Source organism: Hibiscus syriacus, unplaced genomic scaffold (assembly GCF_006381635.1).
Source record: "Hibiscus syriacus cultivar Baekdansim isolate YM2019G1 unplaced genomic scaffold, ASM638163v2 tig00110402_pilon, whole genome shotgun sequence".
Taxonomy (NCBI): Eukaryota; Viridiplantae; Streptophyta; class Magnoliopsida; order Malvales; family Malvaceae; genus Hibiscus; species Hibiscus syriacus.
Genome location: NW_024062722.1, coordinates 1343183 through 1487361, shown reverse-complemented (window position 1 = coordinate 1487361; position 144179 = coordinate 1343183). Strand labels below are relative to the sequence as shown.

General features: G+C 34.3%; 11 protein-coding genes and 2 pseudogenes across 14 annotated transcripts; 6 read left to right on the top strand and 7 right to left on the bottom strand.

The window, feature by feature from the left end:
• Positions 1-23724: 23724 nt before the first annotated feature.
• LOC120123720 (BTB/POZ domain-containing protein At1g63850-like) lies at positions 23725-26048 on the top strand (the record flags this gene model as incomplete). The annotated part of the gene is made up of 2 exons (XM_039142541.1): positions 23725-24597; positions 24911-26048. Coding segments are annotated over 2 exons (1815 nt in total), but the record flags the coding sequence as incomplete, so codon positions are not given.
• Positions 26049-26107: 59 nt separating this feature from the next.
• LOC120123609 (hydroxyproline O-galactosyltransferase HPGT1-like) lies at positions 26108-30361 on the bottom strand. Its single transcript, XM_039142462.1, has 12 exons — positions 30068-30361; positions 29924-29987; positions 29555-29604; positions 29262-29455; positions 28496-28559; positions 28352-28424; positions 27917-28037; positions 27450-27537; positions 27278-27328; positions 26967-27038; positions 26785-26897; positions 26108-26420 (listed from the first exon to the last, which is right to left on the bottom strand). Exons 1-12 carry the CDS (start codon positions 30190-30192, stop codon positions 26398-26400), a joined length of 1038 nt encoding a protein of 345 aa, XP_038998393.1. The 5' UTR covers positions 30193-30361; the 3' UTR covers positions 26108-26397.
• A 2058-nt stretch (positions 30362-32419) lies between these two features.
• On the bottom strand, positions 32420-34969 carry LOC120123610 (F-box protein SKIP8-like). The gene is made up of 3 exons (XM_039142463.1): positions 34349-34969; positions 33754-33950; positions 32420-32841 (listed from the first exon to the last, which is right to left on the bottom strand). Exons 1-3 carry the CDS (start codon positions 34754-34756, stop codon positions 32604-32606), a joined length of 843 nt encoding a protein of 280 aa, XP_038998394.1. The 5' UTR covers positions 34757-34969; the 3' UTR covers positions 32420-32603.
• An 11224-nt stretch (positions 34970-46193) lies between these two features.
• On the top strand, positions 46194-49965 carry LOC120123632 (SUN domain-containing protein 5-like). The gene is made up of 4 exons (XM_039142478.1): positions 46194-46456; positions 47105-48396; positions 48480-48565; positions 49606-49965. Exons 1-4 carry the CDS (start codon positions 46234-46236, stop codon positions 49844-49846), a joined length of 1842 nt encoding a protein of 613 aa, XP_038998409.1. The 5' UTR covers positions 46194-46233; the 3' UTR covers positions 49847-49965.
• Positions 49966-57804: 7839 nt separating this feature from the next.
• Positions 57805-63273, top strand: LOC120123718 (casein kinase II subunit alpha-like; the record flags this gene model as incomplete). Its single annotated transcript, XM_039142540.1, has 10 exons — positions 57805-57971; positions 58225-58354; positions 58430-58624; positions 59719-59876; positions 60676-60766; positions 62103-62168; positions 62326-62408; positions 62493-62556; positions 62643-62711; positions 62886-63273. Coding segments are annotated over 10 exons (1080 nt in total), but the record flags the coding sequence as incomplete, so codon positions are not given.
• Positions 63274-80912: 17639 nt separating this feature from the next.
• Positions 80913-93772, bottom strand: LOC120123638 (annotated as a pseudogene).
• On the bottom strand, positions 82961-88046 carry LOC120123717. The gene is made up of 5 exons (XM_039142539.1): positions 86970-88046; positions 86098-86562; positions 84939-86006; positions 84349-84526; positions 82961-83964 (listed from the first exon to the last, which is right to left on the bottom strand). The coding sequence occupies exons 1-5, from the start codon at positions 88005-88007 to the stop codon at positions 82964-82966; spliced, it is 3750 nt and encodes a 1249-aa protein (XP_038998470.1). The 5' UTR covers positions 88008-88046; the 3' UTR covers positions 82961-82963.
• Positions 93773-95575: 1803 nt separating the features above from the next.
• Positions 95576-97462, bottom strand: LOC120123599. Its single transcript, XM_039142449.1, has 4 exons — positions 96501-97462; positions 96078-96148; positions 95763-95966; positions 95576-95684 (listed from the first exon to the last, which is right to left on the bottom strand). The coding sequence occupies exons 1-4, from the start codon at positions 96604-96606 to the stop codon at positions 95655-95657; spliced, it is 411 nt and encodes a 136-aa protein (XP_038998380.1). The 5' UTR covers positions 96607-97462; the 3' UTR covers positions 95576-95654.
• Positions 97463-102642: 5180 nt separating this feature from the next.
• LOC120123598 (pentatricopeptide repeat-containing protein At5g67570, chloroplastic-like) lies at positions 102643-109196 on the top strand. Of its 3 annotated transcripts, none has more exons than XR_005516207.1 (11): positions 102645-103251; positions 103336-103527; positions 103702-103783; positions 103880-104071; positions 104172-104285; positions 106141-106234; positions 106333-106490; positions 107236-107673; positions 108131-108581; positions 108691-108821; positions 108858-108988. XR_005516207.1 is itself a non-coding variant. In XM_039142448.1 (11 exons), exons 1-10 carry the CDS (start codon positions 102677-102679, stop codon positions 108968-108970), a joined length of 2649 nt encoding a protein of 882 aa, XP_038998379.1. In that variant the 5' UTR covers positions 102647-102676; the 3' UTR covers positions 108971-109012; positions 109050-109195. The 3 variants fall into 3 exon arrangements, 2 of the variants coding, with proteins under 2 accessions (XP_038998378.1, XP_038998379.1); XM_039142448.1 differs by adding an exon at positions 109050-109195 and having other exon boundaries at positions 102647-103251; positions 108131-108821; positions 108858-109012; XM_039142447.1 differs by adding an exon at positions 109050-109196 and having other exon boundaries at positions 102643-103251; positions 108131-109012.
• Positions 109197-111955: 2759 nt separating this feature from the next.
• On the bottom strand, positions 111956-114390 carry LOC120123597 (GTP-binding protein At2g22870). Of its 2 annotated transcripts, none has more exons than XM_039142446.1 (4): positions 113940-114390; positions 113694-113763; positions 112381-112543; positions 111956-112285 (listed from the first exon to the last, which is right to left on the bottom strand). In XM_039142446.1, exons 1-4 carry the CDS (start codon positions 114358-114360, stop codon positions 112076-112078), a joined length of 864 nt encoding a protein of 287 aa, XP_038998377.1. In that variant the 5' UTR covers positions 114361-114390; the 3' UTR covers positions 111956-112075. The 2 variants fall into 2 exon arrangements, with proteins under 2 accessions (XP_038998377.1, XP_038998376.1); XM_039142445.1 differs by having other exon boundaries at positions 111957-112285; positions 113859-114390.
• A 2090-nt stretch (positions 114391-116480) lies between these two features.
• On the bottom strand, positions 116481-123028 carry LOC120123716 (ACT domain-containing protein ACR1-like). The gene is made up of 7 exons (XM_039142538.1): positions 122958-123028; positions 122833-122878; positions 122622-122736; positions 122470-122537; positions 121782-122386; positions 117467-117599; positions 116481-116798 (listed from the first exon to the last, which is right to left on the bottom strand). Exons 1-7 carry the CDS (start codon positions 123026-123028, stop codon positions 116481-116483), a joined length of 1356 nt encoding a protein of 451 aa, XP_038998469.1.
• An 8053-nt stretch (positions 123029-131081) lies between these two features.
• On the top strand, positions 131082-137388 carry LOC120123715 (annotated as a pseudogene).
• Positions 137389-141367: 3979 nt separating this feature from the next.
• LOC120123659 (1-aminocyclopropane-1-carboxylate synthase 3-like) lies at positions 141368-142961 on the top strand. Its single transcript, XM_039142501.1, has 3 exons — positions 141368-141514; positions 141608-141900; positions 141992-142961. Exons 1-3 carry the CDS (start codon positions 141368-141370, stop codon positions 142959-142961), a joined length of 1410 nt encoding a protein of 469 aa, XP_038998432.1.
• Positions 142962-144179: the final 1218 nt, after the last annotated feature.

Here is a 144179-nt window from a genome sequence, read left to right as displayed (position 1 = left end):
ATCCAAACCATATGTACCTTTTTGGGTAATTTTTCAGATGTATTTGTTCAGAGTTATTTAAGATTTCAAGATTATATAAATATTGAATTATCATGATTCCTAGTCCAATTGAACTACAGATCCAAACTCTATGATATTTGTCAATCATTTTTACTGTGATACTTCACTATTATTCATTTCTTAACACTGATTGCACTAGTTGAATTGTTCAAAATCAAGATCATCGTTGAATTGATCATAGGGAGACAAACATGTATTCCAATGGCATTTATTTCATTTCTGTGTTGTAACGGTATCACGAAATGTCGATGTTATGAATTCGTAATTCAAAACCCTTATGGACGGTACAATATATAAGTTCATCATCATTTCCAGACTTATCCAAGTTATTCGCTTAATTATATGTCTTTGAGGGTACTTAGGTAATTTTGTTTTCAAGTTTACCTCGGTCACTTCGGAGTTTCCAGAGTAATTCAGTCGTTTCCACAATTCAGATACATACGATATTTCCATTCAGTTTAACTTGGTCATCTTTACCTCATAAGGGTATTTTGTAATTTCATAGTAACATATTCCCTGCATTTAACCTTTAAAGAAATAAATCAGAATTTTGGGTTTTGAGATCAATTTATCATTACATAATTCATGGACTTAAAATTATTTCCGACCCATCTACCAATTTCTTTTACGAGCAACCCTAGTCTTCTACAGTGTTCTGTAATTATTCCATATTTAGTATAAGTTCAATAATAATTAAAACACCTCATGGACCAATTATTTCCATTCATGCATTTACCAATTATCAATGTGTTTCAGAAAGCATACAAAAGGTAGTAGAGTATTACCTCGATTTTTGTGCTCCACGATCAAACATTTAAACTCCATTCGATCGCCTTCGAACTTTAATTCCACGTCTCATAATGTCTCAGATACATAGCAAACAAATTGTTAGTCGAGGTGACTCTTCGAGTTTCCCTCAGGTGCCAGTTTGCAAGTCTTGTGGAAATCGTCAAGGGAGAGTGTCGTAGGAAGTCAAGTGCTTACTTTCATTGTAGATCCAGTGGTCATTATTGAAGGAATTTTCCACAGCTAGCTTCTTCAAAGTGTACATCTACCCTGACCCTGCCCGTTCCCAGGCTTCTGTTCAAATTTCGACTAGGTGTCATAATCAGGGGAGGACTACTAGATCTTCTTCTAAGACTAATGGAAGAGCCTGATCATAGCAGAGTTGAGGGCCAGACTTATCTGAGGCGAGACAGCATGCTCTTGTAACAACCTTAACCCACATTCATACCCGAATACAAATTAAATATATCACATGTTTTGTACATCATTTACTGTTCAAAGGAAGATAAAATTTTGTTTCTTTTAACGCCTAATTCAAAACTTTAATCAATTAACCTTTATAACATAATATATTATTATTACACTCGTTCAATTAAAATCTTTATATTCCCATTTCTTTTATTTATCTTTTAATATAACTTATCCACAATTTGGATTAAACATCCATTATATAACTATGAAAAATACTAAGAAATGTAAATTTTATCTTACTATGACAGTTACCACTTTCTTCTTGATAAGGTACTATACTGACATTTCTTATTTTATTTCTTATATCTTCTTTGTTCCAGTTTAATATATATAAATAAACCACTGTTTGATGAATCTTTTGGAGTTACTGTTTGATGAGTTTGAGATTATATTATGTATGGATTGATTATATCGGCATTATGGTTGGGATTGATTGTAGCATGGAGCGATTATTTATAAAGGATGTAAAGGATACGGATATAATAGTAATTGGAGAAAAAGAGAAATCTTTACCCAACGTGATATTAGCAGTGACAACAACGAAAATGATGGAAAAAGGTTGTATAATTTTCTTAGCAAATGTGAGTGATACCCGAACATCTGAAATTCAATTTGAGGATATTTCGATAGTTCGAGAATTTCAAGATGTATTTCCTGATGAATTACCCGGATTATCTATTGATCGAGAAGTAGAGTTTAAAATTGATATTTTTTTTGGGCACTGCACCTATTTCAATGGCTCCGTACATGATGGTTTCAATGGAACTTAGAGAATTAAAGGTGCAATTACAGGAGCTACTTGATCGAGGTTTTATTAGACTGAGTGTATTTTCATGGGGTGCACCAATACTTTTTGTTAAAAAGAAAGATGGTTCAATGAGATTATGTATAGATTAGTGTAAACTGAATAAGGTGACGGTGAAGAATAAATACCCTCTTCCGAGGATCGATGATCTGTTTGATCAGCTCAAGGGTGCTTCAGTATTTTCGAAAATTGATATTTGATCAGGGTTTCATCAGCTAAAGATAAAGGAGGAAGATATTCCCAAGACGACTTTCAGAACCCAACTAAGGAGAAGCATAACACACATCTCTGTATTATACTACAGACATTGCGAGATAAAAGTTATATGCTAAATTGCCCAAATGTGAATTTTGGCTGTCAAAGGTCATTTTTCTGGGCCACGTGATTTCAGCAGAAGGAATTAGAATAGATTCCAAGAAAGTGCAAGCGACAGTGGAGTGGAAACCTCTACAAAATGTTTCTGAAGTCTGAAGTTTCTTGGGGTTAGCTGGATATTATTGGAGATTTATGAATAATTTTTCAATAATTGCACCTTCACTTACCAAGTTACTTCGAAAGGATGTACCATTTTTCTGGACTGAAAAGTGTCAAGAAAGTTTTGATATGCTTGAAAAGATTCTAACAGAGGTACCGATATTAGTACAGCCAGAGTCAGGAAAGGATTATGTAATTTACAGTGATGCATCCCATAATGGTTTGGATGTGTTTTAATGTAAGAAGGTAAAGTGGTAGCCTATGCTTCAAGGCAGTTAAAGACACGAACGAAATTATCCGACACATGATTTGGAGTTAGCAGCTGTAGTGTTTGCTTTGAAGATATGTCATCATTACTTGTATGGTGAGCGATGCTACATTTATACAAATCATAAGAGTTTAAAATATTTGTTCACTCATAAAAAATTAAACCTAAGGCAAAGAAGATGGATTGAGCTTCTCAAAGACTACGATGTGATTATTGATTTCTATCCAGGAAGGCTAATGTGGTAGCTGATACACTTAGCCGAAAACCTTTGCTGCTATGAGAGCGTTAGATGCATGACTGACAATGGAAGAAGAGGGTGCATTAATTGTATAATTATGATTGAGACCTACGCTATTGGATCAAATCCAGGATCTTCAGAATAAAGATAAAAGTGTATAGATAGAATGGAGCAAGCAAAGAAAGGAGAAATGACAGATTTTGAAATTAAGTCTGATTGATATTTGTATTATCAAAATCGGATTTGCGTATCAGATGAGGAAGAACTGAAGGAAGATCATCTTACCAAAGCTCATTATAGTCTTTTGACTATGCATCCAGGAGGAAATAAAATGTATCAAGATTTAAACAGTCGGTATTGGTGGGCAGGTATGAAAAGATCTATCACTGAGTTTGTTTCTAAATGTCTAACATGTCAGCAAGTAAAAGTATAACACCAAGTACCTCCGGGGTTGTTGCAACCTATCTCCATTCCTCAGTGGAAATGGGAACGGGTTACCATGGATTTCGTAACAGGTTTACCTCTGACACTCAGCTAGAAAGATTCGATTTGGATGATTGTAGATAGAATGATTAAGACAACACTTTATTCACGTTCGAGAATATTACTTTATGGACAAGTATGTTGAGTCATATATCAGAGAAATAGTACTACTTCATGGAGTAATTATTTCGATAGTTTCAAACAGAGATCCGAGATTCACTTCGAGATCTTGGAAGTTTTTGCATAAGAGATTGGGAACTCGACTGAATTTCAGCACGGCTTATTATCCTCAGACAGATGATCAATCTGAGTGAACTATTAAGATACTTGAAAATATGCTAAAGGCGTGTGTTACTGTTTTCAAAAGATCATGGGAAAAGTATTTGCCTTTATCAGAGTTTGATTATAACAACAACAATCAATCAAGTATCAAAATGGCTCATTTTGAAGCATTATATGGAAGGAAATGCTGGATGCCACTGAATTGGTATAAATTAAAAGATCGAGATGTAATTGGTCCATATCTGATTAAGGAAGTAAAAGACAAAGTGAAGATTATTCAATATAATCTCAAGATAGTTGTCGATAGACATAAATATTATACTGATTTAAAGAGAAAAGATATTGAATATCAAGTAGGTGAGAAGGTATTTCTTAAAGTGTCACCTTGGAAAAAAATTCTAAAATTTGGAAGAAAAGGGAAATTGAGTCCAATATTTATTGGACCATACGAGATTGTAAAGAGAGTTGGACCAGTAGCTTATTAGTTGGTTTTACCTCCAGAGAGGGATAAGATTCATAATTTATTTCACGTATTAATGTTTCGAAGATATCGATCAGATCCTTCACATGTAATTACACCGGAGAAAATTTAGATTCGACCGGATTTATCATATGAAGAGGAGCCAGTAAAGGTTTTAGCACATGGGGTCAAAGAACTAAGAAATAAGATGATACCACTGGTAAAAGTTCTATGGCGAAACCAGAAAGTTGAGGAATCAACTTGCAAACGAGAAGAAGACATGAAGAAAAAGTTTCCTCATCTATTTAATTCAGGTATGTAGATACATAGAGAAAATTCGAGGATGGATTTTCTTTAAGGGGGAAGAATTGTAATACCCCCAAATTTTAACTAGTGACTAAAATGTAAGTTTTGAAAGTTTAGTGGCTAAAGTATAAACTTTAAAAAGTTTAGGACCTGAAATTGTAATTTTTAAAAGTTATATATTTTAGCATGTAAATAAACAGTTTGGATTAAAACAGAGATTTTAGTGGGAATCAGATTTTTGGTATGAGAATTGTGTTAAAAGCTATAAAGCAGTAAAGTTCGATATTGAAATCATATAATCGGATTGAACTGAAATTTTACGAAAATTTGAAGGATATTATAAAATGGTTGGAAATATTATTTATATATTTTAGAAAAGTGAAATTTAACATGGATCAATGGAATTAAGGTCGATTTTTCATGGTAAGCCAAAATTTTGGAATTAGGTGACTAAATTACAATTTTAAAAAAATTTCAAGGATAGAAGTATAAAATCATAATTAAGATATTTTCTTTATGGATTTGATGATATAAGGGATGATGTCATGGAGTGGCATGGATGAAATTATTAAGTTTTATTTAGGGTAAAATAGTAAAGTGGATTACAACAACAACAACAAAACTCTATTCCCATATACAATGGGGTAAAGGGGAGGTAGGGTAGTAGGCTGCCCCCAACGTCAGGTTGAGAGAAGCTTCCATGGAAGACCTCCGGCAGTAAGAAAATTAAAAATAAAAATAAAACTACAATGCATGAAGGAAAAAAAATAGTTGAATTGTCTTCCTATGCAGTCTCTTATTATGCGCGTCTATTATGGGAAGTAAATCCCTACAAATAAATCCTGCAAATGAATTTAAAATTCATTTTTATTAGATAAAGACATGTGTATTAAGGGATAATGTTTAGTAAAGTGAAAAAAATTTCAGTTTCTTCATCCTCCTTGCTGCCGTGATACTCCATTAATAAGACCTAGATAAATCTAGCAATCCGAACGATTTGAAAGGAATTGACAAAGCTCGTGACTAGGATTATTATATACAAGTTCTGTAGTGAGGAAAAGGTGAGTGCAGTTTATTTATTTAATTATTTCGATTGAGGACGACTTACGATAAGTCAACCTCACCTTGTTTATTTCAAAGATATGAATTATGTTTTGATTATGGAATTATATCTATAATATTTTTAATAAGTTTTATGAATGATTTTGGGTATGAACTGCCCATGTCACATTTTACGAATGTGAATTAAATATATTTTCGATTCTGATATGATTTTTATCAAATGATTACGAAATGAACTAAAAATCCCACTGTATGTTATATGGAGAGTCAAAGGTACAATTGGCATTCCATGAGTTTGAGTGATTATTTTTTCTGATTCTGACATACTGTGGTGTACCGGAATGTACACTAGTATATATATTCTGATCTGAATGCACTTTGTGTGCATATTGTTATTTCTGATGCGATAGCACTGTGTGTGCTTATCTGTTACGACTCTGATGATCTGAGATATGTATTGCGCACACTCGTCTGACTCATGTACCTTATATTCTCTTAAAATATACTTTGGGCTATAAAAATAGAATACGAAAGTTCTGAAAAGTGTCTGATTACAAAAGAATATTGACTGGTTATTCTGTTTGATCTGATTTATTATGATTTTGTGAAAAATCATCAGATGATTCTTTTCAGGTTTCTGATAAAGTTTAGCATGAGATATCTGGTTTGAAATTCTGAAAGTTTGTTTATTTTTATTTTAAATAAATTTATATATTTTTTGATACTTTATTTATTTGTTCTCACCTTTAGTATTACTGTCTCACTAAGTTATACTTAGCGTGTGATGATTTTCATGCGTGGGTCTGATCGAGATACGGACGTTTTATGAGGAGTCTTCCAAGCATCATATAAAAATTATCTATAATACCAGTATTAGTAAGACATCGTTGAATTTTATTTTGACTAGTAGTGGCATTTATATTTATGTTATCAATATGCTTTATCAATTTTCATGAAATGGTTGGCAATAGTAAATTATGACTGTTTAATTTGACTAGATTAACTTATCAGTATTTTAATTTGCCTAAAATTATATAGTAAATAAAATAGTATGTTTTTAAATTGGATGGAAATTCAAGTAGATAAAAATAGTTGAAACTAGGAATGTTTTAAAAAAATTAAGTAACTGTGAATAGTAATCATTAGTCAGTTTGATGTGACATTTATGACTCGTATTCTTAGATGTTTACGGGATATTGGTGTTACATTTATATTCAATTCAAACACATATCAATTATTTTCACATTATATCAAATCTAATACATTAACTTTTACCTAATTGTTATTTCACCACCAACTTTCCTAAAACTTACAAATTGGTTCTCTATCTTATACAACTTTCCACATTGAGGCAAATTCCAATTTAACTATTCAAGTCCTTTTAATAATTATTTAGACTTTACACATCATCTCATACTCAATTCCTACTTTAATTCCTAAATTCTCCATAATTACAATTTATTTCTTTAGCTTATACATTCTTCCAAATTCGATTCTAAATTCATAATATCATAATTTTAACTATAGGGTAAATTCTTTTAGAATTTCATCTCAATAATTATTTTATTCAATATAACCCTTTTTGCTATTTAATCCTAAATTTAAACATCAAATTTAGCACTGCAGCTTTTGATTTCAACATAATACATCAATTGTTGCGCAAGTGCACATTAATCTCCATATTTCTCAATTTATAGTATTAAGTCCTTACTCTTTCCTGATTTTCCAAATTGGTCCAAATCATATTCTCCAGTGAACCTCTTCGATCTGTTTCTGTTTTAAAAACAGATCCACGAGATCTGTTTTCCTCCGAGATCTGCAAAAACAGATCTAAATTAAAATATCGCATGTGTAATCAGTCTCAAGCTTGGAGATCCGTCTTCTGATAGATTTGGTATCGGGGTAGCTTTTTTCACTCATCTTAGTGGAGTTTCTCACCATACGGATCCACGAAGGGAGGTATCGTTCACCAGAAATTCTCAAAATTGGTTTGGTCTTTTCGTTCAAATCTGCTTTCTGTTCTTTCTAATTTTTATTGCAAATTTTTCTATCATTTTTTTTACATCTTATCAGAAATATTAATTTAGTCTAAATCGTTCTCGTTACATTTATATTTCTTAACGTTCGGCTTTCTTTCTGAGGCACCGTTTATGCTCTCTCTGATTTCATTTTATGGAGTTGTTGTGAATTGAATATAGCTTTACAATGTACCGCTGCATGAGACTTCTTGTTTAGTCTACCACTCCACTTTTTGATCTGCTTCGTCTAGATCTAATTCATCATTGTTGGTTTTTGTTGCTCGTATATTTGTCTTGGTTTCGTCAAGAGAGAACCTTGTTCGTTGGTTAAATTTCAACAATCATTGTTTCTTCATCTATCTTTCGATCTTTATTGGTATGTAATTTCAACAACCTTTTGCTGTTGTATGTGCCTTATCTTTGTTGCCGACTGCATGCTCTTTCATCCGTTATAGATCCATATCAGATTTAAGTGTCATTCTAGATCTGAACATATTAAAACCAATATTATACATTTATCTTCCCTTTTACACTAGGCTTTTAGCAATAATAATAAAAATAGTATTATATAAATTAAAATCCTATTAAGTAACCAATCTAGGCTTCTTTGTACCCCTCAATTCTCTAGCGTTTTATTGGTGCATTTTCAGCCTTCTTTGGTTTCATTTTTCATAGTTCCACATAGCTTCGGGTATAGATGATTACTTGAGGTCATGTCCTTCTTTTAGATCCCATAGGGCGTATAGGGGGTGGGCTCGACAGAGGAGTGTCAATGAGACTAGACTTAGAGTTTGTACGTTGAATGTAGGTACATTAAATGCTAGGCTGTTGGAGCTGACCGACGTACTAAGTAATAGGAAAATAGATTTGGCATGTATCCAAGAGACTAGGTGGAAAGGGGCTTGCGCAAGAGAGTGTAACGAGTACAAGTTGTGGTATTCAGGCGTAGATAATGCTAGAAATGGGGTGGGTATGTTGGTATCCTCTAGGCTCAAGAAAAATGTAGTTGAAGTTTGTAGATACGGTGATAGGATCATGATGATTAAGGTTATTATAGAAGCGAAAGTGGTGAATGTCCTTTCAGTGTACGCTCCACACGTTGGCCTAGGGGAGGGGGAGAAACGTTGCTTATGGGATTCATTAGATGATGTACTTAGGAGCATTTCGGATGACCAAGGAGTTTTCATAGGGGGAGATTTCAATGGCCATATAGGTAGTGCAATCGACGGGTATGACGGTGTTTATGGGGTTTTCGGTTTTGGTAATAGGAACGAGGAGGGTCGCACGTTGCTTGAATTTGCTACTGCACACGATATGGTGGTCACTAACTCCATCTTTAACAAAAGAGATGTGAACTTGATTACATTTCATAGTGGGGGACATTGTACCCAAATCGACTACATCTTGGTTCGAAATCGGGACCGATGTGCTTTCATTGACTGTAAGGTGCTACCTGAAGAGGCATGTGCATCACAACACAGATTGATGGTTTTGGTGTTCCGCGTACACCACGGGCGGAACACTCATAAAAGGACTAAACTAGGTAATCCAAAGATACTTTGGAAGAACTTACATGGAGCGACAGCTGATGACTTTAAGAGTAAGGTTTTGTCTCATACAGGTTTTGGAACTACAAACTCAAATAATGCAGATATGTTATGGAAAAATATGGCAAATTCCATCAGATAGGTGGGTAAAAACACCCTTGGGTTGTCGACAGGGAGGGCCAAGGAACATAAAGAATCGTGGTGGTGGAACGACGAAGTATAAACTAAGATGAAGACAAAGCAAATTTGCTTCAAGGAATTTCTACAATGCAATGACGACGAAGAAAGATTGAGAGCTAAACAAAGATACAAGGAGGCAAAGCGGGAAGCCAAGAATACAGTGGCTAAAGCAAAGGATAAGGCATACGAGGAAATGTACAAGAGATTAGACACCAAGGAAGGACAAAACGACATTTTCAAGCTTGCAAAATCCAGGGAGAATAGGAAAAAGGATCTAGGTAGCATTAGGTTTATCAAGGATAACAATGGTGTTCTTTTAGTGAAAGATCATGATATTAAAAGGGTTTGGGGCAATTACTTCCTTGGATTATTTAATGACGGTGCCTCTCCCTGTAGAGAAAATATCGTTGATGGATCAGCCGACCATCATACTACGGCCAATGACTTCCCAACAAGTAGGATTGGGATTGAGGAAGTTAAAATGGCTCTTAGAAAGATGGGGAGGGACAAAACTGTCGGTCCAGATCAAATTCCTATCACTGTGTGGTTGGCCCTAGGAGAAGATGGAGTTAAGTGGTTGACCAATATCTTTAATATTATTTTAGAGACTGCCAAGATGCCAGAGGAGTGAAGAGAGTGTACGGTGATACCAATCTATAAGAATAAAGGAGATCTCCAACGTTGTGGTAACTACAGAGGTATTAAACTACTCAGTCATGCCATGAAGCTATGGGAAAGGGTGATAGAGGCTAGGTTGAGACAGATTACTAGGATTTCGGAAAACCAATTTGGCTTTATGCCAGACAGGTCTACTACGGAGGCGATTTATCTACTTCGATGGCTTATGGAGAAATATAGGGAAAAATAGAGATCTTCACATGGCGTTCATTGACCTTGAGAAGGCGTATGATAGCGTTCCTCACGATACGATATGGAAGACCTTGGAAACGAGACAGATCCCAACTGCTTATATCCGGGCGATTCGTGATATGTATTGTATATCTACTACATACGTCAGGACTACAGTTGGCGACACCGAGGCTTTCCCGGTGGAAATCGGACTCCACCAGGGGTCTGCTCTTAGCCCTTACATCTTCGCCTTGATTATGGACGACATCTTTTGTGCGACACCAGACGGTGTTCCATGGTGTATGCTTTTCGCTGACGACATTATCCTAGTTGCTGAAACAAAAACTAAACTGAATAGTAGACTGACTTCCTGGAAGACTACTTTGGAAGAAAAAGGTCTAAGGATCAATATTGAAAAGACAGAGTATTTATGTTCAAACTTCAGTGGGAACCAAAACGATGAAGATCTAGAAGTATTCATAGAAGGACACGTTCTCCCAATAAGGGATTGTTTCAAGTACCTGGGGTCTATGATACATAAAGATGGGGGTATAGATGATGACGTTACACACCGTATAAAGGCAGGATAGCTAAAGTGGAGGGCTGCAACTGGAGTTTTGTGTGACAAGAAGGTGCCTCTAAAACTTAAGGGAAAATTTTATAGAATGGCAATATGATCAGTGTTGCTGTATGGATCAGAATGTTGGGCAATCAAGAAGGATCATGTAAGGAGGATGGAGGCCGCAGAAATGAGAATGCTTCGATGGACATGTGGTAAAACTCTGTGGGACATGACACCAAACTCTGCAATTAGGATGTCCTTGGGGGTGGCTCCTGTATACGAAAAATTGAGAGAGGGAAGACTACGGTGGTTTGGGCATGTCCTTAGGCGACAAACGTCGGATACGGTCAGGAGGGTAGAGTCGATTACACTCGACGGTGCCAGAAAGAGAGGACGACCAAGGAGGAAGTGGGTAGACTGCTTGAGATCTGATTTGAAGGAATTAGCCCTTACCGAGGACATGACATCTGATAGAAAAGTACAGAGACTTAAGACCAGGGTAGTCGAGTAGTGTGGGTCACAACCATAGGGTGTAGCATCTCTGTCTCCTTTTAATGCCTTCGTAGTAATCTCCATGACTTCTACTTTTTATACGTTTCTATTATTAGATTTTATGAAGGCATAGAACTAGGATAACGGAGTAGTGTTGCCTTAGTTTAGGTTTTAAACCATTTGACTTTATTCCTCCTCGTAGCTTGCTATCGCTGACTCATGTGTATTCTTATCTTCATTTTTCCTCTTTTTATATTTAACTGGGACTTACGTTTATGTCTATAAGCAGAGATTTTTACGCAGAGATTTATTTGCAGGGATTTACTAACCATTACAGATGCAGATATGAAGACAGCATATGAAGACTATTCAACTATGTATTTATTGATTTATTTATGCATGCATTGTAAATTATCTTTATTTTTAATTTTCTTACTGCCGGAGGTCTACCACGGAAGCTGCTCTCAATCTGGCGTTGGGGGCATCCTACTACCCCACCTCCCCCTTACCTCATTGCATATGGGAATAGGGTTTTGTTGTTGTTGTTGTTGTTGTCTAAACAACATTTCCATGAAATTATCATAATTTCATCATATGATAAATGTCATTATTTTTCATGCTAAGATAATAGAGTTGTCTCATTTCAACCAATTAAAATAGCATATAACATAGAAGTATCATAAAATGCATAATTTACCCCAATTTCATATTCTGGCAATTAGCACTACCCTAAAACAAATATTATTTTGTATTAATCTAGACATTTAAAAATTATTTCGTTTATATCATTAAAAACTAGACTAAAAAATGAATCTACCATATAAGAAACTTCTTCTAGTTCAACTTGTAAAATTTATGGCAAATTCTCTAATCCAACTTACAGAATTTGTTTTAAATATAATCTGCTGCTCTAACTTTTTGACCGATCATCGGTTAAAAAATCATATTTTTTTGTATACACTTCTAAATCAGTAGTCGTTTGTTTTAAACAAAACTATACTAATTTACGAATCCAATGGTATAAAAACCATTTACTATTCATCCTTGTAGAATTTATATTGATTTTATAAACTTACTATCCAAATCACTAACTTAGGCATATTTCACTAATTTGCATATCAGTCTTTTAATCTCCTAAAATATACAAAAAGGTCCCTATACTTTCACATTTTTACATAAATATACATTGTTTTATAGTGTATATTTCACTATTTTTAGTTCATCATTTATACTTACACTTTCATATGCTTTTTTTTTTCACATGAGATATGCACACTTAGGTGCCACTATTACATTATATGGTGCCATTGTCGAGTTGCCTAAAATCATAGCATACCCACATGAAATTACGTACATTAATATAGTAGACCAAAACCATTTTACTATGCTAACATCCCATTCACATACACGTGCATCAGTTATTCATGAACCATGTTAAAATGGTTTAATGTGAAGAGAATACAGATACTTATTAGAACAAGGGATTAGTGTATTCATAAGTTCCTAAATAATAAAATGTGATGTCTACACTTGTAGCAACTTCGAATACTCACTAATATTTCGAAAACCATCAAACCTTCAATTTCCCCTTTTCTTGCTTGAGCAGTAAAAATGTTGTTCACACAATTCAACCCATAAACTTAATGCAAATAAGTGCAATTACCTTCCGACTATTTCCCATAAATTACACACAACAAATTTTAGAATTTAATTAGCGTAAATCATTGCAGACTTACATGTGACGGGTTCATATCAATGCAGTTAGCTTATTAGATTTTTCAAGTCCAATCTTATAGGTTTCATGCCATTTTGTATCACTTTATATATTATTCAGGTTAAAGTTTTGGTCAAGTTAAGATCGATTTATTAACTCTTGTGCGATTACATCATGTTTATTTGAATTATTTAAGTTAAATTTTCGGATATGTACATTTAGTTGCCCTCAATACTAGGAGAGAAGCAAGGGAAAATAAAACTCTCCTTGTTTTCCAATATAGAAGTCAATAACTAGGTATTATTTCAAAATTCCCGACAGTATTTTATCAGGTGACTGAACTATTTTTTAACATAGATTTGCAATTTTCTTGTACACTCAAAGGGGGAGTTCACGGCAAGCTTGCCTTCTTTTCACAGGGTTCACAGCAATATATATAGAAAAGGGGAAGAGTTCTAGATAATTCTCATGAATTGTCTTATTTACACTTGTAAAAATTTAGTTAAATAAATATAAAAATAATTTGATGTAAAATTACAATTTTACCCTTTAGAATCTTAATATCTACCATTTTGTCATGTATGAAATCATCCCTTACCTCGTCATATTCATAAAAATATCATATTTATTGATTTTCCATATTTGCCATTGCACTTTTTCGAAGTCTCAATTTAATCATTGTAATTCAACTATCACACTTTAACATGACAAATCCACTTAATTCCACATATACATATCAAATTCTATTGATTAAAAATATAAATATAATATTATTAACCTCATACTATCATCCTTCAATTTTTTGTAAACTTCCACTTTGATCCGATTATTCGAATACTTTAGCAAACTTTACACTTAATAGCTCTTTACACAAATTTTGAATCGAAATATGAATTTCATATAGGATCCATTCTTAAGGTTTAACTATTTATTTAGAGGGTCAAAATATATAGATTTTAAAAATTACACTTTTGGTCCCTTAACTTTTTTAAGTTTTTACTTTGATCACAAACTTTCAAAAATTCCATTTTAGTCACTAATTAAATTTTGTGGTATTACAGATCTTGTCTATTATATTATACATTCTGATGATCGATATAAACCCAAAATTTCTGTAGGTAAATTTATTGTTATTTATGTTTCCTTATTATACATTACTAGAAAATAATCCTATCTGCCCTCGCTACACGTTGATATATGTGTTCTTAGACCTTTGAATTTTGATTTGAGTATATTGAGATCTTTATTAACGCACCAAGTTTAGTGCCTGTTAGGGTGAGTAAAGCATTTAGGCTTGTTTTTCGAAGGAATCATTAGAGGTTTAGTTTCGTACATGTTCGACTTGGTGAATTTCGAGGACAAAACTCTTTTAAGGGGAGGAGAGTCGTCACACCCTGAAAATTTTGGGTTATTATTAATAATTAAAATTGGATTTTTATTTAATTAATTTTAGGGACTAGTTTGTAAGTTTTCAAAGTTTTAGGTTACTTTTTAAATATCCCTAAAAGTTTAAGACTTATTCCCAGATTTGACCATTGTTGGTCAATAAAATAAATAAAATAGGTGCCTGGCACGATTTGAAACTATGACCAATTAGAGAAAGGGGGTCATGCCCTAAGCATTAGGCTAAGGCATTGTTTGTGTTAACATAGGGTAAAGATTTTTTTAAAGAGATTGGTTGGGATTTTAAGAATCCCTAATTCCCCTCCCCAAATAAGAAACTGAAATCCCTAAAATTATAACCCCTTCCCCGTCGTTCTTACGTCATCGCCATTGAACCTTCATTCGACCGCTATTTTTGACATCATTGATACCAACAAGAGCACTGTCACCGTCCGATCAAAACCCAATTGGCCCCTCATCAAGTCTCAACATCGTTTGCCACAAATAGTCCATTGAAGTTTCGTTGAAGAACCCCTCATCACATTTGTTTTTCACATTTTTACGACAATTCTGACGTCCGTTCACCTCACTGCCGTCGTCACCGTGATCCTCGTCTCATTTTGAACAAGACCCGATCGAAATCACCGCTTCATTATTGGTTTTTCCCATCGCTACCGTGGGGTAAGCCCTATTTGTTAAATTTTAATTTTTACGTTGATATGGTTGTATTTTTTTTTGGATATTTTGAGTTGTTTGCAGCAAATAGAAACGTTGGGAGTGATTGGTCGCCTTCCCCGCCCTTGTCGCAGTCGTACGCACTGCCTTGGCGCGTGGGCTTCTCCACTGATCTAACCTTCTAGAACATGAGTCAGCTCGGACGGAGTCAGCAGAGTCAGACAACTAAGTCAACCCGTTGACCTTGACTGAACCCGTTAACCTTGACATGACCTTTGATCAGATCTATTGACTTTGGCTTTGGTCGTTTTAACTGTTGACTTTGACCAAAAAATTAATTTTTTCTGAAAATGTCCTATTTTTTGAATTTAAAGTCTGTTTCGTCAAATTTTAACCTGAAAACCTTCAAATTAACCTTTGAAGCCGAACATGCATAGTTTTTTTTTAATTAATTGATTAAGGAAAAATAAAGAAAGGATAATGATTGATTTATGACTTTGGTTATGATAGGTAACTGTGATTCTCCCGACCGTTCAACTACTCGACCTAGTTTCTCTCGATCCGTCCAACCCTGCGAGCCATGATTACTCGTACAACTCAGTAACCCTATTAAATGTGATGTTTAATATATTTCTTTGATAGTAACTCTGTTCTGATCTAATTACTTGATCGTGTATCTCTGTAGATCGTAATGAGACCGGTGCTCAGTAGATCTTCCGGACCGACCTATTTGCGAGGTGTGTTCCTTGTGTGTTGTATGACTATTATATCTATTTTGAAATCATGTTTTGATATCTGACTGATTTAAGAATGTTTTTACTGATTGATATACTAATTTATTGGATATTGTTTATAAACTATGGTTGTTGATCTATGTTATTTGGTTACCTGGTTTATTTGAAAATGTAATTTGCTTGTTTTATGGATTATAGAATCAATGGCTATTGTATGAACGGTTTATTGGGATACTGTTGGGTAGGAGTTTGAATTATGGAGGTTCAGCTCTGATCAAACTGGTAATTTCTTACGGACCTAAGGTGACCCTTGGGTAGGCTCTTAGGCCTCGTGATGTTCCCTTGGGTAGGTTCTCAGGCCCCAGTGTGATTCATTGGGTAGGCTCTCAGTCCCCAAGGTGCTTCCTTGGATAGGCTCTGAGGTCCTAAGGCATTCCTTGAGTAGGCTCTAAGGCCCCAAGGCTTTCCCTTAGGTTGGCTCCTAGGTTTATTGAGCCTAGGGTAAGTCCTTATGGATGCAGTTTTGGGGAACTGCATATGGTGTACAGTTGGAGGGTAACTTTGTGTCTTAAACAAGAACCATATTTTCGTTTTTATCCTATGTTTTCTAAAATCATATCTGAAATATATCAGCATGTTTTATTCTGCAATTGTTGGAACACAATGAGTTCCCTAGCTCACTTGCCTAAATATTTTCCCCTTTCAGATACTTTTGGATAAGCACCTAAACCAAACACTTAGAGGATCAACACATCCATACAGTATATTTTGTTGTAATGTTTCTATCTTTCGAAATGTCTTTCTGATTGGTGACATGTTCCTATATTTTGATATACTACTTTATAAAGTATTTTTATATTACCTCTGATGTATGGATTATTTTGGTATTGATTACTAGTATTTTGTTTAACTTCCAATATTTCATGTTTTATATACTCAAATTGGGTTTTATTATTTTTTAAGAGATTCTATTATCTTAAAGTGTTGAAATTTTTTTGAAAACTTTTTAATGTAACTTGCTAGACCTAATCGTGACGCATAGGCTGAGTCTAGAGGTTACATTTACAACCCTCAAGAGATTAACCTCATCATAGTAGGAAGAATATCATACATTGCAAGTCAAGTAATAAAGCTATGTCTAGGAATATTTAATTTTCTCCACTCCACGTCATATCACTTCGTAACTTATTTTGTTAAATTTTGATGTTACTTTGAGATATTATTTGGGAGATCTCCACTTATAAAATTTAAATATTTGTGCTTTAAATTATTGATGGTTTATTTTAAATGTTGACAATGATTTTCAAGAAAAAGAAAAAAATTGTTATCCACTTCGATGATTCCGAGTAATGTCCAAATCTTTCGGATTTCGGGTCAAATCGAATTTAGGTGTTATAGATCTTTTTACCGTAAAATGAAACGTTTGAGACCAAAATATTCTAAAATGTTAGAGGATTTACCTTTGTCTTGACAAAGCTTGATCAGTCCATTCCAAGTGCATCAACAACCATCTCCTCCTAGGCTACATCAAGGTCTTCTATTCATATAATGCTCAATGGTTAAAACCTATAATATATCATGTTAGAAGTGTGGGTCTTTACTCTTTTAATGATTGGTCTTTGACGTTCGTTGGTTTATGATAAGTTAGGGAAAAACAGTAGGCTGGGATATGAATTTAAATAGTGGTACTTAAGATGTTGAGTTTTACGCTCTTAATAAGTTATCTCAGATGTGGGTAGTCCTTGTGAGACAGAAATGATAAACTTGTCAAATTGAAAAGATGAACTATTAAATATTCTTAATAAATTCATATCCAAGAATTTGGGTGGTCCTTATAAGACAAACTTGATGAATTTATCAAATCTTAAAAATTTAAGAGGCTGAGATTTCTAAATGCTCTTAATGATTTCATATTCTTGATTTGGGTGGTCTATATTTGAGATAGACTTGATGAAATAACCTACGTAAATGTGAAGGATTAACCACCTTCTATGAAAGACCTTGGGCGATCTTTTTAGAGTACTTACCATCATCCCCAGGCATACTTGGCTAAATTTTGTTGATTTATTGCGGAATTCACTTCATAAAGAAATTAGTTGTGTGTTATGAGTTTACTTTTATTTCAACAAGTTCCAAATGCATTCACTTGTTAAGGGAAGAATTGCTCATTCCACAGTGTATTACTTTCAGATACAGTCACTAGTACTTATGCGGCTAATTTCGTTGTTGCTCTTTTTTCGTATTCAATATCCTCAACTTATTTGCATTAGTGGGGGATTGTTAGTAATGCAAATAATAAGGGTTATTTTTAGGGAGTTGTTACCTATTTGGTTGGAGTAGATAGTTGTCAATTAACAATTTTATCCCTTTACCACTCATATAAACGGGATAACCTCTCTCCATAATTGTATATATAATTGACTGTTTTTGCATTTTCTTTTGAGAAAATTTCTAGTCGCAAAGAGCAGCACAAGTGAGTTTCACTCCTCATTTTGGGTGTACGAGGTTTGAAAGGTTGTGTTAACTTTGGTGGACAACGTCTATTTTGGGATTACACCAATCCGGACGAAATTGCTTCTAAAACAACTTTTATCACGACAAAGTAATAGAATAATCTTCTTCATTTATTTATTATTATTATTTGTGATTGTCAATTCTAACGGTTTTACTTTGCAATGGTACAATTTATTAACAATATTGTTCAAGATCGTTATTATATGAGTGTATCATACACTGATACTCGAAATCACTATGATAACACCTATTATATCTACGAGCATAATAAATATAACGCAATTAAAAGATGCGATCATAACTGTAATTTAAACCCCTAGACGTGGGATCATTGTCCAGTGGAGTGTGTTTCTGCTTTGCATAGTTTACATCACGATTCTGCCGTTTCATGTTTATATTCATCATTGTTTGTTTGGAATGAGAGGCACCCAACGTAATTTTATTATACGAAAATTTAATTCAAGATCAAGAAGATATTTAATTTTAAATATTATATTGGTTAATTTAAAATTTATAAATTTATAATATTTTCAGTTATAATTAAAAGTTATATTATGATATTTCGATTTTACAACCGAAAATATTATGTAAAAATAATATTTTCGATTTCAACCTAAATTCTTAGTTACAATTTTTTTTTCTTAAATTTTATATTAATAAGTTGTATTTTAGAATTTCTGAGTATCGTACCTATTATTGTTTTAGGACAATGTAGGAAAGGATGTTGAAGTCAACTCACGAGATAACTTCTTTATGCTGATTTGTCCCAAAAATGAGTAATAAATATATAATTTTTTATTAAGTTAAAGTGATTATAAAGTAATATTTATTCTAAATATTTTTAATTATTTAATAATGAACATTCAATCACTCCACTGTAATTGTTGATGCTAAAACCTATGACCTCTAAGAATAATAACGTTTCTTTTAACTACAGAAATAAATTGGTTCGTACTAATAAACATATAATTATATTATATGATCAATGTTTGGTAGATTCTATAATATGATGTAATAATAAATTTACAACACTTTTGAGTCAAATTATGTCCATCACTTTTGCATTAATTATTAATAAAAGATCAAAAGTAAATCAACATAATATTTAGGGTAAAGTATAGTAAAGATCACTAAACTTTTTTAAAGCTTTCATTTAGGTCCCTCAACTTTTAAAACTTGTAATACAGTCTCTCAATATTTAGTTCGTTTGTAATATGGTCCCCGACGTAACCGTCGTTTGACGTCGTTACACTGTCGTCAGTACATTTTTAATATAGTTAGTGAACTTTTCAGGCATTTGCATTTAGGTCCCCCAACTTTTAAAACTTGCAACATAATCCTCAATTTCATTCTAAACCCCAAATTCCTTTTCAATCTCGAATTTCCTTTTTGGCTTCTCTCTTCTCATTTCCAGCTTAACTTTTCAGTCGGGGATATATGGGAAATTATAATCTAACTTTGAATTATGTGGAGGTGTTGACTTGAATAAGGGTCCATTGAGAGAATAACCGACCAAGGGACTATCGAGACCATCAACAATTCAAGGTGTAATGTAAGATACATGTCATCTCAGGTGAAGCATAGATGTTCGATGAAATGCTTGTGAGAAAAAAATGGGGTTAGAAATACAGAGTTGACAAATGCTACTAAGATGAACTAAGTATCATTGTTGAAAATCACTAACAAAGTTGAAATTGTTTTGTATAAATGGCATATAATAATTTCTTCGTTTAATCCTCGTGGTTAAAGATTTTCCAACAGATGATCAAATATAATGAAATCACAAACAGCGCATTCACCTCTCAATCTCTTTTGTAACTCGAAAGGCATCATGACAGGGTAAAGTAGTTGCTCCAAATATATTATCTTGTCATGATGCCTTTCGAGTTACGTGCATGCAGAATTGTCTTCTAAAGCTATAATTAAATACAATTCAACTGTAAAATTTCCATAACATATAAAAAATCCAATTCGTTCACGATATATTAGTTCCATAATCAACATGAACTTATTAAAAAGAATACGAGCTCGCTGGACGCCGAAAACCACAGGACGGATCAATACAATTCCCAGTAAACTAATACCAGCAGTCTCTCGAATTGAGCCTGGCGATTTCACTATGCCGATACTCACAACCAATTCCCTGATTTAAACAAAAACCAAACAAGAAGATAAAAAAAAATTAGGCTAGGACCCTATTTCACTTCTATTCTGATGGACTAAATATCTTTTATAAGGAGTACTAAAAGTTTTGATTAAGAAAAAAGAAAGAAAATTATAAGGTTTTGGTTCAAAACTAACACTGAATATCCAGTAAACTAGTACCAGCAGTCTCTCGGATTGAGCCTGGCGATTTCACTATGCCGATACTCACAACCAATTCCCTGATTTAAAGAAAAACCAAACAAGAAGATCAAAAAAATTAGGCTAGGACCCTATTTCACTTCTATTCTGATGGACTGAATATCTTTCACAAGGAGTACTAAAAGTTTTGATTAAGAAAAAAGAAAGAAAATTAGAAGGTTTTGGTTCAAAACTAACACTGAATATCCAGATCATTGACATGTAGTTCCAGAAACATAAAATATTCAACAAAAAACACACAATGCGAGCTGAAAATGGGAAAGTGCGAAAGAGGAAAAGTTTACTTCCAGATAGCCCAAAAGAGAAAATAAATACCTTCTTGCAAGTAAGGAGAAAGGCTAAGAAATAAACGCAATCGGTGTTGCATTTCAATAATTCTTCCTCCACTTTTTCTTTGTAAATAAAAAGTTGAAAGACATGGCACTACTTGGGTTTACAATTTTACATGGTGGAAAATTGAAGAACAAAAACCAAAAGAGAGTGCATATGAGCGAAAGAGACTGAGATGTGAATGTGTTGTTTGGGATTTCATTATATTTGATCATCTATTGAAAAATCTTTAACCACAAGGATTAAACGAATAAATAATTATATATCATTTATACAAAATAATTCCAGCTTTGTTGGTGACTTTCAACAATGATACTTAGTTCATCTTAGTATTATTTTTCAACTCTGCATTTCTAACCACATTCTCTTCTCACAAGCATTTTATCGAACATCTATGCTTCACCTAAGATGACATGTATCTAACATTACACCTTGAATCGCTGATGGTCCCGATAGTCTCTTGGTCGGGTCTTCTTTCAATGGATCCTTATTCAAGTAAACACCTCCACATAATTCAAAGTTAGATTAGAATTTTCCATGCATCTCCGACTGAAAAGCTACGCTGAAAATGAGAAGAGAGAAAAGAGAAGCGAAAAAGGAAATTCGAGATCGAAAAGGAATTTGGGGTTTATAATGAAATTGAGGATTGTGTTGTAAGTTTTAAAAGTTGGGAGACCTAAATGCAAGCGCCTGAAATGTTCAGTGACCATATTGCAAATGTACTAACAGCAGTGTAACGGTGTCAAACAGTCGGTTACATCGGGGACCATATTGCAAACGAACTAAATGTTAGGGGATTTTATTACAAGTTTTAAAAATTGAGGGACCTAAATGAAAGCTTTAGAAAAGTTCAGTGACCATTACTATACTTTACCCTAATATTTAATACAAACTTCTCATGTTACTTCTGTTAATGCATGTAATATTATCCTTTTATTTTGTAATATTCTTATCTTTTATTGATTTTTTTAATTTGAATTCATTATTATTTAAAAAATTTATTAATAAAAATATTTTTTTTTAAAATTTAACCAATTAGTTTTGAACTATATATTTTTTAAAAGTTAATTTTTTAAAATATTTAAAATAACCACGGTCAAAGTTTAAAATTTTAATTTTTAAAAAGTCAATAATGGACAAATTTAATGGAACGGAGATAGTATGAAATAATCTTATGTAAGTGATTTTACTAACTTTTTTATTCACTCTTGGACTAGTTCTATTAATGAAAGAAAATACATTTTAGATAATTTAGATTCGAGCAACATAATATGTGTACGTGAGTTTAAATCTAAATCGTTGATTTCATTTCCTCCCAATCAAATCCAAAACCCAGCACAAGTTTAAAGCAGCAAGCACCAGACCGTCTTAACAGGAACGGAGCTAAGATATTAGTTTAAGGGAACAAAGTATAATTAACTATAAAAATAGTGGGATAACATAAAAAAATAAGAGATAAAATCAAAATTAACTAAAATTAAGAGATAAAAATTGATATTTCCCCATACATTTTTTAAATATAAAAAAGGGGCAATGCCCCTGAGACGAGACGAAGCATAGCTTCATGAATCCTCTACCCCACCCCACCCGACCAGAGAACAATGAATCTTCCACCTGATATTCGACTCAACCGACTAAAACAAGATTCCATCTGAACCGATATATAACTTAAAAATTCAACCCGACCCAATTCGACCCGAAATAATAAAAAATATTATTTTTATTCAATAAAAACAGCGACTTAATTGAAAAATAATATATAGAGAGGTATTATTGTAAGTATTCCTAAATATATAAGGTAAAATTATATTTTTTCGGGTCGGGTCGGGTATTTTTCACCCTAAACTCAAACTCGACCCGAACATCACATTAAAAAAACCCGACCCGACCCGATCGGGTCGGGTCGGAACTCGTCAGATTCGGGTCTCATGCCCATCTCTAGCTTCAATATATCTAATGATATATTTTAATTTTCTGTTATTAAAAATTTAGCAATGATAAGATAATATTATATCAACATTGAAAAATAATTACAAATTATCGTATCAGTATTAGTGTTGATTTTTTAAAATAGATGACCAAAATTGAACCAAAACATAAGATTAAGTACAACTTTAAAAAAATAAACAAAGAATCAACTAGAAACTAGATAAGAGATGAATGATCAAATAGATAATTTACTCTCAATCCAAAACAATAATCAATTTATCTCACCTTAACATTGAATGCCAATTTCAGTGTCTTTTACTTCAACTCAACTAGTAACAGCTCTACTTTTTTGTTCTATTTTCATACATAAACTTTATTTTTTTTCAAAATGATAGATAACATTTAGTTTATATTTTATTTTAATATCTCATCGTTAAAAATTTAACGGTGATTTTACGTGTCATGATTGAAAAAATAAGAAATCCATGTCAGCAATTCTGTTATTTTTTAATGGCAGGATATCAAATTAAAACCTAAAGTAAATGTTAGGCATCGTTTTGAGAAAAATACAATTTTGATACCAAAATGGAATAAAAGTAATAGTTTGGGCACTAAACCAACAGTTTACCTTTTTTCTTTGGTTTCTCGTATCTGCCGCCATTTTTAATAGGAACTATCCCCTGACGCTGATGTCAATGCTATAAAGGACAATAAAACACAGATTAAACAATAAAAAACATTAAATGCAATTGTAAGGAAACAACCATTTCTTGTTCTTCTTCCTCAATCGCCGCCGCCGCACACTGCGGCTCCGACTCCCATTTTTCTGCTCGGGAACTTGATCCGCCCGCTGTTGTCTCAGCTGATAGCCCTTGGTTTTGTCCTGCTTCGAACCCCCTTCACACGCCACTGCCTCAAGATCGCCGTATTCCGGACCGGGGTTTGAACGAGTCTTCGTCCGATTCCAAGATCCGATATTCTCCGGTCAGTGTGTCAACCGTCATGGACTTCACAACGATCTCCAACGGTCACTCTCCGTCGAGTTTCACCAAGTTCAACTCCGCCCTCACGGCTGGTCTTTTAAACCCGCATTCCCCACCGCCGCCTCCGTCGGATAAGACCCGATCCAGCCCGTCCCTTTTCGAGATGATGGCTAACGAGCCCGATGTCCTCCCAAGAACCCAAAACCAAGGTCAGATCCAAGTATCCATTTCAGCTCCCAGACAAAATCAACCCCCGCCGGTGATCGATAAGCAGGCATTGACCATGCAACGGATTTCGGGGCTTCTGTCGACCCGGAGCCCCGGAAACCAGTTTAACGACCCGTATTCAGGTGATATAAAGCTGACGTTGAGTTCCAAGGATGGAATAACCGTGTCCATGAACTTGCACCGGCAAATAGTGGTGGCTCACAGCAGGTTCTTTGCAGTCAAGTTATCTGATCAATGGGCAAAACAGCAGAAAAATGGATCGGCTGGACCGTACATTGTGGAAATATCAGACTGTGATGATGTGGAGGTTTATATAGAGACCTTGAAATTGATGTACTGCAAGGATTTGAGGAAGAAGCTACTCGGAGAGGACGTTTCTAAGGTTCTTGGCATTTTGAAGGTAAAGTTTTAGCCTTCACTTCTTTTCCGTGTTTTGAAATATATGATATATTTGGCTGCTTGAATTATTAGTCTCCAATGATTACAAGATAATTTCTGGTTAAAAGACTCTTAAACATCTGGTAATGAATGTTCAAATAATCCTGTAGATATCGTACTCGAATCCAGGACTTGTAGGATAACAATCATAATCATCTATTTAACCACGGAGGTTTCGTGTTTGAGCATTTTGTAAGGCTGGGTTAGGGGGTTTTCCTAGTATTCTTTTAAGTGTTGAAGTGGCTGTTCTTGTGTTCTCCCCCTCCCCCTGTCAGGTTTCAGCGGCTATTGGATTTGATGCCGGAGTCCTATCTTGTTTGGAGTACTTAGAAGCCGCCCCTTGGGACGAGGATGAAGAAGAGAAAGTGGCTTCTCTATTGGGGGAGCTCCGCCTTGAAAATGTTGGAGCAGGGGAAGTTTTGAAGAGGGTTTCTGTTGAAGTTACTAATGGAACTGATGAGGGTGGGGATAATGAAGAAGTTCTTCTCAAGCTTTTACACATTGTTCTCGAAGGCAAAGACGAGAAGGCGAGGCAGGGAATGAAAGGATTGATCTTGAAGATGCTTCGCGAGAATTCATCGCAGAACGATCTACGGAAAGAGTCTTTGTATTCAGCTTCCGATGGCTGTTTGGAGCATCTTCGAAACCATTTCCTCCAAGCAGGTTCGTCGGATTTAACCGATGCGGGTCAGATTGCAAGACAAGCAGACAATTTGCATTGGATTCTTGACATTTTGATTGATAGGCAGATTGCCGAGGATTTTCTAAACTCATGGGCATCTCAATCTGAACTATCGAATGCTCATTCTAAAGTTCCAGCTGTTCATCGGTACGAGGTTAGCCGAGTGACTGCTAGGCTGTTTGTGGGAATCGGAAAGGGGCAGTTATTGGCATCAAAGGAAGTAAGGTGCTTGCTTTTGCAAACATGGCTGGTGCCATTTTACAATGATTTCGGGTGGATGAGGAGGGCATCCAGAAGCCTCGATCGGCATTCAATCGAGCACGGTCTAAGTAACACCATTCTCACTTTGCCTCTCGCTTGGCAACGGGACATTCTGCTTGCTTGGTTCAATAGATTCTTGAACGCGGGTGATGATTGTCCTAACATTCAAAGAGCGTTCGAAATTTGGTGGAGGAGGGCTTTCCAGAGACGCGGCGTCGAACAAGAACTGCCGAGGGAACCACACGTTACACCTGCAACCATTCAGAATTCATAAAGCTGCCGGTTTTCACGGTGCAGAAACCGATGGTTCTTCTTTTGTTCCTACACCAATGGCTCATTTTTTATGTTGTCTCTTTAACTGACATATCTGATTTGGTTTTGTATTGGGAGAGTCCTATATGTGAACTTAGTTCATTAGAATTCAACCACCGGGTACATTTTTGTTCGGCTTGATCTTTACACGCCTTAGATCAATGGATTAAATCTGTTTTTCTTAATAATTTCTGAAAACCAGAAGCTCCTGCTAGGGCAGCCTTAAGTTTTATCCGAAAACTCGGAAAAATTTATCAATCAAATCTAGGATTGAATTTGGAATATACAGACACTATAGTACATCAGCAAGAAAGAAAAAATAAGAGAAAATTCATATGCCCTTCCAAAAATGAAAGAGTATGTTGGCCTGCATGTACATCAGTTGGAAGAATCCGGGTAGAATTAAAAGAATCAATTCTGAGAGAAATCTTTGATGTCCACAATATGGCAAAATTCACACTCCAAATGCAAAAAAGATTGGTGCCGGTGTAAATCCGGTCAGTCGAATCAGACAGATGCGCATACCGAACCTGACAAATAAGGCAGACGATTATATGAATATGATGTACACTATCCCTATAAATAGATGCTAGGGATTAGGGTTGGATTGAGAAGTTTTCTTTCTCCAGATACTCTTGTATTCTTCTTCCTTCCATATTAGTGAAAACTCTCTTCTTATGCCCGTGGTTAGGGTTTTCCACGTTAAATCTTGGTGTTTATTCTATTGGACGATCATTATGCACGTCATTATCTTCTAACAGCTAGATTAGAAAGAACGAGGATGATCTTTGTTCCGAATGTGTGTTGCATGATGCAGGCGTGGAAACATCAAATATGTAATAGCACATAGCAAGCATGCATCTTTCGTGTATGCTAAAATAGAGGAAGACAAACCTGTAGACCAGCTGTTGCAGCAAAATTTCCCCTCGTTAAGATGAGTGACATCAAGCCCGATAAACCAGGACCCTGCACTCACATCATCATGTGCATATACCCGAAGAATAGGTCTGCAAAACGAGAATTTTTTGTCAACTCATTGCAATCTAAAGGCCAGGGTGAAAGGTCTTAAAACTTACTTATTAATCGAGATGAACTGCGCTAAAGCTCGTGAAATGGCATATATTTCACCTGAAGCATGGCGAAAGTATCTGCACCATACGCAAGAATTTCAAGTTGGAAAAAGAACCAGAATACTTAGCACATGATTGATGATATAAGTACCCTATGATAAGTTTCAAGGACTAAATTCTGATCATTTGACCTGTTGTCATTGTACGTTTAAAAACCTTAGATTTAACATACTTGCTATAAGACAGGACTTTTAAATCATTACTGAACTTCTGTTAAGTGTGGAAGATCAAAAAGAAAACGGATCGTTGCTACTCACGATTTAGCGTCGCCAAATTTCCACCAATCAGGTTCATACCATTTGTGGTTCCTATAATTTGTAAAAGAACATAAGTAGAAGGAAACATACATCTTAAGAAAAGGAAAGTTGAGAAGGAGATGATCTCAGTCGATGTACATAAGTAATCATCAGGTAAAACAGTTACACTTACGGTTCAGAGAAAACTTCTCCTGATTTCATACACCCCATATAAACACGAGGCTTATCCAAATGTGCAGAAAGTTTTGCTCCTAGAGCATCTGTATAAAATCAAAAGACCAGCTATCAATAATTCAGTATTATTATATCTGTAAAGGCTGACAAGAATTATGTAGTTCCATAACAGTATGCTTTCAGTTAACCAAGAACACTTGCACCACAACACTTTTAGCCAATCATCACTGTCCGTCATTTTTTCTGCAACAATAGTTCATACTTATGACTAGAAACTTCAGATATTATTAAAACTGGTTTCACTCAGAACAATTTTGGGGGGGATTTAAATCTTTTTGCAATTGATATTAGGATATATTACAGGAGGAAATTCTAGAAGATGACGGAAAAATTAAACTTCCATGTCAAGAAATCATGTAGTTAGTACCTAAAACATTACCTAATGAACTAACAAGGATTACATACCAATATTAACATAAACATCATCATTGACCTTAACATAGAACTCTGCATCCCAGCTCTCTACAGCATGAGCAAAGAAAAACTTTATCTTCTTTGAACGTCCTTCAGGTGCCTCCAGTTCATCCTGTCAAGACACAGGGGAAAATGAAATTTGCCACTACCTGATCTATTCCTTTCAAACATGTTAATTCAACAGGAATAACATACATAACACATGAATCAAGTCACAGTGGTTTTGCAGAAAATATGCATGCATATATACCTTAAAAGTTAGAATGAAGGATATCATAAAGTTATAATTTTTTAAGCTAGTTCACAATAACTTCTAAGAGAGATGATTACATTCAGAGAATCCGATATAAGCTTAAAATTCATGTATTTAAAGTCAAAACCTCACTAGGTATGCATAAAATATATTCATATTGAAGGTCGGCATACCAGAATAATGAAGTCATTAGTCTGGCTGTTTTCATCTCTGATCTCCCTGTCTAAACTATCTTCACGATTTGCACTGCCAGTAATATAAAATTCAATAAACAGAGATGGAAAAGAAATACTTGATAAGGGGAACCAAATAGAAACCTTTTTCCTATTACGAATCGCACAACGATTTGCTTCTCTTCTTCAAGTTTCTTCAAAGCTGCACCTGAACATATTATATTTTTAGTTTAATACTTTTTAGAGGAAATGATAATTAGGTAGCAAGAAATTTACAAAATTGATGAATAACTTAATGGATGGAAATAAATTGGAATCCATATATCATCGACTATAATCGAGAAGGAAAGCATTCTTTCAAGATCATTAAGAGTGAACCATGTTAAACATAAATTAGCATATGTTCTCATCTGCCCAAGTTTCTATCTTTGTGACACATTTGGAGCAATTGATGTTAAGCAGCCGTCTCAACTTACACAAAAGAATAATATTCTTTAATTATTTGGCCTTTTTGTTAAAAACTAAAGCAATCTTGCTTCCAATTTACAATGCATATAGGTAAATAAGCCTGATTGCCGAATTCTAGTTTATAGAAAAACAGAGTCGATAGCTCCATGTAAGCATAAATTAGCAGTTAATAAGTTCAATAAGTTAGCGTGCAACTTATTAGCTGTTGGACGACAACAAACCCCTATGTGTCACTCATAGAGCATGCATTCTAATGCCACTTAACCCCAATAGATTGATGGATAGCTAAATGCATGTATCCTATAGCCAATGCTATTACATACAAGAAGACTGACTAAATAAAAAGCACTTGAAGTGTACCGCACTAGCATGTTTCATTGTTTTAATTCATCCTTATAACACGATATAAGATAAAACTTGTCAAGAGAAAATGATTAATTACCAGATTGCATCCATGCTTTCCGAATTGCATCTCTGTTTTTCTTTCGCCCAAATGTTGTGATGATGCCAATAACAGCTAAAAGCCTTTTCTTGGGACGAGTATCATCATTTCCCAAATGCTCCTTTGAAACAAAACCTTCTTGCTTAGCAGCAGCTAGATCCTTCTCGATGGCTGATAACTTTTTTAGTTGTTCCCTAGAATTATCATGCTTTAGCAAATTAGACTCGATACACAGTAATCAAAACCATATAATATGCTGTAAAACCCAAAAAGAAAAAGGGGGGTAGGCTTACTTGCAGGCTACAATTTTTAATGTCTCAGAAACAGATACAGAAGAATGACCCTGAAAAAAGATTAAAAATTAAACGCCATTGAAATCCAACTGATTTGTACCCAAAACAGATCATCTTCAAATCTTAGAAATCATCATTATAAATTAAAAAAAAACCTAAAAAATAATGACCAACAATAAATTTAAAGCGTAAATAGCTAGTTTCATAAACAAATGAAGCAGGAAAATGAAGATCATCTACAAACTCCAGAAACTCTTATTGATGGGCAAAATTTTTGAAGAAAAATTGGCTAAGAAACAAAACTAACCAGATGTATTTTAATTTGATGGAAAATTTTGAAAGAAAATAAAAACGAGAAAAGAAAATCACCTGACCAGTTCTCCTATCAAGTTCTTTAATTAAATAGACTCTACTCTCTGCCTCCTGCCACATCCTGCATTTAAATACCACAATCAGAAAAAAATTTCTCAATAAACCCATGAAGAAAAAACCGAAAGAGGAACGAAAAGCAACCGGCCGGCAACGTAAACCGTAGCCATGGTAGCGAACATGGCGAGAACCAAAGCAGAAATTCTAGAACGAAAAGCAGAGCCACCACCAGAGTTAGATAGCCGGTTACTCGATCCCCGGCTACGCATTTTCGCTTCCTCCTTTTCCACAAACTTCGATATATGAAAAAGAATTCAATGAAGAAAAATAACAGTTCTATTTTTCCCCTCGAATTCAAGAAGCAGATCTGCAGAAATCAAACGGATGAAAATGAAGAAGAAGAAGAAGAACGTAATCTTGAATTTGAATCTGGATTTGAAGTATGCTTTATATATAATAAAAACCAAATTTACTGCCTTCTTTCCATTTATTTACCATTTACAAAACGCTAAATAATTAATTAATAATATTCAATCGAAAAGTCCGATGGATTTTCTCTCTCTCTTTCTGTTCTTTTCCTTTATGATTAATTGATGGTTTAACTCTGTTTCCAGTCCCTGTATGCTTCAGAATTTTGAAATTCAGTCCTTACTTTTAGTTCTACGAATTTAATTCTATATTTTTCTGATTTAAAAATTAAAGTCGAAAACATACAGAGGCACGAACCGTGCGACCTTAGCGGCAAAGAAAATGTTATTCTTCCGAGTTCGAGCATCAGAAATGATTGGGATGTGAGTATTCAATGTCAATTGATTGAAAATTATCTTTAAACCGATAATATTTTATATTTAACCCAAATTAATAAAAAAATATTTAATAGATATTTCAAATTAAATAAAAATTAATAGAGACTCGAGCTAAAGGTTAGTTTATCATTGAAAAGTAACTTGAGAAAGTTTTTTTAAGTTTAATTTTAAATTTAAATGTCTAATATTATTATAAAAATATGATTTTTGAAGAGATAAATAAATATTTTAGATATAATACTATAAATTTAAATATATATATATATATAATTTTAAGTTTGATGATTTTTTTATAGAATTCGATCTAAATTAATCAAATAGTAGAACTCGCATAACTCAATTTTTTTAGTAATTAACGGATTGGTTTTCAAATTTGAGTCGAATCCCACAACTCAATGTGACATATGTATTTCACATATGAAAAAAATATGAAGAAATATATATATATATTGTATATAATTATAGAAAATCATTTAAATTGTAATCAATTAATATACAATATTATAAATATTTACACAAAAACTGTAATAATCCCAAATCTCGAGTCAATATTTTAGCGTTGACCTAAGTCATGAATTGTTCAATTAGCTCGTGTAACTAATTTGTTAAGTAAAGTTTGGGCCCAATAGGCATTGATAAAGGAGGATTTTGAGGGGTTTTTTTAAAAAAGGACAAATCGGTAAATTATTTGGAAAAATAAAGTAAGTAGAAATTTATTTTAGGATTTACAATATTTTTTACGGTGTTCATGAAACTCGTTATCTCAAGGTGACGAGTTTCAATAAAAAAATATTTTTCTTCAAACTTGTTATGCCAATGTGACAAGTTTGGATAAATTATAATTTTTTTATTAAACTTTATCATATTGTGATAAAAAAATTAAATAAAAAATATTTTTAATTGAAACTCGTCACCTAACATGACGAGTTCCAAGTCATTGTAGTAAATACTATAGATCCCTAAATAAACTTCTATTTGTCCTATTAAGCTAATTAATTAAATTGTTTGTCCTATTAGGGAAAAAAACAGAGTTTGATCTGAGATGAAATATGAAAGGACCAATTAGGTAATTAACCCACTGAAATATTGTGGCTGATTTTTCATAGAAATTGTTAATTTGTCCTTCTACCCGTTTTTAAGGAAATGATTACAGCCTTAATATACGGTTAAAAAAAGACACAATCGATTTTTTATTATTTAATTAATAAAACCGATAAAAAATTATCGAAAGCATTATTATTTCTATCGGTTTTATTATTATTATTATGCATTTTACCGATTTTGTTAACAAAATCGATAAAGCGCTACCGATTTTATTATTTTTGGACACTTTATCGGAAATATTAAAAAACATTGATGTTTTAGGTAAAAATAATAACGTTTTAGATATTTTTTACCGATTTTATTATTTAAATAATAACAAAACCGATAACGTCTTTTTTAACTGTATATTACAGGTGCCGCACTATAAAACTTCCTCCGATTCTAGGCAATTGGGGTTTATAATTAAACTGAATCAAATCATATTATTCACAGCAATTGATCCATGAGCTACTTTATAGAACCAGAACATGCAACTTTTGTGAATCCATGAATTCAAATGTATACATTCCTCTTGGGGGGGGGGGTGCCTTGTTGAAAAAATATATATAAATAAATATATACATCCAAAATTATGTTAATTAGCAAAAGCAAGACAAATAACTAAGAGACAAATGTTAAGGGCACCTATGTACCACAAAAAAGAATGATCTTTGAATTAAATCCCAGATAAATTTCAAGCAACTTGCCTTTTGCTAATATATATGCTACTAGTACTGAAATTATCCCTTGTATTGACTCTTCAACTTCAGTTATCAATGAACGATTTGTGGTCAGATGTCACCACCGGCAAGCATCTCCGAGCTGTGGTGATGTACGAGGTACCACCGTCCGCTATGAAACTCAAAGACGTTAGTCATATTAAAGGCCCCGTTATCCATGTCAACATAGGTTTTCATAGTAACCCAAGCCATGTCCTTTAATACCCGCGCTCGAACATCTCTAACCTGAAAATCAGCACCTTGCTCCCAGTTAAATGCATCCTGCCAACTCCGTATTACAACATTATACCTGCATTGTGAAACAAAAATGGCTCCCAAGGTTAATCGAATATATTATCTTCGTCTATTCTGCAATCCTATTTACATGTAGCTGCTTCTAACAAAGGTATCCTCGACATATATTATACATAAAATATCTCAAATCAGTGATTCCCATATCTTACAAGTACCATGCCTTTTGCTTTAAACATGAATATGTCTAGCTTGTTAAGACAAAAGTATTAGTATTCCAAGAGTGGAAATCACAACGTTAAAAATAGCAGAAAGTCGTAAAAGTCTTCGCATGTTGAAACAGAAGACTCATTCGACTTGCATGTCTTAAATCAGTACTTTTCACAACAAACAAGGATCATGCCTTTTGTTTCAAACATGAACATCAATCTTGTAATAAGCATTTTTTTTCTCAGTTTAAATTGCACAATTATGTTAAGGCTACAACATTGTTATTCCAAGTGCGGAAATAACTATGTTCGAATAGCAAAACATTTGTAAAACCTTCCAACGTCAACACCAAGGACTCAATCCATTTGCATTGAGATCATACGAACAACCTATAAACATCTTACAAATTAAAAGCTCTTTTTTATCTCCAAACATTTTAGGAGTCATCACTGCATTTTCTGAAACGCCTTTACACATGCATCCATAGACAAGGTCCTCATTTGTCTCGCGTGAAATAAACTATGGTACATTACAATCTATATATAGCTAGGAAAGCATGTCCATGTAACTTAATCCTATCATAAGGTGAAAAGATCTACAAGAAATCGTTCGAGAAATAAGAGAACTAAAATGACACCAGATACTTAATTGGGCTGAATTCATTGTTTCCACTGCAGGATGAAAAATTATAGAAATTACTATAAGAACAAAAAGTAGTAAACAGCATCTCCAGAGAATGAAGTAAGCATTGTATTCATACCCTGAAAAAAGTAGCCCTGACGCATGAACGCACTTTACATAATCTGCATTCAGCCAAAAACGACTCATGGCCGAAAGAGACCTATCTTTGATGATGTTAAAGAATCCCGTATTAACGTTCACTATGGCTCTCGTAGCTGCATAGTATGCCTTCCACCCGTTAACAGGCGTTACCGAATCTTGCTCCATTGTAAAATCCTAACAAACGAAAGAGTAAGGCAGAAAATTTATACCTGAACCAACCACAATTGAGGAAGATATAAACAATCAACTTTAAAAGAAACATGGTAGTAAAAATGGTTTAACTAAAGAACATGAACGTGAAGGATAAAAACAAAATGCAATCACCAGCTTACGTAAAAGAATGAGTCCAAAGGTTGAAATTTTAAAAGCTCGTTTTCTAAAGCCTATATAAGCTGATGACTGATCTCAAACCACAAAGAAACAAAACTGCATATGGCATGAAACAAATACAGTACAAGGAGCCAAGGAAAATTTTTACTAGTTAAATGTGTTATCTTAATTACAAAGATTAAGAGAAATTAAACATAGTTCATGAAAATTAATATTCAATAAAAAATGGGGAAATTAAGTACCTTGTGATAAAGCGCTTTCCAGGCATTATCATCGTTAGCAGCCTTTCTCATCAGCGAATTAGTCATGGAAAGCCGGCAAAGGCTCGGATAATCCAAATAACTAAGCGCGTGCGTTGTAATCTCAGGCACTAACTGCTCCATCATCGACACCTTTGAAACATCCGCCATCACCATATCCTCCTCCGCCGGATCAACACTGCCACCGTTCAGGAGCGCCGCCGAATCGGAAGTATAGCTGCAGGAGGACGAAGGTCGCGCTTCTCTGGCTTGATTTTCACCGGAAAAGGTAGATTTGTGGGATCTCTTGAAGAATGAACGGACGGCAAGGAACGAAAGGAGAGTGATGATTATGGTAATGATCAACGGCAGGGATTGGAGAGCGACGGAGAGGCTATAGGCAATCTTCATTCACATGACATTAAATCTTCGCCGTACATTAAATAAAACCCTAGAAATCTCAATTACAGAAAGGGAAATTAATTAAAAAAAATTGTTTTTGCCCTTTAACAAAAGATAAAAAGGGAATCTTCGCCATTAAATCTCCATCCGTACGACATTAAATCTTTGCCGTACATTCAAATCTTCGTTGCAGAAGAGAAAACCGAGTCTCGTAATAGTAACCGAGTGAAAGAAGAACTCACACCAGAAAAATAGATCACTCTTGGGGACCAGTTTTGTTTGCAGTTATGAATTTCCATTTCTACGAAGTTTTTTTAGGGTAAACTACTACACATGATACCGTCAAATTTTAGACATTGCATCGTTTATGCTGTTGAACTTTTAATTTTATCAATTATGACACTAAACTTTGATTTTTGTTTCAATTATATCACTGAAACATTCAATCACCCGCTGCAGTTGCTAGTGCTCGAACCTGTGACTTATAGGAACAACAACGATTGTTTTAACTACTAAGATAAGTTGATTCGTGCTTTATAGATGTATTTTTGAAATTATAAATCTATAAAGGATAAAATCTATTTTATCTTAAAAAAATTTAATATATCAGCTCGAATTTTTTATGTAAATAAAAGCTAAAAGAGAAGCAAATTACACAACAAAAAATAAATAAATGTTATCTTTATCAGTCGAAATATCGTTAAATCTAATATTGGAAAAATTAAACAAAAAATCAAAAATATGACCATAGATAAAGAAAAACGTGTCATAAAGACAAAAGAAATTATGCTAAATGTAGAATTTTTGAAAATTAATAAAACAAACTATGTGATATAAAAAAACCAACTAACAACGTTAAAATTAAGGGTAAATTGCACATTTAGTATATAAACTTATTAGTTTTGGTTCGTTTTATTACATAAACTTTTAATTTTTTTTCAAAACCATACATAAAATTTAGTTTTTTTCATTTTAGTACTCCATTCAAAATTTAACGTTAATTTTTGAAAAAATTGAAAGTTTAGGTACTAAAGCATACAAAAACTGATAATTTAGTTACAAAACGCGTTATGTCACACCCCAAAATAAGGCTTCAAATTCTCTTAAAAAATTTAGGACTAAATTGAATTTTGATTTAATTTGGTGGCCAAAATGAAATTTTAATTAAATTGGATCTAAATTCATAAAGCAACTAAAGATGAAGGACATATGATATGATTTTGCTATTTTCTTTTTTTAAGTTTTATATAACCCCTGGAAAATTTTCAAATTATTTTATTTTCTCTATCTTCAATATTTTCCTCTTTTAGAAAAAAATCTTTTATCGTCATTTCGTCGTCGATCGTTGTTCTATTTTCGACACTTCCCGTACCATCGTGTTTCTTGTGTCGTCCCGAGTCCACCTGTGTCCTTCTTATCTCTGTTGTCGTCGACGTGTGATCGGGTGAGGAATATTAAGTTTTCAATATTTTGAAATAGAGCTCTCCGTCGTTCATAATTGTGAACTGAGTTTAGAGTCTCAAAACCCCTTAAAATACACTTAAAATTTTTTTTAAGGATTTTTCCAACCCCTTAGGCCAAGCACGTGGCCCCATGCGTCGACCCTACACGTGGGGAAAGTCTAGCGCCTGGTGGACTATTTGGAAATGGGTCGATCCGACCCGACCCACTAACCCAACTCGTCTATCTGACCCGGTCCATCGTTGACCATTGATCGGCCGTTGACTTTGGCCGTTGATCGGCCGTTGACTTTGACCAAATAGTCAACATTTTTGAAAAGTCATATTTTATGTTTTTCGACATCCTAAGTCTGATTCTGAAGTCCATTTTGCTAAATTTTAACCCAAAAGTCCCAAATTGATCCTGTTAATCCAAAATGCTTAGTGTTTTTAGCATTTTTGCTTAATTTTTTAGGATTTGATTATGGAATTGATTCGAGAATATATTTTTATGAAGATACTCGTATTTTAGCCGACCGAGGGTTGATTAGATCCAATATTTCCTGTCTGTCAGACCCACTCGATCTGTGTTCTACGAGAGTTACTCGTAGGTTTCCATAAATTGTTTAAATAAAGGTTAATATTATTCATATTTGGATTCCGATAATAGATTTTTTTATTCGTATTATCTAATGTTGCTGTTGATCGTGATCGACGGATTCAATAGTAGGCTTTCTTATTGATAACTTCCTAAAAAGGCTACTTTTAAGACATTTTTCACTTAAGTTATTATTAGTTTAAATGTTCATTTTAGTAATTTTAGGATCATGTTGTTGCATATAGTTGCATTAGTGGTGGTAGTGTTATTTTATTATGTAAAGGTGTTGTATGAGGGAAAGGTATGGTTGTTTATGTTGTGCAAGAAATAGTAAGCAAAAGGTTGCACTGGGAAGGAATGTCGTGACATCACACGTAGCTAAAGCAGATAGAAATGCCTTGGCATTTCTGGCGCATAAAAGGACAAAAATATATTTTTACAGAATGACAGCTGGCAAGGCACGTGTCTGATGGTTATAACCGCCTGTTGGGGACCGCTGCCACCTGGGAGGATAAGACTCACGCCCAAGGAGTGATTCTAGGGGTATGATGGGTAATTGGAGTGTTAAAGCCTATTATTACCCTTGTATATTATTTTTTTTATACACACCTCATATGAGAGAGAAAAGGAGATGGGGAATTGACCATCTTCAGCTAGATTTTATCACATTCTTTTCTGTATCCTTTTTTTCATTCTTGAGTGGTGTTCCTCTATTAACGAGCTCCAAGAAGTGGCGAGCTAAGCGTCTGAGAGGATCTTCGGTTGCGTGTGTCGAAGGCTTCTTCTCTATTCCCCTTGGCTGTTATTTTCTATTTGATATTGGGTTGTTCGAATAGATAAATTTCATGTTTTGTTTCATGGATGATTCAAACCCCACTATCACGATTCAAACCCCACTATGAGGTAACCTTATTTGGTGGGGTTGATTTTATGGATGTTTGATATTATTTTAATGGTAGATTTACATTTATCGTTTGCATTTACTTGTTTTGCTTATGAATGCTTCATCTTCTAAGTTTGTAGGAGGCATGAGAGTGTCCATTACTTAGATGAAGGCTAGGTGTTCGAGAGAAACTTAACTATTAATACATGTAGTATTCGAGAGAAACACAAGTAAGATCCACATAAGCAATGGGGTGTAGTATTTTCTTAAGCTTAGAATCGACATAGTAGTACTATATCCTAATCCCTTAGTGTTTGAGAGATACTAAGATAGGATTTCAACTACTAAGAGGGGTAGTTTTTATCAATAACATAGGCTGCCATAGTTGAGACTGAGAGGACATGTCATGGCATTCTATTCTATTAGGTTCCTTTGACTACAGATAGTGGGAACACTTTCAGTAAACTCCGTCGAGCAAGTGAAGCTTAGATAGATTAAATCTGCTTGAGAGGTAAGTTTTAGTATCCTTAAATCAATCTATACCATTTATTACCGTGGAAGCTTGTTGTGTGAGGATTATCAAAATATCATTTATTTATTGTTATTATCGTTTTTCATTGTCTTGACATTTCTATCACTTTCAAAATTATAATTTGCACTTGCCACTACATTTCCATTTGCTACCCAATTAAACTATCTATCCACACACACTTTTCATTGTCGTAACATTCTCCATTAGTACATATTATCACTAACTATACTTAGACATAGTAGTGCTTTGCTTTGGTTAAACTTTGTAATTTCTACCAATCTCTGTGGAGACGATACTCACTCATCACTTTATTACTTTTACGATTGTGTATACTTGCACATTATTTGCGTATAATTTTATAGTACTCACAACACGCAATACTTATAATACTACTCAGACCGGTACATATGTTTCATGTTGGTGTTACATTACTATTTTCAACTATTTGTCTGAATTGTTTGAGATTTCTGATAATACTGAATATGTTTACGACACAATACATGATTTTCTTAACAAAGTTTATCTGATATCTGATTTATTGTATGTTTCTGATATGATATCTGTATTACCGTATTTTCATATATGATTTTTGAAAATGGAATATTTTCATGATTTAATTGATTAAACTATCATATTCATTCAAATACATACATGATATTTCTTTCATTGGGGGTATTATTGGAGGAAGTATCTCAGGTCTAATCTATGACTTGTAAGGCCTTACTGTTTACCGTAGGCTCCTCGGCTTTGTGCTCAGAGTAAGTCCTTACTACAGACTCATCTGCTTTGTGCACAGGATAAGAACTTACCACATATTCCTCTGTTTTGTGCACATGGTAAGCCCTTACTAGGTGTATGGTTATGGGAAACTTACACATTCTGGTGATCGGACGGAGGTAGTGTTCATGTTTTTAAAATATGTTTGATAAACCGATTTTATTGAAATATGTTATATGTATGTTTTTATACATCGTAAAGAGCACACTGAGCCTTTTAGCTCATTTCGTATATTTTAACTTTTTAAGATAATAACAGACTATGCTAGCAGACTTGGCATCAGGAAGATCGAATACTTCTATTTTTGTACTACTGTATATCTATATATGCCTTTGTTATACTTTGGTGACATGTGTTTTGCTATCGTCTTGATATATTTGTATTACTAGTATTTTGTTTCATAAATGTTTTATATTGTTTTCTGATATATGTATATATATGTTTATTGTGTTTATCCTTATTATGGATAAATTTCATATTATATTGTTATATGGATTTTAACATTGTTTTAAATATAAAAAGAATCTTTGAATGTGATATGTGACCGCCTAGATTTGGGCATAACTTCCAGGCCGAGTCTAGGGGGTTACACGTTAAGTTTTTAACGGTTGGATATTAAAATAAAATAAAAACTAAACTTTAAGTATGGTTTGAAAAGAAAATTAGCTACTAAAACACACCAAAACTGCTAGTTTAGATGCTAAATGTGTAGTTTACCCTACAATTTATGTTATCACTTGTCAAATAAGTTTTACAAAAAAAAATTCAATCGTGTTCTTTTAAATTTTGAATTAATAATGGAAGCAATCCAAATTACAATGTATCAGAAAAAAGAGAAATTTAGAGACAATAGTCACAAAAATACTCATACAAAAGTAAATAATAAACCTAAAAATATGAAGAAAATTAAAACACTGTATTGAGAATGACGACATCAAAATCTAATAACCTTCAAACAAACTCCTTATCTCTGTAGAATGAGACGCTTGGTGTAACACCCCAACCCGTACCCGACCCAAATACGAGTCCGAGATGTCACATTGACTTTTTGAAACAATATTCTTACAAAATAATAAAACATTTGAACTCATATTAAGAAAAATACAAAAATATACTATTAAATTATGCTTCATTATAAAAATTTAAGGCAAAACGTATTTATGAACAGTATTATATGGTATGAACAGTATTGTGAACAGTAATGAACAGTGACATGAATAGTACTACAGTGCATCGATGCATTGACAGTGCATCGATGCACAAAAATTTCGAATGCAAATTATGCATCGATGCACTGCTACAATGATTTTCGTAAAATGTACATAAAACTCGTAAAAACTTAATCGTTCATTACTATACATTTAAATTTACATAAGTACGTTTAAAATATTACAAAACTTGATCAGAGTATAAATACTTAATTTACCAACTTTGTTTACATGCCAACCTATTTTCACATAATAAGACATACTATTTAATCTACTTCTGATCTGACCTTCAAGTGGAGTTATGTTGTTTTGCTGAGCTTATTATGGATCTCTCTGCTTTTCGGTACCTACGTGTAAAACACTTACACGCTAAGTCATAGACTTAGTAAGGCATAATAATAATAACAATGAAATATAATAATGATGCCATAATAAGATGAAATGTAATGAAATCAACTATGCAATCCGTGTAATTTGCATAACAATGTATCTTACCAATAATCTCATCAAATTAACCATCATGAATTCATGTAATAAGTTCAATATGTTCGATAGGTTCAATAGCCCATGATACAATACTGAGAACCCGAGGTATGTGAGTACTGTGAGGTTGTGCACTATGATGTCACCACAGCTCGTATAAATTTGCATCGAAGTGCCACGTAGAATTTGTCCCGAAGGACCGCGTAGAAATGCACCGAAGTGCCACGTAGAATTACACCGTAGTGCCATATAATATGTCCCTAAGGACCACATAAAAATTCCTTAAGAATCATATACATATACCAAGGATCAAGTAGGTGTCTCAAAATACCTCATAAATGTTCCAAAGAATATATATATGTCCCGACAGACCACGTAGAATTTTATCCCGAAGGACCGCGTAGACCCTCTACTATTGGCATGCCAACTATACCTATAGTTCTCATCTACATAGCATGGGCTTTCACAATTCACACATTTTATATCGCGTAGATATATCATTTCCATACCTTTATCACGTAGCTCATATAACTTTTCATGCATATTCATGTCACATAATACATATGATATGAATTCATGTCATGTATCATAATATGAAATGTCATAATGTATCAAAATATTGAATCTAGACTTATCACAAGTCTAGAACTGAATATAATACTATATTCATGCTATGCATATGCACTCACCTATATCTCTTTGTCTTTTCCTCAATCGATCTTACTTGTCACTTGTTCTAGAACTCGTTTTGGCTAGATATCTACATAATTATAATTTTCAAGACAATTATAAGAAGCCTAAACCTTATAATTCGATACTAATAACTTAAATGAATTTAATAAACTCATATTCCTAATTTCCTTTAAGAGTGTACCGATGCACTATGGGTGTATCGGTACCCAAATTAGGTTCGAAATTTCCATGCATCGATGCATCCCTTAATGCATCGATGCACATTCAAATTTGATCTTAGTGCATCGGTGCCCATTCATAGTGCATCGATGCACATGTCAATAAATAAATTGGTTTCACCAGAAAATTCCACAACTTTTCATTAAATTTCCTCATATAAAACTCCTTTCATACCACTAAACTCAACTACAACCATTTTAACTAACTTTTATCATTCCAACACTTTATTATCTCCCATATCTCATTCAAATTCTTAAAACCAAGAATCATACCAAAATTTCCATGTAATCCAAACTTATTTCTAACACTTATAACTTATTATTCATGCCCATTACAAGTCAAATTCAACTTCTAAATCCATTTATACATCCTTATTCAAAATTTCACTTATCTACTTCCTATCTTTAATCCTTCATAACTTACAAATCTTTGAGTTTTTATGACCTTTTTCATCTCCACCATCTTTCCTAAAGCTTCATGAATAAAACCCATGTTTTAATTTAAAGGATTAACGAAAAGAAATCAAACTTACCTTAGGCTTGGGTGCTTCACGTTTGGGAGAAAAAGATGAAGAAGATAAGTCTCTGGAAACTTATCTCCTCACTTATGAATCACATGGGTATTATAATACCCACTAATTATTATTTTATTCTTTTATTTGCTCAATGACTCTTTTAACCTTTTACTTCTCCTTCACTAATTAATTCATCCTACATCAATATCTTTTAATTAATTCCTTCACTTTTCAATTTATCTAATTTGATCATTGAATTTTAAAATCTTACACTTTAATCACTAAACCGGTATTGAGGATGTTACACTTGGCGAAGTGATAAAGGTGAGGAGAGCAAACCAAATAATCTAGCAGGCTGTTTCGCTATACAATTCTAATTGCATCGGCGAACAACCTTTTACCAAAAGAGGGGATCTGACTATACGTGACCTCTGACTAACTAATCAGAAAATAAATGTCGTGATGATTTTTGTGCGAGAACCAAAATGACCGCTAAGGTATACAAAAAAAAGTACTGAAAACCATGAGGATCTTGCCACAAGATTAGAGGAAACATGTGCCACAAGAGCAGAGAAAAAACATATCACAAGGATAAAGATTCCTATTCAAAATTAAAAAAAATTAAAAGTAAAAAGACACAAGAAAAAACACATAAAAAACACAAAATAAAAAATAAGAGAACTAATATTTCACGGCGGTAGGCAACCAATGTTGTCATCGATTAAACAAAGATAAAAGAAAAAGGAAAAAAAAGACACAAAAATATTAAAAGAAAATTAAGTTGAAAAAGAAAAACGGCTACGTATTTCATCATGGTCTTTTAAATAAAATAAAAGAGAATTAATTTTTTTTTTGTGCAGTTAACAAAATTCAGAGATAAAAAACAAAATTTGGCTACTTTTATATAGTAAACTTTAAGTTTAGTCATCTATAAATTTTATGTATAGGCTTGATTTTAATTTTATAATGATTTAAATAATATTATATATATAATTCTGTTTTAGTTCATTTTTATTTAAATTTAATATTTTCAAATTACTACTTTAATTTTAAAAATTGTTTAAAAAAAAAAGCAAATTGCGGAAAATATTTTACATTGCAGCATTCAAACAACGAAAAGTATTTTCTAAAAATATAATTCACTTTCTATAATTCCCTTTCTATAATTCACTTTCTATAATTCACTTTCTATAATTCACTTTCTATAATTCACATTTAAAGTAAAACCTAGATGTTCTTCGTTTTCTAATTTCACCCTTTTCGCTTCTTTATAATTTCTATCTCATTTTTTATATATTTAAATTATGTTATTTTATATTATTTAATTAATATTTCTCTTTTCATATAAAAATTATATATAATTTTGTTTCCTCTTATAATATATTCTTTATCTATTCCTACAATGCATCGGTGTATTTTTTATTAACATTTATTTAATGATAATACCCCCACTTTAAATCTATTGGGTTGGTTTTCTTTACTATTAGTACCCACAATCATAAAACAATAATACAATGTTTTTTTTGGTAATATAAGATAATATTAAATTACGATAAAGTAAATAAATTTTTATATAAAGTCGCTAGTTTTATTAAAAATAGAAAATATTTAGAATTATAATGAAGATTTATAAGCATAATTGTAAACGTAAACTGAATTATAATTAGGACATTTTTCTATAACTATTAACACAAAAACTAGACACTTAGATCACACAATGATCATAAAAAGAAACAGTTAAAAAACATAGCTAACGCTCGAATAAAATAAAAATACGAACAAAACTGACTGCATCGACAAACGTACCACAAAAGGGGATAAAATTACTGAAAAATTACAAACAAATCACAAATCAGAGTCAAATGACGGAGAAAACTATCTACGAACGCAAAACGCGTATTCAAATCGATCCAAGGTCCAAAGCAAGAAAAATCAACATGATAACAAATAAACAACATCTTAATCAGTCGTGGCGATGTCAAATCTAACCCTGTGAAAAAAAGATAAATGAAAAAAGGGTAAAAAACCATAAGCTATTAAAATGCAGAAAAACGTATCACAAAGATAGAGATAAACATGCCATAAAGATAGAGAACATGTCACAAAGATATAATTATTCTTATTAAATTAAAAAACAAAGAAAAAATAAACGACGGACGGTAACCAACATCAAAATCGATATCACTATCGATTAAATAAAATTAAAGAAGAAAAAATTGGATTTATCATAAAATTGTAAAGAAAAAAAAGTAAAGGAAGGAGGAAAAATAAAGCGGCTAACAATAAAATATGATAAATTCAATATTTTAGCGTATCATTATTACTATATATGTATTTTTTTTGGTTATTTTCATAAAATATGTTTATCTACCGTAGTAAATAGTATTATTTGATTTATTATTTTATTAAATTATTTAATTGATTTTTAATATAATTCTATTCAATTCTTTAACGATTAATTTATATTAATATCTTAAAAAACAAACATTAATATATTTTAATTTCATTTATTCTATTTTATAATTTTATGGAAAATACAAAAAATAGTCTCTCGATTATAGGACATTACTTTATTGAGTCTCTCGACTATTAAAAGTTATGAAATGGTTCTCCAACTATAGGGTACTGCTTTTTTTAGTCTCCGACTATTAAAAGTTATAAAATAGTTATCCAACTATTTACATATTCTAAAATTTTCATTTTCTGTTAAAAAATTGACAATCGTCTTAGCTGGATGTTAACATACTAACTAGGATATGATAGCCATTTGAGATTCTGGGATCAGATTTTATCATATCTCAATCAACATATTAGCATCTAACTTAGATTATCATCAATTTTTTAATGAAAAGAATAAGTTTAGAATCAATAGTCGGGTGACTAAATAGCAATATCTTTTGTAATGGGACCATTTTGTAACTTTTAATAGCCAGGGGATTAAAAAGCAATACCATGTAATTGAGGACCATTTGTGCACTTTACACATAATTTCATTATACATCCTTTATTGATTAAAAATTAATTGTTACTAAGATGATTCTTCTACGCTCGACGAGCAACGATGAGTACTACTAACGACGAGCACCATTAATTTAATTTATAAAAATTTAAATTCTAATAGACTCGACGTATAAATATAAATTATTTAAAAATTTAAAGATAAATTATTTAAAATAATGGGTAAACTATACCAGTAGCCACCTAACGATTGCACCTTTTCATTTTGACAAATATTTTTGAAATATTGTCAATCATGCCACTCAACTATTTAAATGCATTCAATTAAGTCACTTGCCGTTAATATTTAACGAAGAAGCTGATGTGGTAGTTAAAATTTTTGGTATAATTACACATTTGTCATTGTTACTTATATATTCTATCTATTCGGTCCTAATTTTAATAAATTGAAATAAACTTAACCCTGAAGCCAAATGACGCCATATGTAATGACGTGTGCATCCATATATATTTTATTCGTAACACATTTGTTAACATTTATTAAAATTAGGAGCAAATTGATAGAATATATAAGTAACAGATTTTAACTGCCATATCAACTTCTCCGTTAAATATTAACGGCAAGTGACTTAATTGAATGCATTTAAATAGTTCAACGACTTGATTGATAAATTTCAAAAATATTAGTCAAAATAAAAATAGACAATAATTAAGTGGCCACTGATATAATTTACCTTTTGTTTTAAATAAAATATTTTTAAATTTTTAACAAATTTATAATTATAAGTTGAGTTTTTTAAAATTTAAAATTTTATAAATTAAATTAATAATATTCGTAGTTAATGATATTTACCGTTGCTCGTTGCTCGTCGATCATTGTAGAATTATTCGTGTTATTATTAGTTAAAGGAATAAAGTAAAACTGTGGAAGGCGTCTTCAGCTTTAGATGGCTGAAAATTGGTTTCCGCTACCTTTGGGTTCGATCAAACTAATTTAGCCCGCAAATTAAATAAGAAAAAATCTCCCTTTAAAATATTCGGTATTTCCCAACTTTTCTTGTTCTCTCCACTCCAAATTCTGGGGAAAAAATCATAGCTTTCCCTTCATTTCTTTCTCTCGAAGGAAAAAAAATCCCATTTTTCTCTCATTAATTCTCTCCGGTTTGGTATCACGGATGAGACATGAAGAAACCAAGAAATGGGCATTCGATTGTGTACGTGACATGTCGAAACGAATGCAACAATGGCAGGAACGAGGCCGTCAAAACGAACAGAGACGCCATCAAGAACAACAGATTTATGAATGCAAAGAGCATCTACGAACTCTCCTTGTCTCTCATCATCTCTCTTTGGTGCCTCAGTTTCTTGTTCTACTTTCGGCTCGGTCATAGCCATGAAAATGGAGGTAAAATGAACACTGATTCTTCCCCTTTCCTTCTCCTTGCTCTGCTTAAATCATTCCCTTTTCTGTATATTTAAAGTTATAATTCCAGGTATTTGTTCAAGATTTCATTTCTGGTTTGCTCCTGAAATTCGAAGCTTTAAAAAAGGTTTAATTTGTTGCTTGCGAAGTGCAATAATGGAGCTAATTAGCTTTAAAAAAGGTTTAATTTATTTCCTATTTATTTTCTTAAATGGTGGTCTCTACAATGTACACTGAAAGTCGCATGGAATATCCAACGTCTTATTAAAAAAAACGCATGAAAGATCTGGTGTCTTCCCCATACTCTCATGATAGGTGCACGCCTATGCCTTCCCCAAGTCATGTAGATGACGTCCACTGCTTCATGCGTCTTCCATTTGTTAAAGTTCAAATCACTCTATTTGAGAGAATAATTTCGGGGATGCAATATCTGGGAAAATATTCTCCCACTACAATAATTAGCTGATTTTGCCCACAAATCATGCTTGGGCAGTGCACACCATTTTCTTTGGTCATTTACACAGTCTGTTCTTGATTCTTTAAGTAGAAAATTTGGGGCAAAGAAAACAACATTATTTGCTTGAACACTGGCACAAATTTGGGGCATTGACATGGTTGTATCTTGTTCAGGAAATTCACATCCTGAGAACCAAACCGCATGTTCTCCAAGTGTTGGCCATGGAATGCTGTGCGATGATGCAGATAGAGAAGATAACTGCACCAATGGAATGCTTTTAGAGATGAATAAGTCGGTGAGTTATAATAACACCACTGTTTACAAGAACTTTGTCAAGTATGAGTACTCCTTTTGCAAAACAAGTAGGCTTGATGAGGTGATCCTCAAAGTTTTGGGGTACACTGCCTTTAGTTGCGACATCGTTGAACAAGAGGAGCATGATGCAAGACAACAATTGGAGCAACCTAATCTGAAAGCCCCTTCGGCTTATATCAAGTTAGATGAATTCCGGAACATAACTATGCGAGCGAAAGAGGGCGATCCTCCTGGTACGTTTAAGATCACTCATCGTCTAGAATCCGACGGTTCGGAGTACAATTATGCTTCTGCCTTAAAAGGCGCTAAAGTGGTTGCACATAACAAAGAAGCAAAAGGAGCAAACAACATTCTGGGAAAAGATCATGATCAGTATCTGAGAAATCCTTGTACCGTGGAAGGCAAGTTTGTTGTGATTGAACTAGCTGAAGAGACTCTGGTTGATGCCGTCAAAATCGCGAATTTCGAACACCATTCTTCGAACTTCAAGGAATTCGAGCTGTATGGTAGCATGAATTATCCAACTGATACATGGTCCCCATTAGGGAAGTTTGTTGCAGCAAATGTCAAGCAAATCCAAACCTTTACACTCTCTGAACCAAAATGGCTGAGGTATCTGAAGCTAAATCTGCTAAGTCATTACGGTTCGGAGTTTTACTGCACTCTGAGTGCCGTCGAGGTATACGGCGTCGATGCGATCGAGAGGATGCTGGAGGATCTGTTTGTTCCGTCCGAACAACATGCCATGAAGCTGGCGGATTCTAACTCAACAGGGCCTTGTGCAAAACCAGTTGCTAGTTCCCATGATGGTAAAAGAAACGATGAGGCTCAAACCGCTACTTCAAGGACAGAAAATGCTGAGGATGTTAAAAAATTCAACGAAACTAGTCGAAGGATTCCTGATCCTTTGACTGAAATCAAACAACTGCCTGTTGGAAGGATACCAAGTGACACTGTGTTGAAGATTTTGATGCAGAAAGTAAGGTCTCTTGATTTGAACTTGTCTGTTTTGGAAGAGTACATCAAAGAGTTGAACCGAAGAGAAGCTGATGTGTTACCAGAGATCAATTCAGAGTTGTCAAGAATTTCTCTACTTTTGGAGAAAAGCAAAACGGAAATCAAAGATCTTATGCGTTGGAAAGAGGCAATGGTACTGTAAAATTATGTTTCTTCTTTACCATCTTTGGTACCATTGGTGCCTTTCTTATATATGACCAGTTGATTATCTTACAGGAAAGAGAATTTGCAGACCTTCAATCATGGAAAGCTGTTGTCTCTTCAAGTATAGACGCATTGGTTAGAGAAAACATGATGTTAAGGTCAGACATCTCCTATATATCATGGATATATATGTATATATACATAATAACAAAATTACCCTCAACATTTTGCTCAAATGGTTATTTTGACCAATATTCTTTTTTTAGTATTTTAACCTAGGGCTGTAAAAGAGATGAGATAGATCGTGAGCTACTCGAGATCAACTTGGTCAAAACTCGAAAATACTCGACTCGAATAAACTCGAGCTCGATCTCATCTCGAGTTCTTAACGAGCTACTTGATACTCGACTCGAAAAGCTCGTGAGCAACTCGAAAATATAATATATTAAGATTTTATTTAAAAAAAATATAAATTATTAATAATATTAATCTTTATTTGTTGATTTTTTTAAAAAAAATGCAATATAAGATTTTCATGTATTTAAGATTCAAGTTCGAGTTTAAGTTTAACGATTCAATCGAGTTAAGTTAAAGATTTTTTTTTTTCATTTCGAGCTGTTACGGGCTTCAATTCATAGTTTCGAGTTCGAGTTGAGCTTACAAATTTTAAGCTTGCGAGTTTTCGAGTCGAGTTGAGCTCAGCAATACTGGAGATTGACTCGGCTCGTTTACAACCCTATTTTAACCTATAACATTTCAACTTTTGGTCAAAATATCTCATGTTGGAAGGAAGCTATTAGTTGAGTAACAATCAACCCATGTTGCTTACTAATATGGCGTATGCCACATCACCTAAAGTGATGACATGGCATGTGTCAGGTCATCTATAGTGACTACGTGCCATGTTCCACGTCACCCACAATGATGATGTGACATGTGTTATGTTACCAAATAAGCACATGTGAAAAACGACACATCAATAACATGTGTTGGGATTAAAATGCTCTAAAAAAATAGAGTAGGGACTATAATGACCATTTATATAAACATTGCCGGTAATTTTGTCATTATACCTCTCTCACTCTATATATATATATTATTTAGCTTTTGTTAAGAGTTTTTATCATGAAGTTTTACTTGCTATGCAACTTGGTGCGACACTCATCTTCCTTTCTTTGCTCATCTATTTCCTCAACAGGTTGGATATTGAAAAGGTTGTGAAAGATCAAGCAAGTTTGGAGACTAAAGAACTTGTAATATTAGTCTTAAGTCTTTTCTTTGTATGCATTTCGGTTGTCAAGTTAGTTTCGAGCCGAGTCATGGCGGTTTTGGGATCGTCGACCAATCCATCCGATAAGGTTTACCGGACGAGCCGAGGTTGGGTTTTGATACTTGTTAGCAGCAGCATGACAATATTCATTACCTTGCTCTCTGGATAATTGAGTGTTAGCTGTAGGGATATACGTTTATTGGGTTATTTGGTTAGGCATTTAGCTTAAGAAAACAGAACTCAATGTAACTGAGTGTAGTTTTCTATATCAGGGACTATGACTTGCTACCGCATTGTGAAAATTTCTCTCCTAATCATTTGCTCTTCATCTTCAATGTTTACCTCATAGATGGCATAATTTTGGACACACAATACACAAATAATAATTAAAATATAATATGATATAATAAAAATATTTAACAATTAAACCCATCGAGTGATCTCGGTGATTGAAGAGAATGTTCTTCTCCTTAAAGATCCTGGGTCTGAGTAAATACGTTTGCATGATGTAAATGCATGAATTGGATAAATTTTCACGTACATTTTAATGTTTTTAAAGTGCTCTAATTGGTGTAGCCGAGTCTAGATGCCATTTGGATAAGTTTAGAAACTTCTAAAGTAAAAAGTAATATTAATACCTATGCAATACTTCAGGAAGTTCTACGGTACGACAGCCTTAAGATATGGTTATGGAAATGTTCTATCAGAAATGTTATTATTTTTTAACGTTTTTGGTAAAAAAAATTACCTAAAATATTATTTTTTTACCTAAAACATTAATGTTTTTAACATTTTCGGTAAAATGCCCAATATTAACATTTCCGATAGAAAAATAATAATGTTTTAGGTAGCGCTTTATTAAATATGTTAACAAATCCGGTAAAGCGTCCAATAATAACATTTCCGGTAGAAATAATAATATTTTAGGTAATTTTTTTACCGGAAATGTTAAAAAAATAATAACATTTCCGGTAACATCTTTCTTTAACCCTATATTAAGCTGCCGCACGTGAGACTTCCGCCAATACTTCTGGTAAGAATATTGATACATATTATTATTATTATTGTTTTGATTTCTCTTCTCCTAAAGTTTGAAGTTAGAAGTCATATCGATTCCCACGTAATGTATAGATATTTAACTTTTAGTATTGATATCAAATGATAAGCTATCGATACCTCGATCTTGAAATTGTTTTCTTTGATAATAAATTGTAGTATTTAGGTTCTAATTGCTCAAAGGTCCTTGCATGTTTATTAAATAAGTAAGTTGATCCTTGTATTTATGAATGAAGTTATCTTTTACTCGTTTTTAATTTTTAATTAAAGTTGATATCATTCCGATGTTAGTATGTGGCATCTCCTGCTCGTTCAATCGTCCACTCGAACAGGAGTGGCTATAGTATTAATACTCATGAAATAATATCGATGTTGAATTAGCGGTATCAATACTAGAAGAACATCGAAACTATATAAAATGATTAAAAAGAAGTGTTGGAAATGTAACATCTCAAATTTCAGGCTAGTAGTTTCGGGTCTACCCAAGAGGTATGTGGACCCTACAAAATTTATAATTCAAATCATTAGGCTTAATTGAGTTAGAGTTGAGCCCAATTAACCATAAAAAAGTGATTTGTGAATTTCATAAATATGTGTTAAGACCTTTAGTGTAATTTTCCCATTTTAGAAAGATGAAGACTTTTTATCATTTCCATCTCCATTTTCTCTTCATTTTCATAACTTCTCATTTTTTTCTTCCTCCATCCTCTCCAAGTTTCTTAGCAAAGGTAAGCTCTTGAGCCCATTTCAAGTTTTATTATCATTCTTAACCCCTCAAGCAACATGGATTTAACCATTCAAGCCACGAGTTCTTTGTTTGCAAGAGAAAATTGAGGGTTTTATCATCCAAGCCATGGTAGGGGATGATTTCTAGCTAAAAGAGCTCAATTTCGAGATTCAATCAGCAATGTAGTGTTTTTCTGATCCTTTGGAGTATTTAGATTCCATAAATGACAAGTTTTTGCTAAATATTTGAGTAGTTGAGCATATTAGTGTTTAAACTTGATTTCAATATCAAATCATGTTTTAGGTGTTAAAATTGTGTTTTTAAGACATCTTAAGACCCTAAATAACTTACTAAATCTTAAAATCAAGTTTAGGAACCAACACAAGACGTTTAGGATGATTTTAGGTGTTTTCTCGAGCCTAAAATAACCATTCTGGAGTTTCAGTATCGAGACCGGTTGAGTAGTATCAAGACTGGGTGTTTTGGGGGGGGGGGAATTAGAGTTCCCATGCAAAGTGTATCGATACTGCAGTGAGGGTATCGATATTGCATGTTAAGTCTCAAGACCGAGAGTGATGGTCTCGAGACTGGGCTATATTTTCAGCAGCATAACGCAGTTTTGGATAGGGGTATCGATACTTAACCCTAGGGTATCGATACTATAGATAGAGTATCGATACTACTCATCTTGGAAGAATAAATTTGACCTGATTAAGATCCATAAGAGCTAAGTATGACCCGTAAGGATGGAATTTAGTATGTGAGGGTCGTAAATGGCTAAAAAGGGCCCAAGAACACTTAGATGAGCGGATTACAAGTAGAATAACCATAACAGACGTAACGCATTAGTAAGCATGTAACAAACATATATGGATGAAGTATTAGTGCGTAGAATGTATAGATAAGAGGTACAACCAAGAATTTAGATTATTATAAAATAGTGTCGTATACCGCAAAAATGACTGAGAGTGTTGGATGTACATTTATTCCTTTAATTCGAGGGTGAATTGAGGGAAAACGTAGGATTAGCGAATAGAGTATTATTACTCAGAAATAAACCCAGGTCAGATACCGGGATAGACAGAACCCTATCCAGTAAGCAATAAACACAAAAATCATTGTGAAGTCTCGAATCGCGTAAAGACTTCCCCAGAGTTAGAGAATGACTAAAATACCCTTAAGTAGCGTATAACATATAAGTACGGATTGTCAGTAATAACTCATACTAGCTAGAAATAGTAACATCTAGAAACAGTAACGGTTAAGATGTCATAAAACTAGCCTTTGTATGACACTCAGGAAACAACAAGGACACTTGAGTTACTTTAGCAGTAAGGCGATTGTCTTGTTTATCAGACAGTGGATATCACAATCATTGCTATGGCACTTCTTTGCCGACTGGGCGCCAGATGCCCCAAGACTCGATGGAGTGGTTGGCGGGTATACGTTTTCGATGAAAGAATTTCGAATCTCACCCCAAGTGTACTTAGGGTATACAGACATGCCAAAGAGGTGTGTGAGCTTCGAGATGCAAGATCCCTCAGCCGTACCATGGTGCCCGTCACTGATTATTGTTTGTTGTTGTGTATCATATATTAGTATGTGATATGATAGAGGGGTGTGTGAGCTCCTAGATACAGAATCCCTCGGCCACATCATGATGACTACCTCAGTTAGTGTATGAGCCACGACAAACTCATTCTTGCATTCAAAAAATACACAACAGAGTCAATCTTGCATTTATATAATGCAAAATAGAGCCAGTATCACATTTAGATAATGCATAGCAGATCCATACATCAAGGTAGAGACCCTACTTCAAAGATAAAACAACTAAGCCTTAGGTAGGTAGCACTTGATCTAGATCATGCATATACCTACTATTTATTATCAGGTCTTCAACATGCTTGAGTTTATGAATTTCTTATGATGCTCTAGATTAGCGATTATACTATTGGGCTTTGTAAGCACAACTTTAAGATGTTTTCCGTTGGCAGGTTAGTAGTATGAGCAGTTCGTGGAGTACCATCACAACAGGACTTCCAGCATCTCCTTCAGAGTATTGTACCATAGCTTAGTGGGTATGTATTCATAGAACCTCACTCATGTATTCAGTTATTTAAACTCAGAGTCTGTATTATTTTGGTTTTAAATTATGTGTCACGGAGCTCTGATTTGTAAAATGTTTTAATACAATTATTTATGTTTTAAATATGATATCATTCAGTAGATTTGAAAAAAATGAAGAAAATGAACATGTTTCGAAAATCAAGAGTTGCTTCGGTAGCCCAATGTGACACTTCAGGCCCAATTGGGTTTAGGGTGTTACAGGAAAACATTTCTTGGGCCCATTGAAATATGTCTAAGTGAATGTAAATAATTGTTTTGGTACATATGGTAAAAAGTTTAGGTCAAGGGTGGCTCCCCCAGTCTAAGGTCAGGGTATACCTAAGACCCAATTGATATTGACATAGGAATTTACAGATTGCCCACAAAAAGTAACGGTGGTAGGATTCAAACTTGGTCTTACAAGCTCAAATTCCTGAATCTTAACCACTTGTACCAACACTCGTTGACAGTGAATGTAAATAATTGATGAGCACATTTATAATGTATAAAAATTATTAAAACTCTATCTACATTAACAAAAACATAATCAAACATTAAAAAATCACTATTCTTTTTATACAAAAACTATTTTTTTCAACATATAAAGTGTTATGATGGTTAAAATTTAAAACATGAAAAAAATTTGACATTAAGATTAGTTATAACATATTTTTCAATGAATTTCATGCTATAAAACATTTTATAAACATAAAAGTTTAGAGAAGTATATTAACATAAAATCAATGTAAGTTTGTGAGACATGATTTTCTTTCAAGTGTTCAAAATTTTTTATCATCTAATGGTTTACTGAAAATATCATTTATTTATTGCAAAGTATTCACATATTCTAAAATTATATCTCCTATTTGTATTAACATTAATTTTATCATAGAGTTAATTTATTTAATTATGAATTAAAATTAATTTAAGTATATTTTAATTAATGACTTTTGGATAATTAGATTTTGCTTCTAGAGATCTTTCTAAAAGACTATAAAAACAAAAAACAAAACTGATAATATCTTAATTAAATAAAAACGAAGTTAATTATATCTTCTATATTTTTTGAAATCAACGATCAAAAGTGAAAAACACAAACATAAGTTATCATCTGTGTAATTAACTGAAAATCTTCCCACTATCTATAATAGCACTTGGATGACAGATCAACATGTTTAGTAGTTCTGATTGTTGGACCGAGTTTAAGAAAAAAATAATTCTCAAACATTAATTCTTGAAAATTTTCAAAAATATTTTTAAAAAGTAAAACGACAACAATTTTTTAAAATTTAAGATCCTTTTTAAAAGTTAAAATTTTTAAATATTTTCAGAAAAAATAGGGAAAAAGTTGAGAGGTGAAAGACCTAATTTTTGAAAATTATAAAAATTCTTTTAGAAATTAAGGGTAAACTACATGTTTAGTATCTAAACTATCAGTTTTATTTCATTTTAGTACCTAAACTTTCATTTTTTTTTCAAAATCATACCTAATGTGTAGTTTTTGTTTCATTTTAGTCCTCGTCATTTAAAACTTAACAGACGAGCTCGTCAGTCATCGCATCTACAGTCGTCGTCTGTCGTATCCGTCGCCAGCCCGAACCTTTTTGACCCCCTGAACACGATTCCAGCCTCCGTTTCATTGGGAAATGCCTTAATCTCCCCAAATCGACGATGAATCTTTGATTTCTTCATCCTCCGATCTCCTTAGTCCAACGTCCAATGGGTCTAAAATTGGACTTATGTTGGTCGACTCATCATTTTCTCGTGGTCCATTGTTCAAATTGGTTGTCCCTCCACCAGAACTATGCCACGTTAGCCTGCCCATTAAGTTTTAACAACGGATACTAAAATGAAACAAAAATTAAACTTTATGTGTGGTTTAAAAAAAATAAAAGTTTAAGTACTAAAACGAACTAAATTGATAATTTAAGTACTAAACACATAATTTACCCACAACTTATAATGTTTTTAGGGTTGACAACAAATTTTCAAACATTAATTCTTGAAAGTTTCCAAAAATATTTTTAAAAGTCAAAACGAGACAACAAATTAAAAAAAATTAAAAATTCATTAAACTTTCCATATTTTTGAAATGTTCAGATTCTCTCAACTTTTCCTCTCATTTTCTCTCTTGATTTCTAACTCATTTTCTTTTTGATTTTTCATCCAAACAACACCTTTTTTATTCATCCTTTAAGATCAAGGTGATATATCATTCCAAGGGTTGTTTATACCTTTTAGATCAAGCTTAGATCCTCCCAAATATGATTTTCAAATTCAATAAAATTTCTATTTGTGATTTTGATCTCAAAAATAATATTTGTATTCTTGATTCTTTAACCCATAATTTTAAATAATTTTGGGAGTTATTCAATGAGTTATAAGTTGGAATTAATAAATTAAAATGTGATCTCTACTATCTATACGGTTTTTTGTTCGATTTCGATTAACGAGACATGGGTTTTCTCGATTTTGGTAAAGCCCTAAATTTGATTCAGCTCAAATTCGAAGAATTCGTACGTCACATGAAATCACCAAAATGACCAATATTTTTGTTGTTGTTGAAAATCTCACTACTCAAAACCTTTAAAATGTAATGATCTCATCCTAATAAATACAATAATTATTAGTTAAATTATACAAAATACAAAACTCCATAGTTTAAAACATGTATATCAAAATAATAGAGTTACAAACCATTAACATAATACATGAGGTCATATAAATGCATAGTTCATATAAAAATTAGGGTAAATTACGCGTTAGTACTTGAACTATTAGTTTTGGTTTGTTTTAGTACCTAAACTTTTAATTTTTTAAAACCATTCTAAAGTTTAGTTTTTATTTCATTTAGTATTCCGCCTTTAAAAATTTTTGGTTTTGTTTATATTAGTACTCCCGTTCAAAATTTAATGTTAAGTTTTGAACAAATTAAAAGTTTAGGTACTAAAACGGACCAAAACTGATAGCTTAGGTACTAAATGCGTTAAGTTTTTAACGACGGGTACTGAAATGAAAACTAACGTTAGGCATGATTTTAAAAAAATTAAAAGTTTAGGTACTAAAATATATCAAAATTGATAGTTTATGTACTATGAGCGTAGTATACCCATAAACTAAGGTATTGTACTAGGGATGACAGTATGACCCGAACCCGACGGAGAAACCCAAAACCCGATCAAGTTCGGGTCGGGTCGAATGATATCGGGTCGGGTCGGGTATCAGAGATTTTTTCGGGTCGGGTTCGGGTTTGGGGCAAGGTATCCCCGCCCCGATTATATATATATATATATATATATAATATTTTATATTTTTTATATTAATTATATATATAATATTTTATATATTTTTATATTAATTATATATAAAATATTTTCTGGTTCGGATACGAGTTTGGGTATAATATTTCAGGTCAGTTTGGGGACGGGGCAAAAAAAATCCCCGATGAGGTGCCCCGATAAAAAACCCGTCGGAGATCGAGTCGAAGATGAGGATTCATTTCGAGTTCGGGGACGGAGCGAGCAAAACCCGCCCCGAACCCAACCTGTTGCCATTCTTATATTGTACTCTAATAATGGCTCAGTGCTGGAAGAACCGATGAAGATTAGAGCTTGGGAAGCCTAGAATTTGGAAACGGATTCAACTATAAGGGTATAATCTTTTCAAAGAATCATGTAAGGGTCTTCTAATTTTAAACTTGTTCAAATGAAGGTATAACATTTTGAAAATATTTTCAAATAAGGACCTTCATTTGAACAGATTAGAAAACGTTAAATCCTTATCTGAGTATACTAAAAGATGTTGAATCCTTGTTTGATCATGTATTCGACCCGAAAATTTAAATATTTTAAAAAATAGTCAATAATTTTTATTCGGATAAAAAAATGAACAAATCAAATATGTCAAATCGAATAATTTTAAACATCCGTATATAAAATTTCACAAAATCAAAATTCATATAATCATTATATATTTAGTTAAAATTCATAGTATATACTTTTCATATGTCCCTTCAATACGTTGTCGTTTATTTAGACAAAAAAGGAAAAACCTGCCCTCCTTTTACGTGAGAAACCAAGCTGTAACGTGCCATAAGGTCCTTGAATCTCATAATCTCTCGCCGCCGCCGCCGCCTACTCCGCCACTACCATCTTCACCTCTCTTCCCTCTTTCTGTCTCCTCCGTTGAATCGTCTCCTAAACCTCTTACTTTTCCTTCTCTCACCACCAACATAAAAAAGCCTTTGGTTAACGGAGCTGAAAGAAGCCGAAACCCTGGCTCAAAAGATTGGAAAATCCAATAGGCGCCCTGGCGCTCCTTCTAAATCTAGGGTTTACGCCGACGTCAACGTTATTCGTCCTAGAGAGTATTGGGACTACGAGCTCCTCACTGTTCAATGGGGGTATTCTTGTTTTCCTGCTCTGCTCTCTATCTACGAAGTCTTCGTTTTTTTATACGTATAGTACCCGTATTTTATTTCATCTTATTTTAATAGTTCCGATTTTGTTCTTTAATGGTGCTTGGAGTTTGTGAATTTGAATCCTAGCTTTTTCATTCTATATCGGCTAGAAAATTCTATTATCCTTAATGGTTAGCGGACAGATAATAGAAAATTGGTTAATTGATTGATTTGAGTACCATTTTTTTTTGGGCAGCGAACAGGATGATTACGAGGTGGTAAGGAAAGTTGGGAGAGGGAAATACAGTGAGGTTTTTGAAGGGGTTCATATTACAGACAACCAGAAATGTGTTATCAAGATTCTCAAACCTGTCAAGAAGAAGAAGGTTTTGTATTACTTAAAATTGATTTTTGTTTTTAATGTAAATTGGTTTGATTAGAAATGACTGTTTGGAATGCAGATTAAGAGGGAGATTAAAATACTGCAGAATCTCTGTGGAGGACCCAATATTGTGAAGTTGCTGGATATAGTTAGGGATCAACAATCTAAGACTCCAAGTCTTATATTTGAATATGTAAATAACACGGATTTTAAAGTACTTTATCCCACGCTTGCTGATTATGATATTCGATATTATATCTATGAGCTTCTGAAGGTAAATACATGATTTTTTCTTGCTCCATTGTTTATTCTGAATTGATATTAAAATTGAAACTGAAGTTGAAATGACGTGCATATTCATATTCTCAAGGCATGCTTCGTTTGTCTTGGAGCTTCTGTTGCAGTAAAACTTTTAATTTCAACCTAGGTAATAGGTAAGAGGGCATGGTGGGGGATGGGAGGTGATTTCGTTATGGTACCTTACTTCTAGGTCAAAGAAAGAGAAGTATATTTCCTTTGTTTAAACTTCAAACTAGACCTAAATGTAGCCATTTTCCATTTCGTGAAATGTTTTTCTCATATTAACTTAGAGTGTATATCCAACATGGTTATACTCAATCTTCTCTCTCTTGCAATGTATTTGATTGATGATATCCCATACACCAAATGCAATTATATGTCTGTCACAAGTGCTTTAGGGAAAATGAAGAGTCTCTTTAGCATACCTTCTACAATAAATGCTTGAGCAGTTAGATTATTAGTTTTGTGAACCGCATAATGGCTCTGGTTTTAAGAAACACAGACAAATTGCCAGATGTCTTTGCAATTTGATAATGCCATTTTAACAAGAGATTATTGTTGGTGTTTGTGACAAAAAAAAAATAGTATGTCTGAATGATGGATGTATGGTTGAGTACACTTAGTGTCCGAGATTATACCTACATGTTTTGAATTATTCCTCTTTATTTGAATTGATCTTATATGAGGATAAGTGCCATAGATCGGAAGGATCTTATATGAGTAACATATGCAATCTCGTGAATGCTACCTTATTTCATGTTTTATTTCCTATTGCAGTTGATGTCTAATATTATTAAATTTCTTTGCTGGTCGTTTTTCTGCCTGTCATGATTGAAAGATTGGAAAAGTTAATTGTCACTGTCAGTTGTGACAATTGCTATTTTAACCTTTTGTAATGTAATCACAGTTTTTTGAATTTTAGTTGATGTGTGTGCATGATTATTTTCCTTTGATTCAAAGTATTTTAGCATATCTAGATATCTTTGTAAGAAAATTTTAATTTTGACATTTTCCTATGTTCTTGGTAGATACAGTTCAATTTTTAAGTATTGCTGGTCTTTATTTTAGGCGTTGGATTATTGCCACTCACAAGGTATTATGCATCGAGATGTGAAGCCCCATAATGTGATGATTGATCATGAGCAACGAAAACTTCGTCTAATTGATTGGGGACTTGCAGAGTTCTATCATCCAGGGACGGAATATAATGTTCGTGTTGCTTCCAGGTATGTTTTCTTATTTGCATTTAATGTTCTCAGTTGTTCAAGTCTGCTTCCCGCAACCTTTTGATTCAAACTACTTATCTGTATAGCCTTAATTTTTCAATTGGATAGCTGATTGTGGAGATGGATATTGAAGTTGATTTACATAAATTATGGCAGTGTTACCATAAATTATTCATCAAAAAATATGCATCTTACATTGATTAACTTTTTTGAGGAAATGCTTTTTCCCTTCACTTGTCAATTTATGGTTTTCAAATTTGTTGAACACAACCATGAAACCTGATATCACATTACATATGGTTCATGTCAAAAATAAGAGAAACAGTTGAAGCTCAATGCTTTTATAGTAGCATGTACTTTAAATATTAGAGTTGAATACCGGTGGTATGGAGCTAGAGGCAATCTCCAAGACATGCATTCCTCAGTTCATTTGAGGGATAAATATAATGTAACACTGTATTTTAAAAATGAAATAAGGTTGGAATATATAGAAAAGGACAAAAGGTGGGAAAACCATGAGAGTAGAGAGTTGTTATAGAATTCTTCATAGGAGCTAAGGCTGCTTTGCATTTTATGTAACTTATTACTTATTTTCAATTGTGGTCGTATGTTAGTTTCAGTGTGTTATTAAAAGATTATCATTTTAGTCGATGTCATAATTCTTGTTACCATTTTTAGTAAATCTATCAGCTTGTGTTTTTTCAGTGTCAACTGTCAAGCTTTCTTGGTATTAAAAAATTACCTTCCATTAGTTGATATGTTACTTTTGTTTCCTTTGTGCTTCATTCCCGGTTTGCAGGTATTTTAAAGGTCCCGAGCTTCTTGTCGATTTGCAAGACTATGATTACTCTTTGGACTTGTGGAGCCTTGGTTGTATGTTTGCTGGAATGGTGAGTGCTACCTTATTATTTTACCCTTTTAGGCTTAGATCACTTCTTTTGAGGTAGGCTTTTTCTCATAATTGTTACCTTGGTTCTTTCTATATCAAATTCTCCTCGTGTACTTGTGTGTTGAGTTAATCGATCGAGAATGTGACCAATGATGGGTTGAACTGACAAAAAAATTTGGTGGGATCTTTTACTAAGAGTAAAGAAAATTCATTAATTTGTTTAACCTTTGAGGACAAGGTGTAACCTTACAAATCACTTTATTGTCCAAAATCTTAAGAATACACGTTTTCTCAAAAGAGAAAATGTAAATTAGCAAACTAAGAATAAACCCTCACAAGACAATATGCTTGCGCGATGTAAGCTTACACTCACCCAAGATCATTGGAATAAAAACTACAATGAAAAATAAGTTAGTGTTCAATGTGTTCAATTTTTATTTTACACTCACCCAAGACAAATTAAATTTTTAGCTCTTGGATACTTGGAATGGCTTTCTTGTCGTTTGGTTGTTGCAATACCTGTTTTATATGTTGTTGGAGTGAGTTTGGAGTTGTTGGGAGGCATTAATTTGCGCATTTAATGTTCACTTGCACAGAGCCCTTCAAAAATTTTCAAAGGGGTTTCCAAACTTTTAAGGCGGGTATAAAAAAATTCAACCGTTGCAACTTAAAGGTTTTGAAACATTTTATATGGATCTTGAACCCTTTGATGAAGGTTTCAAAACTTTTATAGGAATTTTAAAACTTTTAAGGCGTTGTCTAAGGAGTTTCGAAACTCTTGGATCTGGTTTTAAATTTTGCTCCAATTTTTGAAAAATTGAGCTGTTTTTTTTTTACCTTTTGAAAGTATTTTATGTTAGTGTAAATGTCCTAAAACATTTAAAACATATTTTTGACATATTTAGTTTCTTGAAAAATAATTTAAGAGTCTTTAGACAAAATTTTGAATCGAGTATAAGTTTACAATATTTTTATAAAATTGATCCTTATAAAATCGTTCTTATATCAAAATTATTTATAGATTTATCACTCTGTGGTCTTATGCAAGTAGACCTGGACATATCTTCTGTAAAGCCTGATTATCATGTTCACAGCTGAAAAGCCATCCTCAATATATGTTATTTTGCAATCTGGCTAATTGAATCTAGGACCCTTTACATATGTTACCGTCCTGCATTTTAATGGGGTAGAATATCTCCATAGATGAGTGTATCTTGATCTGCTTGCATTATATCCATGGGTACCAGATAACTGTGGAGGATCACAATTTGATATATCACCAAGGTTTTTGATGCCTCTCCCTTGAGATGCTTAAATTTTAGGGTTGTGCTATGCAGATATTCCGGAAGGAGCCATTCTTCTATGGGCATGATAATTATGATCAACTGGTCAAGATAGCCAAGGTATGTGAATTCGTGGGTGTTTTAAGTGACAATACATCACTGAGAAATGTCATACTTCTACCATGCATCACTGAGGTCTTGGGTGAATCTTTTCTTTTTGTTGAGGAACAAAACTGATGATCCCTATCATTCTCAAGCGTTTTCATTTCCTGCTCAGGTTCTCGGGACAGATGAATTAAATGCTTATCTGAATAAGTACCGCATAGAATTGGATCCACATCTCGCAGCCCTTGTTGGGAGGTTTGCATATGATCTTTTAGTCAAATCGATGATGCATAAATGCTTTTATTTCCAATTTTGAGAAATTTTCTTTTCTTGATGCAGGCACAGTCGAAAACCTTGGACAAAGTTCATCAATGCTGAGAATCAACATCTGGCGTTACCTGAGGTAGTATATCTAGCAAGTTCTTATACTATTCAGATTGTTCTGTATACTCTTTTCTATCTTTAACTTACACTTGTTTTTTGTGTAAGGCCATTGATTTCCTCGACAAGTTGCTTCGATATGATCATCAAGAAAGGCCAACTGCAAAAGAAGCAATGGTAAACTACTCCTGATCTTTATGAACCTATTGAAGAACACCTATGTATTTACCCGACACAACTTTTATATAATATATGTGCAGTGCATCAGTGGGCACCTAACAATAGCGTTTATCTTTTAGCATGCCCTTAATATCGCCGAGTTTCCTAATTAGACGATTTACTGTCATGCAGGCACATCCTTATTTTAACCCGGTTAGAAACACCGAAAGCAGCAGAACTTGTCCCTAGCATGCCAAATTGCAGAGGCTGTCAAGGCATGACATCTATCTTCATCGAGGTGGCTTAGGTAAGGATCCTGCCTGTGTAGTCCGACTGAAGATTTATGCGTATGCAGTGCTAGAGCTTTTGAGGTTAAAAAGCTTTTCAGAGATGTTTTATCTGATTTTTTTGGGTGTCCCAAAACAGAAATTGTAGTTCTTCCTAGAAGATTTCGTATTTGCTTGCTGATTAATCTTGTGAGTTCTTCATATAAGAACAAATCCTAAATCTGATTTCAGTGTTCTGCTTCCCAGTGAAGTGTACATTCATCTTGGGACTATATCATTGTGCGTTTGTTTCATCTTGTCCTTTCTTTGGTATCCTTTTGGCTATTTTCTAGAATTTAAAGTATTCTATATTTACATATAAAACACTAATATTTTATGTATATAGATTTTGGTATGTTTAGAATTGTATGATGTTTGAAAGTGATTTTTATCATGGATATAGGAACAATTATACGTATTTTTTTTAGTGCTAGATAACTGAAATATATATATATATATATATATATATGAATTATCTGGGGTGATCACAATTTATAAGGTAGTATTTATTCAGAAATGTCTTAACCAATTGATAAGGTACATACTCTGTAGATGTAGTTGTTTGAACCCATGACCTGGTCTCTTCGTTTATCACTTGATGGGTTTAGTAACTGAAATATTAAATACAGGCTAATGGTTCTTATTAAAAAAAATACAGGCTAATGGGAAAATAAATAATTAAAATTATAGTTCAAGGGTTTTAAATAAGATCACTAGGAATTATATTTTTAGTTTTAATTTGTAATTTTTGGTCACGATATTTTATAGAATGAAAACTATAGTTCAGTGGTAAGAAATCTTAAAGTATAACTTAAAACCCTAGAAACCTAGTTTGGATGAATTGAAATATTTCAATAGAGTAGAATTTATAAGAATATCATCAAATTTAAAGTATTCTATTATAACATCAACAAATAGTACTCTTATATATTTTATTCTTTTTACTTTTATCATAATAAATTTATTAAATATATCGATTATTTTTTTATATAATTTTATCATTTTTCTCATTTTATATATGGTACGTAATCATTTTTTATTAAGCTAAGGTGATTATAAAATAATATGTGTTCTAAATGTTTTAACCATTTTACAATGAATGTTATGTTTGTTGCGGTTGAATTTCATACTTGAAATTTTTAGGAATACTAATTATTCTTTTAATTATTGAGATAATTTATAATCAATTTTATCTTTTAAAAATTATGTGATTGGTTAATACGGGGTTCAAATTGTAGAGGTCTTGTGCTATTTTTTTAAATGAAGTCTTAAAATATTTTATAATAAGACGAAATTGTAGAAAATCAAAATTTACTTTCTTATAAAATAAAATTTAAAAAATAAAACATATGAAAATGGCATCATGTCATAAAACAATTATATAATTGTGATATTTTATTTAAAAAATTATCTTTTGAAAGTTTTTAGAATTAAAATCATGATATTTTTTTTTGAAGTGTGAGTCTCTCAGATTTTGGGGTCATGTGACGTATCACGTGCTACACTTGCTGATGGGCATGTCTGGTCTTAGCAAGATACTATATAAGTAGGCATCGATACCTTTAGTATGGTATCTTTATTTATTAAAAGAATTGATATTATTTTGAGTTTAATGTTTAAAAAATTCAAATATATTAATATTTAACCTTAGTTATGGATACATCTTCACAAGTATCAGTATGTATTGATGCCAGATTAACGTAGAAAGAAAACACCAACGGGTTGATTTAAGTGGTAAGTAACTTGATATTGCTTAAACAATGTTTCAAGTTTGACTTTTTGTGAATGCAGAAAATCTCTGCCGGGAGACTCACCCACCAAATTCAGGTGTACGACTCAGGTCAGCCCAGATTAGTTAGGACGAAGTGTTGAAACCGGTAGACAACAAAAACAGAAAACAATTTGCAGAAAATCCCAGTTCATACTAAATATAACACCAAATGCATTATTCTTCATTTTGACCCCTATATGCATTTAATTATTTGATCATATCAAATAATCTCATGCCATTTGGCTTGTACCAGAATACCAACAACTAAGAGGGACAATTTTAGCATGATTAATCATGTTTACTAATTTATTAGGCACAAAACATAATATGAACCAAGTAATTCATTCATGAAATTTGGATTCTCGATTCAAATGGTTCTAAACATACGAAAAGACCATTTTACACTTTACGAAACCAAATGATCATATCAATCTACTGATATTTTGTGTCTTAAAGTGAAATAATTTATATAATTATTGAATAATTTAAATTGAAAATAAACAAATGAACTTTTGTTTATTTATTCTAATTTATTGTACACATTTTCTCAAATTTATATTGCAGTAAAAACAACAAAGTGATAAACAAATATTGATTCATGGATTATAATATGAAAGACAAATTATATTAGTCGGTATTGAGAATCTCTGCACACAACTCATAAACCAACAAGCTATCTTTATTTCCAAACTTGAATACTTTACACAAGCAACCATACAACATTTATAGCACCTACTGGTGCATGACTAACTTGCAGACCTAAGTAGTTAGGCTTAACCGAAACCCTAACCACCTAACTATTCTTCAACAACCACCTAACTGTGTAACTAACATTGCACACGTTGGATTTGCATCACACTTCATTCGTGGGACTAGCTTTATTCCCAATATTTTCCCTGCTCCTTCCAAGCTCCTCATGTTAACACGACAACACACAGACCTTTTTGCGAAAATCTTCAAACACAGCCTTGGTCAATGGTTTCGTTAGACCATCAGTCACTGGATAATTGGCTGGGACATAGTTAACACGAAGCTGACGAGCAGACATCTTCTCATAGACAAAATGGATATCCAGGTCAACATGCTTTGAAAGTGCATGATAGAGAGGATTCACGCTTAATGTCATGGCACTGGTATTATAACACCAAATGACAGGTTCACTACAAACGTCCATCTCTAGATCAGCCAATAGAGCACCAACCCATGTAACCTTGGCAGTAGCATCAGCTATGTTGCGATATACAACCTCCATTGTAGACCGAGGCATTGTTCGTTGCTTCTTCGAGCTCCATGCAACAAGACAACGCCCTACAAACACACTATAACCAGACATAGAACGACAATCTCTAGCATCACCACCCTAGTCAGCATCAACAAAGGTTGTAGTCTTCAATCCAACGCCATCAGGGGAAAAAACCAGACCATGATCGAGTGTACCAGCTAGGTAATAAAGAATCATCTTGACAGCCACAAAATGAGCAGCACACGGAGCATGCATAAATTGTGCTACTTTGTTAACACTAAACGCCACATCCGGGTGAGTGTGACAGACATAAAGTAGAGCCCCAACAATACTACGATACTCACTGGCATTAGCAAGCAGTTCACCGGATTTCTCCACCAGCTTTGATGCAGCCACCATTGGTGTAAGTGTAGGTGTGGCTTTGAGCATGTTTTTTTTCTCCAGCAACTCATGTATATACTTCCTTTGACTAAGAGCAAGAGTAGTACCAATCCTTTTAACCTCTATACTAAGGAAGTAGATAAGAGAGCCAAGATCTTTTAGCGAAAATTGATCGTGGAGAGCTTGAATAACACCATCAATCTCAGCATTAGAGTTTCCTATAAGTATGATATCATCCACATAAACCAAAATATATATGCACACACCGTTCCTTCTTCGAATGAACAACGACGTATCCGCTCTTGAAGCTTCAAACCCAAGGTTAAGAAGACTCCCTTTTAGTTTGTCATACCAGTTTCTTGGTGCCTGTCGAAGACCATACAATGCCTTCTGCAGTTTACACACCTGAGGATAACCATATGATCCATATTCTTCAAACCCAGGTGGTTGTTTCACGAACACCTCTTCACTTAGATCACCATTTAAAAAGGGATTGTTAACATCTAGTTTTCTCAACGACCAGCCCTTAGTAACTGCCATGGCAAGGAGCACATATACAAATGAGAATTTAACAATAGGGCTGAATGTTTGGACAAAGTCTTGACTCGATACCTGAGAGAATCCCTTTGCCAATAACCTAGCCTTGTAATGAAGAATTAAGCCATCAAGATTCTTTTTGAGCTTGAATAACCACTTAGAACCTACAATATTATGACCTTTAGGAACCTCAACAAGCATCCACATATTATTTTGCTTGAGAGCATTGAACTCAGCATGAACCGTGTAATAAACCCATAAAAAATTTTGTTTCGAAAATAAAACATTTTTAAAATCATTATAAAATAAAACGTTTGTTGTAACATATTACAAAAATGACAACTTTAATACATTCCAAAGCATTTTCTTAAGTCCAAATACATGCCAGCTAATTATCAAAATAGACATAAATGACCTACAGTTACTGATGATGCAACCTTGGATTGATGATGTCCACTGCACTCCTTACTCCGCTAGTCTTTGTTATTTCCTCCATGTGAAATCAACGCATGCTAAGTATTTACATAGTGAGGCATAGTAATACAAAATTAATTATACTTAATTATAAGCATATCACAAATTATCAAAAGACGAATGAACATCATATAATTCATATCAATACATCAAATTGGCTTGGGAATCCAATCTTCATTCAACTAGCATGATAATTATCTTTAGTATGCCCATCATACCTATCAATCAGTATTTTCTAATTTATCCTTTATTTTTTCCAATGTATGTCAAATGAGAATACAAGGTACATACATTGCACCAACGTGACGAAATGGAAAATTCACAAACTTATTATGAATTCCATGGATTGCACACATAGTGTCGAAATGGTCATTCATAAACACATTATGAATACCATGGGTTGCACATTTAGTGCTGAAAATGCACCGTTATGCATTAAACAAAATCGACCGATAACTTATATACATAATTGTATATCGAAATGGTAATTCACAAACTAATTATGAATACAATGATTGCACATATAGTGCAAAAAGTATGCATAGTACTGATATGAAAATGCACCGTTATGCATTAAACAAAATCGATCGATACCATCATACACAAAGTATGTCGAAATGCACCTATGACTCTTAATGCACATACAATGACCTTTTAAGTCAAATTCACAGATTTATACATTTATTTCTGCAATCTCAAAAGCCATTAAACAACATTAACGTTCATCTATTCATTTTAGAGCAGTTCATACTCTAAAACTTATTCATAATATCCTTTCCATAAACATTATGAAAACATATCAAAGTACTGTAAAACATGTTTTATCAAGACATTCGAGGTTGACTCCTCGCAAGTCTCCCTTATTTCATAGAAGTACAATAAATGCATTCACCTGATATGCCTCACTAGTATGCTATAATGATGTCAAACTATTCGTCAACTTTATCCTTGCCCTTTTACTTGCTTGACTCTAGAGCTTGGTTACGATCTATACAAGCATCCATTAATTACACATATCATACAAATATTAGTATACTTTCTAATATTTATACTTTTAATAATACTCAATAGTACTAATATTTTCAATTTCTATTAAAATTCATCCTATCTTAAAATTCATCCTATCTTAAAATTCCAGGCTCAGTAGTGTTGATAGTCTTATTATGGTATCGATACTTATATACTATGGTACCAATACTCCCTTCAGTATCGATACCATTTATGCATTCTAGAATCCATGGTATCGATACCTTCCTCTTAGTATCAATACCCACAGTAGTTTCGATACTAATTGCATCAGTATCGATATTGTTCATCCTATTTCCTCAAATTTAAACCTATAGTATCGATACTGTTCTTCCCGTACCGATACCCTTACCCAGATTTTCCATTTTCCATTTCGATTTTTACCCAAATTTCTATTAAATCTCTTACTTTTACCTCAAAAAATACCATTAAACTCATCCTTACTAAGCCCAACTAACTTTCCTTCATTAATATTCCTATAACATCTAAAATCTTCAAAGAACACTCCAACCCAAGAATCACACTACTTTTTCATACATGTTTTTAATCACATCCAAGTCTTCTAATCTCTCATTTACTTCTTTGACAAGTCAAATTTACTTGTAAACCTTAATAAAAACTCATATTTCATCATATCACTCAAAAACTCATTTTCTTAAATCTCAAATAATTCACTAATCACTTAGTTTTAATCATCATTGAACTTTTCTTAAGCCTCTATATCACTTAAGGTTTCAAAACCAGCCCATAAACTAAAGGAAAAACCAACTTAAAGATATATTACCTTTGGCTATGGGGGAGAGCACGAGACAACGAGAAGAATAAGAAGAAGAAGATCCCATATTTGGGGTATTACAAACCACCTCATTTCATTTGGAAGACCAAAAAGCTTCAACTATCGTGGCTGGTACATCAATATCAATACAGGCCATGTGAAATTTGGGCTTAAAGATCCCACATTTGCTACGAGTCATCATAGGATGTTGATTAGTTGCCAACACATCATCCGATTGACCACCATTACCCTCATATGAAAAACCATCAACACCATTCTGTAAGACAACCGAACTGCGAACAGAGCCACCAACAACCATATGACCATTGAGTGCCACTAAATGAACTGGGGAGACAATAGGCATCTCTACACAAATACCAACGCCAACAGGAACAAAAGCTAAAGTGTTATGTTTATCAAGTTTGCACATATCAGTTACAACTTCAAGAGACTGAGGCACCGTTGAATAATTAGTCCAGCGTTTACTGAGCCTTTTCTCGGCAAAGGGAAAATACCATTTATCAAACACAACGTGCCTTGACACAATCACACGACCATCAGCACCAAGACATTAAAACCCTTTGTGACAAGGGCTAATTCCTAGAAACGTGCATGGCTGTAACCGAAACTCTAGCTTGTGCCGATTAAATGGCCTCAAATAGGGAAAACAACGACATCCAAACACCCTGAGCATGTGGTAATCCGATTTCTTTCCAAACAACTTCTCAAACAGAGACATACCATGAAGAACCTTTTTCGATAACCGATTGATGAGATAAACTGCCATAACTACATCATAAGTCCAAAACCGAACATGTAACGATGCCTGAGCAAGTAGCACAAGAGCAAGCCCCATAATGTGCATGTGTTTCTTTTCAACAACACTATTCTTCTCTAAGGTATGCATACAGGAGAGTCGATGAAGAACACCAGCCTTAGTGAGTTCTTGAGACAAAGCACGATACTCCCCTCGCCAATCACTCTGAACATCACGAATTTTGTAACCAAATTGAGTTCTAACATACTATTGAAATAAACAAAATGCATGAACAGTTTGATACTTGTCAGTTAGCAAGTATAACCATGTACGACGAGTGCAAACATTTACAAAACTCACATAATATCAAGAATAGTTAGGCTTAACCGAAATATCAACCACCTAACTGTGTAACTAACATTGCACACGTTGGATTTGCATCATACTTCATTTGTGGGACCAGTTTTATTCCCAATAGTCGATGATCTCAACATGTTCACAGTTCATAATATTACTTGAGCAAACAATTTAAAAAAAAATACTACGTTGTTTTTAGATCTTCTCGACGGGTTCTGACTCAACACGGTTTGACCGGGTCAGATTTTTTTAAAAGAAAATTATATTCATGTCGGGTCAGGTTTTTTTAGAGAATATGTCAGGTTGGGGGTCAGGTGAAATTACCCCTAAACTAGGATCGAGTTTCAGGTGAAGGATTTATATTTTCGAGTCGGGTCAAATTAACCAAAAACTCGATCCAACATGACTCATAGACATCCTTACTTGTAACACTCTCAACTCGTTTTGAAAGTCGAACCCAAATTGGAGAGGCCATATTATATCACCAAAATCATCTCACACTTCACGAATTTGGAAACATAACCTACAAGAAAATTTTAAAACAATTATAAAATATAAGAAAAACATAAAATTTACTAAAATAAGTAAAGCTTATTTACTTTAAAGTCAAATAAAATACAATAAAATATTTATAACATGACATGGATAAAAATTATAACCTCTGCATGTCTATTAAGTCATCATTACTATACTTTAGTACTCTCAACAAGACTCTTATAATGATATTGTTATTTCATCGTTATCTTCAAACCTATAACCTATGAAAAGAAAAATCTGAACGTTGAGCTAATTGTAACACACCACATTGCGGGCTAGTAGTTTCGAGTTTACCCGAGGGGTAAGTGGGCCCCGTGAATTTCATATTCTAAGTCGTTGGACCGAGTTGGGCTTAATTCAGTTGGTCTTGGGCCCAATTAGCCTAAAAAAGAAAGTTTTTAAATAATAAAAGAATGAAGAAGGACCAAAAGTGCTATTACCTCATTTTAAAAAGATGGAAGCTTTTTGTTTCTCTTCATCTTCTTATTTTCTTCATTTCTTCCTCTTTCTCATTTTCTTCTCTTCTTCGTCTCCAAGTTCCATAAGTTAGAAGTAAGTCCCTTGAACCATTTTCTACTTCTTTTAAGCTTCAATTTCGTTCCTAATCCCTCCATCATCGTTTTAGTGATTTAAAGCTTTGGATTCTTTGGTTGTAAGAAAATTGGGAGTTTTACCATCCAAGATTTGGTATAGGGTGTTTGCTAAAGGAGCTTCATTTTGGGATTATTTAATCAAGGTAGTGTATTTCTTGTCCTTTGTAGTGTTATGATTTCCATAAACCATAATGCTTGTTGAAGATTTGGGTTTGTTTTTTATTCTTGCCATGGATGATGATTTTGTAGAAAAAATAGTGTTTTTATAGTGCTAGATGACCCTAAATAACTTCCATAAGATTTATTAAACATTTTAAGACCTTAAGAAGGTTTTGAGAGTGATTTGGAGAGCTTTCTCGTATGAAACAGGGAAATTTGCAACAAAGGTTTTGAACCCCCCTGAGCTGGTTTCGAAACCCCTTGTCCAGAATATAGAAATTGCACTATGGTTTCGAAACCCTTGCCCAAAATGTCTAAAAAGACCTAAAATATTACCCGGGAGGCCCTAGACCCATAGTATGATCATAAATATGATCAAATATATGTAAAACACTAGAATAAGTGTTAAGGAATATGTTTAAAGGTGGGTTACAATGGATACAACCATAATAGTTCAGAATGATAATTATTGTAGAGGTTGTACTGATAAGTGGTATTATAAGTAAGTTAGATTCAGTAACGACAGAAAACATGATCTTTGAGAACGTCAGTGAACGAGAACGTATAAGTCGTCCCTCCAATTCAAGGGGTATTGAAGGGAAATGTGATAAGAGCGAATATAGTGTCTCTACTCAGTGTTGAACCTGGGTCAGGTATCGTTTAACACCCCAATTATTGTAATTATTAAGATCACATGTATATTGGCCCGTAGCAATTATTATGGCCACATGTTAATGCCATTATTATATATAGGCACCATGCCAACCACTCCTCAATTATGAAAGAGATGGAGAGTGTGTAATAATCCATTTTAATAAAAACACTCTCTGAGCCTACGAACTCAGAGTGAAATTTTGTGATAAACATATCCCTATTTGTTCATCAACAGCCAAAGACAACTCATTTTCTCTAAAAACCACCTCTCGTTTACACTTTTGTTTTCACTCCATTTTATCTATTTCTTCTCCATCTACGGCCAATCCCAGCACAAACCATTTTTCTGGTTCCTTGTTAGTCCATTTTTCAGGCACTTTCCAGTTGGGAGAATGGGAAATGGCACAGATTTAGCACCCTCTACTCAATGGCAAATGAGATTCCCGAAGACCTCGACCTTTGGAAGTCTCATTGCGACAGAAATGTGGAGTCCTTTGATGTTGAAACAGAATATGAAAGGAGAAGCTAAGAGTTCTGGCAAATTTAGAGTGCTCGCCTTTTCTGAGAATAGATTTTCATCAAACGAGGAAAGGGTGCAACAGTGCATGGCTTTGGATCCGGGCTGCTCAATAAGTGGTGTTGCGGTTGGGTCTATTTCACACATTCTCTAGGACTGTGTGGTAGCAAGTAAGACGTGGGTTAATGTAATTAAACCGGAACTCATGGGTGAGTTCATGCAACTAGACTTGGTTAGTTGGATTGAGCAAAACTTATGTGGTCGGTCGCGCTTTCCAGTCGTGTCGGTTGATTGGGATTATACTTTAGAAATGTCATTTGGTGTTTAAAGAAGAAAAATAATTGTTTGATTTTTTATCCTAGTTTTTCCTCTTATGAAAGAGTGTTCCATGAAAGTTTCAGACTGACAACAGGGGTTGTGTGTGCTAGGGAGGCAAGGAGGGAAGCCATCGCCGCTTATCGTCTATGCGTGGGTTGGTCTCGCTACTGGGAATCTCCGCCGGCTTTCTCTTTGTCCTAGCTGGTTTAGTGCTTATCATTTGGCTATCTCAACCAAGTTTTGAGAGCTGGTAATAGAAAAATAATAAATAAATGTAAATGGGTTCATCGAGCACGTGGGTTTGAAAATGTTGATATGAAGAAAGGGCTAACCATAGCTCCAGTCCTCTATTTTCGGTAAGATTCTAATTTTCTCACCTAGTTTTAGTATAATTTCAACCAAGCTTTGATAGTTTAGATTAGTTTGCTTTAGCCTGATTTTAGTAATTAAATATTCTAGTAGCATCGTCAATTTTTAGTTTTACCATTTAGCTTCCCAAACTGTTTTTTTTAGATTTTAATAAGTTAATTTTTATAGTGAGGGAAATTTATTTGGATTCAAATTCAAAATTGAGATGGCTTGGGATCGTGAGAGAAAGATTGGAAGCTCGAAAGTTAAAATTTTCGAAAAGCCATATTTTATGTTTTTCGACGTCCTGAGTCCGATTCCGAAGTCTGTTTCGCCAAATTCGAACCTGGTAAGTTATTTTTCACTGATTAACACCCGATTCAATCTGTTTTTGGAATTAAGCTTCGTTTTTTATGAAATTTCTGTTGATATGTATTTGAGGAATTATTGGTCATTAAATTAAAGATTGAGGGCATTCGATTGGAATTTATATGATCGATCAATATGACACGAAAATTGAGATAATACATTACTACCTCTTTATGCTTTATGGAACATGTTGATAATGGATAAATGCATGGATATATATATATATATATATATATATATATATGATTGGTCTATTATGCCTGTTTGATTATGGATGGATTCAAACTGAACATGGTTTAAGTGATAAATTACGAATATACTCTTATATTGTAAAAAGATAATAATTAACCCTGAAAGTTGGATAAGAGGTTTATTAAGGAATAATTTATAGTTTAGAGATTATCTGGAAAAAAGATTAACCCTAGAATCTTTAAATTATAATTATCATTGTTAAGAGTTTTAATACCAAAATTATATGGTTAAGAAATTATAAAATTACCCTTAAGAGGGAAACGTAGCTTGAATTGACCCTGAATGGAAAAGTACCCAAGAAGTTATGCCTAAATCGATGAATTACTAGTTTCATCATTAAGTTCACACGTTTATACAGAAAATTCCTAATAATCCGTAAATCTCCGAGTTATGAGCAAATACCTAAAGAATAATTTATCGAGGGTGCTCTTTTGTTAGAATTGTTTGAAAAGACTGGAATAGATGATAAGTTTGAATTAAAAAAATAAGACCTGACGGAAGGAAATGATTGAAATACCCTAAATCTAAAAAATGACCAAAATACCCCTGTAATAGAAATGACTCAAGAATATCACCAAGCCCAGGAATAAATGTATATCATCAAGCTTTGAAAGGAATGGAATAAAACTGAGCACAAAAATGACCAAAATACCCTTATAGCCTAGAATAAGTAAATGTCTTGGATTAATTAAGGAATCCAAATAAAATGGATGTGGTACTGCTCTTAAAAGATATGGATCACATATTAAACCGAGCAACTAATGCTAGTGTTATATCAGTACCTGAATGACATATATGTCACTTGAATGCGTGTTCGTATTCACAAGTGTGGTTCGATGAAAAATTTAAAAGTATTCAGCTTAGCTCAACTCTATATCGTATTCAATACTAGGAATTGGATATTTGTTCGATAAATCAACCATGAAGACCGAATTAAGCTGAAAGAAAGTACAATATGTATCCGAAATTCAGAAAACGTCCGAATTACTCTGGAAAATTCTGAAGTAACCGGGATAGACTTGACTGTTAAATGAAATAAGTAACCTCAATGACTGAGGATTAAATAAGTGATTTGGATGAGTCTAGAAACGTTAATGAACATATATGATGTAATGTTCTTATAGGTCATGAACTACAAATCAAGCAAGTCAGCATTTCATGATATTGTGGAAGCGTGGTAATGAAATAAAGACCATTGGAAGATCTATTCAGCAATGATTCCGAAGATGATCTATTGACAAATTTTTTTTTGTATTAAAGAGTAAATACCCTGGAAGGACAATGAATTGACCAGTCGATAAGCATAATTTCTGGGAGTTGTTCAATAATTCGATCAATTGACATAGAATGAATCTTCATTTCTGTCTTATCAGCTCAAATCATTCTGCATAACTGATGATTCTGTCAGTTAATGAACTCTTCCAATAGTTATTCTAACTTCTGGCATTCTATCGTTACACTGAAGATCCTTATTTCTCTGTCGGATAAGATTATCCAGTATCTCTGAATAATATATGTAAACACTAGTGTGTTCCCTAATCACATAAATATTTTATTTGATTTCCGACTTGAATTTTGTTCTGATACATTACCTGAATTATGTTCTGATTTCTGATATGGATTCTGTTCTGATATCTGATTTGAATTCTGTTTTGATTTATGATATCTCCGTTTACCAACGGAGAAATATTTTATTGGGGGTTTATTGTTGGAGGAAGTATATCTGCAGGCTTCTCGGTTGTGTGCTTAGGGCCTTACTGGTTGTGCGGGGTGTATGGTTTTGGGGAACCTACACAAACAGATTATGAATGGATGTGGGTAGTGTTCATGTTTTATATATATATATATATATATATATATATATATATATGTTTTAAAATATCTGTATCTTTTTACTGGTTTTACGGGAACACACTAGATAACCTATTATGATCCCTTGAACCTAGACACCCGAAAAATATTTCCATCTGAACTGAATATTATATGTACTACCTGAGATATCAATGGGACCTCAGCTCAGCCTAAAAATTTGTACATATATGAACCAATAAAGAAATATGTGTTTATCTGTATCTGCACGTTTTTCAGCATCATCTGGTAGTTTTGTATTACTGAGCTTTCCAAAGCACACTCTATTACTCACCATTGCAGGTTAAAAGAATTATACCAGTGCAGCTATCGTCTTCAGTAAGGGAATTCTTCCGGCGTTGTTATCAGAGTATGATATATGTGATTAGGGGGCATGTAATTGTATTTTATTTTATATCTGAGTCTGAAAATCTGTTTTATTTCTACATACTGATAAATCATTTTATGAGTTACATGTTTTGACAAAAGTTTTAAATTTTTTGAGATTTTTACAGTGGGTCACTCCGATGGCCCTAATGTGACACCTCAGATCAGATCGGGTTACCCATATCGGTATGAGGGGGTTACATATCGGGCTAGTGAATAGTATAGTCAGTGGATGAAAACCACAGAGATTGTCGTAGAATCATCGAAATGCGCATAAACTTTCTTATAGGCAGAGAATGAATAAAGTGCCCTTGAGTAACAAATGACTAGAATAGAGTAGCTTACTAACTAATAAGGAATACATAATAATAAACACAATCATAACGTTCTAGATGATAGAACGAGCGAGTTAGCAGCTAGTGAGTGGATGACCCCACTTTAGTGTGTCTAGCTATGCTAGGGTGTAGTCAGACTACCTTAGTTGCCCTAATGGGGAATTGTCAGTGCGTGAGGTGTTTCAGGAGCTAGCTAGGGTGCGAGGCCCGAACACTCGCGAGGAGTGGGTTAATAATGTCAGTGTTGTATGACCTTTGAGCCTTAGATATGCATGTATAGTTGCATCAGTACAATACTATAGTTAGCAAAAAAACTTGGCTTGAGGTTGTGTGATACTAAGCCAACGCTTAAGTTGAGTGAGAATATTCGATACTATGTGATACCGAAATTCTTTCTCCATGGTCTACCTGATGCTATGAGATACCAGGAGATCATCCAGTAGCTTAGAAGGGACCTTACCAATACTATATGATACCAATACCCATTCTCAATAGGCTAGTATCTGATGCTATGTGATACCATATACTAGCATAGCAGAGTCAGTGTTGCATTTAGATAATGCACAAGAGTATCAGTGTCACGTTTAGATAACGCGTATCAGTTCAGTAAATAAGGTTAGAGACCTTTAGAGGTGTAATCATGGTTAAGCCCTTAACAGAGGATTTAAGAAAACATGAGACCCCTACTTCATTGATAGAACAGTAAAGCCTTGACTAGGAAGTACTTGATTAGGATCATGCACGTATCTACTGCTAAGTACCATATCTTTAGCACGCTTATGTTTATGATATTCTTATGATGGTCTAGATTAGCGATTATACTGCTAGGCTTTGTAAGCTCAGCCTTTGGATGTTTTCCCATGTCAGTAGCTTGAGTAGTTCATGGAGCACCGTCACAACAGGACTTCAAGCATCTCCTTCAGAATATTGTATTGTGGCTTAGTGGGCATATGTATTCATAGAACCTTACTCATGTATTTTATTAAACTCAAAGTTTGTGTTATTTTGGTTTTAAATTATGTTTCACGGAGCTCCAGTTTTATAAATTATTTTTATAACAATTATTTATGTTTTAATTATGATACCATTCAGTATGTTTGAAAGGAAATGAACATGTTTTGAAAATCAGAGGTTGCCACGGTAGCCTAATGTAGCACTTTAGGCCTAATCGGGTTTAGGGTGTTACACTAATAAAGCTCGACAATACACATCTACTCTACTATATTTCACGAGTTTAGATAATTAACTATGATTAACTTATTAAGAAGAGTTTAAATAAACCTATGTTAAAAACAATGATCAAATAATAAATTAAATTAATGATTTATGTTGGTTAGATATCTTATCATAGTTTAATTTCAATTTATTTTTTAATTGCTTTATTTTAGTTAAATCTTTTAATTTAATTCACATTATACAAAACTCCTCTCTTATTTATTTATTTTTATAAAATTAATTTAGCATCATTCTTTATATATTCTACCTTGTTTACCACTATTGCAATATTTTTAGCAAGATTTACTTTTGAAGACTTAGATAACTTGTCAAAATAATATCTCTAAAAAATTATTAAGACGATTAAAATTAATCAAGAAATTAACTGATGTAATTTTTGATTTGAGGATTTAATCGATTTAATTTCTTAATTTAAAAACTTAATTCGATAAAAAAAATTAATGAGAGTTTCAAGAATCTTTAAACCATGGAAAGAAAATAAATTTTCAATGAACCAAATAAAAATAAAAATAAGAGTTTTATAATAGAAAATTACAAAGGAAAAAGTACCAAGAAAAGAAATACAGGAATTATTAAATAAAACTCATAACTGCCTTAAATAAACGAAGTGTTACTATTAAGTGACAAAATTCCGTTTAAGAAATTAAAAATAATAATTAAATTTATAAATTAAAAAATTATAATTATTTTTAGATCTTCTCTATTATATATGTTCGAACCAAATAGCCTCGGTAATTAAAGGAATAATTATTATCCCTAAAGGTTATGGGTTCGAGTACCAACAACTGTAAGGTATTTGAGTGCTTATTGACAAATGATTGAGAGTATTTAGAATATATATTACCACTTGTAATTACCTTAGATTAATAAAAAAAATATTCTATCATATTTTAATTTTTTTTTATTTTTAATCCCATGTTTTTTAATCAATTTTATTAGGGTAAACTACATGATTAATCACTTTCGTTTATATTTTGTACATTTTTTCTCACTAAATTTAAGAAATATAATATTTGATCATTTTTATTATTATTTAATTAAGATATAATCATTGAGAATTATTGTCGTTAGACATTTAACAAATTATTGATGTAACATAGTGAATATAAAAATTAAAAAGGGTAGATTACATAAAGTATCATTAATATTTAAGTAAATTTTCGTTTTTATCATTGAAGTTTTAAAAGCAATAAATAGGTTAAAACCATTTTACAGTATATGTCCCAGAATGATTTGAACTGATACAATATCCAATGTCAAAAAAATAAGTAGTCGAAGATGAAGAAAAATAACTCTTTAGAAAGCTTTTAGTGCATGTAATTTACATATTTAAATTATTCATTTTTTTATTTTTTATTTTTTATTTTTTTGACAGGTTTCTATAGAATTGGAAGACACCATTAGAGAAATACAAGGTACTAGGCTAGAAGATAGAGATGGGCATGGCATCGGAATTCGACGAGTTTCGATCCAATCCAATCTGATTGAGTAAGTTTTTTTTTAAATAATTTTGAGTTTGGGTCGGTTGAGTTTTTTTAAGGTTATATTTGAGTCGGGTCGGATTCGGATTTAGGGTGAAAAATACCAGACTCGACCCGAAAAAAAATTGTAATTTTACCTTATATATTTAGAGATAATTGCAATAATACCCCTCCATATATTATTTTTCAATTAAATCCCTATTTTTATTGAATAAATATATTATTTTGGGTCGGGTTGGATTTTACCTCAAAAAACAGGTCGAGTTCAGATTGGGTGTGTAACACCCATCTCCCGTATACTTGTCCGTACACGAGATTCAGATGTCACGTCATCTTTATAACAATTCCTTATTTGAAAAACCCAAAAAAAATTTGTTTTTCGATTTCTGAAAACATAATATTTTAATATAAAGCAAAACATTGAATTGAAATTGTTATAAGTTCTACTTAATTAAAGTTAAAAGCATTGTTAATACTGTGATTACATACCAAATAAGTTTTTCCAAAATAATCTAGATTGTCTTGATGTCACTGATGAGTCCACCTTAAATTGATGAGCACCACTGCTACATATGCACTCCTTACTCAATTAACCTCTGCTTTTACCTACGCGTAGGAAACAACACACGTTAAGCATTTACTTAGTGAGATATAATATTTTAAAGAACATTAAGGTATACATAAGTATCTCATCGTTATTTGACTTCAAACTAAGTTGTATCATCCATAAGGATTAGTTAAGTCACTCTTATTGAAACCAAACTTTTGTCATATTATCATCATAAACATTTTTAGTATGTCCAACATACCTTTTTTCGTTCATTTTTCTTTAGTAATTATTCATTAATTTTAATTAGGGTCTCTTTTCATGTATTAATACATCTGTTCATACATTTTTATCATGGCATCCTTTCATGCCTCAATGCATCCTTTCATGCATTTTAGTTATGGCATCCTTTCATGTCTTAATGCATCTGTTAATGCATTTTAATTATGGCATCCTTTCATGCCTTAATGCATACTTTCATTCATTTTAATTATGGCATCCTTTCATGCCTTAATGCATCATTTCATGTATTTTAATTATGGCATCCTTTCATGCATTAATGCATCCTTTCATACATTTTAGTTATGGCATCCTTTCATGCCTTAATGCATCCTTTCATACATTTTAGTTATGGCATCCTTTCATGCCTTAATGCATCCTTTAATGCCTTAATGCATCCTTTCATGCATTTTAATTATGGCATCCTTTCATGCCTTAATGCATCCTTTCATGCATTTTAGTTCTGGCATCCTTTCATGCCTTAATGCATCCTTTCATACATTTTAGTTCTGGCATCCTTTCATGCCTTAATGCATCCTTTCATGCATTTTAGTTATGGCATCCTTTCATGTCTTAATGCATCCTTTCATGCATTTTAGTTATGGCATCATTTCATGCCTTAATGCATCCGTTCATGCATTTTAATTATGAATTCAGTTTAGAGCAGTTCATACTCTAAAACTCATTCATAATATTTTTTTTCCATACATATAAAGATAACATACTCAATATTATAAAACATATATAAATTTAAACATTCTAATTTGAATGTTACTCATCTCAAATACTTACAATAAGGTATTCACCTGGTAATCCCCGCTAAGAAGGTGTAGAGACATTTGACTAATTAGCAACTATATCTTTCCCCCTTTTCTTGCTAGATTCAGGAGCTTGGTTCCGATCTACACAAGTATCCATTAAGTATACATAATATACCAATGTTAATATACTCCGTAACATTATACTTTAAGAATATTCAAAATATCATTATTTCAATTTCTATAACCATTTCAACCTATTTTGCTGTTCCAAGCTCAATAGTATCGGTACTACTACTCTGGTATCGATACTTCTATACTATGGTACCGATATCCCCTTTCAGTATCGATACCATTTCTATATTCTGTGTTGCCTGGTATCGATACCCTTTTCTCAGTATCGATACTACTATGCTATGGTACTGATACTTCCTTTCAGTATCGATACCATTTTGACATTCTGGATCTATGGTATCGATACTTCCCTTTGCTAGTATCGATACCTTATCAGTATCGATATCCCTTGCATCGATACCGATATTGTTCTTCCCATTTCTACCTATTTACACCTATAGTATCGATATTGTTCTATAGTACCGATACCATTTCCCAGAATTACCATTTTCCAGCTCTAATTTCACTTAATTTTCCCCTCTAATCTCATACTTTTACCTCCAACAATACTATTTAACTCCTCTTTATTTAACCCAACTAACTTTACTTCGTTTTGCCATCTTTAACATCTAACATCTTCATGGAACATCTCAACTCAAGAATCATACCATTTTTCTAAACATGTTTTTAATCATATCTCATGCTTCTAATCTATTGTTCAATCCTTTGATAAGTCAATTTTACTAATAAACCTCAATAAAAACACATATATCAACATGTCATTTAAAAACTCATTTCTTTAAATGTCTTATAAAACATCGCCACTTAGTTTTAATCTTATTTAATCCTTCCTTAAGCTCACATAACACCTAATGTTACCAAATCAACCCATAATTTAAAGAAAGAACTAGCTAAGAGAAGTTTACCTTATGCTAGAGAGGAGAGCAATACCAACGTGAAGGAGAAGGAGAAGAGCAGTAAATGCTTTACTTTCCTCTTTCCTCTTACTTAAAATCTCTAATATATTTTTAAATTCATTTTCCCTCCAAAAAGACAAAAATGCCCTCTTAACTTATCTATTGATACAAATTAGTCTAAACACTATTCCAAATCGTTTTTCTCATCTTTTACCACTTATTCAATTAAATCTTAAATTTCAAATATTTTCAATATAGTCCCTAATATGATATTTGGGGTATTACAGGGTGAAAGGTGTATATTTTTCAAATCGGGTTCAAGTCGGATGGAGGATTTATAATTTTCAGGTCGGATTGGGTGGACCAAAAACCCGGCCCGACCAGACCCATACCCATCTCTACTAGAGGATGACAAGTTTTGCATCTCTCTGCATTATCGGAAAGTTCCACCAAAGGTTAACTTTGAACAATTCTGATTCAAAAACACCATAAGACTCATCACCTAAAAGCACAACGTTAATCAATTCTTGTCGATGTTCTTCCTTCTATGTCAGTGGACGGTGGGGTTCTGTATCAGTTCGGATAATTCTCATACATGTACTACAAAATAATCTTAATCAATTTGTTACTTTTAAAATTTCAGTGGAGAAAATGAAAACTTACTCAAATATTAATAATCATTTGTGTAATTTATCCTTTTTAATTTTATATATGTCTAACAATATTTAACTCTTAATAACCACATCATAATTAAATAAAAATAAAAAAACTAAATATTATTTTTTTTAATTTAATAAAAAAAATATACAAAACTTAATAGAAAATAATCAATCTTATAATTTACCCTTTTTAATGAAGATGATTATTGAATTTAAAACAACATTATGAAAACTTTATTAAGGCACTCTAATAAAATTCTAAGAGTTTCAAAATCTGCTCTTGTTACAATACAGTATTATATTTATATACTCCATCTATTGTGCCACCTCTGAAAACTTTTGAGTTTCATAAACATGATATAACCAGACAGGTTCAAGCAATGCTTTGGCACTAGCTAATTTATTATGGCTTTCGTCTTCATCTTCATCCTTATCTTTATCATCATCTTGCTCTCCGATCTCCCTCTCGATACGAGGATACACGTCCGGAAGAGAAACCAGCATCATGTCAAGCCCACGCCATTCGCGGTCTTCTTGCCCGATCAACTTCCGGCAAACAAAGCTTAACAGTCCAAGTAGCAGATCAAGGTCCTTTCTTTCTAGCCCTATAACCGATGTAGCAAGGAAGATAACACCAATAGCATCGAGTATGCTGCGATTTCGCTTTAGTAATGAAATGATGATTGCCACGAGTTTCTTGAACTCGAAGAATTCTGGTTCGGAGACTTGACTGTCCTTGTCGTCCCGATCATGTTCACTCATTTCGGCAAGTTCAATTTTGGCCAAAATTAGGGGCCATGATGGAAAATGGAGTTTAATGTGTTCCAATGCAGTCAAATATGGCTTCTCTATACTCTGCTCAAGCATACTTGTAGAACCTAGTGCCAGAATCAAATCAGGGAGCCAAGGCTTTGCTACAGCAACAAGTTGGGCGGCATAATTCGAACCCAAAAACAATTCACCCGAGATGATGAGATCAAGCAAGTCATTGGCAAGATTAAAAGACTCCACCGGTGCTGGTGAAGCTTCAGTGGCAGCATTATGGACTAGATTCAGTAACTTAAATGCATAGCTGAAAGAGCTCTTCACACACACAAAACATTGCTTTGAATTTTCTTCCTTCAACTGGGATTTATCTGTAGATAGCCGCCTTAGGCAAGAGATGATGTACTGAATGTATGCCGACGTAAACCTCAAGCACCTTGTATGGTTACGATGAGCAAAACCCATTGTCATAGAATCGACAATAAACTTGAGAACCGTTGTGAACATTGTAACCCTCTTTGACATCTGTTTTTGCTTGGTATATACTGACCCTACATGGATATAGGAAAAATCAATGCATTATGTCATAACCTATTCCAAAACACAAAGACCAGAACCACAAGAAGGCCCACAGAAATGGAAGTTAATACAAGGTATATATTCTAATATAGATTTTCATGTTAGGGGTCTCTCCTAATCCAGAAATGCAAGTTAATAGTTGCAGATTTCCAAATATTGTACCTCATCTTTCTATCCAAGTCCAAACACAACCCACATACACAACTTCCCTAATGGATTATTATCAGTTCAGATTTAATAAATGTTTAAACTTAGCATTAAAAGCACTTTTCTCTATGTCCACGCTTAACACTTTAAAATGAATGCTTGCATCCAGCGTTAGATAATCTCTGCATGCCTTCTTCCAAATCACTTACCATCAGTATTAGAGCCAGAAGCATCCGTTTGAGGTTCTCCCTGTTTCTTCTCAAGCCGTGAGGCCCTCTTGCTCTGTTTAGATTTTGGAAGTGATTTCGCATTCTTTTCCGAGTCACCTTCTTCAAAGAGTTTATCTGTACAATCAAGCAGGTGATCCATTACCTGGACTACCATGGCCCGTCAGAAGTTTAGCACAAGAAATTAATATATAAAACGTGTGTGTGTGTAAATAAACAAAGCATTCAGCCCATCAGTGGCCTGAGTTTACTAGAGACATTATAAATTTTATTTTTAAGGAGAAGAGATTTCTAGCATTAAATATCAAAGATAAAGACATTGCAGCTGTTTCAAATATTTAATCCTACTAACAAGCTTCAACCAGGTGAAAATCAAAACATTTTACTCTTATTTACTAAAAACCATTGCAAAGGAATCTGGAACCCTCGAGTTCATTTAAGTTTAGACCAATCCGGCTGTAGAGGAATTGCAGACAAGAGCAAATCACCAGTTATAAGTCCGTGAAGGAAGAGCTAGAAAGAAATTTTAAAATGAGAATTGAAGTTCAAGAAAAGTCGAAATCGTAACTTGCCTTTGAAATTAGACCTGATGATTTGATTTGTTCATCCTTCTTAGTACCAGATTCAGTTGCATTACTAACTCTAACATTTTGAAGGGCCATCTGCAGAGCAAGACTTGTATATGCCAACACAGGATACGGGTCCATATATTCATAATACTCACACTGTACGATGCTGACCTCAGAGATAATCTTTAAAGCAAGGAATGGCAATTCCAAAGCTTGAGCACTCATCATAGCTTTTCGAGTGTTCTCAGAAGAAAGCATATCTTTTATCTGCCACGATACCCCAATAGCAACTGAATAATCATCCTTGAAATTGGATGACTTTTTTCCACTAACATGTTTCCATTTAACAGAAGTTTTTGATGAAGACTTCGATTTCTTTCTTTTTGCAGGAGAAACATTCTGTTTTGGTGCTTCAGTGCCAAATTTAAAATGACAGCGATAGGCAGTTTTTTGCAAAAGCCTTGTTAGAGCCTCAAACATATCATCGAAAGAAACACATGATGTCAATAATTTGTGGGAAGACCTCACTTCAGCCTGCTTTTCTAAATTTTCTGATAAATCACTACAATCAGTGACTATGCTCATGCAATTTCCAACGAGCTCGACTACATTGTCTGAAGCAGTGCTAGATAACATGTCAAAAATAGAAGATCTAGCATGAGCAGTAGATGCGACGGCTAACAAGCGCTTAACTCTTTCACCAGAAAACAACTCTCGAAGGGAATCTTGCTGAGTTTGTTCATTTGCTAGACTACTGCAAAGGTTGGCTGATGCAACCAGTAAACCCTCAACAACCGGAGCACCAAGTTTAGCATTCGACAACAGTAAACTTATGAAAACCTTGACAAGTTCCATCATGGATTTAAGAGATACACCTTCTAACAAAACAAACTCACAAAACCTTGCTCCAGCTAGTGGAGACCTTTTCATAAGTGTGACACAGCGATCACATGCCTCCTCAATGGCTAGTCTCGCGGGAAAGTATGATGGCATAAGTAATCTTGTGATCTTCTGAGCAACTGGAGGTTGGTCATTTGAGAGTGTATTCAACAAGACTTCTAAACCGACCACCTTCAAAAATAAAGCAATGAACAATAAAACCCCCACCTTAGGAAAATAAGTTACTTCTGGTGCAAGATTAAATTTGAAAAGTACTCTATACCTTATTAAATTGGAAAGTTCGAATGTCCTTTAAAAGGAGGAGGAGATCTACCATAGCAACTCTTACTGAAAGAACATTATCTAACATCAGATGCCCCAGCCTGGGCAGAAGCACTTTAAGAATTTCATGCGACTGGGGATTGCCAAGTAAATAGACAATGCCAATCAATGTGGAAAACCGAATCTCACTGCATGCGTCATATGCCATCTCATCAAAAACTTTCGTGATCATCTTTGTAATGGTTGGTGGAGGGATAATTTCCCAAAACAAATGGAGAATCCGAAAACAGCCTTCCACAGCAATAACTCTCACATCAGGACAATCATCCATGAGTAATTTCTCCAACAGAAAGAACTGTTTATCCAGCAATGTATCTTTAGCCTCTTTGGTGGCATCAGGATCTTCAAAAGGGAACAAGTCTAAAAGTAAATGCAATGCATTTTGGCGAACATTTGAATTTGCAACCTATCAAAGAACCACGCAGCTTGATGAAATAGTTCTCATCCAAAACACCCAAATACCAAGTTAAAAACATGTCAACTTACAAAGAAAAAGTTATTCTAATAGGGCCAAGATATCTAACCAAAAAGGCATGCCTCCATGAAATTTGCAGCAAGAATATTTACAAATTTTAGCTACAATATAACCCAATTTAAACATAACTATTTATACAAGAAAAAAATCATGCAAAGTTATTTCTTAAATTAAAATGTTGATTCTACAATCTTCAAAAGATCTTATTTGCTTTCATAACCTAACATTTTCCCTCTCTCTGGTTCTTTCAACATCGACAAGAGACTAAATAAATGCCATATAAATATTGATATTCACATCCACGACAAGTACACGGAAATTTTAGGGAAAATATCTACCTGTAAAGACCGGAAAATCAGAGGCTCAGCTAGTCTAAAAAGCAACTTTTCAACTCCATCAACAGTTCTCTGGTTAATAAACCCACCTAAAACCCTTCTAATACTACTTCCCAAACCTTTCGAGCTTGCATGTATGGCTCCTTCAACTAAACCCATCAAGAACCCATCTTCGATTTCCCTTTTCAGTTCCCCTTCAACCCCTTTCCATCCCTTAAACACAATCTCCCCGTAAGCTTCCAGCATGGATTTCCTCCCAAACGGAATCTGAGCTTTTATCATCGCCAAACATTCCTTCAAGAACTGCAAATTTAACCCAAATGCAAACGCCAGGAACCTCTTTCCTTCTTCCGTCTTCAAATACAAAGGCTCGATGACACATCGAATTAATAACAGCTTCAAATCTTCGATGCTTTCGTCTTCAAAATCAAATAAATTGAACGCTTCACGGAGCGAATAAACTCGGTGGACATCCACCTTTTTCTTCATAGTTAACGACTTCGAGAGCAAAAACGGCAGCGTTTGCGAAATTAGGATTTCCTTTTCCGGTAAGTCTCGTTTCCACCATTCTTCACATAAACACGCTATTTCATAGGACAAAACAGGATCCGACTCAAAAACGACGAGGCTGTCGTGCAAAGATCGGACGGATGGGATTAAATCGGAGTGTTGAAACACGTCTCGGGGATGCGAAACGCATAAGCCGGTGATATAAGCGAGTGTGCGGAGGGTTTCGCTACTGTCGTCAACTCGAACGTCTTGGGGGTTGGAGCTCCGGGAGGAGCGGCGAGTGCGCTTGGCGGGAGGAGACCGGGAGGAGTCGGCTTCACGGTGGGTCGTCTTGTTTTGGAATGAACGAATCGAGTCGGAGATGGAGAGGTGGAGAGAAGAAGGGAGGGTGGAGGAAAGAGGGGAAGAAGCGGGAATGGAATGGATAAGGGATTTGAGAGGCGCCTTTGAAAATTTTAGGGTTAGTTTCACGGCGGAGGAGAGGAAGTCCTCGGCGGAGGCCTTGAGGGAGGAGCGGAGCTTCTTTTCCATGGCTTTTTACTTTTCCCGCTTGGGACGGTTCGAAAAATCGAAAATTGGGGGAAATGAAATGAAGTAATCGTTTAAATTTTAATTTCGAGGGATAGTTTGGGTGGGTGTCTTTTTATGGGTACATTTTATTATTCAATTATTTTATCACTTTTATTTTGATCATTAAAGTTTAAATTATTCTAATTTAATTATTTAACTTTCAAATATATTTTTTATTTTAATTATATACTACTAAAATAATAATAAAAATGAAACATCACAAAAATTATTAATAAAATAAATTAGAGTGATTAAAATAATAGTAATTTAAAAGTACTTTAGTGACAAAAATAGGAGTGAGAAAATAGTTGATTGATGAATAATGTAATTTACCCATAAAAAATACAATATCGCTAAATTTTTAATAATAAGATACTAAAATGAAACAAAAAATAAACGTTAGATACGATTTTGTAACAAAATGTAAATGTTAAATATTAAAATAAAAAAAATGATAGTGTAGGTATTAAATATATAATTTACCCTTAATGTTATGATTTAACCCAAACTAATAGTGTAGGTATTATATATGTAATTTACCCTTAATTTTATGTTAATCCATGCAATTATTGCTAAAGAGATATCAAATTCATCAACAATTCTTGATGTAATTTTCGCCATCATAAAGAAAGCGTCTTTCTTGCCGGACACTTCCTCCGCTTCTTGTGCTTGTTCATCTTCTTCCTCCTCCTCCTCCTCTTTCACACTATCAGCCCACAGTTATTCAGCCTAATCTTTGGTCTTCTTTGTCCCCTCCTCGACCTCCATTGCCGATCAAACCCAATTGAGCCAATGGAATTCAATAAATACCCGAACAACCCGGAGTCAGTAGAAGCAAGATTCTCAATCTTTTGGCACTAGTTCTTTCGGAGGAGACAAGTGAGACAGCATAAAAGCATCTATGTGCATTACCCGAACAACCCAAAGAAAGGAGCTGCTGTCGGCAAGATTAGCAGAAAGTTTCCAACAAATGAGAACACTTTCGGCATCGGAGGAGCCTATGCTGTTGATCATCTCAGCCTGATTAAAGCTCAGTAATCATACACGGTCCCTAAAGCTCACCGGCTACTGCCTCGACCCAAAGATATGCTAGGTTTTAAGTTTCAAGCCTTCATCCCCTACTGTGGGCTGATGGACGGGGGCAGTTAACGGGATCGATCATATACGAACACCCTTTCTCTATCTAAACCCCTAAACCTTAGTAACCAAACAAAACGCCGCAACTCAGTGCAGCGCGGTGCAAAGAGAACCCAAGTCAAATATGCTCTAATATCATTCATGCTTAATGATTCCTGGAGCTCCGAAGTTCAAATACCATTCGTGCAGGATGACTCTTGGAGCTTGGAAATCACAGGTTCATGAGAACTGAAAATTAATCTAAAAGCATTATGCACTTGAAAAGCATACAAATCAAATCACAATGCATATTGATGCATTTGTTAAGGCCAAAATGGAAGCTATATAGACAGCGTTCAACGGTAGCTACTTGAGCAACAAATGCTGAAAGAAACACATTCATTGCACTGCAATTTCCATGTATTTAACACGTTTGGTTCATGTCCATGTATTTAACACGTTTGGTTCATGTAGAGGCGGTAAACGGGTCATTCGGAGTGGTTTCGGTTCGGGTCATTTTAGTTCGGTTTATTTCGGGTTTAGACTCATTCGGGTAAGTTAAGTTGAGTTATTTTGAGTTTTGGTTTTATGTGGGTCTATAGTAAGTCGGGTCAGATCATTTTGGGTTTCAGTTTTATTCGGGTCTATAGTAAGTATGATCGATTCGGGTATTGAGTAGGTCAATATCAAATGGATTGATTTCGTCTCATATCAAATCAAATTGATTAATTTTCGGGTCTAGTCAATACTCGATCAATTATTTTCGGTTTATGTCTATTTTAGATTTTCGGGTCAATTCGGATTGAGTTGAGTATGAGTCAAATTAATTATATATAGAATTATTGATATAGTTTCGTAAAAAAACGTGTATTTTTTAAATCTTGTTATTTGTGTTTAATTTCATTCAAATTCAATTATTATTTAGGGATTATAAATCAACTCAAACTCGACCTATAAGATATGTTATAGTTTGTGATGTTTTTTTATTGATCTAGACCGAAATGTTTGTGGTGCAATTTATTTGATTTAAAAAAAATAAATTTTTTAATTATAAATTTTATTATCAATTAAAATTTTCACTTAGATGTTTAACGTTCAATTATAAATATAATATTTTTTTATTAAATTTAAAAGTAATAATAATATAATGTTTATGTTTGAATAAATATTATTTTGAATATATTTATAAATGATATTATATTTTTTAATATTTATTTTTTAAATTATAAATTAAAATAGATACCTTTATATTGTAAAAATAAATTATTTTTATATTAACTTTAAATAACGGTGTTTTTTATATGCATTGGAATTAAAATAATTTTTAAATTAATTTAAAGTTTTGGAAAGTTATTTAGTAATTCCAAAGTAAAATATTAAATTCATAATTTGATTTAAATAAATTGAAAACCAATTTAATAATTTTGAATTATGAGGTAATATAATCCAAAATGAAATATTGAATTAATACATTATTATTTAGATTATTTAAAGATTAATTTATTATTTTGGTTCATTAATTAATGAAATCTAAAATAGATATTAAATTAATAAATTATTATTAAATTAAGTATAAAATGAAAATGAAAAATTAATAAATATTTGATGGGGAAAATTAATTTTATCATAAATAGTAATTAATTAATTATATATTAAATTTGATTTAGATTTATTTAATTATTAGATATTCAATTAGGTATATGAATTTTAAATTTAGATATTTAATTAATAAAAATAATTAAAGTTAAAATCAAATAAATAATTAATATATATTTAATTAATAAATAATTAAAAATAAAATAAAATATCTATACACTAACTCAGTTATCAGGTTAAAATCGGTAATGTTTGGTTCAAATCAAGTTTGGGTAAATTAAATTTGAGTTACTTTTGGTTCGAGTTATTTTCTGTTGAGTCAATCGATCAAAGAAAATAGCCAAGAGGGGGCGAGTTGGCAATTAAAAAAATGTTGGAAGCTTTTACAAAAAGTAAGAAATGACACAAATATTTTAGAGTGGTTCAGCTTTCTTAATGAAGTCTACGTACACTGTTTTACCTTCCTAACTAAGGATTTCAACAAATTCACTAATTTGTTCTAACCTTCTAGGACAAGGGTAACCTTACCCAACACTAAGACTTATACCTCAAAGTCTTAAGTGTTCAACTCTTCCCAAGAATTAAATTACAAATAAGCAAACTTTGATTATCCTCACAAAGATAAAATGTTTGCAAATTGAAGCTCTCACACACACCCAAGAACACTAGAATGAAAAATGCAATGAATGGAATAGTGTTCTATGTAAGAAACACACAATGGAATACAAATTTGGCTCTAATTGCTCTTTGATTGTTGGAATAGCTTTCTTGTCTCTTCATGACTGTTTGAAGACCCATTTTATATGTCATCATTGATTTCTATACGTTTGGGATTGTTGGAGAGAGTTTTGAGCCATTTGAAGCAATAAATCCGCGCATTCAATGCGCTTTAGCTACTGCCTATGGGGCTTCGAAACCATGCTCAAAAACTTTGAAAATTAACCTTGTTGTGTTTTACAAAAGTATTTTAAAAATTTATGAATTCTAAAAACATTTTTAAATTTATTTTTTTAACATTTTGGTCCTTAAAAAATATTTTTACAAACTTGAAAGATTTTGAATCGGATAAATAAAATATTAATTTTACAAAATTTTCAAGTTAGTCCTTTGTTATATCAAAATCATTTAATTATATTTGTCAATCTCTCTCCATTTTTGATATAACAAAATCACTTTATAAAAATTTGTTAAAAATAAATTTTGAAGAGGTCAAAATTTTTATAAGTAATATTTTTCATTTTTCTCTCCCTTTGAAAAGGAATTTAAGAATGAATTGCAAAAGTCAAAAAATTGGTAAAAACAATTTTGTTTAGAATTTTCTCCCTTTTTTATTAGATCAAAATCATTTAACTACAAGAGATAAACAAGATTAGAGCATAATTAAAATAATCTTAAGATAACCAATAATAACCAAATAGATCAATGTAATGTATTAAGCAAATATACTAGTAAATATCTAACAAAATATCCAAAATAGACTATGCAAATGATCAATCCTCAATGTCTAGACGAGAACATAAAGATGGACCTAAAGGAGAAAGTGTGCCCGGAAAATGAGCCTCCAAAGCATCAATACTAGCTCCCATGACATCAAAGCGACTATCGACATGATGAAGAACTTCATCAAAACGAGTGGCCATGTAATCGTAGAGTGAGTCTAAGGTGATGGGAGGATGGGAAGGAACAAAATCATCGGGTGCACTGACTCTATGAGCAACATGATCATTAACCTGAGGAGTGCCATCATGACTTTTGACCCAATATCCATTTTCAAATTTAGAGCCCATTTTCTTAACCGAGGTATAATCAAGCTTGCTTGAAAGGGGTACGAGAGGATCAAAAGAAGTATTAATGGAATGGGTACTGAAAATGTGACTAAGAACACATGCATAAGGCAATGAGATAGTAGAATTTGGTCCTTTGGTTATAGTGTTCACTAAGTAAAAGGAAGATAATTTTGACGATGTTTAGACGTTCCTTGGTCGCAACTGAAAATTTTATCAAAAGTACAAAAGAGAGCCTAAAATTTTAGGCTTGTTAATACAAGGCTAAAAACGGCATGAATCGCAACTGAAAATCTTATTGAAAGTGCAACTTTTTAAGTTCGAGGGTAACATTTTCAGTTGAAGCCGAAAATTTTACCTTTTTCTTTCAATTGTAAGATAAATTATTACAAATTATATAACAATTGAGCTTTTAGATTGACATAATAATATTTAATGTTGAAAATCATCCTAAATTAGCCTTAAATTAGGCTGTTGCACATCGATCTACTATACAAAACAAGATTAGAACATGCTACAAAATTAAGACAAAAACAAAAATTGCAATATATAGCATTAGCAAAGGCTACAAAATCCCAGATTCTTCATCAAATAACAAGCCTATAACATGAAATAACTATGAAAAATGATGCCCAACAGCTGCGAATTCAAAAAAATGGCAACATAAAAGTGCATATCATAACAATGAAAAAGAAGGCAACCTTAGTCGACACTCTGCATGATATCCTCAGCAGAAAATTTGGTATCCTTATCCTTATCAGCAGCAGCCCGTCCCTTTGCCTTGCGATCCAACAACGACTTCCAGTCCTTGTCGAGCCTCAGCTTGGAAATCACGACCTTGGATGGGTTGATCCGAACGTTCACGGTCGTACCAGTCACCTTCTCTCGTTTGATGCGTTCGACGTGGACTATCCATTTGCGCCGGTAAACTTGAACGACTTTCCCTTCACGGCCTTTTTAGGTCCCACGGACAACTTGGACCTCGTCGTCCTTGCAGACCGGCATGGACCGGACGTTATACTTGGACCTCAGATCGGGTGAGAGCGGCGCGCTCATTAGCACGTGGCGGACCGACGAGTGCGCGGCGAAATGAGCCTTGCGGCTCTTGCGGCGAGAGGAGGAGACGCGTGGATTGTACTTCATTTTCGCTGAGGAGAAGAGGGTTTGATTCCTCTTCAACTCGACGACGGCCAATGTAGAATTTCGGAAGTAGGGTTTTGAGAGTATATGATGAAGGGTTGCGGGGGAATTAGGTTAATTTAGGATTTGCTGGGCCTAAGGTGTAACTTCCTAGGCTTTTTTGTGGGTCATGGTCTCTTTTCCTTTCTCTTTACAATTTGAAATATTTCAATTATTTTTCATTGATGATTGTGTATTTTTAATTAGAAAAAATAACCTCATAGACCAAAAATACCTTATAATATATGATTTTAATTAATTTTTTTTGGATTTGCCAAAATGACCAACTTCCTTGTTGAGTGATAGAGAACAAGGGGGACTCTTGCGCGCCGCCGTCACCGTCGTCCGTCTCGTCTCGGGTCGGGTCGTGGTCGTGGTCATGGTAATACGTGTATTCGACACGTCCGCGTGAATATTATCTTTTTAGAGAAAATTCTTAAGAAACAAATGCAATACCACCAGTCGTTGCGATTTTGGACTATCGCAACGAATTTGTAATAAATCGCAACGCGAACTTCGACTATCGCAACGAATTTGGAATAAATCGCAACGCGAACTTGGACTATCGCAACGTGAACTTCGACTATCGCAATGCAATTTACATATTCGCATTGCGATAGTCCAAGTTCGCATTGCGATAGTCCAAGTTCGCGTTTCGAATCTGGAAACTGATTTGCGATACCGGAGATCGCGTTGCGAATTATCGATCACATTGCGATTTAGTTGGTCATTTTGGCAAATCCAAAAAAAATTGGTTAAAATCTTATATTATAAGGCATTTTTGGTCAATGATGTTATTTTCTCTTTTAATTAATCCGAGAGTGATTATAAGATAGAAGTAGTATCTGTTCAAAATACCCTCAATTCATTCGAAAATGAATGCTCAAACACCTTTGACATATGATATGCTCTAACCTAAGATATCTAGAAATAACAATCATCTCTTCAACCACTGAACTAACTTGATTCGTACTCATGATTGTGTATTTTAATACGTAGAAAATAATTAAGGTAAGTAGATTTCATTAAGATCGTATCTCGTCTCTCAGTCAACCTAGAGAAGTTTTATAGAGGTCTCCAGTGTGAGTGTCAATTGTAGGGTTATAATAACTACGTGTAAGTTAGACATGTGTTCAAGCAGTGGATTTGGTTCCGGCTCATCACGTAAACCTATCAGAAGTCATGTCGATAAGTCTTCAAGATCCTTCTTTCGAAGCTCTCAAAGGGTGTTGGGCGTTTGAAACTCCGTTTGAGATTCCACAATACGAAGACTCCATTCCGTTTTCCGTACTTGTTCATTGCGAGTTTGTTCTCCAGAGATGCTAATATCCGGGAGAGGTATACAAAACTCAACCTGGAGGAGAGGGGTTACCTGCAGACCTAACAATTGAGAAACCCTCAAATTCCTGATTGCCATAATCACACCTATAATATCATGTGCCGAATCAATGGAAATCGATACCGTTCTCGTTTCGGGACTAGGTAAACTTCTCATTTCATATATCTATATCCTGTTTCAGGCTTCAAGGAAACTTGTTTCCTTCATATGCAGTTTGTAATGAATGAACAGTAGCTATGATAGTAATATAGCTAGGATGATCAAATGTTTCCTTTATTTTCTTGGCAATATTGCAGCATGGATGATGCCTTTCTCTCAAAAGAAAATGACAATTTAATATTAATGACGTTAACTTGACTGTTAATTCATTGATGCTTAAAAAATATAATGATTTGCAAAATCATCCAATGCTTTGTAGTTGTTACATGTACGAAAAAAACTCGATCTATTTCGAAAACAGACCATTACAGAACATGTAAAAGTTAAATGTAACATAAAAGGAGAGGAAGAACGGGAGGCATTGTCATTCTAGAGTACGAATCAGTAGTATTCATCACGGAAAAACAACTATCTAAACATCTTCAAGTGATCGGCCTATACCTGTTGCCGAGGACGTTTGCTTAACTGAGCCAGAAAACGAAAAAGGAGATTAGATGACTGAAAATGTGACCGAGATAATGTCTTTTCGAACTTGGGATTCACCTGCATCTCTCTAGCCATTGAAGGTAGCCACCTCTCTCCTCTTATCTTTTTCAGTTGTGCAATTCTGGCTTCTTCTTTTTCGGCCTTTTCTCTAGCTGCTGCATCTTTAGCTTCTAGTCTAGCTAATGCTTTCTGGCTTGCATCTCTTGCAGCAGCCAATATATCTTTTCCGTCAACAGCTATAGACCGTAGTTGTCTTCTAAACTGCATGCCACCATGATAGCCGGATTTAAATTATGAGAGAGTCATCCAAAGTGAGAAGGGAGAAGAAAAGAGTTAACTGAAACAAAAGCGATGTCCAGACAACAAGCGAACCTCTTTCGAGTTCTCATTGATCCCTCTTCCGGGAAGGATTTTTGGTTTCCTTCTGGGCCCTTGAATTTCATCTGACAGCAAACAAATAATTCACATACTTAAAATACCATAACCTATAGAAAACCAAATGCACAAACACATTGCCATATCAACACCAATCTACCATAAATCATCAATGCATCTGATATCCTATAACAAATGTAAAACTTTCATCAAAACTGAATAGAATCCATGACAAAAGTTTCACTTGTTCTCGAAAAAGGCTTCCCCTATTTTCCCATTCACTAAACTCCGAATCCAGAATCGAACACTCGGGACTGATATACTAGCAACAGAGACAAGGAATAGGTTGAAAAAAAAGCAAATTGTAAAATGTTATCTTAACTGCAGCAAGAGATGACAACGAGCGAAAAACATACTCACCTACATGGTCAAATACTATCCTGGGAGCAGAACTTTTAAATAAACGAACCCCGATATCATTTACCAAACTATCATCATCTGGGACATTGCAATCCTTCACAATCATTAAGTTTTTCTCTAAAATATCATCCAAAAGCTTTTGTGCCTGCTTATGACTTTAACCAGTTAGCAAACGGAACAATGCATGACAAGTGTTCAAACAGAATAATATATTGTAATCGAATGTATATATGATATTAAACATTGAGAATAGACAATTACTAAAGTTCGAGTCCCTTTCAATTCGCTCCATTTTAGTTCCCGGCGCCAGGGATCTAAATAGCGGTCCCCTATTGGAATGACAGCCGTTATATAGCAGTACAGACGATACCCGTGATAAAACCCACTATGTCCGCAATCACGATAAATGCAATGCAACCTTGCAATTTAAATCCCTGCCCGTCACTCAAATTTGATGCCAACTTATCGGGGGAAATGAATTTGATGGGAACTATCAATCCATAAGTTGGACTAAAAACTTAACATGGAATCTAAAAGTTCATATTTTTGACGTAGCTATTTATCAAATTATTCAAAAAATTACCCACATAAGCTAATGCTAATAAAAACTGAAGATAGAAACACGGGAAAAGCTCCAGGGAACCTTGAGTTGATAGCGTGTAAGCTTCTAGGGTTGCTTTTTCTGATCTATTTCATCAGCTTCATCGGCATAATCATCTGTATCTGGGGTCGAAAGGTTGTTTCTTTTTGTAATCGCGGAGCCTTTTGCAGAGAAAGAGGCCGTCGTGTTGGCGGCTATGGAGTGAATGGAAGCTCTCCACTCGGCGTCTCCGTCTTCTTCCCCGCTGCTGCTACCGCCGTCGCCGCCGCAACTGGTTGGATTTGGACTCATCGTTAAACCCGCAATATTCACCGTCGGGCGTTGGTATTTCATTTCCCCTTCATTGGTTGCCATAAAAACCCTGCTAGTTCGACAAATAATAGGCCCCTTTCGGCCTGCCTAGTTCTATCCCTTGAAAATGATATGTTTGGGCACTTTTCTCTTGTTCCTTTTTTATATAATGATAACATTGTCTCTAACATTTGTATAAATCATCATTTTAATTTTAACTTTTTAGTATTTTAACTTTTTAATATTTTAATTTTTAACGTTTTAGTTTTCTATCAAAATATCTCCAGTTGAAAGGAACTTGTTATTTGGCTATCGATTAACATATATTGATGACGTGGAATGTGTCACGATATCTATAGTGATGATATAATATGTGTTATATCACTCGAAGTGATGACTTGATATGTGTCACATCAATAATTAAATACATGTAAAAATATCAGTTAATAACATGTGTTGACCGTCAGTCAACTAATATTTTTTTTTCCAACAAGGCTATTTTTAGGGGGTGTAAATGAACCGAGTTTGAACAAATAATGTTATGTTCGTGATCGCTTGTTTATTTTTGAAGGTGTTCGTGTTTGGTTCATGTCCGTTTAAATTTTTAATATCGTGTTTGTGTTCGTTTATTTATATTTTGAAGGTGTTCATATTTGTTTATTTTTTTGTTCACAAACATGTTCGTTTAATGTTCGCGAACATATTTTTTATATGTTCACGAACGTGTTGATGAATATGTTTGTTTATTGTTCATTTAGTGTTCCTTAGCGTTAGTTTAGTATTCGTTTATGTTTATCTATAGTTTAAAATTCAACATTTATCATGTATTCAATTTAATCACTATATTCTCCGATATGTACAATGTAAAAAAAATAGAAGGAAAAAGAGAATCGGGTAAACGAGCGTTCATTAACATAAATGAACGAGCTCATAAACAAGGTTATAACCAAGCTTGTCCGTGAACATAAAAGAACTGAATACATCTATGTTCGTGTTCGTTCGTTTATTAAATGAACATAAAATTTTGTTGCTCATGTTCATTTATTTATCTTAACAAACGAACATAAACGAACGGTTTACGAACAATTCACCGAAACACTCTGTTCATTTACAACCTAGCAATTTTGATAAAATTTTTTGAAACATTAGAGGCTAAAATGCGGAAAAAATAGAAGACAAAGTGACCATTTGTACAAACGTTAAAGAATAATTTTATCATTCTTTTCTCTTTTTATCATGTACCAATTTTTCCTTTCTAAATGATTTTTTTTTAACAAAGCAACCATTTTATTAATATTAAAATTATCATTAGACAATGAATTATTAATATTAAAATCAGCATTAGACAATGAATTAATGTTATATTTTGACCTAAATTATAATTGATAATTAAGTTAGATTTTATTGTAATTTCAGTGATTACTTAATAAGGTAAATATTTATTTTAGACAATAATTTTCATGGAATAAGAACTCTTGGTAACTAAATATTTGTTTCTATAAAGGAATGGGTACACAATAAAGTAAATATTTTATACGATGTCAAACCACGTTAAATCTCGTCTTATATACATATCTTATTTTATGTTGATATTACTTTGTTTTTTTTTTTTTGCTCTTAAATTCCTAACAAATGGTATAAGAGTTATGGTTCGGATTGTGAAATTTTTGTTCCAGTGATACTTCAATGGATATTGTGTTATTGTAATTTGTTGTCATCAATCACCACTAACCACTATCATTGATGATCGTTTGACCCCAAAATTTTCAATTCACTCCTTTTAGCATGCTGAATATGATGTTTGTTTTATCGATAGTTGTCGGGAACTCAAAATTGCCCTCCTTTGCCGACAAATTTACTTCATTTTTAGATTAAATTTAAAAAAATAGAAGGCAAGAGATTAAAATAGAAATGTTCAGAAATCAACTTTAAATTAATTAGATTTTAACAAAAGTGAAAAGATTAAAGGTATTAAATTTTAGTAGGATTTGCTTAAAGATAAACTATACAAATGGTCACTAATATCTACGTAAATTTTTATTTTACTCACTGAAGTTTTGAAAGTAATAAATTGATCACTAACATTATCTAATAAATTGATAACTCGACGTTAATAGCCGTTAACATAGACGATGTTAATAATCGCTTACCTTATCCGCTGACTGTTCAACCCTTCAACTTTAAATAAAAATCCATTCTCATTTCATTTTTACTTTATTTCATTTTTCACCATTGTTGATCTGATTCGATAGCAGAAGGTAACCAGGAGAGGAATGTACTCAGGGCAATTACCATTACCTACTACCACGGTAATACAATTAACAAATGTTTTAACTATGTCTCGAAAAATATTTTAATATCTAAAGAATTTTTCGTTAAAACAGGTGCCTAACGTTTTCTCATTTATACTTTTAGGTGTCTACCGTTTATTTTTAATAATAAAAGTATTATTTTTAATTAAAAAAATAAAAATTATTTATAAAAAAACCCAATTTTTTACTGAAATTATAAAATAACCCTAAAAACTAAAATATCTCATTTTAACCCCTATTACCCAAACGGTCATCGGCCATCTCCGACCATTGTTGTCATTGCCGAAGGGTTGGGTTTTGATCAGGATTTCATTGTGGTTCAAATGGTGGCGTCGGTGTGGCTTATGGACGTCGGAATCAATCGAAATCAATGAAGAACGACGATGGTATCCGACGAACCCTTGAATGTTTCTCCATGACAAACGGTGACTTATTACGACGAAAGGTTAACAGAGGTTTGATCGGGGTTCGACGTCGGTGGCAGTAACGACCAACTCTAGCTAGGCGACAACTATGAAAAGGGGGAAGGGAAGGGAGCACGTCAAGGGAAGGGGTTACTGTACTTTTTTTTAAAAATCTCAAAATTACCAGAATGTGATACGTGTCACTTAACGGAGGTATTTAATGACGATAAACGTCCAGACACCTAAAAATATAATGTTTGAAACATTAGACACCTATCTTTAGTAAACAATTCTTCAGACACTAATATATTTTTCGAGACATAGTTCGAACATTTATTTTTGTATTAAGCCTAACAAAAACTAAAATTCTTATTCTTCAACAAAATCGTGCATTTGCAAAGCGGACAAAGCACTTTCATGAAATGGACCTAGGTGGTGGACCATCGCCCTCACCCACAAAAAAAAATTCAAAATTCTATATATTTTAGATATTCTCTTTATATTTTATGTTGAAAATATGTTGTCGTCTCCCCTAAAATTTTAGAAGTTTACCTCCTTTAAAATTTTATAAGTTTGTCACCCCTAACATAAAATTCTATTTCCGTCCCTGATAGATTCATCTTGGGCCATTTATCTACACAACTTTTATGGAAGACATTATGAGAAAAGCTTAAGACAAGTAACATTATGAATAACCTGCAATGGAGCCAAATAATTTTTTTTTTATGTTTTTACCACCCATTTCAAATGCTCTAATAATCTGCTAGGCTTGCCAAGTTACCATGCGAAAAATGCTTGAGTGAGAAAAATAAACTGGATTTTTATTTGAAGGAAAAATAGGGTCCAAAATTTTAATACACATTTTCTCAAATAAAATAGGTATTCAAATTTATTTAGTATTTTTTTCTTCCTTTTAATATGTTAGACTGATTTTTATAATTGTTCCAAAATGATGGGATGCACTTAACCCTTAAGGGTGCGTTTGGTTTACGAAATGTAAGATTACCAATGTGAATAAAAGATTATCAGGGAATATGATTACTGAGAATGTTGTATTTTGTATTTGGTTTGTTTAGCAGGAATGTAAGATTATCGTGTTTGGTTAAAGGAATAAAAGATTATTGGAATATATATTTGATCAAATTGTCCTTATTATATATTTGTATAATATTACAAGTTAGAAAATATTTATATATTTTCTTGAAAAAATTTAAATTCATAAAATTTATATAATTTTTTTACAAAATTAAAAATATAAAAAATGTTTAATGAAAGGATAAATTTTTATTTTAACCCCTGAACTTCATATAAAATTTTGATTATAGAATTTTTTGTAAATCTAAAATAGTTTAAGGTTAAATTTGTAATTTAACCTTCGTAGAATTTTTATTATTAAATGACAGAAGAATGATACTTTTGAAAGAAAAAAAATTAAGGGTATTTTAGTCCAAAACACCGATAATGTTACAATACCTAAGGGAAGGGAGGTAATGACATTCTCATTAATATACCTAAAAAAATCCACTATTGGTAATAAAACATTACCGGGAATGACATTTCCGGCCAACCAAACGGGGGAATGTGGATTCCATTACCGGGAGAATCCCACATTACGCACCCTAAGGGCTTAATGCATCCCCCGTTGCCAGGTCAGTGGGTTAGGTAAACAATTAACGATCAAACTCAGCTTTCCGCAACTCACATTAATTATTGTTAACATCAAGTGACCAATTTGTTAGAAATTGATAACGTTATAGACCAATTTTTACAATTCGATAACATTAATGACTAATTTGTTACTTTTAAAACTTTAGTGGAGAAAAAGAACAAATTAATCAAACATTAGTGACTATTTGTGTAGTTTACCCTTTTCTCACATACAAAAAATGGTAAACTAGTTTAATATCTAACTATCAGTTTTGACATGTTTCAGTACCTAAATTTTTTTTAAACTATTCCTAACGTTTAATTTTCATTTCATTTTAGTACTCGTCATTAAAAACTTAATACACATTAACATAACATAACTCTAGTGGATGAACGATCAATCTGAACAATGAACCACGAGAGAATGACAAGTTGACTAACATAGTCTAGTTTCATGCCCATCGAAAAATGAACCATGAAGATTGAAGGATGAATAAATCAAAGAGTTTGCCGTCAAATCGGAGGTAATAAGATTTTTTATGGTGAAACGGAGGTTGTAATCGCGTTCAGGGGTCAAAAAGGTTAGGGTCAAAAAGGTGTGGACAGAAAAGTTTGGGTTTCATCGACCGATGGATGCGACAGTCAATGACTGTAGAGGAGACTGTCGACGAGCTCGTCCGCTAAGTTTTTAACTATGTGGTACTAAAATAAAATAAAATCTAAACGTTAAATATAATTTAAAAAAAATAAAAGTTTAGGTACTAAAGCAAATCAAAACTGATAGTTTAAATATTAAAGTCAAAATTTACCCAAATAAAATTCATATATATGGCAAGATATTATTGTATGCGAGTGGAATATTGAAGAAGATAAATGGTGCGAACTCCAGTGGAAGCCAAGTTGTGTTGAATTAGAACGAACATGAGAGCTTCAATAATCCCTCCGCCCCCGCCTCCGCCTCAGTTCGAACCAAACCCCGAAACCATCAAAAGAAAGCTCCTCCGGAAAGGCGTTCACCCAACTCCCAAAATCATTCGAACTCTCACCAAATGGGAAATTCTCAAACACAACCGCAAAACCAAACGCCAATCCCAACCCGAACCCCCTTCGCTCGCCGCTTCCGACCTCCAGTCTCTGGCGGAACAATCCCACTTCTTAACCCTGAAACGCGAGTACAAACGCTTCTCCAAAGCGCTCGATTCCAAAACGGAGTGCCAGGGCCCTTCTCTGGTGGGAAAACCATGGAAGAGAATCGAGGGAGCCAAGCTTATGGACCTCGTTTCAGAAAACGAAGAATTCCACGGAGAGCGATTGAAGAGACAGAACCTTAAGGAGCTCCGGGAAATGTTCGAAGAGGATCTCCGTTGGGTTCTGGAGGATGACGTCGAGGTGGAAGAAGATGATTGGTTGCTACCCGCTGAGAAGCGAGAGCGGGACCTGGACCCTTCAAAACGTTGGCGTAACGAGAAAGAAGCGATTCGGTTTCTTGTTGATAGGTTTTCCATTTTTTGAACTTCGTTTTCTTTTTTATCATCGATTTCCTTGTCATTTCACTTTTGTTCTTCATCGATCAATGACAGGTTAAGCGAGCGAGAGATAACCGAAAGGCATTGGAAATTTGTAAGGATAATGAAGCAATCAGGGCTGCAGTTTACAGAGTGGCAGTTACTTAGGATTGTTGAAGGACTTGGGAAGAAAGGGAGCTGGAGGCAGGCAATGGCCGTTGTCCAATGGCTATACGGTAATAAGGAGCGTAAAGATTTTAAAAGCAGGTGATTGCTCTTCCCTTTTGTATTGAATTCAATCAATTTGTAAAGATTTCGTATTTTTGGTTTTTGAATGTTATTTAGAATCGAAGTTACTGGGCAACTAGGTAATTCGATGTTCGATATTGATGTCTCATTATTGTACAGTATATCCCATGAACTTGTTAATGCTTTTTGTAGGTTTGTTTACACAAAATTGTTGTCGGTTCTTGGGAAGGCTAGACTGTTTCGGGAGGCCCTTTGGATTTTCAAGTTGATGCTTGTGAGTATCCACTATTTTATTACTCTATGTAATAAGGGATCTTTTTGCTTATTTATGCAATGCTGCTGGCTTAATACTTACTCTTGAATTGTTCAGGGAGACTACCTTATATATCCCGATTTAGCCGCATATCACAGTATTGCTGTTACACTGGGACAAGCTGGTCTTTTGAAGGAACTTCTGAACATAATTGAGTGCATGAGGCAGAAACCTTCTAAAAGAACTAAAAATATGCGTCACAAGAAGTGGGAGCCAATGCTTGAACCTGATATTGTTGTATATAATGCTGTATGTGAGCATTCCTCATTTTGTTGTTCCTTTTTACTGCCCATGTCTCCTTGGCATCTTTCAATCCATTAATAAGTTTCTTTTGCAAAATGCTTGCCAGGTTCTGAATGCTTGTGTTCCACTACATCAATGGAAAGGGGTTTCGTGGGTGTTTGAGCAGTTGAGAAAGAGTGGTATGAGACCTAATGGAGCAACTTACGGACTTGCAATGGAGGTACTTATAATCATCGATATCTTCACTCGGACTATGTTTCAGTCTTCTTACTTTCAGTCCAAAGCAACAAATGCGATTTGGTATTGTTTTATGCTGGCATCATGGTCGTTTGAATTTTTTTTGATAGGAGGTGGAGGCCTCGTTAAAAACCCCCTTCTTGATTAAAGGAACACCGATCGGTTTTCCTTAATCAGTGGAAGGAGGAAAAGAGTGCCTCAAATTTTATTAATAACTGAAAGAATACATAATGTTAAAACAGACAGACCCCTTACAAAAACAAGCCGAAACACACCTAAACAGACCTCTAACATAAAGGAAAAACATCAAAACAAACAAAAGAAAACTACCCAATACCAGCCTTAGCTAAGGTATCTTCTTCAATATTAGCAGTTCTGTCTATCCATCTGATAGCACCCTGCAAAACCCTGATCATATCAGCAACTTCTTTGATTAAATCAAGAAAACCTGCAGGACAGTTATCCAATTTCTTAATCCAATCCACGGCAGAATTGCTGTCAGATTCAACAAGCCACCGAGTCTTAAAACACTGTAAAATAGAATCAAAGATGGTTAGACCCCTTTTGATGGCTATAAGTTCCAGCAAAGTAGGAGAGCCTGGACCAGCTTTTCCCTTGAAAGAACCCTTGATAACGCCAAACTCATCTCTTAATAGACCACCTACACCGCACTTGCGCCAATCCTTGCAAACTGCTGCATCCACATTCAACTTTAAAAAACCATTAGGAGGGGGGATCCAGGAGATAACTTTATGGACCGAATGTGTAGTAGAATAGCAAGAATCTGCAATAGATGGATCATTAATAATAGTCTTTAGAGATAGGTACATCTTTGAACTTAGCTAAGAACCATGTAGCTAGCCTAACCCTAGCCATGAAGAATAGCTCAATCTGATCTAAAGACCTTCCTTCGAACACCACTTCGTTTCTGAATTTCCAAATAGTCCAAAGCACTACTCCCGGAATTAAGGACCAAACAGAAGAAGCAGGCACCATATCATACAAAGCAGTTAAAAAACCTTGAGCATTAACATGAAGAACCGAACTAAATTTCCAAAACTTCAGAAACTTATTCCAGAGGGGCCATGCGACCGTGCAGGAGAAAAATAGATGAGTAACAGATTCAAACTCTTTTTTGCACATAGGACAAGAAATATCAACGATCCCCAAAACTCCTCTTTTTTGTAATTCCAACTTAACCGCCAATTTTTGATGCGCTAATTGCCACATAAAAGTTTCTACTTTTGGAGGGACCAGCCCCCTCCAAATACAAGTTTCCCAAAACTTGTTTCCTGTCGGACCAAGAAAACAGTTCTTCAAACAAGAGTTGACCGAAAAAATTCCTTCCCCATTCCCTTTCCAAATCAAACCATCTGTGGACTCTTGGGAAAGACTATAATTATGAATGATGGTCGTTTGATTGTTAATGTGTGTTTTAAGTTCATGTACTACCTTTTATGAGTTACTTTTCCTGCTACAAAATGCTGATTACCTCAGATTTCAAAGCTTTAGATGTCAGGCAATGCATTTAAATTAGCATTGCTATTTATCTCTTCATATTTCCAGTGAAGCTTATAGAATAAATGGGTGTATAACTTTAGAAGTCCTCTCAAGGACGCAATTTTAGTGATATTGCAAATGTCTTTGAGTGTGGGCAGAGGAAAAATTTATTAGCATAGGAGTCCAGAATAAATTAGTTTTTGGTGTGTCATCCCACATTACTACCTTAATGGAAATGCTTCATGCTCTGATCGAAGGAAATTATATCTACCGGAAAGTATTATTTATCCTCAAGTTATATTTCAAATTCGAGTCTTACAGGAGGTGCTTATTGAAAGGTAATGCTGCATTCTGGAAAGTATGATTTGGTCCACGAGTTTTTAAAAAAAATGAAAAGAAGCGGAGAAGCTCTAACAGCACTTACTTACAAAGGTAGCTTATTTCCTTTTCTCGTTTTTAGCATGCATGTTTCTGTTGAAAAGTTGGTTTTGTTTCCAACTCAATACACTGCTTGATCTGTGGCTTTCCAGTCCTTGTCAAAGCTTTTTGGGAGGAAGGAAAGATTAATGAGGCTGTGGAAGCAGTCCGTGATATGGAACAAAGGGGAGTAATTGGAACAGCCAGTGTCTATTATGAACTAGCTTGCTGTCTTTGCAGAAATGGAAGGTGGCACGATGCTATGATAGAGGTAAATTTCATTCTCTATGGATTCCAAGTCGTGACTGGATCTGAGTGATTGAATATTTGCATATTTGGATCATACATTCCCTTTAGGGGAAACTGAAGTGGTTCTTGCCCCCGTGGTGAGCGGGGAGGGTGTAGCACAAAGAGATCAATTTATGGATATTAATAACTTTACTGTGCATATATCTGCTCTCGTTTCAGAATTGATGTTCCCTTGTTCTTCGGTTTTTTTTTTTGCAAACTACAATGACTTCAAGGAGCCATTTCCATTGTTAATGGATGTTATTGTTGTCTATAACACTAGTATAGGACCTGAATATATGTGTGTGTGTGTTATCCACTTTATAATAAGAGGGTTGACCTGAGGAAACCATATGAAATTAAAATCCTTTAAGCTGTGACAATTCAGGAGCTTGTTTAAAAAGTTACATGGTACTCGATTGGTCTTCTCTTTTTACACATTTGTATGGGATAATGTCAGATTTTGTACCTGACTTTGACAAAATGTCCAATGTGTACTTATTCTTTTAAAATGTCGCATTGGATATTTTGTTAACATACAGGTACCAAATGTGATATTATCTCTATTTGTATTATTTTACTTTTAGTGGATGAAGGAGAAAGCTTGGAATGAACTATGAAGTCTAATAGTATTTCATGTTTCTTTTAGTGTCTGTACCTATGCATCAATTTTGCATTGATGACCATAGACCTAGAAACTTTTAAATTCAGCTAAACTATGTTTGCAGGTGGACAAGATTAAAAAACTCCCTAGTAGGAAACCTTTGGAGATAACCTTCACTGGTTTGATAATGGCATCCCTAGATGGTGGATATGTTGATGATTGCATTTCCATATTCGAATACATGGAAGACCATTGCGCACCCAATATCGGAACCATAAATGCAATGCTTAGAGTGTATGGGCAGAATGATATGTTTTCTAAGGCCAAGGAGTTGTTCGAAAAAACCAATATAGCCAGATCTGGTCCTTATGGTTCCCTGAATGGCAAGTTTGGCAACCTTACCCCAGATGGGTTCACGTATAGCCTAATGCTGGAGGCATCGGCTAGCGCTCACCAATGGGAATATTTTGAGTATGTCTACAGGGAGATGGCTCTATGTGGGTATCAGCTAGATCAAAGTAAACATCCAATTCTACTTGTGGAAGCATCTAGAGCTGGGAAGGTAAGCTGTACATATATTTTCTTGGCATAATGTCAAAATTAGCCCCCCAACATTTACCAAAATGGTCATTTTGGCCCCTATTACTTTTTGAAGCATTTTGGCCCCCTATGTTTCATTTTAGGGCAAAAAGGCCCCTAACATTTGACTGAATGGTCACTTTGATCTATCAAAAAAAAGTTTACGGGCCAAAATAACCATTTTGTTAAACGTTGTGGGCTAATTTTGGCATTATGCCTATTTTCTTTTATTCAAAGTTACAAAGGTGTTAAATTTTAGTGGCCCTTGAATTATTTCTGAAGCTGTTAATTCTGCATTTTATGAAAAAAGAAAAGCTAATTATCAGGTCCAAGTTTCTGCTGAACGGACATTATTTTGAGAATCACATTTTTCTTAAAGTTGCTAATGTACAGAAGAAGATCTGGATGAATAAGTGACTAGTTTGCTTTGATATTTGCAGTGGCATCTATTAGAACATGCATTTGAAGCCTTTTTGGAAGGTGGAGAGATTCCACATCCTCTGATATTCACTGAAATGTTAATTCAAGCTACTTTGAAAGGTAATCACGAGAAGGCTGTCACCTTGGTCAACACCATGGCTCAAGCCCCATTTCAAGTCAGCGAAAAGCGGTGGACCGAGCATTTCGTGAAGAATGGAGACAGGGTTACTCAGGGTTGTTTAGTGAAACTGTTGGATGCACTCTCCAGTTCCGAGTTGTCATCCGAAGTCACAGCCTCGAACTTGTTAAGATCCTTGCACTCTCTCTGTGGATCTTCCCTGTCAACAAGTTCCATGTCCTTTGGTATTGAATTCACTGGTAAATCAGAACCCAACTGTAATAATGGAGAAACGTATGATTGTGAGAGATTAGATATTCCGAGTATTTCCGGGAACATAACAGTAGAGAAAGGTAAAGCAGCCACAGGTCCTCCTTCAGAAACAATTGGCACATCATTTGCTATGTTTTCTCTTAATAATGATGGAACGAATGAAGTGGATGGTGTCAATGCAGATGACGACCCAAGGGATTTTGCTCGTGGTGTTAGGTCTGATGAGCATACGAATTGTTCAGGCAAGCCGGTCCCTTATTTAAATCTAGATGAATATACCAAAGATTTTGACGAGGCTGAAACCGACCTGCCAGTCAACGACGGTGATGCTGAAATAGATCTGCTAATCGATGAGAATGGTGATTCTCAAACATTGAAAATGCCTTCTGCACAAGAAATACTAGAATCATGGAAGAAAAGCAGGGAAAAAAATGGGATATACTTTCCTTTCCATCATGGGCAGAAGTGAATGGCACCATTTTCATTGCCATTCTCAGAACTCGAGTTTCGGGATTAGAGAACAGGCAGGCACCGGAGGCACAGGCGAGGATCCTCAAGAGGAGGAGAATGAAGCAGAAACAGATCCAAGGGAGGTATGGGCAACGGATTTAACAATATAGTCAAGTGTTCAAGTCTTGTAATATTGGTTGATGTAAAGATCAAGGCATAGGCAATGGGAGGAAAGTTTTATGTAAAAATTAAAGCTTTTGATGTTTTAGTAATCACTTTGTTACTTTTGAAACTTTAGTGGTAAAAATAAAAATTTATTTAAATATTAGTGATATTTTTTATAATTTATATTTTTTTTAATTTTATATATTTATTGTGTCATTTTAATAACTCATTAAAAAATCTAACAATAGTTAATTTTCAGTGGTCATATGCTATTTTATAATATTTTAGCGGTCATAATTCATATTCTACCAAATCGATTCTGTATTAGGTTATACAAAACCCTAGTATGTACACCTCTATCTTCTACCATTTACGAGGGAAAAAAAACTAAACCCTGAAAACACAAAATTTAATTTTTTTTTTCGATTAATCATCTATTTTATTAATGGTGTCCACCTTGAAAACTGATTTTTTTCCGATTAGTGACTCATTTTATTGATGGTTTCCATTTTAAAATTTTTATTTATGCTTAGCTTATTAAATTTTTTTATATTGTTAGCATATATTTCCCACCTTAAAAAATATTTATGAATCTGTCACTGTATATAGTTCATATATAGTCTATAATTTATTTATGTTATTTAACATCTCCAAACTCTAATAATATACAACTCAATTAAATTATGTTAAGGTAGACATTAAAATTGTCCACGAGACTAACAGTTTCCATTGAACAAGTACATTAATAAGTCAAAATTTATCCTCTAATATTTGTTCGAATAATCATTTTAGCCTCTGTTCTTTTTCAGAGTATATTAACCCTTAACGTTTCAATTTTTTTCTATTAAAATAATCCATATTGTATCGTTAATTAACTAAAAGTCAATGTATGTTGCTAATATGATATGTGCTTAATTATTGACGTGATACGTATCATATCATCTGAAGTAATGAAATAACATACGACACATCAATAATTAAAGACATGTGAAAATGTCACGTTAATAACTTACTTTAAGCGTTAATTAATTAACATTTTTCATCCAACAAAAAACATTTTAACCAAAAATCAAATCGTTGACAATTAAAATACTTAAAAGAAATAAAGATTACAATGATCGTTCGAGTGACGATAAACATTCGAGACTAATTTTTGCGTAATGGCTAAAAGAAGTAAGCGTAAATTCCTTACAGACCACCTTTCCTGACTGTAACAGCATGGCTCCATCTCCTAGGGAAATAAGCATTAAGCAGGCTTCACCTTGATAATATCTTCTTCAAACTCACAAGGCTTGTCTTCATCAATCCTCCCAATGCCAACGCTCCGACTTCTACGCACCATCGGAGACTGCCTCGCCTTGTTGTTGTCCGATTTTCTGGCGGAAGCCGCCCTCACAAGTTCCCTGTAGTCATCGTCGCTGCTGTCACCCGATCTCGTCGAGCCGACACTGTAGCTCCTCGGAAAAGCGTAGACTTGACCTGTCGGGCACCCCATGACGGTCCCGCAGCCGACTCTTTCCGAGCACTCCGTCATGCTCTTTACGTAGAAATCTCCGGCCTTCATCAGGAACCTGATGGGAAACTTTAGATACCTGCTCAGTTTGCTCTCTGTCTTGCTCATACTGCTGTTTCCACAAACACTAAGAAACAATTAGATTGGTTGAAAGCTATATGTGCATGAAGAACAACCAGGGTTGGCTTATAAAGGGAAGGGATGGAGCTCTATGAGATTGCATTTGGCCATTTTTAAAGGCAATGAAGAACAAGACAAGAGAAACACCCATGTTTTCTCGGCTGCAGAAAGATTGAAATAATCGTCTTCAAGCACAGGATTTAAGTCAAATCATTAAGGGTAAATTACTCAAATGATAATTTAATTATGGGGTTGGTGGCGATGTAACCACCATACTTTCAATTTTGGTAATATAACCATATAACTATTTAAGCTGTTTCAGTGCAACCACGACCTGACGTTACTAAATAAACGACGTAACTTATGTGGCTGTTATTGACTAACGGTCGCCGTTCATTTGTAACAGTAGGTAACCACATTGAAATCACTTAAATAGTTATATGATCATATTGTGAAAATTGAAGTATAATGATCATATTGTGAAAATTGAAGTATAATGATCATATTGTTAAAATTGAAGTATAATGATCATATTGTGAAAATTGAAGTATAATTATCATATTGACATCAACCCTATAGTTAAGTGGTCATTTGAGTAGTTTATCTAATAATTAATTTATCTCTTCCTCTTTCTTGTACTCAAAATTTGTCCATTATAATTAGATGGAGTGAGTGTTCAAATTCAAAAAATATTTAGAAATAAAGTAATAATATTATTATAAAATGATTTTCTTATACCATGAAATTTAATTAGCTGGATTAATTTTAAATGTTATTTTTTTATAAAAAAAGTCAATACTTGAACCACTCACCTGTAAACTACTTTTTCTTCCTAAACTTAATTAATGGGATAATATTGAACTTTAATTTTTCATATTTTATTTATTTCTTTGGTTTTTGTATTTGCATGGGACTATAATATAATAAGCTCAATCCAAGTTTAGATACCAAATACTCCCCCTATCTCACTAAACGTCTCTCTTTTGATTTTAAAATTATCTCGTTCAAAATGTCCTACTAGAAAATTCAACAAACTACACTTATATTTCGCTTTATACCCTTATATGTCTCACCTTTTCATACCTATCAAAGCAAATCTGCCAAATCTATCAATCACCACATTTTAGGTGATAATTTTGTTATTTCCCTTGGTCAAGCATATCTCCTAAAACCATATGTGTAGTCAATAATAAGACACAAATTATGAGACAAAAGGCGTATTTAAAGCCAATTATTCGAAAGAAAAATCTGCATGCATCTAGATTCATTGGTTGTGTAAGCTTTGTATATACTTGTGCATATTGAAGTTAGTAAAGCAGAGCAGTACTATTGATCCCAATAGTTCCTTAGCTGTGACAAATGTAGGAGAAGCTCATCTCTGCCAAGACCAGTGACACTGCTGGTCATGATCCATGGGGGATGCTGCTTATACTTCTCTCTAATCACTTCTTGGAAGTCCTTAATGTTCTCATCTGGCCTTTTCCCTTTGCTTGCCTTCATTTTGTCACACTTTGTGAACACAAATGTCATTGGTATCTGAAATTGTGAGAGGAACAAACAGACACAAATCAGAAGCAGCCAAATCTAAAAGCCGTGTGAAACCACGAAAAAGAAATCGAGGTAAAGCTAACGTTGTTGCGTCCGAGCCAGTTGGCGCAGTCTAGATCGATCTTCTGAGGAGGGACACTTGCATCGATCAGAAGTAGAACAGCAACCAGAGTCTCTCTGTTTAGGAAATAGCCTTTGGTGAATGAGGACCAATCTGTTCGAGCAGTATCCGAGGCCTTAGCAAAACTGAAAACATATGAACATTTGAAGGATTATGTTTGGTGTCAAGATGTAATCCTGCACACACCGAAATCTTATAGAAAGCATAACTAATTAACATTTAATTCCGGCATGCGAATTGAAGAGTTATTCCATCAACTTGATTAGGCATAGATTTGTCAAGTGTTCATACCGTATCCGAGTGAAGAGAAGGTACGATTAAGCATAAACCCTAGTCATCATTAACGGACTTCTAACCAACAAGAAAGGCGATTACACTACTACATCTATCGACTGATTGATTTAGTTCTAATCAACATTGCAAAATGAGAACTTGACAAGGAAGGAGGGAAAAATTCATCGGATCGACAGTTTACGTAACTACCAAGTATTTGAAACACTAATGTTCAGAAGAGTAACTACACAAGTGCATAGGGAAAACTCAAAAGTCCGAACTACAAACTACACACTTCAATGACTTGTGCCTAGAGTGCAGGAAATTGTATAAGCCAACTATTTGCAAACTTCACAACTAAGCTGTCTCCCAAACTCCAAAAATACGATAACTGCATTCTGTTAAGTGATGTTGAAGCGTGAAGGGATTTGAACCGGAACTATGCTTAAAACTTGCAGAGTTATCTTGCATGCATATTGACAATGTTATGAGCAACAAGGTTCAAGTTCTGATTGCTGGAATAAGATTACCGGAATAGTAAAAATTATATGTTAAACTAATACTGGCATAGTCAAATTGTACTCGAATATCAAACGATAGTTCGAGAGCTGTCTTCCTGAGTGTGAAATTATCAATGAAACTATCATTCCTGGATTCATTATAGCTAATTTGCCAATGCATGAAAATTTTATAAATTCATCCCCTAAAGTTTTCCAAGTTCGCCCCCTAACTTAAAATTCTGCGTCCTTCCGTCCGTGGGAATCAACACAAATTTATCTCAAAATCAAACTAACTTGTAGATTGGAACTACAATCAAATATTTACCTAATTGCTTGTTAATAAAAGTACAATCAAACAACAAAGGAATCATTTCGGTTGCATTGTGCACAGCAAGTTCAATCCTTTCTCTAGCTTACCAACTATTTGAAATGCTTAAAAACATCCATCCAGCTAAAAAAAAATTGGTTGAAACAACAAATCAAAAGAAGAATTAGAACATACCCATAACCAGGCAAATCCACAATATACCAACTTTTATTCACCAAAAAATGGTTAATAAGCTGAGTCTTCCCTGCATATTCAACAATCCCAAAACAATAATAGTAAGATTTCAAAACAAATTGGAACGCTGAAGTAAAAGAAAGAAGAATTTAAAGAAGAACCGACCCGGTTTCTTAGAAGTGAGGGCAACTTCTTTTTTTCTGACCAATGCATTAATGAGCGAAGATTTGCCCACATTAGACCTACCCAAGATCGCAAACTCGGGTCGATCATCTTTGGGACAATCCTTAGCCCGCCCGCTACTCTTAACGAACTCCACTTCCTTAATCTGAGAATGACCCGCGTATGGTCCGACTACGATGTTCGAACCGGGCAATATCATTTCATCGGTAACGTCTTCAGGGTCGACCCCGGGTGGCACGAACAGCACCGTCTTCGTGAACCGAACTCGGTCCGAAATGGGTTGATTAGTGGCCCTCGAAGCTGAAATTTGGGGTTTTGATCCGTGGGGCTTATGGGTTGAATAAGCAATGGTTTTGTTGAAAGAGAAAATGAAAGATACTGATTGGGTAGGTGGAGAAGGAGATGGTAGAAAAGAAGTGAGATTGAGAGAGCATAGTCGATTTCGAAGCAACATTTTTAGTGGGAAGGAGTGGTTAAGGGCCATGAAGTAGTAACTTACATGAGCTTAAGCAGCTAGAGCTTTTGTTTGTTTGCTGAGAAAATTGAAAGAAAGGGAAGGGAAAATGATTGGGGCCGGCCTTGGGCCTTTAGAAACTTTGGATATATATATTTTACTCTTTCTTTTGGACCCAAAAACTGAACTTGGGTTTTAAGTACGAATTGGATAAATTATATAATATATTGTTTTATTATTAGTGAGTTTGTAATTAAGTCATTGTATTTTAAAAACTTATAATTAAACCATTCAACTATAATAATTATATTATTGTTCAGTTTAATCCCTGTAATCATGTGTCAAAAAGTATAATTTTAGAGCGAACACAAATAATCGGTTAATTAAGTTGTTTTTATTTTCTTATAGTTTTTAAACCTTAGATTATAGACTCACATTCTTTCTCTTAAAGTTTCTCTTCCCTCCTCTTTAAACATGATTAAAACTAGAGTTAAAATTTATATAAAAAAAGATAAACTACACATGTAATACTTAAATTATCAGTTTTAGTCTGTTTAATTACCTAAACTTGTAATTTTTTTAAAATCATACCCAGTGCTTAATTTTTATTTCACTTTAGTACTACACGTTAAAATCTTAACATGTTCAATACCTAAAATATTAATTTTTGTCTGTTTTAATACTTAAACTTTCAACTTTTATGCGTATTCGATCTAAATGACTTTTATACGCAAAATAGGACTAAAACAAATATATGAAATTCAATCATCCAACCCAATTTGGCAAGACTGGTTTTTTTCCAATAAGAAAAAGGAAATTATACATTTAGTATCTAAATTATTAGTTTCATTCCATTTTAGTGCTTAAACTTTTTTTTTCTTCAAATTATAATGTTAAATTTTGAATGAGAATACTAGAATGAAATAAAAATTAATTTTTTTTAACGATGTAATATTAAAATGAAAAAAAAATTAAACTTTAGATATATTTTTTTTAAAAAAAATTAGATACTAAAATGAACTAAAACTGATAGTTGAAGTATTAAACTTGTAATTTACCCTAAAAACTTTGAATGAGGATAATAACTAATGGTGTGCAAATTCAGATACCAGATTCGATCTGAAAATTTTGGATACTTAAAATAGTGACCCACATCTGATCTGAAAAAATCGGATATCAGAATATCTGAATCCGAATTTAAAATTTAATTTGATAAAAAATAGTTTTAAATTTTAAATTTTATGATTTAATACTACATATTCGATACTTCTACTATATATATATATATATATTTAATTACTCACAGACAATAAATAATTAAATATCCTAAGTTTCATTGGATTAGAGCTTTAATGAGTTAGTGGGTTACTCATTTATTGGGCTAAAGGTATCTAAAATCTAAAAGCCCAATTTATTTTTGGATTTTCGGATAATCCAAAATTGAAATTTATCCAATTCAATTATCCAAAATTTTTTGGATATCAAATCCGAATTATCCGAAAATTAAAAACATATCGAATATCCGAATTTTCATATCAGATCACCGTATCAACAGATTGAATCGATCAGATAGAATCTTTTTGCACACCTCTAATAATAACATAGGCAACCTTAAATTATTTTATTAGCAATCGTCGTCATTTCGTTATCATAGAACATGTATCTTGGAAGAGATGAAGAAACCATGAAGGCATTGACTAAAAAAAGATAGATCCAGAAATATTTTTGAAGATGAAAATATATAGGTTAACAATACAAAATTTTTAAAATGGATGAACACAATTAAAATTTCAGGGTGGATACCATCAATAAAATAAAAATTTAACAGAAAAATTTGAATATCATGATAGACAATCAAATATATGTGGCTCCGCCACCGGAAAGGAAAACCTAAAATTTAATTTGAATAGATAGGGTTATAGTTAGTTACAGCATGATCCTCGGTGCTAAGATGTTCCTTAATTTGAAGCAAGTCTCTCAAGCTGGGACCTCGATAAGTTAGGATAGAATATAAGATAATATTCGTTCAAGATCCCTCTCAACTCTTTGAAAATAAAAGTTTATACGGTTATATATATGCGAGATAAAAGTTTATATGGTTATATATGCGATGTTCGAACCTGAGATTTTTAAGAATAATAATAAATACCTTAAATACTAAGGAGAGACCACAACAGGTTGCCTAATGAAAATGTACATCTCCTGTCCTCCACTTCACTCGTACTCGAACTCCATGAAGACTTGTGCACGGCCAAAACAGATCCCCCAATCTGTTGTTTCACTGATTCCACCGTGCCTGAATCTGCATCATTCCCTGATGCATCGGTCACATAGAAACATCCGCTTGCCTTCTCCCCATGTGTTCCTAATTCCATTCTTGAAATCGATAGGTCCTTCTCTCGGAACACCCTCGTCACCTTCCACAGCAATCCCATATTGTTCTCACTACTTATATCCACCCTTGATCCCTGCACCATTTTCATCAGCTAAATATGACTCGAAACTACAGTAACATAGGCAAAAACTTTATGTTGTAAGAACCCATCAAGTTATCTTAGTAATAAAAGAGAATATTATTTTCCCTCAAAGTCGAGTTTGAGCATACTCCTTATAAGCAGCTCATACTAATAAAAAAATATATTTTAAGATAAAGTACATCAATGGTCCCGATTGTTGGGATTGTTTTGTTGAGTACCCAATTATTAGAAATTATAAAATGATCTCCAACTATAGAGTGTTTTTTGTTGAGTCACTCGACTATTAAAAGTTATAAAATGATCATTCAACTATTTGTGTTTCAAATTCGTTTTTTTTGTTAAAAAAATAATGGTCGTCTAAACTGGATGTTAACATATTGGCTGAGATATGATGATAATTTATGATTATGGGATCGAATTTTATCATATCTCAGTCAACAAATTTACATTCAACTCAGACTGTCGTTTAGAACATATAAATAATTAAGTGATCATTTTGTAATTTTTAATAGTCGGTAAACTCAATAAAACAACAATCTATAATCAGAAAATAATTTTGTAGCTTTTAATAGTAGGATAACTCAACAAAGCAAAACTCTATAGTTTAAAGAGCATTTGAACCATTTATGTACTTTACCCTATGTTTTAATAGAACTTACAAGGGAAACTCTTCGTTTGATGGCCGTAATCAAACATTGTGTGAGTTTACGACTCTCACTCTCTGAAACCAAACTGCACCCGTCCTGCCTTCTTATGAAATATTCATGATTAGCCATGGAGTCGTTTAAGCTTGTTAGAATAGAAACCACATTACACGAATGTATAACAAGAGGATTAATCTTTACTGATCTATAACATTGTTTTTATACAAGAACTACACAGAAACCTAAGGCTTCTATCAACTACTCATAATAGCTATACAATAACTTCCTAACTGCATAACTACCTACACACGTCAGCAACATCTTCATCATTCAAAGTTCTCTCTACTTCTTCTTCCTCCCCGAGAAAAGACTAAACATTCACTTTGGCTTTAAACACTTCAAACCGAGCTGCAGCCAGAGGCTTTGTGAAACCATCAGCAACTTGATGACTATCTGGTACATAATTCACCACCACTTGTTTCAATGAAACCTTATCATGAACAAAGTGAACATAAGCTCTACATGCTTACTCTTTGCATGATAGACAGGATTAGCTGTCATGGCAACAACAGTGCTGTTATCATACCAAACAATTGGTACTTTTCTGCCTTGCAAAACCCAAATCAGACAGAAGAGCACTCACCCACGTTGTTTCAGCAGTAACATCATCAACACTTTTGTACTCAGCCTCCATAGTGGATCTGGAAACTGACTTTTGCTTTCTAGAATTCCACATAACTAGATTATCACCTACAAACACACAATAACCAGAAATAGACTTGCGATCATCAGTGTTTGTAGCCCAATCAACATCAGTAAATGCTATAACATTGAATCCTACCACTGCAGGTGCTATGACCAAACCATGATTAATCGTCCCTACCAAGTACCTCAAGATCCTTTTAACAACAACAAGATGTTCTTGTCTTGGATCATGCATATATTGTACAACCTTATTAACGCTAAATGCAATGTCTGGACGAGTATGACATTCATATATCAATGCACCTATAATACTTCGATACTCATAAGCATTCTGAAGTAACAACCCTGAACCTCGATTCAACTTAGCAGATACAAGCATGGGTGTAGAGGAGAATTGGCATTACTCATCTTAGTCTTCATTAATAGCTCCAAAAAATAAACTTTCGTTGTCTAAGAATCAACGAACCTCCACAACGCTTAACTTTTATGCCCAGAAAATAATGTAGATCACCAAGATCTTTTAAGGCAAACTCAATCCCAAGCAACCTCACTACTTCCTCAATCTGCAAACTGGAATCCCCAGTCAACACTATGTCATCAACATATACAAGTATATAAACACACTGATTGTTTGCCCAACGAACAAACAACGATGTGTTTGTTGAAGATTCTTTAAAACCAATTCTAACTTGACAACTTTTAAGTTTGTCATGCCAGTTTCGAGGGGCTTGATGTAAACCATACAATGCCTTCTGCAACTTACACACTAAAAGACTACCATCAGTAGCCACTTGTTTGAACCCAGGTGGCTGTTGCATGAAAACCTCCTCATGCATATCACCATGCAAAAATGCATTGTTCACGTCCACCTGACGCAGTTGCCAACCATTCGTTACATCCAATGAAAGGACAACATTCAACATTGCAAACTTAACAACTAGGCTAAATGTCTCACCAAAATCATGTTCTGGTACTTGCGAGAATCCTTTAGCTACTAACCTAGTTTTATATCTGCTAATCGAACTATCAGGGTTCTTTTTCAACTTGAAAAGCCATTTACATCCAACCACTTATCGTCCTTCAGGAAGCTTCACAAGAATCCACGTACCATTTTTTCGCAAAGCTTCAAATTCTGCGTGCACTACAACTCTCCAATGAGAGGACTGAAGTGCCTCATATACATTCACATGTTCAATATCATCATAGCTAGCCAAATACAACTTAGGCTTAAATATACCACATTTACTTCTTGTCAGCATCGAATATCGATTCAAAGAACCTTCATCACTACCACCCCTTGTAGCAGTGATTTGTAATGGAGGAGAAACATTGTCAAAGGAATCAAAAACTGCCACAAGTTGTACTTGAACCATTATCTCATCATTCTCAGTTGCACTGACTGAAGTTACACCACCTTCTTCTTGTTGAACTACAACTCCTAGAGAAGTATCACCCATATCTATAGTGGCCTGACCCATGTCACCAGAACCTCCATAAACATTATTTGCATTTGCATCAACTACCTCTTGTTGAACTGTTGCTTTCAGAGGAGCAACACCCTAATCCAAAGCAGCTTGGTCCATTTCACTAGAACAACAAGTCTCTTGTACTGCACAAGTCCTACTGGTTTGAAACTGCCGTATATCGGTCCTAAGTTAAAGTGCTGTAGATTTCTATTTACAAGGCACACAAGCATTACTTGAACTACCAATCCCTGCAAATGGAAAAACAAACTCATCAAAAATTACATGTCTAGAAACGTATATCTTGCCACTGGTTGCTAGACACATATATCCTTTGTGCTGAGGGCTATAACCTAAAAAGGTACATGGTTGAGATTGAAAATCAAGTTTGTGTTGCTGAAACATTCTCAAGTGAGAAAAACACTTGCACCCAAAGACCTTTATGAATTCATACTCTGGCTTCTTCCCCCAAAAGTTCTCGTGAGGTGATAGTCTATTCAAGACCCTAGTAGGAAGTCTATTAATGAGAAACACTGCAGTAACATCCGCATAATACCAATAACGTAAAGGCATAGCAGCCTGAGCTAGTAGTACTAAAGAAAGTTAAATGATGTGTCGATGTTTCCTTTATACCACACCATTCTGCTCTGATGTGTGAGGGCAAGCAACACGATGAATGATCCCATCTTTCAATAAAACAGACGAGAGGCTGCGATACTCCCCACCCCAATCACTTTGCACAGCCTTCATAGACAATCCAAACTGAGTAGAAACCATTTGCTGAAAAAACTTAAATGTATTCATTGCCTACGATCTAGCTTTCAAAAAGTAAACCTAAGTATGCCTCGAATAGGCATCAACAAATGAAAAATAATAGTAAAATTCATTAGAAGTTATATGAGATGGCCTCCATATATCAGTATAAACAAGTTGAAAGGGTTTAGTATAGACAGAATTGGAGTGGAAGAAAGGCAGTTTATGACTTTTGCCAATGCAACAAGCTTCACAAATCTTATTCACATCTTTAGTAACTCGTACATCAAGAGTTTGACATACACTAGCAACTGTACCATATGTTGCATGCCCTAACCTTCTATGCCAAAGATTGTAAACATCATCAACCATAACACAATTTACACAGGTTTTTTTACAAACACTTGAAGTAGTATTATTAGGAAACACATAAAGTCCTTATTGCATACATCCTTGAAGAAGCATCTCTCCAGTAACAACATCACGAACATAGCAACATTTAACATGAAACTCAAATATCACATTGTTGTCCCTATCAAACTTGGATACAAAAAATAAATTCTGAGTTATACCAGGTACATGAAGTAAATCATTGACTAACAACATTCTAGAAGACGCTCAAGACGGTGGCTGCGAACAGTAAGTAAAACTTGTTGTTTCTACAACATGAAATTCATTTCATCCAATACCACATTGATCTTTTTGTTAGTAAACATAATAAATAATTATTTATTATATTTAAATATTTAAAAATATTTAATTTAAAATTTAAGTTAAATATAATAATTTAAGTATTATAATATTTTATGAATTTAATAATTTAAAATCTCATTTTTTATTTCTATATTTATTATTTTCTTTTGATTCATCTTTCAAATTCTATTTATTTCATTTAGGTTACAGATTACAGAAGTTTGACGGACCCCTCCCCTCTATTTTGTTGTTGTTTTTCTTCATTTTGGCAACTTATACTTCTATATTATTATTATTGAATATTGAATTTGAATGTGTCTCAAAATCTGAAAAATTACAACAACCAATAAATAACAAGAAGACAACTTATACAAGCAGAAGTATCATACCAGGATCACTAAAACTATCCAAATCACCAAACGAACATTTTTTGCACAGGAACACTGTGATGAACCAAAGGCAACCGTCTAGAGTTACGCAGCGAAGGAAGCAGAAGCTCCAGAATCTATGGTGATTGATACCATATTAGAATAGCAACCACATTACAAGAATGTATAACAAGAGGCATAATCTTTATTGATCTATAGCACTGTTTTTATACAAGAACTACACAACAACCTAAGGCTTCTATTAACTACTCATAATAGTTATACAACAATACTAACTGCATAACTACCTACACACGTAAGCAACATCTTCATCATTCAACAAAGCTGACCGCTGCATGGAATATAACGTATTGCATGTCGGTGAAGGCACAAACTGTATCGAACAATAACTTGTTCCTGTCTCTGCTCCTCACGTTCACCACCGAGTACCCTTTTTCCCTGCAAGTCCCGACCGTTACATGAGTATTGTTGCACTCATTCTGGTGCCTGCAGTTGCCGGTGCATCCTCGACACGACTTGTAGTCTCGGTCCGTATACATTAGCTGGTGGAGCCATCGCTCCGTATGTATCCTATCGGTTGCCAGACCAGTTAACCGTACGGTCTTCTCATCTACATTCTCATGATGAGCCTCCGTTACACTCTCTAGCTTCTCCTGTACTTGAGCCAGTCGTTTCGGAACCGTAATAGGCCCTCCTTCGACTCCATCTTCTAGTTGAATTAAACAAGCCATGCGACCATTATGAGTCCATGCGACAGCTGGTATAATATGGCATTCCAATTCGTATAGAGCTGCTGATATATCTGACATGAGACCAGGTCGGTCCCTCCCGGTTATCTCCAAGGCCGTATGTTCCATTGAGGCATGGTTCCTTTTCAGACATGTTTGTAAGTCCTTTTGAATCCCTCCTCTCCTCCTAGTATCACAAAGTTCCTGTCGATCATTATTTTTTCTCATCAGAAAACGAATCAAAATCAAAACCCTATAGCTTTTTGTTAATCTAGAGAAGAAGAAACCTGTTGAATACAGAGCGTGAGAGTCTCGTCAGTGATTTTCTTCCCAAGCTGGTCCCTCACATGAAACACTGCAACCAGACAAATCAGGTCTGATTCTTTATATTTTCAGACAGTAAGAATGAAGAAAAGAGGGCATAGAGCCATGCACTGACCATCCATGAGCCATACACCGTCGGAGCAAATGTAAGATTTGGAAATAACAAGGTCAAGGTCTGTCAAAACTTGGACCATTTCTAGCAAAATCCCATGCCTGTTTGCACTGTCCACCTGTGAACCATGACAAAACAATAAATATCCATACGTATTACGTAAACAAAACATCATAGACGAAGTTTAGTTTAGTTTAGTTCATATTAATCCAACCTTAACAACCGTGCAGTGTGAACATGTGTCGTTATCGATACAAACTCTGCAAACATCAAAACTAAAGAATTAAACCAAAACAAACAAGGAAAAAAAGATGGTTTTATAATGTTTGTTTGCAGTACCTTGGATCATTGATTCGTTCAACAAGGGATTCAAACTCAGGGTCAACATAAGGCTGGTTAAGAATCTCCATCTCTTCAGAGCCTTTCTAGTTTGCTTCCTTTGGGAGATTATATATATATATGAAACTAATAAATACGAAAAAGGAAGTTATAAGCAAGCGGCGGCGGCCAGATTGGATAATAAATATAGAACGACTGCTGTTTTGGTTAAGGTGATAAGTGATATAGAAATTTCTTCGTTGAAAAGGAAATTGAATTAAAAATCTAGTTGAGTAATCTAATCCAACTAGGATACGTGATCATCGAGATAAAACAAACCAAAACGATGACTCTGATTTCTAATTATGGTTGATACAAAAAATCTGAATTTCTGGGTATTTTCATTGCATGCATAAATGTAAAACGAAAAAGAAAATTCCGAATTTTCTGCAAGGTACCTTGGCATAGGAAGAGATGAAAAAACTGGGTTTGAAGGGAAGAATCAAAAGATAGAGTCTCTTATAGACGGTGGCGGATGCCAAGCATATAGAAGGTGGGCACGTGTTTACCCTAAAACAAGTTTTTTTATGTTTATTTTAGTATGGGTACAATTTATTATATACGAAATTTTTTAATAATTCAATAATTCAATAATTAAGATGTGTGTATTCATCTTAAAAAATATGTCTAAATCCGCCATTCAGAAATTTAAATAGCAGTTTGTAATTACGATAGCGCCTGTAATATAACGGTAGTGATGTCATTTGAAACCGTTATTATATAACCGTGATACTTGCAATCCTCATAATAATAGTATCTGCTATGTTTACAATAACGACAAATGTAACATGACCAAAAATACGACTGTGACCGCTATTTGATTCCCGGGGCCACTGCTTATCGTAACGGTTATCCAAACGTGGAAACCCTCTGATCAAATTCTAAACCCTTTTTTCTGTTTTCTTCGTTGGCTGGTTTAGGGTTTCATGAAAATTGTTTTTCTTTTCTTCAAATAATAATAACAGTGATGGGGTTTTCCATGAAAATGCAAACAGATGAACCAAACCAACGTGAAATCAGTTTCCTTCCTTTTTTTTAAGTAGGAGTATGTATAACTGTGGATGATGATTTGCCACGTACGAGTTTACAGACACGTGTCTCCATGTCTCTCCTTCATCACCACGTGGAGCACGGCAGCATTTGTGTCTGTCAAGCTCATCTATTGATGGTGTGGGATGTCTTTGTGGTTTTTCTCTTCTCTCAAAAAAGCTGGAGTTATGATTGGTTGATGAGTAGGCAAATACTAGTAATAGTTTACGAGGGTGAGCTGTTTTCAAGCGATCTTCCTCTAGGCTAAATACTTTCCTTCACAATGTTCGCTAAATTTACTTAAAATAATTTAAGGAAAATTAGTACATTTATGGATGGACCGAGGAGGGGTCGATGAGAGTAATTGTCTTCTTAAAATTTTAAAATTATTATATTAATTTTTTTTATATTTTTTGTTAAAATTATATTTTTTAGAAATTTTGTAGATATTTATTTTCATTCGAAACTTTAAAGATTTTTATTACAATATTTATATTATATAATACATATGATAATATAAAGAGCCTTTTTCAACATTTTATCTTTCTTTCATTCCGGATGTTATGTATGGCTCATAAAAAGTCTCGTTGTGAGGTTACGAATTATGTGGGTTGGGGGTGTGGGGGCGCAGCCCCCGCGGTACGGTACAGGGTTGATTTTGTAATTATGTACCAGGGGTTTCTATTATAAATAGAGATGTAACCTAGACCTAAAATATCATTGAATAAAACTTCTAGCGCCGCCTAGGCACCGAGGACGTAAGCACATTGCCGAACCTCGTAAAATTCTCGTGTTCTTTCGTTTTCTTTACCCGTTTTCGTCAACAATTGGTATCAGATGTCAGGAGCAAAATTCGAAGTCGCGAAATTCGATGGTCAGGGTAACTTCGGATTATGGCAAACGAGGGTGAAGGATCTATTGGCGCAGCAAGGGATCTTGAAGGCTTTGCGACCTACAAAGCCGGCGTCGATGGATGAGGAAGATTGGGAAGAATTGCAGCAGCGAGCGACAGGAACCATACGATTATGCTTGGCGGACGAGGTCATGTATCACGTCATGCATCTATCGTCTCCAGACGAAATTTGGAGGAAGTTGGAAAGTCAGTTTATGTCCAAATCCTTAACGACAAAACTGTATCTGAAGCAGCGGTTGTATGGGCTGAAGATGCAGGACGATCACGATTTGGCGCAACACGTGAATGTCTTCAATCAAATCGTTTCTGATCTGGCTCGGCTTGATGTGAAAATTGAGGATGAAGACAGAGCGATGATTCTGTTGTGTTCGTTGCCTTCCTCTTACGAACACATGGTGACTACTCTTACATATGGGAAAGAGACTATCAATGTTGAGGAGATTACTGCAGCCTTGTTGGCTCACAACCAGCGGAAGCAGAATGCAGGGGAAAGCTCTCAAGCCGATAGCTTATATGTCAAGGGTAATCGAGATCGTGGACGGAAGCCAGAGAAGGCAGGGTCCGGGAAGCGGAATTCCAGATCCAAATCCAGGGATAAGAAGACGATTCACTGTTACAAGTGCAAGGAGGCGGGACATATGAAGCGAGACTGTCCGAAGTTGAAAAAGCAGACCGATGAGAAGCGTGATGGCTCATCCAAGTCTGTGAACGTGGTCGAGGATGATACTTCTGATTGCAGTGAGGGTGATATGCTTTCTATTTCAACGACACAATTGACGGATGCTTGGATTCTTGATTCTGGATGTTCTTATCACATCACGCCAAATAGGGAATGGTTTTCGACATACAGGCCGGTTAATTCTGGTTCGGTTTATTTGGGTGATGATCGATGTTGCAATATTGTTGGTATTGGTGATGTCAGAATTAAGATGCACGATGGCTCCGTTCGGACGTTGAGTGGTGTTCGACATATCCCAGACTTGAAGAAGAATTTGATTTCCTTGGGCACTTTGCACAAGAATGGTTTTATCCCTAAGGCTGATGAGGATAGGGAAACCATTCGGATTGTTAAAGGAGCATTGACTGTGATGAAAGGCAAGATGACTGCAGGGAATATCTACAGATTGTTAGGGAGTACCGTTGCAGGTGGAGTTCACTCTGTTGAGTCCTGTGATGATACGACAAAATTGTGGCATATGCGCCTTGCTCATCTTAGTGAACGTGGTATGGCAGAATTACACAAGAGAAACTTGTTGCATGGTGTCAAAAGCTGTAAGCTCGACTTTTGCAAGTATTGTGTTCTTGGTAAACAGACTAAAGTCCGTTTCAAGACTGCGAAGCACACAACTCAAGGGATTCTTGATTATGTGCATTCTGATGTATGGGGGCCTTCCACGACATCGTATTTGGGTGGATCTAGGTACTATGTTACTTTTATTGATGATTTTTCACGGAAAGTTTGGGTGTATTTTTTGAAACAGAAATCTGAAATTTTTGAGAAGTTCAAGCTGTGGAAAGCTGAGGTAGAAAACCAAACCGGACGAAAAAATCAAGTGTTTGCGGTCTGACAATGGTACGGAGTACACAGATTCACAGTTCCTACAATTCTGTAAGGAGCATGGGATTCAGAGGCATTTTACAGTGCGCAAGACACCACAACAGAATGGTGTTGCGGAACGAATGAACAGGTCGTTGAATGAAAGAGCCAGATGTTTGCGGTTGAATGCGGGGCTTCCCAAACACTTCTGGGCTGAGGCTGTTAACATGGCGTGTTACCTTATCAACAGATCGCCAAGGGCATCGCTGGCTGGAAAAGTTGCAGAAGAGGTATGGACTGGTCATGATGTTAGTTTTGATAACTTACGGATTTTTGGTTGTCCTGCTTATGTGCATGTACCTGCTGATGAGAGATCCAAACTTGATGCAAAATCGAAGGAGTGTATTTTTCTGGGTTACAAGAAAGGTGTCAAAGGATTCAAGTTCTGGGATCCAGTTGCGAAGAAAGTTGTGATTAGTAGAGATGTCGTTTTTGATGAACAGTTTATGTTGCAGCAGAAGCAAGACACGACAGTGGTAGATTTCGAGTAGTTTCCAGTTGAGAAACCAGAAACTTCTCAACCGACTTCTGGTGGTTCCACTACGGATGATTTGCAGGATTATAGTCTCGCCAGAGACAGGGTGAGACGGACGAATATAAAGCCTCCGAACAGATTGGGTTTTAAAGACTTGGTATCTTTTGCACTTATTGTTAGCAGTGATGATCCGGTTACTTTTCATGATGCCGTTACTAGTCAGGAAAACGACAAGTGGATGGCAGCCATGGTTGAGGAGATGGAGTCTTTGAATCACAATCGCACATGGGAGTTAGTTCCCCTTCCTGAGGGTAAGAAGCCGATTGGTTGCAAATGGGTGTATAAGAAGAAACCAGTAGTAACAGAAAAAGAGGGGGAGAAGTTCAAGGCTCGTTTGGTAGCGAAGGGTTTTTCACAGCAGAAAGGAGTTGATTATGATGAAATCTTTTCTCCTGTGGTCAGGCACACTTCAATCCGAGCAGTACTTGCATTGGTGGCTAGTTGGGATTTGCATTTAGAGCAGATGGATGTTAAAACTGCTTTTTTGCATGGTGATTTAGAGGAGCAGATCTACATGCGGCAACCTGAAGGTTTCACTCAACCTGGAAACGAGCATTTAGTTTGCAGATTGAAGAAATCTTTGTACGGGTTAAAACAGTCTCCGAGACAGTGGTATAAATGGTTTGACTCCTATATGATCAAGATTGGCTACAACCGATGTGAGTATGATTGTTGTGTCTATGTTAAGAGCCTTGATGATGGTTCTTTTATTTTTCTATTACTGTATGTTGATGATATGTTGATTGCTGCGAAGAACATGGATGATGTTATCGGTTTGAAAACTTTATTGAGTAAGGAATTTGATATGAAAGATTTAGGTGCTGCAAAGAAAATTCTTGGAATGGAAATTTGCAGGGACAGAGACTCAAGGAAACTGCGGCTATCTCAACGGGGTTATGTTGAGAAAATGCTAGAAAGGTTTGCGATGAGCAGCGCAAAACCAGTTAGCACTCCATTGGCGAATCACTTTAAGCTCTCATCAGAACAGTGCCCCAAGACAGATAAGGAAGCTGAAGATATGGCAAAGGTTCCGTATTCTAATACTGTTGGCTGCTTGATGTATGCGATGGTATGTACTCGTCCTGATTTAGCTCATGCTGTTAGTCAAGTTTGTAAGTACATGTCTAAACCTGGTAAGCAACATTGGGAAGCAGTTAAGTGGATCTTTCGGTACTTAAAGGGTACTGTGGGACATGGAATTGTTTTTGGGAGTCAGCGGGATAATCCTTTGGTTGTAGGATATGTGGATTCAGATTATGCAGGTGACTTGGATAATAGAAGATCTACGACAGGGTATGTGTTTACTCTTGGTGGAGGGCCTATTTGCTGGAAGTCTACTGTTCAATCTGTCGTGGCACTATCTACAACTGAAGCTGAATACATGGCAGCGGCTGAAGCTGCAAAAGAAGCTTTATGGCTTACTGGTTTAGTGAAGGAGTTGGGTGTTCAACAAGGTGGAGTTCAGTTGCTTTGTGATAATCAAAGTGCTATTCACTTGGCTAAGAATCAGGTGTATCGTGCTAGAACTAAACATATTGATGTAAGGTTCCACAAGATCAGAGAGTTGGTTACATCTGGAGAGGTTTTGTTTCAGAAGGTACATACTGATGAGAATGCCGCTGATATGTTCACCAAGCCAGTTACGACAGACAAGTTCAAGCATTGCTTGGACTTGTTGAATGTTTCGAGTTGTTAAAGAAGCAAGGTAACCCAACCCACATTGAAGTTTCCAAGGGGCAGGATATTCGCCAAGGTGGAGATTTGTTATGTATGGCTCATAAAAAGTCTCGTTGTGAGGTTACGAATTATGTGGGTTGGGGGTGTGGGGGCGCAGCCCCCGCGGTACGGTACATGGTTGATTTTGTAATTATGTACCAGGGTTTTCTATTATAAATAGAGATGTAACCTAGACCTAAAATATCATTGAATAAAACTTCTAGCGCCGCCTAGGCACCGAGGACGTAAGCACATTGCCGAACCTCGTAAAATTCTCGTGTTCTTTCGTTTTCTTTACCCGTTTTCGTCAACACCGGAGCACAACAAGATCCATTTCTATCTATATAGAATATATAGAATTTATTAGATAGAAACCTAAATCAAATCATGTCTTCTCATATCAAATATTTCCATATCGATACATATGACACTTTTGTTCCAACAATGTGATGGAGAGTGAGTGCGACGATTTGATCAAACTCCACTACTAAAACAATTAACAATCTAAATTATATAACAATTCAAATGCTTATCAATTAATCAAATTACAAATTATTATCAGTTATTAATTTATAATATTTGTTATTAGTATTAACTAATATAAATTAATAATATTTATATTAATATATTTCGATTTATAAATCTATAAATAAATCTATATTTCTATGTAGTATTATTAAGATATATAATATTATTAAGAATAATATTATATATATTTCTTGAAGCTCGATCTCTCCCCCGAATGAACCATATAGCCAAGATAAATCATGAACCAGAATAGAAAAGCTTGCCCCACCCATAAGTAAATATTTCGTAGTAGCCTCATTAGACCGTACATCTTTCTTGGTATATCCAGATAATAGGTAGGAGCATAAACTGAAACATTCTGGAGCTACAAAGATAATTATTAATATAGGGAAAGCCGTCTATCAAAATTGAACCGATGACCATCACTTTACAAATATTGTAAGGTATGGCTCATAAATATACCTGTTTAATTTTGTAATTATGTACCAGGGTTTTCTATTATAAATAGAGATGTAACCTAAACCTATTATCATTGAATAAAAATTTTCTAGCGCCGCCTAGGCACCGAGGACGTAAGCACATTGCCGAACCTCGTTAAAATTCTTGTGTTATTTCGTTTACTTTGCCCGATTTATCAACAAATACGATGCTCTAACCTCTGAGCTAAGCGGGCTCAAATATCAAATAATAGAGATTTTGTATCCATAGGAATTCAACAAACTATTATGATCTTATATATTAACTATCTATTAGTTATTCATAATTACTATGAATTATTAATATGAATTATAGAATAAAATTTAGAAAAACTAGAATTTATAATTTTGAATGTCATACTTAATATAACAATATAACATATTTATTATAATTAAAATAATGGTAGATTCGATCTAATATTCAATGTTTCTTTATCTTTATCATAAGGTTTACCTCTCACTAATAAATTCATTAATTAATCTATTTTTTATTTATTAAAATTTATTATAATAATATTAACGACGAGATTTATTATCATTTTTACATGTCCACGAAAATTTATAGTAGGTGTGAATTCTCTTAATTTTTGTCCTACCATACGATCCATTATATAAATAGGCAAAGGCTCTTTTCCATTATGGATAATGATAGTATGTCCGATCACTATATTTATGTATTCTTTTAATTTATTCGAAGTTATTAGAGTGGGATCCACCTATTGGGAAATATGACTCGAAGCAATAACAAGAATATTTCTAGTGGAACATCTTTCACAATCCTTAGAGAGATAGTTGACTAATAGAACGAGGGATAAGTAATTCGCCTCATTCACATCCAGATCATGAATGTTTGGAATCTATATTATGCAAGGAGACATTGCTTGAACCCAATTCCTACAGTGATGAATATAAGCGAAATTGAAATTCTTGGGGAATTATACATTTTTGTATTGATAAGACCATTCACTATTTCTTGAAGCTCAATCTCTCCCCTGGATGAATCATATAGTCAAGAGAAATCATGAACCAGAATAGAAGAGCTTGCTCCACCTATGAGTAAAAATTTCGTAGTAACCCCATTAGATCGTACATTTTATTTGGTATATCCGGATAATAAGTTAAAATGATTTCAGAAAATATATAATATATAGTTTTTGAAAATTGAACATTGTTCTTTCTCATGCATTTGATCTCATTTTGATTGCTAGTTTCAATTTCAATGAAGGAGCTTGAACTCTGCTGTTTGTTTCTTACAGCGCGAATAACGACAAAGATTTAGAAAGATAGTAAGCACGCCACCATGCCAAGGAGGCAATTAAACCCCACACGCCGCTTTGCCGACGGCAGAAACATTTCCTTTGCTGCTGCCCTGCATTCCAGACCTCAGTCTTATCCCGTTTTATCAATCGCTCTTGTCCTTGTGGTTTATCTATCTTTTTTATTTTATTTTTACTTCTAGTTTTGTTACTTTTAGAAATAGGAAATTAACTTAGGCTGTAAACATAACTTTCAGGGCGCCATCCTTCTTATTGGCTATGTAAACATAACATTCAAAGTTTATGGTTATACTGGAATCTCTATTATTTGAAGAGGGTTATATATTCGTTCTAAGGATTAATTAATTTCTTGTTACTTTATGGGTGACTATTCATGTACACTACAAATTCCGAAGGTAATACCTTTCTTAAACAAGGCATATGGTGACAGCATGCGCAAGGTTTTGCATTGTTGAATGATGAAGCTATGTGTACGGTTAGTTGTATAGTTAGGAAGCTGTTAGGAATGGTTATTAGTTGTTAGTTGTTAAGTAGTTATAGAAGTTGGTTGTAAACTCTTGTATATAAAGAGTGTTATAGTTCAATGAATAACATGCATTCTGGTTTGATGATTTGCTGGTATAGTTACTTCCTCACATGGTAACAATCGCCATAAGTTCCTAGAGTCCTATGTTTCTTGCTGCGTGATCCAGAGTGCTTGTTAAGTGTGGAAGGTGGTTGCTCCATAAGTTTGGTATGGTATTCTTGGTTGATTAACAAATCTTTTAGGTGTTTCTTGTTCTTCTTTTGTGATTCCATGTTCACTAACAAGAAAATCAATGTGGTACTGGATGAAACAAACTTCTTGTTATGGAAACAACAAGTTTTACTTACTGTTCGCAGTTATAGACTTGAGCGCCTTCTCACCGGTGTTATGCAATCTCCACCAGAGATGACTGTTAATGAAGATGGCAACCTGGTTCCCAATGAAGCGTATGATGATTTTGTTGCCCAAGACAATGTGTTAGCGTCGTGGTTGTTGTCTACCATTAGTCCACATCTTCTGTCTCAGTTTGTGGGAGTTGAGACAGCTGCATCGATATGGGCTACGGTGTTGCAATACTTTGTAACCAGGTCTTCAACCTCCGTGATGAGCTTACACTGTAAACTCTAGTCTCTCAAGAAAGGAGAAGACAATATGCGGGTTTACATTGCTAAAGTCAAATAGAGTTGTGATGCTTTGGCTTCATGTGGAAGCCTGATTCCTCTTGTAGGGCATATTGCCAATATTTTGAAAGGGCTACCGCGTGAATATAAACCATTTATGGATGTTATTACATCGAGTGGTGATATGTTTCCCTTAGATAAAGTTTGTACCATGTTGATAGATGCGGAGACGCAAATAGCTGGTTTTACTGCTCAAGAAGAAATGGTGATGGCTGCGACTCATGTTGCTCGTGGGGATGCTTCAGGTGATTACTCCAAATGATCGTATTCAAGCTATGATAGAGATCATGTGACTGCTGCTAGGTCAGGTGGCAGGACAGGTGGTCGAGCAGGTCGTGGATGAGGCAGACTGCATGTTCAATGCCAACTTTATGGTAAAATTGGGCACTTCGTTGATCGGTGTTGGCATCGTTATGATGAATACTTTTAGATTGTTAGTAATAATCAATCGAGGTATGATGAAGAACCTGCTCAGGCTCACACTACTATGTATGATAAGTGTGTATGTATGTATTCTTCGAAGGGGTCTCGGTTGCATGCTTTGACCAGTGCTGATGCATCAATAGCTGAGAAAGATCAGTGGGTCATTGACTCTGGAGCCACCCATCATGTTACTTCAGATGCAGACGTTGTAACTCGTAAATCTAGTTGCAGTGGTCCAAGCAAGCTAGTCGTGGGTGATGGTGCTTTATTACCTGTTGATTTGGTTGGCAGTACGGTCATGAAGTCTGCTTTTAGAGTACTGCTAGTCAATGATTTGCTTTATGTACCTAACATAACACAAAATTTGTAGTCTGTGTCCAAGTTTGCTAGGGACAACAATGTGGTATTTGAGTTTTATGTACAAGGTTGTTGTGTTCGTGATGCAGTTAATGGAGAGGTGCTTCTTCGAGGTAGAATGCAAGAAGGACTTTATGTGTTTCCTAGTACTACTATATCGAGTGCTTGTAAAAATGATTGCGTCAATGTTGCTACAGCTAGTGATGTTTACAATATTTGGCATAGGAGGTTAGGGCATGCAACGTATGATACAATTGCTAGTGTATGCAAAGCCATTGATGTACAAGTTAATAAAAATGTAAATAAATTTTTTGAAGCACGTTGCATTGGCAAAAGCCATAAGTTGCCTTTTCGCCATTCCAAAACTGTTCATACTGAACCCTTTCAACTTGTGTACACTGACATATGGGGACCAACTCATGTAACTTCAAATGGTTATCACTACTACTTGTCGTTTGTTAATGCTTACTTAAGACACAACTGGGTTTATTTTTGAATGATCGATCGTAGGCAGTAAACACGTTTAAGGTATTTCAGAAGATGGTTGTACCTCAGTTTGGAGTGACTCTGAAGGTTGTGCAAAGTGATTGGGGTGAAGAGTATCGCAATCTATTAGCCGTATTGTTAAGAGAATGGGTTGTGCATCATGTTGCTTACCTCCATACATCTGAACAGAATGGTGTGGTCGAAAGGAAGCATCGACACATCATTGAGCTTGCCTTGGTTTTATTAGCACAAGCTGCCAAGCCCTTGCGCTACTAGTATTATACAACTGTTACTGCAATAGTCCTTATCAATCATCTTCCTACTAGAGTCTTGGATGGGTTGTCACCATATGAGAAATTGTTTGGGAAGAAGTCAGATTATGGTTTCATAAAAGTCTTTGGCTGTAAATTCTTTCCTCACTTGAGGTTGTTCCAGCAACATAAACTTGAATTTCGTTCTCAGCCATGTATATTCCTTGGTTACAGCCCTCAGCACAAAGGCTACATGTGTTTAGCAGCTAGTGACAAAATATATATTTCCAGACATGTTATTTTTGATGAGTTTACCTTTCTATTTGCAGGGATTGAAGGATCGAGTAATACACCTCGAATTAATAAACAAAGGTCTATAGAACTTGAAGTTGTTATTGACATAAGGCAATTTCGAGGCAACTTGGCTGGTGCAGGACAAGGAACAGATTATGATGACATGAATCTGGTTGGCTTGACTGAAGTTGTTCCACATGAAATGGTTAGTGCAGGTGAAGCTAATATGAACGAGAACTCTGATCATATAAGTCAGGATATGGTTGACATTGATGAAACTTCCCTAGAAGCTGCTGCTCAACAAGGTGTTTATGAAGAAGGTGGTGAAGTTGGTGCAACTGAAGCTGTTGAGTCAGCAAACCAAAGGCAGACTGTGGCAGTGACTGGTTCATTTGAAAATGCTGACTCTTTAAGAGAGGGCAATGATGCCAGTTTGTTGAACTACCATTCGATACTGACAAGAAGTGAATGTGGGATATTTAAGCCTACAGTGTATGTGGCCAGCTATGATGACATGGAACCTCTTAATGTTCATGAAGCAATTCAGTCACCTCATTGGAGAAAAGCAGTGCATGCTGAGGTTAAATCTCTAAGGAATAATGGTACGTGGACCCTAGTGAAACTACCTGAAGGACGATTAGTGGTGGGGTGTAAATGACTGTTCAAATTGAAAAAAAAACCCTGATGGCTCTATTAGCAGGTATAAAGCTAGATTAGTAGCCAAAGGTTTTTCTCAAATGTCAGGACATGATTTTGGTGAAACATTCAGTCCAGTTGTCAGGTTTGCAACGTTGAATGTAGTTCTTTCACTAGCTGTTACAAATGGCTAGCAGTTACGCCAGGTGGACGTGAACAATGCGTTTCTGTATGGTGACCTGCATGAAGAGGTGTTCATGCAACAACCACCTGGTTTCGAGTAAGTAGATGCAAATAGTAGTCCCTTGGTGTGTAGATTAGAAAAAGCGTTGTATGGGTTACGCCAAGCCCCTCGAAACTGGCATGACAAATTGAAGATTTGCGTAGTTAAGATCGGGTTTAAAGAGTCTTCAGCAGATACTTCTCTGTTTGTTCGCTGGGAAGATGGTCAATGTATCTACATGCTCGTGTATGTTGATGATATAGTAGTGACGGGAGGTTCGAATGAACAGATTGAAGAAGTAGTGAAATTGCTTGGGAGAGAGTTTGCCTTGAAGGATCTTGGTGATGTACATTATTTTTTGGGCATAGAAGTTAAGCATTGTGGTAGCTCATTAATTCTTAGTCAAAGGAAGTTTATTCTAGAATTGTTAATGAAGACATAAATTAGCACTGTAAATCATGCGTCTATTTCAATGCTTGTGTTTGCTAAATTAAGTCAAGATGCGGGGGAGTTGCTTCAGGATGCTTATGAATATTGAAGCATTGTAGGTGCATTATTGTATGCTTGTCACACGCGTCCAGGCATAACATTCAGTGTGAACAAGGCATCACAGTACATGCATGCTCCAAGACAAGAACATCTTGTTGTTGTTAAGAGGATTTTGAGGTATTTAGTGGGAACTATTAATCATGGCTAGGTCGTTGCACCCGCAGTAGCAGGGTTCAATGTAGTAGCTTTTGCTGATGTTGATTGGGTTGCAAGCGCTGATGATTGCAAATCTATCTCGGGCTATTGTGTTTTGTAAGTGATAATCTTGTAATATGGAACTCGAAGAAACAAAAGTCAGTTTCCATATTGACTATGGAAGCTAAGTATAGAAGTGTAGCAGATGTTACTGCTGAAACAACATAGGTGGATGCTCTTCTAAATGATTTAGGCGTTGCAAGGCAAAAAATCCCAATAGTTTGGTGTGATAACGACAGTGTTGTAGCCATGATAGCTAATCCTGTCTATCATGCAAAGAGTAAACATATTGAACTTGATGTTCACTTTGTTCGTGAGAAGGTGGCGTTGAAGCAAGTGTTAGTGAACTAAGTGCCAGGAAGTCATCAGATTGCTGATGGATTCACAAAGCCATTAGCTGCTGCTCGGTTTGAAGTGTTTAAAGCCAGGGTGAATGTGCAGTCTTTTTTGTGGGAGAAAGAAGAAGAAGTAGGAAGAATGTTGAATGATGAAGTTGTTATTGAATGATGAAGCTATATGTACGGTTAGTTGTATAGTTAGGAAGCTGTTAGGAATGGTTGTTAGTTGTTAGCTGTTAAGTGGTTGTAAACTCTTGTATATAAAGAGTGTTATAGTTCAATGAATAACATGCATTCTGGTTTGATGATTTGCTGGTATAGTTACTTCCTCACATGCATGTAGATCCTGGCACCTGTACAGTGGTCTCCAAACTTCTAAAAGAAAAGGGAACTGAAGCCTGGGGTGTGGAACCATATGATATAGAAGATGCTGAAGCAAACTGCAAGAGTCTTGTGCGCAAAGGCATTGTATGCATGGCTGATATCAAGTTCCCTTTTCCGTATAGGCCAAAATCCTTTTCTCTTGTAATTGTTTCAGATGCCCTTGATTACCTGTCTCTGAAATACCCGAACAAGACTCTTCCCGAGTTGAGAAGGGTGGCCTCTTATGGCCTAGTAATTTTTACGGGTAATTCCCTACACTCCAAGTGCAGATTATAAAATAAGAGTTATGCTGGAAGAGAAAGCTGTTACATTCGAACTCGAGTTCGAACTTGAATCTTAAGTACATGAAAGCCCTATATTATATTTTAAAAAACAACATATAAATATGTATTAATATTGTTTTTGTGTAAATTAATTTCGTCAAGTCGGACAATATTATAGAAATAATGAAGTTGGTCATCAAATATTTATCGTTTTGTGGTGATTTTACGATTTTGTTTTTGTAGCAAGGGAAAACAAACTACATTAGCAATGGATCAATCTTCTCCTCCACACAACCATGCACGTCAAGGTGGAGGAGGCTTTGGATTACATTAGGTGGGTGCTGCATCACATAGATGCCCGTAATTGCAGTTCACCCAACGCGAGCTATAGCATCAGCTACACCATTTGTTTCTCGGAAAATGTAAGTTATTTTGATCGTTCATTGAAATTGGAGGAGCTTCTGTATTCTATGAACGATGGACGATTCGTGCGTCTACCCAGGAGAATTAATACTAGCTATAGCTTGTTGTGATTGACCTTTTGAAGGAGAGTTGGGAGAGGGGGTCCTACGTTATTGAAGCTAAGGTTAGCAAATGGAGGGATTGGTCCATGGTTGTCTCCTCGGAAAGACTATGAGGAGTGGATTAAACGTGCAGCCTCATGTTGCTTGTCACCAATGGAAGAGCTACCAGCTGCACACTGGGTGGGGGCATAGTAACAAGCCTTTCACATGCCCTAATAACACCCTTCAACAAACCATGTGCCCTTGTTCAATTATTTTCCACATCCCACATAATTCTATGTTGGAAATATGGTAGTACTGTTGGAAATTGAGATGTTAGCACTGATTGGAAAATAATAAAATTGAAAGAAAATTTTAAACTTGATCGTGTCGTAGATAAACCACTATTTTAGATGTAGAGCCATTATGATTTATATAATCATCGAAATAGACGTTATCCCTTGAGGTTAATATAATCTTTCAGAATTTGTACATTTAAAAATTAAAATAGAAACCGGTAGTATTACTCTTCTCAATTGAAACTTTGAAAGAAAAATAGAGAATATGAAGAACACTTTTTAGCAAATCATCTAATTAACAATCAAATAAATCACCGTAATTAGTCCAGACAAATATATCGAGGACATATAATTCCCACAAACTACAACCACGATCAATCGACCGACGACGTTCGTGCCTATAAGGAAATGGTATATAAGTTATCACAATTTTCCCATAAGTTATCACAATTTTCTTTCCCCATCTCATGTGGAATTAAATTTTATAAATTCATTTGTGTTTCTAACATTCTAAACCCAAACCTAAATGTAAATCCAAATTAATGGCTAACCCCAAACTTATTGCCCTTGTTGGGTTCATCTATATATTACCCTCCAAATGATAATCATTGCTAATGTGTTGATGGGAATAAATAGGTAGCAATAACAATAGACGTTTTACTCTTTCTAATATGAGTAGAGAGTTCTAAGGTGATAAATTGACCGGTGGTCGATATTAAAGCAATATGTGTTTATAAAGAGGTAGAAAAGAGGTGAATGAAGGTGTGGTAGTTCTATTTGGGTTCCAGTCTCTTCTTTTGATCTTGGTCGAGAGGTTTTACAACTACTCTTGGAGGTGGTGCGAGAAGTAAAGTTATTATGACTACTCGTAAGCTGACAGACTAGATGAATATAATCAATTGGGGATAGATTTGGTTCAGTTGGAGCTTGCCAGATGTAATATCAAATTTTCATGATTTCTCGAGGGATATTGGATATTCAAGGTCATTTTGTTAAAGACGTTCTTCCTATTACTTCTAGAATTATACATATAAACCACACTACATTATTGGATTCAGGATTTCTCGAACCAAACACTTACGAAATCAAATTTATCATATCAGTGTAGCCATTTTCAGGGTCCCATTTCTTGCATTGAAACAACAATCGAGGGACCTAATTAGTAATTACAACATCCATTTGGATTTTCATACCCCAACACGTGTCATTCTCTCATTTTTTTATGGTTATAAATATTAGAATTACACATTCACCAGCTGTATCCATAAACTTGCACTTCATTTGTGTAACTATCGTCGATGCTATTTTTTGAAGAAAGATTAACGTAAAATGGTTGGTCGGTCCAATTCCAAGGCAAAAAATGAAATCCGTCACTTTCTTCAAAGCTTAGACATTTTGATTTCACATTAAATCACGTGATGATCAGTAAATAGAATTAATTATAGTTTACTAATATACAACGTTAATGACACACAAACCCTATCTTCTCTCACTTCCTTTTCTTTCTCGTTTGTCTTAAAATCTCAACTTTGACTTCAAAGCTATCTAGTACACTCGTCGACTTTTATTTGCCAAACCAATGGCCATCATTCTACTTTCTTTTTTATTAGAAAAAAAAACATACCAACAATCGGTTGGTCTGGTGGGATGAGATATTAGATTCCCTAAACAAGGTTAGGAGTTCGAATCATGATGTTTGCGTATGGAGCAAATTGGGTTGGGAGGGTCGTCCTCATCAACATCTTCTCCTATCTTTAATAAATGAATTCTTCTATTAAAAATGAAATGTATTTGTAAACTAAGTTAGGAGAATCATCCTTATATTCGATTTATGGAGTACTGAATTTAAATTAATCGATTAAAAAATCAAATACTTATAATCTATACTACTATTTAATAATAAACGTTGAAATATTTTTATAAATACTATGATTGAATCTAAAACGTTTAAAAATAATAATCATCCTTTAACTATTAAATTCGTTTGATTCATATTCTCCTTACGATAATGGATATGATGGACCGACAAAACACACTTCGAAATCAGGTAGCTCTAACAATCAAAACAAAGTGCGGAATGAAGCCTTAATTGGTTACTCTCCACTTGCAAATTTGTTGACTAATAATTGCCTGTGTTAATATATGTGTCAAATCCATCAGCAAATCCACAATTTAGTGATCTCTCAGGCACCTTTTCTTATTATATATGTTTTGTTATTTTATTAAAATTTTATGATAATTATTTTCAGAAATTTAATATTTAAAATTCTAAATAAATCCCATTCCTTAAAATTGCAACATCCACTGCTTTATAGTTATATTTTTCATTATAAAATTGAGATGAAGTGAACTTTAATCTTCTAATCCATGTTGTTTCTTTAGTCATCGACTAACAAAGAGTTTTATTTTAATAAAGAAAAAGTTAATATGTTCAATAAATTACTAAATCAAACTTATTAGATGGTATCAGTGGTCAGAGAAAATATTATTCTTCCTCGAGATTCTGGGTTCAAATAATGATTAGTCAAATGCGTAAAAGATTTTATATTTTAAAAAAATTCGAAAATTTTTAACTCGATTTAATCGAATACTTACCTCTAATTTTTCCTTCATTTTAAGTCTATTTTTTTTTTACTAAATTTGAATCACACTCACACGCTCTTCTATCTCTATAGAATATCTATAAAAGTTCGATTCTTGTTTTAACAATAAATATACTCTTTTTAATAATTCAATGATTTAATTTTACATTTTATTTAATTTGACTTTTTACTAATTTTTTTTAAATTCTTTCCTATTTATTCATTAACTCTTTTATGCTAAAAAAATAATTTTTCCCAAAGACCAAAATACATTCTTTAAAAAATGTAAAATATATTTTATAATCATAGATGATATCTCATTTATTTAATAATTACACTTTATTTTACAAAAAATATTCAAAATATAATTAAATAATCATTTTTATTTAAATAAATAAAAATGTAGTAACCATGATATTTGTAATTTAAAGAAAAAAGTTATTTACAGTTATTTAAGTCTAATCTTATCTAAATTGTGTTTGGGTTTTACTAGAATGTTTGACTTAGAAAATAAAAGGGAGAGTGAGGAGTGTTACATAGGGTGGCAGACATTGGTTCAATGGATGAAGCTAGGAAAGGGAACAGATGGACCATAGATGCATATATTGATAACATAAAAAATATATAGAGAGAGTAGACACAGTTAATAAAATGAACAATTAATCGAAGAAAATTCAATTTTTAAGATAAAATACGTGCCTACTTCTAGATGATATATATATTTGTCATTGAAAATATTTTAAATTTAGTTGTATTTATTTAATTTTATTCTTTTAAGATTTTCAAATTTTATCTTAGAATTTTGTAATTTAAATAATATAATTTAAATAAATAAGTAAAATAAATATGAATCGAATATCTATGACTCAAAAGTACAAATACCCGAATTTTGTAGGTACTCAACTTACGAGTACCAAATGTAATGAGTCTAAACACAAACTAATTTTTTATACTTGAAAGTTTCAAATACTCGAAATATATGTGAACGTTCAATCATATTGCTGTAATCGGTACTAACAAACATTTTATCTCTTAAATAATTAAATCTATGAATTTGGATTCTCAAAACAAGTCCCTGTCTGTATGGTCAAAACTCATCCATTTATTTTAGTTAATTTAGTTGGCGAAATTAATATTTTGCTTATTTTAATATTCCCTACGCTTATATATGCTCCCCATTTCCATCGCCATTACCAACAACTTTCTCCCACAAAACTATCACTTCCTATACTCTCTCTGGTTTTGATCTTCAAAGTAATTACTAATTTCTGGGCAAGAAGCTTATCATCTGCAGAAAAGCGAAGGAATCAAATGGGGCTGTTGTCGAGGAAAGTCACGTGTAATTCTCACGGACAAGATTCTTCTTACTTTCTGGGATGGCAGGAGTTTGAGAAGAACCCTTATGATGAGGTCAAGAATCCTAAAGGAATTATTCAGATGGGTCTTGCAGAGAATCAGGTAAGAGAAAATATATTCATTGAAAGAAGAAATGGTTGAATTTGAAATGCATTTTCTTATGGTTTGTTTTTTATTTGTGTGTGTTTTGTGTAGCTCTCGTTTGATCTTCTTGAGTCTTGGTTGGCCAAGAACCCAGAGGCGGCTAGTTTCAAGAGAGATGGGCAATCCATATTCAAAGAGCTTGCTCTTTTCCAAGACTATCATGGACTGCCTGCATTCAAGAAGGCGTTGGTTGATTTCATGGCTGAAATCAGAGGAAACAAAGTGACATTCGATGCAAACAACATCGTCCTCACCGCCGGTGCTACGTCGGCGAACGAAACGCTCATGTTTTGTCTCGCTGAGAAAGGCGACGCTTTTCTACTTCCTACGCCGTATTACCCGGGGTATGTCTTTGATTACTACACTACTAACTCTTTTGACGTTGTGATGTTAATAGACACGGCAATAAAAGGTATTATTGTTTTTTTCTTACAGATTTGATAGAGATCTCAAGTGGAGAACCGGGGCTGAGATTGTACCGATTGTTTGTACCAGCTCTAATGGCTTCAAAATCACGGAACCGGCACTCGAAGAAGCCTACCACGAAGCACAAAGGAAGAACTTGAGGGTGAAAGGTGTCCTGGTCACCAATCCATCAAATCCATTGGGCACGACAATGACGAGAAACGAATTGCACCTACTGATTAACTTCATCACAGACAAGGAAATTCATTTAATCAGCGACGAAATATACTCCGGCACCGTTTTTAGCTCGCCGGCGTTCGTAAGTATAATGGAAGTTTTGAAAGACATGAAGATGGAGAACACTCAAGAATGGGAAAGAGTTCATGTTGTTTACAGCCTTTCGAAGGATCTAGGCCTGCCTGGTTTTCGAGTTGGTGCAATTTACTCCAACGATCCCATTGTCGTGGCAGCCGCCACGAAAATGTCCAGTTTCGGCCTAGTTTCTTCACAAACTCAATCCCTTCTCTCCGCCATGTTATCCGACAAGAAATTTACCAAAGAATACCTTTCGAAACACCAAAAGAGGCTCCGAAATCGACGGAACAAGCTGGTGTCCGGCCTTGAAAAGGCCGGCATCAGCTGTTTAGACAGCAATGCCGGACTGTTCTGCTGGGTTGATATGAGACACCTTTTGAGCTCCAACACATTCGAAGCCGAAATGGAGCTTTGGAAACGAATAGTTTACGACATTAAACTGAACATCTCACCTGGTTCTTCGTGCCATTGCACCGAACCAGGCTGGTTCCGTGTCTGCTTCGCTAACATGTCCGAAGATGCACTAAAACTCGCCATGCAACGACTGAAGTCCTTCGTTGGCTCAATCGCCATTAACGACCTAAGCCATCAAGAGCTGAAGAAAACGGGAAGAAAAAACCGCACCAATTGGGTTTTCCGGCTATCGTTCCAGTCATTCCATGATCGGGAGCAAGACGAACGATAAGCCTGGTCAAATTTACTTTTTTTTTAGATTTGTTTTCTTCTTTTGATTCAAAGTTATTTATTTAATTACACACAGAGAGAAACTGCACTCAGCCCATGTGGGAGTTTGAAGTGTGTTTAGTTTCACTTGTACAATTTACGATTTCCACTTGCCATGGAAATCTTATTGGATTCTTCAAAACGATTATAGTAAATAATTAGCTTAATCCCAGATTCCATATCATCAATTTACATATAAATAATCATCCATAATCTGTTTATTAATTGCTTAATCATCCATAATCTGTTTATTAATTGCTTAATCATCCATAATCTGTTTATTAATTGCTTAATCATCCATAATCTGTTTATTAATTGCTTAATCATCCATAATCTGTTTATTAATTGCTTGTGTTAGTTTAATGCTAAGCAACTGTACGGACATGCAGCTGATAACGCGTATGCATATGTTCCCCGGCACGGCCGGCTATACACGGTGACTTGATCATTATCAGCTGCCGACGTTCGCCAGTCCTCCATTAATCGCGGTGGTTATTCCACCGACCCTATCATCGGGAATTCTAAATTCCAACTTTACAAGTGTTTTTTTTATTGTAGCTCGAACCACCATGGACAAGGGATTCAAAAAAACTGTTGCAATTGTATTTTCAGTTATGTTGTGTTTATCGTGATCGCGGATATAACGAGAACTATTACGATGATTACGGACATAATAATGGTGATTACAAATATCACGATCTTACAATAACAATATAAAAAAGAATTACTACTACTATTTAACAGACACTATTACAATATCAGACCACTATTTAAATTATTGTCATGGATATTACTTCACCGTGTTCAATTTTCTTCAAATGAAAGAGATGAATACTGCTTTTCATGTTTTCTTTACTATATAAGAAAGCTATTAAAATTTCAAATGAATTAAAGTAATTGTATTATGAGTATATTTATATATTATATTTTAAAAATTTATAATCAGGCTATTTATTTACTAATTATAACAATCGGGTCATTTTGGCATTAAAGATGTAATAAACGTCAATATTTTAATTACATTTAATGGTCAAATGTAAACTTATTCATAATCTAGTGATCAAAATGTAAACTTATTCGTAATCGAGTGATTAAAATGTTAACTTAATCATAATTGATTGATAAAAATATAATTAAAAAGTTAACATTTGTTACGCATTTAACAAGAAGTTGACGGGAT

Bases quoted from the DNA above. Each gene is read 5' to 3' on its own strand.
- LOC120123609 (XM_039142462.1), bottom strand. From the start codon at position 30,192: ATGCGTAGCCGGGGATCGAGTAACCGGCTATCTAACTCTGGTGGTGGC. The intron at 28,425-28,495 runs GTTTCTATTTGG...TATTACTGGCAG, and splicing joins CGATTCGTAATAGGAAAAAG to TGCAAATCGTGAAGATAGTT. The intron at 26,421-26,784 runs GTTTGTCTTCCT...CTTATTTGTCAG, and splicing joins CTGCAACAGCTGGTCTACAG to GTTCGGTATGCGCATCTGTC.
- LOC120123610 (XM_039142463.1), bottom strand. From the start codon at position 34,756: ATGAAGATTGCCTATAGCCTCTCCGTCGCTCTCCAATCCCTGCCGTTG. The intron at 33,951-34,348 runs GTACTTAATTTC...TTCGTTTGTTAG, and splicing joins GGAAAGCGCTTTATCACAAG to GATTTTACAATGGAGCAAGA. The intron at 32,842-33,753 runs GTATGAATACAA...TTCACAATGCAG, and splicing joins TCAGGGCTACTTTTTTCAGG to GTATAATGTTGTAATACGGA.
- LOC120123632 (XM_039142478.1), top strand. From the start codon at position 46,234: ATGAAGAAACCAAGAAATGGGCATTCGATTGTGTACGTGACATGTCGA. The intron at 46,457-47,104 runs GTAAAATGAACA...TATCTTGTTCAG, and splicing joins TCATAGCCATGAAAATGGAG to GAAATTCACATCCTGAGAAC. The intron at 48,566-49,605 runs GTCAGACATCTC...TTTCCTCAACAG, and splicing joins AGAGAAAACATGATGTTAAG to GTTGGATATTGAAAAGGTTG.
- LOC120123717 (XM_039142539.1), bottom strand. From the start codon at position 88,007: ATGGAAAAGAAGCTCCGCTCCTCCCTCAAGGCCTCCGCCGAGGACTTC. The intron at 86,563-86,969 runs GTAGATATTTTC...GTTCTTTGATAG, and splicing joins TGATTTTCCGGTCTTTACAG to GTTGCAAATTCAAATGTTCG. The intron at 84,527-84,938 runs GCAAGTTACGAT...AACTTCTGACGG, and splicing joins CATCAGGTCTAATTTCAAAG to GCCATGGTAGTCCAGGTAAT.
- LOC120123599 (XM_039142449.1), bottom strand. From the start codon at position 96,606: ATGATTGTGAAGGATTGCAATGTCCCAGATGATGATAGTTTGGTAAAT. The intron at 96,149-96,500 runs GTGAGTATGTTT...GTTTGCTGTCAG, and splicing joins GATAGTATTTGACCATGTAG to ATGAAATTCAAGGGCCCAGA. The intron at 95,685-95,762 runs GTGAATCCCAAG...TTTCTGGCTCAG, and splicing joins CAATGGCTAGAGAGATGCAG to TTAAGCAAACGTCCTCGGCA.
- LOC120123598 (XM_039142447.1), top strand. From the start codon at position 102,677: ATGAGAGCTTCAATAATCCCTCCGCCCCCGCCTCCGCCTCAGTTCGAA. The intron at 104,072-104,171 runs GTATGTGAGCAT...AATGCTTGCCAG, and splicing joins ATATTGTTGTATATAATGCT to GTTCTGAATGCTTGTGTTCC. The intron at 106,491-107,235 runs GTAAATTTCATT...CTATGTTTGCAG, and splicing joins GGCACGATGCTATGATAGAG to GTGGACAAGATTAAAAAACT.
- LOC120123597 (XM_039142445.1), bottom strand. From the start codon at position 114,360: ATGGCCCTTAACCACTCCTTCCCACTAAAAATGTTGCTTCGAAATCGA. The intron at 113,764-113,858 runs GTCGGTTCTTCT...TTGAATATGCAG, and splicing joins CCTCACTTCTAAGAAACCGG to GGAAGACTCAGCTTATTAAC. The intron at 112,544-113,693 runs GTATGTTCTAAT...ATATGTTTTCAG, and splicing joins GTGGATTTGCCTGGTTATGG to TTTTGCTAAGGCCTCGGATA.
- LOC120123716 (XM_039142538.1), bottom strand. From the start codon at position 123,028: ATGGAGATTCTTAACCAGCCTTATGTTGACCCTGAGTTTGAATCCCTT. The intron at 122,387-122,469 runs GTTTCTTCTTCT...AATGATCGACAG, and splicing joins TCACGCTCTGTATTCAACAG to GAACTTTGTGATACTAGGAG. The intron at 117,600-121,781 runs CAGCTTTGTTGA...TTCTATTCTAAC, and splicing joins GTTATATTCCATGCAGCGGT to AAGCTTAAACGACTCCATGG.
- LOC120123659 (XM_039142501.1), top strand. From the start codon at position 141,368: ATGGGGCTGTTGTCGAGGAAAGTCACGTGTAATTCTCACGGACAAGAT. The intron at 141,515-141,607 runs GTAAGAGAAAAT...TGTTTTGTGTAG, and splicing joins TGGGTCTTGCAGAGAATCAG to CTCTCGTTTGATCTTCTTGA. The intron at 141,901-141,991 runs GTATGTCTTTGA...TTTTTCTTACAG, and splicing joins CCTACGCCGTATTACCCGGG to ATTTGATAGAGATCTCAAGT.